The 144,179-nt window shown below is 49.9% G+C and overlaps 1 long non-coding RNA gene, 1 pseudogene and 5 gene segments (V, D, J or C); all 7 read left to right on the forward strand.

Moving 5' to 3' along the window:
* Positions 1-250: 250 nt before the first annotated feature.
* Positions 251-2,247, forward strand: LOC118987169 (RNA-binding protein EWS-like; annotated as a pseudogene).
* A 22,216-nt stretch (positions 2,248-24,463) lies between these two features.
* On the forward strand, positions 24,464-110,368 carry LOC118987165 (immunoglobulin heavy constant alpha 1-like). The segment is given in 4 exon segments: positions 24,464-24,510; positions 108,882-109,187; positions 109,389-109,712; positions 109,907-110,368. Coding segments are annotated over 3 exon segments (831 nt in total).
* LOC118987171 (Ig mu chain C region membrane-bound form-like) lies at positions 24,736-35,992 on the forward strand (the record flags this gene model as incomplete). The annotated part of the segment is given in 7 exon segments: positions 24,736-24,793; positions 31,356-31,673; positions 31,753-32,094; positions 32,345-32,659; positions 32,797-33,129; positions 35,536-35,651; positions 35,757-35,992. Coding segments are annotated over 7 exon segments (1,491 nt in total), but the record flags the coding sequence as incomplete, so codon positions are not given.
* Positions 80,483-85,529, forward strand: LOC118987164 (immunoglobulin heavy constant gamma 1-like). The segment is given in 5 exon segments: positions 80,483-80,491; positions 83,877-84,187; positions 84,532-84,573; positions 84,695-85,021; positions 85,108-85,529. Coding segments are annotated over 4 exon segments (1,005 nt in total).
* Positions 92,185-99,764, forward strand: LOC118987166 (Ig epsilon chain C region-like). The segment is given in 5 exon segments: positions 92,185-92,197; positions 98,040-98,348; positions 98,507-98,830; positions 98,917-99,237; positions 99,313-99,764. Coding segments are annotated over 5 exon segments (1,308 nt in total).
* On the forward strand, positions 100,375-102,062 carry LOC118987167 (Ig gamma-2B chain C region-like). The segment is given in 3 exon segments: positions 100,375-100,399; positions 101,652-101,785; positions 101,885-102,062. Coding segments are annotated over 3 exon segments (294 nt in total).
* Positions 110,369-111,014: 646 nt separating the features above from the next.
* On the forward strand, positions 111,015-112,960 carry LOC118987170 (uncharacterized). Its single transcript, XR_005066519.1, has 2 exons — positions 111,015-112,553; positions 112,845-112,960. It is a non-coding gene; the product is annotated as an uncharacterized LOC118987170 (long non-coding RNA).
* Positions 112,961-144,179: the final 31,219 nt, after the last annotated feature.

A 144,179-nucleotide genomic window follows, 5' to 3' on the forward strand; every position in this document is an offset into this window, starting at 1 on the left:
GCCTCAGAAAGAATGCTAGATGAAATAGAGGCAAGCCAGCTATCAGATATTGAATTCAAAGCATTGGTTATCAGGAAGTTCAAAGAGTTAACAAAGAGCTACCAGAAACTACAGGGGAGTTACAGTGAACTCTCTGCAAACTATATAAACATGAAAAAGAAAATAGAAACTATCAGCGAGGGCCAAGAAGGAATGAAGAATACAATTTCTGAGAGACAGATGTTGAGAGAATGAGAAGGAAGGAGAGAAAATGCCGTCCATAGATTACAGTACCTATAGCCCAGCTGAAGCCCAGCAGGGCTACAGTGCTTACACTGCCCACCCCACTCAAGGATATGCACAGACCACCCAGTCATATGGCAACAAAGTTATGGAACCTATGGACAGCCCACTGATGTAAGCTATATCCAGGCTCAGACCACTGCTACCTATGGGCAGACAGCCTATGCAACTTCTTATGGACAGCCTCCCACAGGTTATTCTGCTCTGACTGCCCCCCAGGCATACAGTCAGCCTGTTCAGGGGTATTGCACTTGTGCTTATGATACCACCACTGCTACAGTCACCACCACCCAGGCCTCCTATGCAGCTCAGTCTGCATATGGCACTCAGCCTGCTTACCCAGCCTATGGGCAACAGCCAGAAGCCACAGCACCTGCAAGATCACAGGATGGTAACAAACCCACTGAGACTACTCAGCCTCGATCTAGCACAGGGGGTTACAACCAACCCAACCTGGAATATGGACAGAGTAACTACAGTTATCCCCAAGTACCCGGGAGCTACCCAATGCAGCCAGTCACAGTGCCACTGTCCTATCCTCCAACCAGCTATTCCTCTACACAGCCGACTAGTTACAATCAGAGCAGTTACTCTCAGCAGAACACCTATGTGCAGCCAAACAGCTATGGACAGCAGAGTAGCTATGGCAAACAAAACATCTATGGGCAGCAGCCACCCACTAGTCCCCCCCACCCCAGACTGGATCCTACAGCCAGGCTCCAAGTCAATAGAGCCAACGGAGCAGCAGCTACAGGCAGCAGAGTTCATTCCGACAGGACCACCCCAGCAGCATGGGTGTTTATGGGTAGGAGTCGAGAGGATTTTCTGGACCAGGGGAGAACTGGAGCATTGGTGGCCCTGATAACTGGGGCAAGGGAAGAGGGGGATTTGATTGTGGAGGCATGGGCAGAGGTGGGTGGGGAGGAGGACACGGTGGAATGGGCAGCGCTGGAGAGTGAGGTGGCTTCAATAAGCCTGGTGGACCCATGGATGAAGGACCAGACCTTGATCTAGGCCCACCTGTTGATCCAGATGAAGATTCTGACAACAGTGAAATTTATGTACAAGGATTAAATGACAATGTGACTCTAGATGATCTGGCAGACTTCTTCAAGCAGTGCGGAGTTGTTAAGATGAACAAGAGAACCAGGCAACCCATGATCCATATTTACTTGGACAAGGAAATGGGAAAACCCAAAGGTGATACTACAGTGTCCTATGAAGATCCGTCAACTGCCAAGGCCACCGTGGAGTGGTTTGATGGGAAAGAGTTTCAAGAAAGCAAACTTAAAGTTTCTCTTGCTCAGAAGAAGCCTCCGATGAACAGCATGTGGGGAGTATGCCACCCCAAGAGGGCAGGGGGTACCAGTGCCGCTCCATGGAGGTCCAGGGGGCCCAGGAGGTCTTGGGGGACCCATGGGTCGCATTGGAGGCCATGGAGGAGACAGAAGAGGCTTCCCCCAAGAGGACCCCGGGACTCCTGACGGAACCCATTTGGAGGAGGAAATGTCCAACACCGAGCGGGAGACTGGCAGTGCCCCAATCCAGAGTGTGGAAACCAGAACTTTGCCTGGAGAACAGAATGCAACCAGTGTAAGGCTCCAAAGCCTGAAGGCTTCCTTCCACTGCCCTTCCCACCTCCAGGTGGTGACCATAGTAGAGGTGGCCCTGGTGGCATGTGGGGAGGAAGAGGTGGCTTCATGGACCATGGTGGACCTGGTGGCATGTTCAGAGGTTGCTGTAGTGGAGACAGAGGTGGCTTCCATGGTGGCAGGGGCATGGACCAAGGTGGCTTTGGTGGAGGAAGACAAGGTGGCCCTGGTCCCTCCTGGACCTTTGATGGAACAGATGGGAGGAAGAAGAGGATGGCGTGGAGGACCTGGAAAAATGGATAAAGGTGAACACCACCAGCAGTGCAGAGACCAGCCCTACTAGATGCAGAGACTCCACAGAGCTAAATTGACTACAAGATTTATTTTTTAAACCAGAAAATGTTTTCAATTTATAATTCCACATTTATAATGTTGGTCACAACTTTATGATTATTCCTTGTCTGTACTTTAATATTTTTCACCACTTGTGAAGAAACATTAAAGCAAGTTAAATGGTAGTGTGCTGAGTTTTTTTTTCCTTCTAAAGATGGTTGTTATAACTAATACTAAACGATGGGAACCCCTTGTAAGCATGCTCAGTATCATTGTGAAGAACCAAGAAGGCCACTAACTAAATGTAACAATGTTCATAGTTGTGATGTTTCTCTTTCTTTCTTTCTTTCTTTCTTTCTTTCTTTCTTTCTTTCTTTCTTTCTTTCTTTTTTCTTTCTTTTTAAATAAAATTCCAAATGTTTATAAACAGAAAAAAAAAGAAGAAGAATACAATTTCTGAACTGAAGAACACAGCGGAAGGAATCAAAAGCAGGATCAATGAAGCAGAAGATCGAATCAGCAAGTTGGAGGACAAAATAGAAAAAAAAACTCCCAGAAAAGGCAAGAAGAGAAAAAGAGGCTCAGAAAGAATGAAGACGGATCAAGAGAAATGCAAGACAATATGAAACATAATAATATCCGAATAATAGGGATACCAGAAAGAGAAGAAAAAGAGCAAGGGATAAAAAAATTTATTCGAAAGGTAATACTCAAGGAAAGAATTCACCAAGAAGACACAAACATTGTAAATATATATGCACCCAACATAGGAGCACATGAATATATAAAGCAAATCTTAGAGGACTTCAAGAAAGATATTGACAGCAACACAATTATAGTAGGGGATTTTAACACCTCACTGTCAAAAATAGACAGATCTTCCAAATAAAATATCAACAAAGATATTGTGGAATTGAATAGCATCTTAGATGAAATGAACTTAACTGACATATATAGAGACCATCATCCCAAAGAAGATAAATACACAGTTTTTTCAAATGTGCATGGAACATTTTCAGAGATAGACCACATGATAGGACACAAAAAAAGCCTCAACAGATTTAAGAAAATTGAAATCATCCTGAGCATTTTCTTCGATCACAGGGACTGACACTGGAAACCAACCACAAGAGAAATGACCCAAAACATTCAAAATCAGGGAGATTGAATAGCATGCTATTAAACAGTGAATGGGTCAAGAATGAAATAAGAGAAGAAATAAAAATTTCTAGAAACAAGTGAAAATGAACTCGCAACAATCCAAAACTTATGGGACACAACGAAGGCAGTCCTGAGAGGGCACTTCATAGCAATATAGGCCAACCTAAAAAAAGATACAAACATTTCAAACAAACAACCTAACTGGATGCCTGCAAGAACTTGAGGAACAACAACAAAGACAGCTCAGAGCAAGTAGACGGAAGGAAATAACCAAGATCAGAGCAGAATTAAATGGCATAGAGACTAAAAGCACAATTCTAAGGATCAATAAATCCAGGAGCTGTTTTTTTGAAAAGATAAACAAAATTGGCAAGCCTTTAAGCAGGCTCATCAAGAAAAAAAGGAAGAAGACCCAAATAAACACTAGAAAAGAAAGAGGAGAGATTACAATTGGTACCACAGAAATAGAAGGGATTGTAACAAATTACTATAAAGAACTGTATGCCAATAAATTTGAAAACTTAGGTGAAATGGACAATAACAGCAGATGAAATTGAAGCAGTAATCAAAAAAGCCCTGGACCAGATGGTTTCACAGGAGAATTCTACAAAGCATTTAAGGAAGAGCTAACCCCTATTCTTGACAGGCTATTCCAAAAAATCCAAAATAATGGAAGACTCCCAAACTCTGTTTATGAAGCCAGCATCATACTAATCCCAAAACCAGATAAAGATACAACAAAGAAAGAAAACTTCAGGCCAATATTGCTGATGAACATAGAGGCTAAAATCCTCAACAAAATATTGGCAAACCGCATCCAACAGTACATTAAAAAGATCATTCACCGCCCTGACTGGTGTAGCTCAGTGGATTGAGCACGGTCCTGTGAACCAAAGGATCGCGGTTCAATTCCCAGTTGGAGTACATGCTTGGGTTGCAGGCCAGTTCCCAGGTGGGAGGCCCATGTGAGGCAACCGTACATTGATATTTCTCTTCTTCTCTTCCCCTCTAAAAATAAATTTAAAAAAATATTTTTTTAAACCAAAGATCATTCACCATGACCAACTGGGATTCATCCCAGGGATGCAAGGATGGTTCAATATTCGCAAATCAGTACATGTAATACATCATATAAACAAAAGCAAAGACAAAAAAACACCCATTTATGATAAAAAACACCCAGCAAAATGGAAATAGGGGGAGCATTTTTCAAAATAATAAAGGCCATATATCAGAGACCTACAGCCAAATCATAGTCAATGGGCAAAAACTAAGAGCTTTTCCACTAATATCAGGAACAAAACAAGGTTGTCCACTTTCACCACTTCTATTCAATATAGTATTGGAAGTTTTAGTCTCAGCAGACAGAAAACAAAAGGAAATAAAAGGCATCCAAATCAAAAAGGTGGAAAAAATGTCACTGTTTGCACATGACATGATAGTGTACATGGAAAATTCTATAGACTCTACCCAAAAACTTCTCAACCTAATAAATGAATTTGACAAAACAATGGGATATAAAGTCAATATCCACAGATCAAAGACATTTTTGTATACCAACAATAAAACAGCAGAAGCAGAAATCAAGAGAAAAGTCCCATACCTAGGAATAAACCTAACTAAGGATGTAAAAGATCTGTATGCAGATAGCTACACAACGCTGAAGAAAGATATCAAGGAAGACACAACAAATGAAAAAATATACCATGTTCATGGATTGGAAGAATTAACATCATTAAAATGTCCATACTACCCAAAGCAATTTACAGATTCAATGCAACACCTATTAAAGTACCAATGACATACTTCACAGATACAGAACAAACACTTCAAAAATTTATATGGAACCATAAACAACCCCGAATAGCAGCTGCAATTTTGAGAAAGAACAAAGTAGGAGGGATCACAATACCTGATACCAATCTTTATTACAAGGCCACTGTAATCAAAACAGCCTGGTACTAGCATAAAAACAGGCACATAGACCAATGAAACAGAATAGAGAGCCCAGAAATAAACCCAACTCTCTACAGCCAATTAATATTTGACAAAGTGCGAAGGAACATAAAATGGACTAATAATATCCTCTTCAACAAATGGTATTGGGAGAACTGGACAGCTACCTGCAAAAAAAAAAAATGAAACTCGAGCACCAACTTACACCATATACCAAAATAAATTCAAGGTTGATAAAACACTTAAATATAAGCTGTGACATCATTAAATCCTAGAGGAGAACATTGGCAGGAAAATCTCAGATATTTCATGCAGCAACATTTTTACTGATATGTCTCCTAGAGCCAGGGACATAAAGGAAAGAATAAACAAATGGGATCTCATCAAAATTAAAAGCTTCTGCATGGGTAAAGAAAACAATATGAAAATAAAAAGACAACCAACTGTATGGAAAAACATATTTGCCAATAATACCTCAGACAAGGGTTTAATCTCCAAAATATATAAAGAACTTACATGACTCCACTCTAAGAAGACAAGCAACCCAATTAAAAAATGGGCAAAGTCCCTGGCTGGTGTAGCTCAGTGGATTGAGTGTGGGCCTGTGAACCAAGGATCGCGGTTTGATTCCCAGTCAGGGCACATGCCTGGGTTGCGGGCCTGTTCCCAACCGCGGACTCACAAGAGGCAACCATACATTGATGTTTCTCTACTTCTCTCCTTTCCTTCCCCTCTATAGGTAAATAAATAAAATCTGTAAGAAAATTTAAATTAAAAAAATGGGCAAAGACTTGAACAGACGATTCTCCAAGGATGGCATACAGAAGATCTAGAGACAAATGAAAAGATGCTCAATATCACTAGCTATCAGAGAGATGCAAATGAAAACCACAATGAGATACCACTTTACCCTGGTCAGAATGGCCATCATATACGAAGCAACAAACAAGTATTGAGGAGGTTGTGGAGAAGAGGGGACCCTAATCCATTGTTGGTGGTATTGCAGACTGGTACAACCACTGTGGAAAACAGTATGGAATTTTCTCAGAAAACTAAAAATGGACCTGCCTTTTGACCCAGCAATGCCACTGCTGGGATTATATTCTAAGAACCCTAAAACACCAGTCCAAAAGAACCTATGCACCCCAATGTTCATAGCAGCACAATTTACAATAGCCAAGAGCTGGAAGCAACCTAGGTGTTTATCAGTAAATGAATGGATCAAAAAATTATGGTACATATACACAATGGAATTCTATGCAGCAGAAAGAAAGAAGGAGCTCCTACCCTTTGCAAGAGCATGTATGGAACTGGAAAGCATTATGCTGAGTGAAATAAGCCAGGTGGTGAAAGACAAATACCATACGATCTCATCTTCAATATGAAGCTAAACAACAAAACAAACAAGAAAGCAAAATATAACCAAAGACACTGAAATAGAGAACAGAGGTACAGTGATCAGAGGGTAGAGGGGAGGAAATTTCAGGGGGAAAAGGGGAAGAATTTACAGGAACTAGTATAAAGGACACATGGAAAACAACTAAGGGGGGGTGGAAATGGGAGGGAGGTGGGGATCACTGGTGGGGTGGGCTGGAATGGGAGAAAAGTGTACTGGGACAATAATTAAATTAAAAAATGTTATATATATATATAACGATTACACCAGGGATTACACAGAGGTCCTTGTGGGACATTTTTAATGGCAGTTTCTGCTGAGATTTTTCTCATTGCATCTAACATCATAAGTTAGCTGCCTCCTTTCAAGGATTGCAGCTTCTGGGGGTCCAAGAGCCCTGAGTTAGACGTCCTGCACTGGAGTCATTCTCAAATGTGTGGTCTTCACACTTGCTCTGTGAGCTGTGAGATGTGGACCCAGGGACTGATCTGGAGTTTTACTGTGGCCTTTGTCATTAACACAGATTATAAAGTCTCCCCATGAGCATCATCAGCCATTTCCCCTGATTCTTCAATCAGCAGATGAATGTCATAGTGGAAGATAATGAAGACACTATTCAGGATGATGTGGGGGGAAGATTGTCTGGGTCTGTTGAGAGTATTGGATACATGGGTCATATGATAGTTAATTTAGGGGTGGATTTGACTGGTGTGTGCCTGAATATTTGTTCAAACATTTTCTGGAGGTTTTTGTGGGTGTGATTTAAATCAGGGGACTGGGTGAGGCAGATTGCCTTCCCTAGTATGGGGGCCCTGCCCAATTATTGAAGGCCTACAGGAGACCAATGTTACCCTCCTGCCTGATGGCCTTGGAACTAGGGTGTCCACATGAGATTTTGTCCTGCCTCCAGATCTCAGGGCACACAGGCTCTTCCTGTATCTCAAGCCTGCATCCTTGGACTAGAACTAATGTTGAGACTCCTCTGTGACCCTCATGCCACTGTTGCTCCTTGATTTCTCTGTACCTTCTTTCTTTCACATTATGTTATTTCCTCAGAGCCACAGGGCAGGGATGGAATGTGCTTGTCCCAGGAAGTCCAGGTTGAAACAGGTGTGGAGTGGAAGTGGACCCGGTTCCCATCAGACCCAGGGCTCCATCAGCCCAACCCTCATCACACAGGCTATGTCTCTACCTCCTCCTTTCTCCTTGTCCTGCTGCTTCCAGAATGGACAGGAAACTATGACAGAAGACCAGAACAAGCACACTGCGGAACTTATTAGTGTTTGTCCTAGCTCAACACAGCCTCTAGTCACGGGTGCTTCCTGTCCATTTCATGTGATCACATGTTGACTCCTTCCACCCGAGCTTGTTGTCCACCTTCCCTGTGCTGTGTTTCATGCTTCTTGATCAGAGAAACAGGAAAGACACCTTTTTACAGTCAACTGAACTCTTGTGAAAACAAGAGAGATGGAGTAGAAAACCAAATTAATAATATGTGTTCCATCCTTACCCCAAAATATCATTCTACCTTAAAAAAGAAAAAGTGGACAGCTACTAGAACATGGATGAACTTTGGTGACACAATGCCCAGAGAAATGGGTCATTTTCAGAAACACAACAGCTGTGTGCTTCCATGTCTATGAGAACCTAGAGTGGTCAAAGGCGTGGACACAGATGCAGAAACTGGTGGCTGGAATAGGAGGCAGAAAACAGGGAGTTATTATTTAATGGGTGCCAAACCAGTTTGGGAAAGTGAGCATTTCTGGATTTGGAAGGTGACAACAGTTGCACAACTTAGTGAATGTGTTTAATGTCACTGTGCCCATTTAAAATAGATTAACACAGTGAATGTTTTGGGCAAGAACCAAACTCTGAAGGGGTATGACTGACCCAACGTGTTTCCAGGAAAATAGAATTGGGAAAGAGAGGGAGCCTGTTCCAGGGTCTTTGACCACAGGGGTCCCTGAGTTAAGAGCAGTGAGGTGACTATGTGGGAACAAGGACAGTGGGTGAGTCCTGAGAGGGTGCAGGGCACTACAAGGACCTGGGATCTCTTCAAGGGAGATGTGATGTGTATGTCATGTCATTAGAGCCCAGCACCCTCCTACTGATGGTCACCAGGATGAGTTGTAGGGACTCACACTATCCATTACAGTCACTATACACAGGATCATGCCACACAGATTGGACTCTCCATTCTCAGGAGTCCCTTTGACCCCATGGATTTTTCACATTGCATCGTCCTCTGAGCAGGTAATCAGCATTTCCCTCTCCTCACATCTCACATGGCATGGGAGTGATAAAAATGACAAGGCCTTCAGCAGATTCCACTTATCCACATCTCATGGTCTCTGAAGCTCCTGAAAAACTTGGACACTGAGATACCCAGGATTCACCTGAAATGCATCACTGGGCAGCTTTGCTGGAGCAGGTGAGGGAGAGGAGGGCATGCCCAGTCTGAGGGTCCTCAGGGCTAGGTGAGGACACGCATTACTGAGGTGACCAGGGCCATGGAGGGGGAGCTCAATATCCTCCCCAACATTGGTGGAGGGGACAGCAGTGGGTTAAAGAGTGCAGGTGTCCCCTGAGGCAAGGACGTGCTTCTTGCTGAAGGCATTGTTCTCACTGTTTCTCTTTCTAGGAATCCACATGGCTGTCCTTCATGCTTGTCTCTGTTGGTTGGTGCCCAGGACTCCTCACAGATGTCCCCCAGTACCTGCAGGGCATTTGTGCCATCCCCCATCACAGACATCTCCTTGGTTCCATGTGGCTGCACCAATCCCTCACTCTCAGCTCTTTGTCAACAAAGGAGCCATCTTCCAACACATTTGTTCCCTGAGGAAATCTCACATCTGGTCCATTGATGTCCTCAGTCTGTCAGATGAGCCCTAGGCCTCACTGTGCACTGGTAAATAATGGGGACAGCAGTGGGAATTTTCTGTGTACGTAGGGTATGTGAGACTTGGGGAAGAAACCTGGTTTTAAGCATTTACCAGGCTGTTAAATCCCATCATGTGTTTCACCTCAGTTTAGTGATTTAATGAAACTTACATCTGCTCTGAACTTTGTTATCCTCCATCTGTAAACTTGTCCTATCATAAGGTCCCAGTCCCCTTCCCAGGACATCAGCCCCCAGGTTCTCCCAACCCAGGGTATCAGGTGAATGTGGGGATGGCAGGTTTCAAACTGTCACTCTAAGACCAGGAAGCAGAAGTAGGTCCCATCATCCACATACACCTCAGAATGCCTGCTGGCTCAGAGTGAGTGCCTCTGTCTCTCTGAGAGGTAACTCCAGGGCCTCAGAGTCCTTTGTGGTCTAGGAACCCAGGAGTCCTCCTGAGTGGCTCACCTGTGGGAAGGGGTTGCACTGCCCTGGGGGTAGTGAGACTGAAGGAAAAACACAGCGAGTCTAACACCTGTGTCAGTGCAGGGACTGGTCTGGACTATGGATGGCAGGTCCTAACCTGGGTGGCCCATTCCACGGAGCTGAACTGAGACAGAGGCTGCACCTACACTGCCACCTGCAGGAACAGGGGTCTCAGCCAGGTCAAGGGATAGAACGTTCTTTACTTTGCTCTTATTGTAACATCAAATTTTACATCAAATGCTATTTTATGTGAAATTATGATTATCCATCCAATCTGGCAACTATGAGTCTACTTCATGTGTTTCTTTGGATTTTGGAAGATGTTTAGGTATCATGTTAATCTGTTTTAATATCCACTTGAATATTTCATGAGATTAAAATAGTGGGATTTTGTCATCTAGTCCAGCTTTAATGTATAAACAAAGAAAGAAGAGCTGTCCATTGACATGATTTAAAGATTACTCAAAACACAACTACACTCCCATCCCTGATTCACACCACAGAGTCCAAGAGAAGAAATGTGCTCAGGACCTAGAAGGACATGGGAAAGAGACCTCAGTCCTTCCTCATTTATGAGAACAGAGTCCCCCACATGAAATTTCTCTCCCAGCTCCAGCGTACACCCTCCCCTGGGCTGTGGGGTCTCACAGCTCTCTTCTTACAAGGGGCTGAGGTCTCTGGGGAAGGCAGAGCTTTGCCCTAGAAGAAGATGAGACTGCTTGGTCTCCTCCTGGGCCTGGTGACATCCCCCCAGGGTGAGTGTCTCAGATGGCAGACAGAGTTCTATGAGATGGTGGTGACTCAATGTGACTGACAGAGACTGATGCTCCTTGTCCCCAGGTGTCCTGTGCCAGGTACAGCTGTAGAAGGTGGGCCCAGGACTGGTGAAGCCCTCGCGGACCCTCTCCCTCACCTGCATTGTCTGGATTTTCCATCATAACCAGTGGTTACTGCTGGAGCTGGATCAGTGAGCCCTGAGGGAAAGGGCTAGAGTGGATCAGGTACATATGTTATAACGAGAACACTTACTACAGCCCATCCCTCAAAAGCCACACTTCCACCTCCAGAGATGTCCAAGAACCAGGTCATGCAACTTAGCTCTGTGACCACCGAGGACACAGCCATGTATTACTGTGTCAGAGTCATAGTGAAGGAAAGTCAGTGTGAGCCCAGACACAAACCTCCCTGCATGAGACAAGAGGTGTGGACACCAGGGGGCACTCAGGGCCCAGACATCAGAGCAACCACCCCAAGAGCAGGTGCAGGTGGAGGCTAGACCCTGGGTTACCATGTAGTCTGGAGTTTCGGCTTCATCTGACATTTGCCCCCACATCTTCTCCAGAGTTGGAATCAGGATACTGACAGGACAAACAACTCAGCAGCAAACAGCAGCTTCTGAGGCTCACCTGCCATCAGCTAGAAGATCAGTGGTCAGTCCTGATGGAGGATAAAGGCCTGATGATGGGGGTGGTCATTGTTCCAGCACCATGCACACAGTAGTGATGCTGCAGCCCCTGTACAAACTCAGAGGGGCTCCCACCCAAAATAGCTTCAGATGTGGACTATGATGATGCCCACACACCGAAGGATCAGGTGCAGCTAAATTCTGACATGATGGAGGTCTTAGGAGGGTCAGGTCCACATCTCCAGTAGGGATGAAGTGGCTTCCAAGAGCTTGGTCAGGAGCCCGGCTCACGGTTTTTGTGGTCAGAGGGTGAGGGTTCCCATGTTGGGTAGGGACTTGCTGGATTGAGTCTCCCACCAGGGGCAAATGAACAATCATCCAGGCTTTTTAAAATCAGCATGTCCAGATAAGGGCAGACATGGATAAAAAGGGTGAGGTTTGAAAGTCCTCAGACATCCAGCATCAAAACCTGCATTCCAACTCCTGAGTCAACCTAACAATGGCAATAAAAATGGAAAGGGAGCTACTCATGCATTGGGTGCACAACAATCCAGGATTATGAGCAAGCAGATGAGAACATAGGGATTACACAGGGGTCTTGGTGGTATATCTTGAGTGTCAATTTCTACTGTTCATGACTTTTCTCATTGTATCAAAGGTCATGAGTCAGCTGCCTTCTTCCATGGATTGCAGTTTCTGGAGGGTCCGGGAGTCCTGAGTTAGATGTCCTGCACTGGAGCAGTTCTCAAAGGTATGGAGTTCACATTTGCTCTGTGAGCTGTGAGGTGTGCACTCAGGGACTTCCCTGGAGTTTTATTGTGGCCTTTGTTGTTAACATACATGCTAAATCTCATCCATGGAAATCATCAGCCATTGCCTCTGATTCAGCAGATAAATGTCCTAGTGGTAGATCAAGGAGACATTACTGAGGATGATGGGTGAAAGCCATCTAAGTCTGTTGAGAGGATGGGGCACTGGATCTCATGATAGCTAATTTATGGGTCCTGTTGACTGGCCATGGGTAGCCCATATTTGTTCAAACATTATCTGGAGGCTTCCATGAAGGTACTTTAAATCGGTGGACTGGGTGATATAGATTGCACTCCTAACATGGGGGACCCTGCCCAAGCTTTGAAGGCCTTCAGAGGGAAACTCCACTGAGCTTTGAGACCTGATGACAACTAGTAACCCATAATCACAGGGATTCCATATCTATTAGCACCAAGGGGCCTAAAGAGAATTGGTCTGCACTCCTGGCCTGGAGCCCCAAGGACCAAGGAGGAAACCCATCCTCAGAAAGGCCAAAGCCCTGTGCTGCCACAGCCTCAGGCACACTGGCAGGTCAAGCAGGAGGGGTGGGGGAACCTGGGAGGGGAGGCACCTGGGCCTTCCCTTCCCCTGGTCCTTTGGCCTCCCCGCACCTGCACTTCCTCCCCTGCATGTGCTCCACATCCTTCTGGAGCAGAAAGAACTGAAGCTGCATCAGGGGACAGGCTGGCCCCCCAGGATCCCTGAGGTCTCCATCACTGTAATGGTACAACTCCAGACAGGCACAAAGAAGCCAGTACCCACAGGGGAATGGGACGGATGTGGCCAGGGAGGGGCCAGAGGCAGGGTCAGAGGCTGGCATCAGGTGGGGAAAGGCTGTACTTCCTTTCAGACACCCCATGGGACAGCAAGCACAATTCAGACTTGAAGTCCCAGGGTCAGGGGCAGTGGGAGCCAATTCCCAGGTGGCAGTCACCTGCTGGCCCCTGGAGGACCAGAGGTCCCATGGTGCCCCCTACACAGGTTGGGAGCAATTTAGCAACCCAGAAGGCCATCACCATGGGGTTGAGTTCCAAAGTGGGGACAGACAGCAGACTGAGGTGGCTGTGCCCTGCCAAGGACCCTCAGGACAGACAGGTATGGCCCTGTCTACCAGCTGGACACAGCTCCCAGCCCTGAACCTGCGCACAGCCTCCCTGGGTCTCTGCTTCTCTCTGCAGGTCAGTCCTGAATCTCAGGTTCCCTCAGGCCCAGCCCATAGTGTAGGACATTTGGGGTGGGTCTGTATCATTGTGCTACTACTGTATTGGTAGTGTTTGTTACAGCCACAATGCCACAGTGCTCATCAAAAACTCTGTCCGGAACTGGAGACATGCTCCGCCTTCAGCAAAGCAGTGATGCTGCCCCTGGATTTTGAATGGGCCACAGCACCATGGATATGGTGTTACCATAGCAGTGCAGCCTGCAACACAAACCCACAGCATGGCGGGCATGGTGAAGGCATAGCCCCCACAGCATCCCCCACACAGGCCTGTCCTGCTGCCTCCATGGGACCATGACCCCAATGCGCCCTGTGCAGGCAGGCCCACCAGACACCAGGTTAAAGGCCTCCTTAGGGTAGGGCCCTCCCACCATGTGCAGGAGGTTTTTATCAAGGACCTTCCCACTGTGTTACTATAGCTACTATAGCTACCACAGTGACAGGCCTGGTGCCATAAACCCAGGGGTAACTGCCAAGGTCTTGGGGCCATGAGGAGCTGCTCCTAGGGTAATAGCCCTGACTTGGCCTCCAGGGCCACTTCCAGCCAGCCCAGCAGTCCCTCCCAAGAGCCCAGAACCCACATGTATCTGGGGTCTCCTAGGCTCTGAGGTGGCCTCACTGACCCCACACACTCCTGCCCTACCCCAGCGAGCTGGCATAAACAGCCCAGTGCTCAGCACCAGTAGGAGTCAAGTTGGCCAGAGGCACCTTGGGCAGACAGTCCAAGATGAAGATCTCATAGGCAAGATCCCAGACACCCTTAGGGAGCCTAACAGGATAGAGCTGGGCTGGTGCTAGACTGTAGCACTGCACAGGCCAGCCAGGGTACAGACAGGGCTTACGGGGCTGAGAGAACCTCCCAGCGCACTGCGGATGAATCCCTAAGAAGGTGGTCCTTCTTGGTGGGTCCTGAGCAGGTGGCAGGTGCCTCTCCCTTGGGAACAGGGCTGTGCAGGTTCTTGGCTGCCGTGTGACTCATGCACCAAGTAGAAACCCGGCCACAGTAATGGCTTCTAGTGAAAGACCCTGGGAGGAGCTGGCCCATCACAATCCAGCAGCATGGGCACACACTATTCCTGGCTGGTCTGAACTGCCAGGGTCCTGGGGGAGAGAATAAACCAAGGCCTAGCCCAGTCCTCAGCCTGGGGTCACCCCCCCCACCCCTTACTCTGGCTGTATACCCCCTGCACACTCGGACCCTGTCCACATCCAAGCTTCTATCCCAGGGGCTTCCCGACTGGGTGGGCTTTCCCAGGAGGGCAGCTTCAGGCAGTAGAGACTGTTACCTAGGGTTTGTCAGTGTGCCTACTAAGTGACACACAGACAGGGTACAAAGCAGAAGCCAAAACTTCCCAGAAGGTCAACTTTGGTCATGCCCTAACACTCACCTCAAAGGCCTTGGCAGCTGAGGGCAGTAGCCTTGGGGAGCTGAGACTTTCCTGTCCAGCCCTGTGCCTCCCACTCCCTTGCTGTTTCCCCTGCCCTGTCCACTGATCCAGACTGAAACCTGTCACCCAATGCTCCCCCCAGGCAGGTGTGGCTCCAGCTGGCCCTTGGGGTAGCCCAGCCCCTCATGTAACCAGCAGAGGTTACACACCTCATCCAATAACCCACAGGACCCTAGACCTGGACATCAGAGGCAAACTGGATGCCCTCCTGAGCCTGAGCTCGCCCCAAGCCGCCAAAAGCAGTCTCACCAGCCAGGCCTGGCCCCCGGTATGCTGTCCCCATTTGTGGACAGTGGCTTAAACTCCCCAGAGCAGCAGACCTGGAATCTCCGTGTTCATCCTGCCTAGCTTCCCTGGGCTCTACCCACTGGTCATCCACCATGAGCTTCCCCAGGCATTTGGAGAACCACCTCTCCCCTCCCAGCCCACCTTGGGGGACTGTAGATCCACCCCAGCTGCTGAGCACCCTTTAGGACCCAGGACCCAGTTATTGTCAGAGGGTGTCATACAGTGATCTAGGTAACTACGATGACCACAGTGACACCACCTTCAGCAGAAACAAGGGTCAACGTCCCCCCAGTGCCACCAGCATCCTTGGGCCCTCTCTGAACCCAGGCCTGGCAGCTAATCCCTTTCAGTTGGGGCCCTGAAGTGACCATCATCTGGCCTCTGGCCCTGGAAGGGCCCTCTGGTCTCTCAGGCCTGAAGTTTGTGCTTGGGAGAGGGTGCAATTATGGAATGAAAGAAACCACAGCCATCAGGACTGGTAGGAGGAGCACAGACATTATCCCTCAGACACATGTGGTGGATAAAAATTTGGGGTCATATCTTGTGAGCAAAGAATCTCAGTCCCACAGTAGGACCACCAGCCTAGGATTCCAGTGCCATAAATATAATTCCCCCAACTTCTGACTGGAAAAACCAGCAGAGATTGAGTTGGTGGGAGATACTTCTGGAGCCCCAAGCAATTCCACTTAAAGAACTCACACATAGCCCCACTTATTCAGACTCACTCCATTTGAGCTCCAGCACTGCTGTATCATCTTGAAAGGCACCGGTGGTGTAGGGAGAGACTTAAGTGTCTTTAATCAAGTGTCTGGCAAGCAGAGGCCATTATTCCTTTTCTAAACCCTTCCCTCCACAAAGCTGGCAAGCTGGTGCCATATGTGAGAATTCATCAATTTCGCTAACACTAACACAACTTGGAAATCCATAGACTCTGCTCCACCGAACTTATGGGCCCACCCAACTGGACCCCTAGCACTCAGAGGTGTCCACCCCTCCTGACCAGAGCTGCCCATCTCCCTAAGCCCAGCTGCCCAGACTCCACTCTCCTCACAGCCCACACCTCTTCCAGAGGCTAGGGCACTGGACCTAGCTTCTGCCGCACAGGTGGCCACCCCAGCACTTGGCCTCAGGCCTGTTCCCAGGGACAGGGAGCCCCACTCAACTGCCCTCCCCAGGGTCCTAGTTATCACCTTCTCTCCCACTCTCTCACCCCTCCTCTTTCCATGGGAAAGGGGATGTGAAGAGGATCTGGAGCTGAGCTGACTTCCCAGAAGCTCCATAACCCCATCCACTTCTCCACCAATCTCAGGGTGCTGTCCTGTCTCCCAAGCCCCAGGCCCCCTGGCTGTGCACCCAGCACTACAGGGCCAGTATAGACAGTGTTGCTGGGTGCAGGTCAGGGGCTGGATCAGCTGCATGGGTACGGGAAGCTCAAGTGAAAAGTCCCCACCACCACCCCGGCCCTGTAAGGGGAGATTCTGCATGGGACCCTCTCACAGTGGGAATACCTTCACAGTGGCTCAGGTCAAACCAAAAGCTCTTCCATGAGCCTCTGATCCTCTGCCCCCAAGGATCACCCTTCAGCAGCCCCCGTCATGATGTCAGGACATCAATTTGGGCTCATGCTGCCGCTCCCATCCAGGGTGTCTCTGCCTAAGACTCCGTGAACATGGGAGCTCTTTCCTAGTACATGGGTCTCCTTCCAGCCAAATGTACTAGGACTCTGGACCATCATACCTCAGAAAATGCATCCTTGCAAGGAAGGAATCCTCCCCTCCTCCAAGGTCAAACAGCACAGAGCCAGGTGCTGATCTCACAATAGTCTAGGAGGTTTGTGGTCCTGCCTATTTCACTGTGGTATAGTAGTGGATGGTACCACGGTGACACTTACACAGTCAGAAACCCTCGCTGGAAAGCTGCCCAGCCACAGAGCCCTCACTCAGGATCTGAGATGCAACACCTCCCTCCAGGCTGGTAGATGCTCAATGCCCTCTCTCTGAGTCCCAGGAATGGCCAGAGACTGAGGAAGTGTCCTGTGCCAGGACATGGGCCTCTGCAGCCCTGGTGGGTCCCTACCCTGCATGATCCCCACAGAATCTGTGTGGCCCTCAGTGTGGGTGGAGTTCAGGCTGCAACTCCCAGGGCCATAGGACAGTCCCAAAACCTGCCCATGGAGCCCAGAGCCCAGACCTGCCAGCTCAGCCCTGTCCAACTGGAGGCCTCACCTGGAAGCCCACTCCCCACCACAGAGGCACCAAGGCCCCAGACTGGAAATGTCTGCAAGGTCATGAGTCACAGTGGGGTCTAGTGGGGACTACAACCCTGAGAGAAGCTATGGCTGAACCTGTTCCCATGGCCTTTAGGAACCCAGCCCTGGGACCAAAGGTCAGAGAGTGGAGCCTTGCTTCCAGCCAGGTGCTGTCACAGGCTCCACAGGCAACCCTTGCTGACCACCCAGAATGCCCTCCCTGTCACACCCCACAGTGAGGGCAGGTGTTGGGAGGGTCCAGGGAGGGCTGTGTCTTGTCCTCACCCCTAACAGAGGTTAGGGGTGCTGGCCAGAGCTGACCTTTGAAGTGAGTGTCTGATCCTGCCACCAGCCCCCCAGGGCCAGGAGCCAACAGGCATGAGCCCTGACCTAAGCCATCCAGAGCCATGCAGGCCCCCATGCTCCCCAGCAACACAGAACCTCTGAGCTGTGTCCTTCTCTGGGGCTGGCTGGGTGGGAGCTCACAGTCAGCTCCCTGGTCTCAGCTCTTTCAGAAAATCCAGCAGGGCAGCCACTATACACAGTGACAGTCGGTAGTCACTGGGCTGACCTGCCCTCCTCCATCCCAGTGATGGAGTCCTCCATTCAGCCCCCATGTCACAGCCCTAACCCCAAGTCCTCACAGGGTGCCTGTACCAGCTCTGAGAACTCTGCCACACTGGGCCTCAGGTTCCCCAGCCCAGACCTGGGCCCAAGAAGCCTGCGCACCCCCTTTCACAGGAGTGTCTCCTAGGAATAGCCTGTCCCTAGGGTATCCAGAACCCCTGGAAGGGAAAAAGTTGAGGGCCCCACTCACCAGGTTCCCTTTCTTGCCAAAGGCACCTGTGCCCAGGTCCCAGGGGGCCAGAACTGGCCACCTGTGGGAGAGGGTCCTGAAGGACAGAGTAGCCTCCAGGCAGCCTGTTCTCCAGCAGCATCCTAGACACTGAGAGGGCCTGGCTGCCCAGCATGCAGGAAGCAGATAAGCTCCAGGCCAGCTCCAGTCTCCAAACCACTAACCCTGAGAGCCCCTTCCTGCCAGCCTGCCCACCCCTCTGCCCATACAGCCTGAGAGAAGTTTTCAAATCCTTTTAACATAAAGCTGGGGTTGCCCTGAATGGATGTCTCTGCAATTTCCTTCTTTTGGTCAATAGTAGATTTCTTTATCTACTCCCAATGACACAACATTTCATGCACTCACTTAGTGACTCATCAGGGGCCTGTGCTGGGCCCTGGGGTGACAACTGAGGGGAGGCAAAGGGCAGGGCATGGAGGGTGAGTCACCTGGCCCAATCCAGTCTGGGGTCAGTCAGGGTGACTTCCTGGAGGCGGTGGCACTTTTAGCTGCAGATGAAAGGAAAGAAGCACTAGGACTGGTGACACCCTGGGTCCCTGGAGACCTGCACTGGGATGCAGAATCAGCTTGAGTAAAGATCCCAGATGCTGGGGGTAAATGGTGTGCACAGGGATCCTGAAGCACAGATGGGTACCCCCACTGGGCCTGGCCTCAGGAACCTGTTCTCAGCCAGAAGCAGCCCCAGCAGAACAGGGCCTCCACAGACACAAACAAGACCAGGAGACAAAAGCCCATCCTTCCGGTCCCTGTGACAGTGGTGTGGCAGGGAGCAGGCTGCAAGGGCACCAGTCCTGACTCCTCCCTAAGCTTTCCTGCCAGCCACATCAGCACCTGGCCCACATGCCTCTGGCAGTGACCCCCATTGCCACACCAAGAGGCCTGGGCAGACTTTCTGCTGCCTCTTCCCTCTTATGCAAGAGCTCAGCTGCCCAGCATGCTTCAGCCTCAGACCAACTCACAGACACTCACACTCACACTCATTCAAAACACCGCACCATGAGCACCTGCCCTCTTCCTGAGCCCACTCCTCATCCATGGAAGGTCCACCCTCTCCCTCACATCTGTCACCTGCGTGGACACCCTTGGGTCTTCGGCCTTCTCCCACAAGACCTGTCCTCCCCCTCCAGCCCCTCTCCCAGGCCAACATCTGGGCTCATCAGCACCCACTTCTCTCCTCCAGAATTGCCCACCCTCCTCTCCTCCCAGCTTATTCTTTGTAACATCATGATCCTCGACCTGTACCTTTGCTGTAATCCAGCCCTCCCCCCATGCCCTCACCTCTCTCCCTGCTTCTCCTCTACTTCCTCTTCCTTCCCTATAGCCTGCTCTCCCACTCTGTGATCGATAGGTCAGCACCACTTTGCATACGTGAGCCTGGTGCCATTTTGAGTTGGCAGCATCTGTGAAGGTAGTGCCATGACCTCTGAGACTTTGGTGCATGTTCAGGTCATTGCACTGAAGAGACAGGTGTGTCCCACTGTCAGGATCTGAACCCGGGAGCTCCTGCTTTTGTCACTGAGACCCACCATGGGAGGCATCGTTCTGCACAGGAGATGCAGCTGGGCTTCCTATCTTGTGCAAAAGAAGATGGGCAATGTGGGTGGGGGGCATTTGTTCCCCCAACAGCAGCCACTATCTGACCACAAAGGAGTGGCCAAGGCCTCCAGAGACACAGACCCACCCACCACCCGTATCCTCAGCTGCTGAGCACATTCCCACTGGCCTGCTCTCATGAGAAAATACACATTGCCTTGGCTGCCCTGCTGCTGCCCAGGCCTCTGGCACTGGCCCCTGAGGTTGCTCCCACCTGCGCACCCTCAGGGGTGCATTGAGAACATTGAGCACCCTCCAGTCCGTGCCCTTCCCTCAGAAACGTGGGAAGGGGGCAAGGTTTCTCAGGACTTGTGAGACCCACTGCCTCCCCTGGGCCCTGGGTTGGAGGGCTGTGCGCCAGGAGACACCAGGTTCTTTCTTTGACCGTCCATGGAAAATCACAGCGTGACTTGTGACTTGTGGCTCTCCGCTGTGAGTCTCTTATTTGTCTGCTAACTTGTTTTCTGGCTTTTACTCTTTTTGGCTCATGTCATCAGGTATTAGAGGAGGAAAATTCTGTTCCTCATCCCTTTCTTTCCTTTGGTCAAGTTCCCACAGACATTGATTTATCTGCCACAGCAGGCATGTGCTCCTGAGTTGCTTCTGACCTGAGGAAGGAAGTGGCAGGCTTCTTCTTCTTGCGTGTTGGCCCCTCTGAATAAAATGCCCAGAGACCATCCCCACTGAAGAAGGCCATCAAAAACCGTGAGGGGTGTTTGCCTGCCAAAGCTAGCCTGAACTCTGGCTGTCTGGTGGGCCACTAGCCAGACCCGGGTGAAGGATGGCCCTGGCTGCAATGGGCTCACAAGGCACTGTGACACTGAGCCTTAAAGGCCAAGGCAGCCACTAGGCTTACCATCTGCACCCTCCCTGTCCTTCCACAAGACCCGCCCTCTTGGTCACCCAGGCAGACAGACCAGGCATCATCTCTGTGGGCTCCACCTGCTAGGCTTCAGGATCTGAAGTCCAAGAAGCAGAGTGAGTGCTTTCCTCCCACCTCCCATACTACTGACCTGATGGCCTCCTGCTCTGGCTTGGACATTGGGGCACAAGGCCAGCCAGAAAGCCACTGCCAGCTCATCAACTGTTCTCAGAAGCTACTGTATGGGTGTGCCCTGACTAACAAGGGAGATGAGTGACCAAGGCACCCTCTCCTCCTGCCCTCAAGAGTTTGGCCCTCAGCTTGGCTTCAAGTTCTGCTCAGAACAGGAAATCCAGGGGACATCTTCCCAGTCACCTGATCTGGAGGGGGAAGGGCCCCCATGAAGCAACGGCTGTGAGCAGAGGCCAGAAGACCAGCTCAGCATTGTTGGGACTCAGTCATGGCTCACCCAGTATCATCCCAGTGCACCCATCCAGATTCCATGCCTGGCACCCACTGGGGCACATGCTGTAGCACCTGTCCTTCCCTTGACATGTGCTTGTGACAGGCAGGGCCAGGGAAGGGGTGGCCTCCTAGACTGGGCCATGAGACACTACAGAAGGAGCCCAGCCTGTCGTGTGATCTATAGGCCCTGGACCCACAATGGCTGCCCTGACCCCAGCTACTCACAGAACTGCCAGGCAGGGAAGGCAGGCAGGAGATGCCTCTGAAAGGCTCAGAGAGATCTTCCAAGACAGGTCCTGTCATGTGTGGGGACCCTGTAGGACACATGTCTAAATCAGCAAGAGCTAAATGGGGTCCTCTGGAGCTGGGGAATGAGGTCCAGGGATTGGGGGTGGGGACTGGGTGATGAGAGCTGGGGGTGGGGATGGAGGCAAGGGCTGGGGACTGGGGATCAGCTGGAAGAAAGGGGCTGGAAGGTCATAGTGGGCACTTCCCCTCCCCAGTCATGAACGAGGTCTGAAGAGCCAGAGCAGGCACTTCCTGTAGGGGCTGGGGTGCCTCAGCCTCTGTTCTCTGAAAGGGAAACAGGAGGCCCCAGATAAAGGTGGCAGCAGGAAGAGCCTCCAAGGTGGGTTTGGGAGCTAGAAGAAGCCCTGCTGTGAGCTGTGAGCACCTCCCACCTCAAAATGAACCCTGGAAGACAGGCTGGGACACCAATGCTCCCCCAGGGAGCAGGATCCCAGCTAAGGAGGAGAGGGCAGTCCTGACCCTGCCCCATCACCACTTAAGGCAAAGGAGTGGAGGGGCCATGAGGGTGTAACCCACACCTCAACCTTCTCTCCCCCACCTCTGAACATGTGTCCCTCACTCTGTCTGTAGCCCCAACCCCAGGGGCATCTCCCTATCTCTCAAGACCCAGGGACGGCATCCTGGGAGTGTGACTCAGAGGCCCTGTTCCACCTGCCCCTGTGGGAGCCCCTCTGGCCCTGCTCACTGTCCCCACAGGCTCCCTAACCCTCAGTCAGCACCCAGGCCTCCTGCCCTTCATACCCCAATGCATCCACACTGCACCAGGAGGAACCTTCTAGTGCAAGCTCCCCTACATGCTCAGCCTCTTCTCCAGGCCCTCAGGGAACCTTTGAATAAAGCCACCTCAAACTACCTCAGTCCTCCAGGCACATAGTGAGCCTCTGGATCTTCACTCAGCTGTTCCTCTGCCTGGTGTTACACATGTACTGGCACACACTCATGCACACATGCACATGTGCACACATGCACATGTGCACACATGCACATGTACACACACAGGTGCACAAACTTACACTCACATGCTCACACTCACACTCACGCAGACTTCTCAACATGTCGGGCACTCACCCTGCCCCAGCCAGTGTTCAAGGTACCCTCACACCCTGCCAGTCCTCAAGGCCTCGAGGCTGAGTCTATGACTGCCTCCCTCAGCAGTGGCCTGTCCCTGAGCACACCTGCAAGGTTGACACCTGGCCCAAGGGAGCTTATGTGCATCTACCTCCCCAAAGACCCACACCTGGTGCCTCTCTGAGTCCTAGCACCCAGCCCCAGACCACCACCCTCATTTCCATGGTCCAAGTCAAGGGAGAGCAGCCAGATGGTTGTGGGGAAGGGGGACCCTCTCCCTTAGACTATTGCTCCGCATCCTGTACTGCCCTCCTGAGACCCTTCCCTGTGGGCAAGCAGCCCCAGGGGATCTGGAGGAAACCCACCCTTGTGGAGACCCAGGGGCCTGTACCTGCAGGGAACAGTGAACAGGAAGAACTAATGAGATGTGACCAGAGAGAGAAAGCAGCCTCTCTGGCTGAGGCCATGACAGACACAAGAGGCTGCACTAGAGGTCTCTGATGGACTGGGGGTTTTACCAGCCCCCCCATGCCCTGGCTCAAGAGCTTTCTCCAGCTAAGAACAACTCAAATATGGGGGCCAGGGCAGGGGCATGAAAGGGCCTCAGACATGGCATTGGATCAACTCTTACTTCTAAAGAAAAAAGAAAAGCAGCCCTGGGTCCTGGGACTTCCTCTGCTCTGTGACCCGCCCACCCACCTGGCCCCCCACTCCAGCCTCAGGGTTTGGGCAGAGCCAGGAACCACAGTGGTAACTGGGACCACAGTGGTTGACAACTCTACAAAAACCTGGTCAGAGTCCCCAGGCAGCTGTGGCTGTCCCTCAGGGCTCAGTGCCAGGTGCACAGTGGGGGTGGGTAGGAGCCTGCAATGGGGATGCTTTTCAGGCCAAGAGACAGGGGAGGGGTGGCGTGGGTGGCAGGGTGAGCAGGGAAATGTGGCCTGTGGGGCCAAAGCAAGCCAGGTGTCAGGGAGGATGTCCAGACTCAGATCTGGGGACTGAGGGCAAAGGATACCTGCCAGGGACACCAGGTGGAACTGCCCCCAAGTGAAGAGCACAGTGTGCAGCTCCCCAGGCTCCCTGAGGACCCTGGTTGCAGGAGTGTCTGAGGCTGCAGTTCAGGGCCCACTCTGTGCCTCTGCTTACTTCCAGCACTCGGGCCAGGGCGCCTGGTCACTATCTACTCAGATGAGTCTGGCATCCTGCCAGGGCCGAGGGACTCAGATGTGCCGAGCCATGTGCAGTGCTTGGTGTCAGAGGTGGGACAGGAGGGAGAAATGCATTTTGAGAGGGAGAAGCAGCAGGAAGGAAGCTGTGCTGCTGATGACTTCCAGCACTGAGGCCAGGGAACCCCAGTCACTGTCTTTCCCGCTAGTGATGCCCCTGTCTGCCGCCCTGCATTTCTGGGGCCCTCGTGGCTGTGGGCAGGTTTATGTCTGGCGGGAACCATGGACTGTGTCCCTGTGCAATGCTTTTGATCCTTGGGGCCAGGGGACTCTGGTCACTGTCTCCCAAGGTAAGATGACTTCTGTCTGCCTCTGCTGTGGGGCTGGGGAAGACATTTCCAAAGAGTTGTTGCTCTGTGTGGGGCCCTTGGGAATCCCCAGGGGCTGCTCCTGAGATCACTAGGATCTCTGCTCTGCAGAAGGCCCTTTGTCCAAGACAGGGGAACCTGTGCTCTGGAAGGCAGAGTGGACTGTGTGTCAGAGGCATGGGCACCCGAGGAGGCAGGACTTTCCGTGTGGCCAGAGGCTGGGCAGGGTCCAGTTTTTGTACACAGCCTAACAGGGCTCATGGCAATGTGATGACTTCTACTACTGAGGCCAGGGCACCCTGGTCACCATCTCTTCAGGTAAGATGTTTTTTTCTCTCTTCCTCTATTTTGAGGCCAGGAAAGAAATTTCCAGAGAGTCATTGCTCTGTGCAGACAGGGGTCCTATGTTCTGGAAGGCAGACCAGGCTGCACATCAGGGGCATGGGGACCTGAAGAGACAGTTTTCTCCTTGGCCAGAGGCAGGGCAGCTGGATGGCTGGGCAGGGGGACAGGTTTTTGTACATTGCTTAATGGGGCCCATGACAATGTGATGCTTACTTCGAGTACTGGGGCCAGGGAACCCTGGTCACTGTCTCTTCAGGTAAGATGGCTTCCTCTCTCCTCATCTGTCCTGGGGCTGGGAAAGACATTTCCAGAGAGTCGTTGCTTTGTGTGGACTTGGGGCCTGTGCTCTGGAAGGCAGAGCGGGCTGTGTGTCAGGGGTATGGGAACCTGAGGAAACAGAGCTTGCTGTGGTGGCCAGTGGCTGGGTAGGGGGTGGATTTTTGTACACTGCCTAATGGGGCCCATAGCAATGTGATGACTTTGGCTACTGGGGCCAGGGGACCCTGGTCACCGTCTCCTCAGGTGAGTCCTCACAACCCCTCTCTGCTCTCTCTCCCCGAGGGTTTTTGATACATTTTGGGAGAAAATGAGGGTGTCTGGGGCCTTGGGTCCAGAAGGACTGGGGGCAGTTCGGGACTCAGGAAAGATCCAGGAGGGGACCATGACCATCAGGGATGAGGAGAAGAGGGTCCAGGTCCCTTTCCTCCTGGGCTCTGCAGCTGGGGTCCTCTTTGAGGTCTTTGTCACCCTTGGCCTCTGGGTCCCATTGTCCCCTCTGCTCCCACTGGGAGTTTTCTGAGGTGGACCTGAGGCCTCAGCAGGGCATCAGTTTTTGCCCAGGATCCTAGCATGGTTGTCACAATGTGGTTTGAATACTGGGGCCAGGGGACCCTGGTCACCGTCTCCTCAGGTGAGTCCTCACCCCATCCCCACTGGAACTTCCCTGGGGAAGTCTGGGGTGTCAGGGTCTGGATATCAGAGACAGGGAGGCATTTTGGAAGTCAGGAAAGGGAGCCAGGGAGTCTGGCCTCCCCTCCACAAATGTGCTGTGATACAGGGACAGACAGGGCAGTGTGGCTGTCCTGTCCTCAGTTCCAAGGACTCTGCCGCACCCTCTGTGAGGTTGGGTGGCTGTCTTTGTTGCTTGGACTTGTGAATCCCAGTCGGCTCATCATCAGGGACCCCAGGCAGCCAGTGGCCAGGTTCCTGTGGGTCAGGTTGGGGGATTGGCTGGCAGAAGGTCCCAGGAACCTCCAGATCACAGTCACTGAGATGGTCAGCATCCATGTGGCACCTGGAGATAGCATGGATCTCCAAGTGGCCTCGGACGGTGCCGGGCAAGCACCCTGGTTTTTGTGGGGTGAGGATGGAATTTGAGCCACTGTGATTATTATGGTATGGACTACTGGGGCCAGGGGACCCTGGTCACCGTCTCCTCAGGTAAGAATGGCCTTCTCAGGCCTTCATTTTCTGCTCCTCTTTGTGGGTTTTTCTGGGCATCGGTGGTTGGTCCTTGGGATGTGTGGCCGTGGAAACGGGCAGGCAGGCCAGAGGGGACAGGGGACAGAGCTCAGGAACTTCAGAGCCTCTGGATTTTATGACACTTTTCAGAAACTAGCATAATTCTGGCATGTCTAGAGAAGCATTGAGCCCCTAAAAGAGGGGCTGCCAACCTGCAGGGCCACTCTGAAGTAAAAGGCCTGGGGCCTGAGCCAAGGACTGGTGGGGCTGCAGCAGGACCATCTTGCCAGCAGAATTGGGTGTCAGTGAGCAGGCTTCCTGGCCCTGGTGATTGTGAACCAGGAACATCAGAGTGCTCAGGAAGACATTCCTCAGACTTAGGAGTGAACTTCTATACTAGATTGGATTTTTCCAAGTCCATTACCTTTATGTGAAGTAATTTTTTAAAAAATTGCTTGATTGTACTTAGCCTTCTTTATTGGTTAGGAAGAGTACTGTCCAGTGAGGAGGGACCTATGGCTCTGGTGTTGGGGACAGTGTATGCCTGGCCTCTGAGGCGAGAAGCAGCCAAGACCAGAGAGCTCAGCCCCAGGAGGCAGCTTCTAACAGAAAGGGATTTGCTCCCTTAAGAGGCTCACTGAGTATTGCAAGACAGGGTGTCTTGGAAGTGGCTCCTTTAGAAAGTGTTTAAACAAAATTATGACTTGAAAATGTGAGAGTTTTCAAGTATATGACATTTTAAAATCTTATTATTTAATTAATCACATCTTTCTGGAGTTGATAGTGGTGTAAATCAGCCAAGACATGGTAAGTTGGAACCGTGAGCCTCAAATTCATGTCTGAATTTTGACAATAATAAATCAGGGTTATTTTTAAAATTAATTGAGGGATGTTCTGAGTGGATGGAGCTGAGCTAGTGACAATATCTGTTGGGGCTGTACACCTGCAGCTGGTGGCCAGAAACGGGTGGCCTCTGTCTATTTTAGGAAGCAAGAAAACAGGAAAGACAAATTTATGGTTAATGGTTATGAAGAAGTGGTTTCGGATAGTTTTACCCACAAATGTAAAAGTGTTCCTCTGAGCAAAACAACACCTGGCTGATCTGAGTTCTAAAATAAGGTGGGGGTGCTGATAGAAACTAGGGGGTTCCTTTTTTAACTACGTGAGTTTAACTTTTCAGTCTTAGCTTATTAACTTTTCACTTATATTCATTTTGAACTTAAGATATTTAAGAAATTAAACAGTTATAAAGGTCATTTATCAGTATATTCATAAAACTTTTTAAAATTAGTTATCCCTTCAAATGGTGATTAATCTCACAATGATTCTCTGTCCCCAAAGCCCTGTTTTTACAATGACTGCTTGCAGGTTTTTAACTTAATCTATTTTCTCTTCATGATGAAGAAAGACTTTGATATTATGTAAAGTTTCCTTTGTTTCAGTATTTTTAAGAGCATTTTTAAAGTATTCCTTTGTGGTCAAATTTAGGTGAAATGTGTATAATTGCCCTGAATTATTTTGGTTAAGCATGTTAGTAGGTGGATCAAGAGGAAGTCAGTGAGGAACTGAGTCAGAAAGGAGCCGGGCACTTTGTAAGGCCATTTTCTGACTTGAACTTGCTCTGGTGGAGGGACTGAATGTGGCCCTGAGCCCCAGGCTGGGGACACATAGCCCTGGCTTCTGCCACCAGCCCAGCCTGCTATCCTGAGTCATGAGTCGTGTGAGTAGTGGATTTGGAGAAATTGTTGCATGACAAAGACCCCACAGGACTTTCAAGTGACTGACAAGGCAGACATGGTAAGAGAGTGGCAGCCTGCCACCGGCTGGCTTGGGACAGACAGATGGCCTAATGGTTTTGCTTCCTTCTGAAGGGGGATCTTGGATGATGGATGCTCAGTGAGGGCAGAGAGGCTTGTTTGTGTCACCCCTTGTTTAGGTCACTCGCATTTAACTTTCTCTAAAGAACATTCAGGGAAAAGGTGCAAGTACTGACCAAATGCTACCCACTATCAATGCTGTGATTCAGATAAGGCCACGTTTCTGTTGTCTTTTCATCAGTTATAAACTCAGCTTTGATTTTTAAGTCATTATTGCACATGAGAAAGTAGCCCATGTCTTCTAAAGAACTTTGTGCTGAAAAGCAGAATTCTAAGTGGAGAATTCAGAAAAATGCATTTCCTGGCAATTTCTAGTGATGATGTTTCTCTAGAGGGGGATGTAGTTAAAGTTGGGGGCTGATTACAGGGCATTTGCCAGGAGGGGAGGCACCATGGGGACCACCCCAACTTCTCCTCTCCACACAGAAGCAGTGCCCCTACAATTTCTGAGAGATGTGTGAATGACTTAAAGTCACCTGGACATATTTTTAAGATGTTTAAGAAGTTAAACAGTCTTAGGGACCATTTATTGGTGCTTCCATATAACTGTTCATATATGGTCATTGAAGGAGGGTAGTGATTGGTACTGCTTGGGAGCTGAAAGCCAGCTGGGGCTAGGATTAAAGTCATGGAACTGGGCTATTTAGGGATGAAAAGCAGGGAGAGGCCCTGGGAAGTAATGACCATGGGCCCAGCCCAACTGTACGGCACTCATGGATGAGAATGGCTGCTGCTGAGGCAAGCAGCTCTGCTGGCCTGACCCTTTCTGGCCAGAAACACTGGGCTTTCTGAACTGTCCAGAACTTCACTGGGCTGCTCAGTGCAGGCCTGAGCTGAGCTGAATGAAACCAGTTTGAAATGAGCTTTCTGATCTGAGCTGAATTGGGCTGAGCTGAACTGAACTAAACTGAGCTGAACAGGGTGAGCTTAGCCCACTGAGCTAAACTGAGCTGACCAGGCTGAGCAAACCTGATCTGAGCAAGGCTAGGTGAGTAGAACCAGGCTGGGCAGGGTGAGCTGGGTGAGCCGAGCTGATCTGAGCTGAGCTGAGCTGGGCTGAGTTGTATTGAGCTGGGGTCAGCTGGTTGAACCGAGCTGAACTGTGTGAGCTGAGCTAAGGGGAGCTGAGCTGGGCTGAGCTGGGCTGAGCTGGACTGAGCTGGGTGAGCTGAGTTGGGTGAGTCAGGCTGAGCTAGTCTGGGTGATTTAAACTGAAATGGGTGAGCAGAGCTGGGCGAGCTAAGCTGGGCTGAAACCAGGTGAACTAAGCTGAGCTGGCCTGGACAGAGCTAGATGAGCTGAGCTGGGTTCAACTGGGCTGAGCCAGGTGAGTTGAACTGGACTGTGCTAAACTGAGCAGAGTTGAGCTGACCTGGGCTGAGTTGGGCTGAGCCTGACTAAGCTGGGCTGTGTGAGCCAGGCTGAGCTGGGCTAAGCTGAGCTGACCTGGGTGAGTTGTGCTAGACTAGACAAAGCTGATTGAGCTGAGCTGAACTGGGTGAGCTGGTTGAGCCAAGCTGAACTGTGTGAGCTGAGCTAAGCAGAGCTGAGCTGGTCTGAACTGGGCTGAGTTGGGCTGAGCTGGGCTGAGCTAAGCTGGGTGAGCTGGATGAGCTGAGCTGGGCTGAGCTGGGTGAGCTGGGCTGAGCTGGGCTGAGCTGGTCTGAGCTGGTCTGAGCTGGGCTGAGCTAAGCTGGGTGAGCTGGATGAGCTGTGTGAGCTGGATGAGTTGAGCTAGGTGAGCCAGGCTGAGCTGGGCTAAGCTGAGCTGACCTGGGTGAGCTGTGATGGACTAGATAGAGCTGGTTGAGTTGAGCTGAACTGGATGAGCTGAGCTGAGTTGAGCTGAGCTGGGCTGAGCTGGGCTGAGATGGGTGAGCTGGATGAGCTGTGCTGGACTGTACTAAGCTGAGAGCAGAGCTGAGCTGGGCTGAGATGGGTGAGCTGGGTGAGCTGAGCTGGGTGAGCTGGGTGAGCTGGGTGAGCTGGGTGAGCTGAGCTAGGTGAGCCAGGCTGAGCTGGGCTAAGCTGAGCTGACCTGGGTGAGCTGTGCTGGACTAGATAGAGCTGGTTGAGCTGGGCTGAACTGGATGAGCTGAGCTGAGTTAAGCTGAGCTGGGCTGAGCTGGGTGAGCTGAGCTGGGTGAGCTGGGCTGAGCTGATTGAGCTGAGCTGGGTGAGCTGGGTGAGCTGGGTGAGCTGGGTGAGCTGGGTGAACTGTGTGAGCTGGATGAGCTGGGTGAGCTGGGTGAGCTGGGTGAACTGTGTGAGCTGGATGAGCTGGGCTGGGTGAGCTGGGCTGAGCTGGGCTAAGCTGAGCCATACTGAGCTGAGCTGGGTGAGCTGGGCTGAGCTGGTTGAGCTGAGCTGAACTGCATGAGCTGAGCAGAATTGAGCTGAGTGGAGCTAAGCTGGGCTGAGATGGGTGAGCCAGGCTGAGCCTGGCTGAGCTGAGTTGAGCTGAGCTAGGCTGAGCTAGGCTGAACTGGGCTGAGCTGGATGAGGCAAGCTGGATTGTGTTAAGCTGAACTGAGCCGAGCAGAGCTGAGCTGGGTGGGCTGAACTGAGCATAGCCAAGCTGAGCTGAGCTGGCTGCACTGGGCTGAGCTGGGTGAGCTTACCCAGGTGGGCTATACTAGGTGAACTGCACTAGGTGATGAACTGCACTAGGTGAGTTGTTCCACACTGGGTGAACTGAGTGAGCTGGGCTGGTCTGGGCTGGTCTGGGCTGAGCAGATTTGAATTGAGAAGAATTTGTCTGAGCTGTCTGGGTGGTGAGTTGGGCTAGCCACAATAGGCTGAGCTGGATCCAGAAAAATGGACTGGGTGAGCTGACTTAACTCGGATGACTTTGATGATTGCTTTTGGCTGCATTAATCTGGCTGGGCCATGAAGGTCTCACTGGGCTGAGCTGACCATGCAGGTCTATCCTGGCCAACACTTAGCTGACCTCAGTGGCCTGGTGGTGCTCAGGCTATGTTGAGTTGAGTCTGTCTTGGTCTCGCTCACCACATACACACCATTCTTCAGGCACACAGGGTTGGGCAATAGTGCGGCTGAGCTGGGGCAGTGAGGGTTAGGCTCACAGGAGCTGCTTTCCTTACTGGAAGCTGTCTGGGGCTCTCCCTGTGCTGGGGCAGAGCAGGCACACTCTAGTGTTCAGAGGAATGATGGAGCTGACCTGGGCTTGGGCCATCCTGAGCTGGGAGCCAGGGTACAAGTGTCCTGAATACAGGGACAGTATTGCTGGGGGCAGAAGGGCCAGATCTGCCGACTGCAACCAGTAGCACTCTTCACACCCATGCTTCAAGCTGGCTCCTGGGGCAGGTTAGGGGCTGCAGTGATAAAGATGGCAAAGCTTTGGAGGCTTGTTGTGGGATCAGCCCAGAGCTGCAGGGCGATGGGTCCTGACCCCTGACCGGACAAGCATAGAAAGTTACCTTCTCACCCCTTTCTCTTTTGTCCCTCTTGGGTCCTCAGATAGCGTGTCTTCCCCGAACCTCTTTCCCCTCATCTCCTGTGAGAACTCCCCATCTGATGACAGCCGGGTGACTGTGGGCTGCCTGGCCAAGGACTTCCTTCCCAGCCCCGTCACCTTCTCCTGGAGCTATAAGAACAACAGCGACATCAGCAGCCAGGCCATCCAGAATTTCCCGTCGGTTCTGAGAGAGGGCAAGTATGCCGCCAGCTCCCAGGTGGTCCTGCCCTCTATCAACATCAACCAGGGTACAGATGAGTTTGTGCTGTGCAATGTCAAACACTCCAATGGTGACAAAAATGTGCAAGTGCCCATCCAAGGTGAGACCAGGCCTCTTCTCCGCTGGGCGGGTGAGGTGGGGCCAGTCCAGTCCAGGCTGACTGTGTCCTCTCACTACAGGTAGTGGGGATCCACTGTCCCCCAGTGTAAACATCTTCATCCCACCCCGTGATGCCTTCTCTGGCACCAGCCCCCGCAAGTCCAAGCTAATCTGCCAGGCCACGGGCTTCCGCCCCAAGAAGATCTCTGTGTCCTGGCTACAGGAGGGAAAGCCTCTGGCCTCCAACTTTACCACAGACAAGGTGCAGGCTGAGCACAAAGGGCCCGGACCCATGACCTACAGTGTCAGCAGCATGCTGATCATCTCTGAGAGTGACTGGCTCAGCCAGAGTCTGTTCACCTGCCAAGTGGAACACAATGGGCTGAGCTTTCGGAAGAACGTGTCATCTGTGTGTAGCACTGGTGAGTAATCCTGCCCCTGATGGTGGCCCTCAACACATAGGCATCCACTCAGGTCTGCAGACACTGCCACAGGTGAGACCAGCTTCTTCACAAGCCTTGGCTTCCTGAAGAGGCCAAGGGCAGGGAGGGGCTCTGTGGGGCTCCTTGGGGCCATTTGTCAGGAGGGGCCCAGCACCCCACCGCAACAGGATCCCAGGGCTCAGGAGAAGGTCAGCAAAGCCAGTCACTCAAACCCACTTTCCTCCTCCAGGTGCATCCGCCATCAAAATCTTCACCATTCTCCCATCCTTTGCCAGCACCTTCCTCACCAAGAATGCCAAGCTGTCCTGCCTGGTCACAGACCTGGCCACCTATGACACCCTGACCATCTCCTGGACCCGTCAGAGTGGCAAGGATCTAAAAACCCATACCAACATCTCTGAGATCCTCCCCAATGCCACCTTCAGAGCTGTAGGAGAGGCCACCGTGTGTGTGGAGGAATGGGAGTCAGGAGAAGAGTTCACGTGCACGGTGACCCACGCAGACCTGCCTTTCCCACTGAAGCACACCATCTCCAGGACCAGGGGTAGGCCTTGCCATGCCCTTTGCACTGCACAAGACCCCCATAGCCTTGGGTGGGGCTGGGAGCATGCCTCTGCTCCCCCTGTTGTCAGGGGCAAATCCCACAGCACTCCAAACTCACCACTGCCTCTCCTCCCACAGAAGTTGCCATGCACATGCCCTCTGTGTACGTGCTACCACCTACCAGGGAACAACTGAGCCTTCGGGAGTCAGCCTCCGTCACCTGCCTGGTGAAGGGCTTTTCACCCCCAGACGTATCTGTGCAGTGGATGCAGAGAGGACAGCCTGTGTCGTCCGACACGTATGTGACCAGCTCCCCGCTGCCCGAGCCTCAGGCCCCTGGCCTATACTTCGTCCACAGCATCCTGACTGTGAGCGAAGAGGACTGGAGTGCTGGGGACACCTATACCTGCATTGTGACCCATGAGGCCCTGCCTCACTTCGTGACCGAGAGGACCGTGGACAAGTCCACTGGTAAACCCACCCTGTACAATGTGTCCCTGGTCATATCTGATATGGCCAGCACCTGCCACTGATCCCCAGCTGCCCCTCCAGGCTAGTACCTGGAGCCTCGGGCTGACCTGTCATTGTGTGTGTGCATGCATGCAAACTGACTGTGCCAATGAGGTGGGGGTGCTACATTCTATAAAAATTAGAAATAAAAATTTCCATTCAAAAGATGCTGGTTCTGAGTGAGCAATGCTCTTGCCTGCCAGGGCTGTGCTGCCCCTGACCCACAGACCACCCCCTGCCATTGTCCCTACCCCTGCCTTGCCCTGGCCTCCCAATCACCTCTGGGAGTGCTGACCCCCTTGCAGAGCACTCACCATAGACAGAGCCAATGCTCCCCACTCCTCTGCCGCTGCTATGGGCACACAGGGACAGGGTTGTGTGACACACGCATACACATATTCACAGACACACATGCACAAATGTGAACACATAAGGGCACCTGCATGCATGTACACAGGCACACATGCACATGGACACAGACATACACATGCAGGGGTATACACACTTGCACACAGACACAGACACACATGAAATGGACATAGGCACACAAATACCACAAGCAAGGATATGGACGCACTGACACACAGGTACACAGTAATACAAACATGTGTACACATGCACACATACATTGATGTGTACACAGAGAGACATGTGTGCATGCAACCACAGACATGTGCGTAGAGTGTACACATAGAGGCACACGAACAGATATGAACACATACACAGAGCACAGTTGTACAAGACAGTCATACACAGACATTCATGCACATGGACATGGACGTAGAGATGCATACAATGGACATGGGCACACCAACACATACACACATACACATAGATACATACACACTTATGCACACATACAGGCACCAAGATATGTACACATTTGCACAGATATGAACACCCAGAGATGCATTTGTGCATGCAGAGACATGCACATATGTGGGCACATACACGCAGGTACGCATGAATGCAGAGACACACATTCAATAGACATAAACACACAGACATTTGTATACATGCATGATTGTGTGCAAAGGCATGGACATATGTGCACAGACACAGATATATGTATGCTTATACACATGCACACAGTTAGACACACACACAGACAAGTCATGGGCACACTGATACATGCACACGTGGGCACACAGATGTTTGCACACAGGTGCATGCAGGTGTGCACACATGCGTGTGCATGTAGAGACACAAATTTGCATGTGTGTCCACCCTGTGTGCACTGGTCACTCAGTGCCTTTGCAGACACTCCTGCCTCTCTGCAATGCACCTGCTGCAAGGTTTCCTGCCCAAGGCCTGCTTGTCCTCTATCTCAGCTTGGAGGTGCAAACATGGGCCACCCAGCCAGGACTCTGACCAGGGCCACCATCCCAGGCCCAGGGCAAAGGGCTCAGAGAGCCACCCTGGCTAGCTTGGTGGCTGCAGCTCCTCAAGGGCACTCTGGCCCCATCCAGATTGTTGATGAAACAGCAGGATACATATTCACCTGTGAGCAGAGAGAGCTGAGTGTGTCCTGCAGGTAGAGAAGCTGATCTGGTGGCTCTGCCCCTGCAAACACCTGGCCCTGGAAACACAAAGAAAAGAGACATCCTACAGCCAGGAGTGAGGAGTTAGGGGCCCCAGAGACTCTTCATTCCTAGAAGATGGCACTTCCCTCTTTGGGCCACCTCCTAGACACCGCACACTTCTGGCCCTTTAGGTACCTGGGCTCCAGACACCTCCAAAGACCTGTCAGCATTGGGGGCTCTGGACTGTACTCTGTGTGTCAGCCTGCTCATCCCAGCACCACTCACCCCAGGGCCTCAGGCATCTATCTGACTCCTTGGTCCCATAGCCTTGAATCCTAGTGGTGTGGACCAGCCAGAGCCCCACACAACCTCTCCAACATGCCCCCTACTCAAAGAAAGAGAGGGAGAGTGAGAGACCCCTGAGGAAGCAAGGAAGGGGTCTCTCAGGCCCAGACTTCTGTATGTCCCCTGCCTTCCCCAAACCGTAAGCAACAGGAGGCCCCACACTCAGCCTCTCCAGCCCCAGTGGCCCTGGCTGTGCTGCCCCCACCTCTAGCAGAGTCCACTGGGGCCCCTCCCCTACCCCAGCTCTGCCGCCCCCCACCCCCGAGTCCATGAGCTGCTCTGTAACCGACCCTGCACCCTAGGGCTCCCAGAACAGGTGCCTCTGCCCAACCCCTCATCAGGCTGTCAGAGGCTCCTCCCTCCTTCCCTCTGCTTCTGCCCTACCACCCTCCCCACCTGGCCCTCCTGGGGGCAGCACAGCGGGGTACTGAGGGCAGCAGCAGAAGGGTGGGCTGCCCAGTGTGGGCACAGCCTGAGCCCCATGTTGTGTCCCCTACAGAGGGGGAGGTAAGTGCTGAGGAGGAGGGTTTTGAGAACCTGAACACCATGGCCTCCACCTTCATCGTCCTGTTCCTGCTCAGTCTCTTCTACAGCACCACGGTCACCCTGTTCAAGGTAGATGGGCAGGCGGGCTGGCAGCAGGCGGGCTGGCAGCGTGTGTGTGTGCTAGAGCATGCAGACCCCCAGAGGAGCACCTCACACTGCCTCTCTCACCTGCAGGTGAAATGACCCAGCGGACAGAAACATGGACACCAAGGAGCCAGAACCAAGGGGGCACCTGCTGCCTTCAGCTCAAGGCCCTTAAATCTGCCCATGCTACCTGCTAGCTGCTAGCACTAAGGAGCGGTTTTCTGGACACGGTCTGTGTGGAGGAAGTACAGGTGTTGGGGCCCAGGTGTTGCTTTGCAATGGGTACGCTTGTCGCCTTGAAATAAATATGCACATTTTATCTAGTCGAACTGCTTCCTTGTGGAGGTTTTTTTTCCCCAACCACATTCCTGTGTGTTGTGTGAGCCACTCAACAGGTGACCCCAATTCTGACAGGCACGTGGGAAAGAGGGGACCCCTCTGCACAGGCCAGTGGTGGGGGCTGATCAGCCTGGGGGAGGGAGATGGCCAAGCTGTGGGAATGCAGGCCAGGTCTCCACAACACGACCTCAGTGCATCCAGGCTGCGGCTTCCACATCATTAGCAGGGCCCGTGCCAGGGACACTGCAGCACACACTGTCACTGTTGGTTGCTGGTCCTGGTGAGCCCGGCTATGTTGAGATCTTGACCCACGCCTTGCAGCATGCAGGTAGTGTGCTGGTGGGATCCTGGGGGTAGACAGTAATGGGTGACCAGTCAGGAAGGTACATGACAGGGAGGCAGGACAGCAGGGAAAGGCTTTGTCCACTATGTCACCAAAAGACAGGCAGGTGGCAGCCAAGCTCAGAAGCAATGGCAGGGCTTGAGATGCCAGGAGGTGGAAGCCCCATGAAGGGGATGTGGACATGGAGGCATAAGTCGGGGCTTAGTGGGCTAAGGGTCGTGCAGAGTCTAGGACAGCTGTGGTGGCAAGGTTATGGGAAGAGGCAGCTTGGGTGGGTACCAAGGCAGGCATTGGTGGGTACCTGCTAAAGCAGGGTCCGGGAGGAGGCCATTTCAGGTGCAGAGGAGTTGCACAGAGCTCACAGTGCTGGCCATCATGGGTGTCCATGTCCCTGAGGGGGTGACTGGATGTCCAGAATGTAATTAGAAAAGGATGTGGATCCCAAGAGGAATCCATCCCTAGCTGTGGGCTCCAGGTGGACAGCCTCCAGTCTCTGACAGCTCTGGATAATGGACCCCATCCTGGTCCAACCTCACAGGCTGGGGCACTCAGTCAGGGCCCCTCATAGCACAAGACAACACAGCATGGCTGGGGGCTCTTGTCCAGACATAGGCTGGCTGCTCAGGAGGCTGTCTTGACAAAGAACCACAGAAGAGGAGCTTCAACAACAGAAATTTATTCTGTCAGTCTCTAGAGTCAGACCCAGGAGCAACTGGCTGCTTTCCCAGCAGGGCTGTGTCCTTTCCCTGGTGTCCAGACATGGACATTCCTTGGCCTTCTCTCTGTTTCCCTCTACATGTGCTTTCACCCTGTGTGCATCTGTCTGTCCCAGAAGGCCCCTTCTCATAAAGTCAGTCATACCGGACTGGGGCTTATCCCACTCCAGTGCAGCCTCACTTTTACTCACTCTTCTCATCCTCAGCCAACCTAACAAGGCATCTTCTGTGGTACTAGGGGGTTAGCATGTCAAGGTATGAATTAGGGGGATGCAACTCAAGCCATAACAGTCCACCCTCTGGGAACCCTTAACTCACACCCTTCTCACATGAAAAATACCCCATCTCGACATCCTCGCAGGTCCAAACTCATGCCAGCCTCAACTCTAAGTCCAAAGTCTCATCTGAATCAGGCACAGACGAGTGACCAATCCTGGGACTGAGAGCTTCCCAGTAGTGGCTGGTGGGCTGACCACAGGACCAGCCCTCCCACTCCAGAGGGAGGGACTGGAGGGAAGGAAGAAAGGGAAGGAGGGAGGGAGGAAAGGAGAAGAGACCATGGGCCTCAAGCAAGTTCAAGCCTGCAGGGAAAACCCCATTAGATTTTGAGACTCCAGAAGACCCCTGGGCTCCATGCTCTGTACTCAGGTCCTGTATGGCAGCCCACCCTCTGAGCCATGACCACAGATTCTGTGGTTCTGCCTTGAAGCTGACCTTCCCCCCTTCACCTCAGGTGTCTTCAGTCCCTGTGAGCCTGCTCCTGCTCCTGTAAGATTCTCCTGCCCAAGTACTAACCAGGCCTAACCCTGCTCAGCTACTGAGATCAGATGAGATCAGGTGCATTCAGGGTTGTAAGGTCGTAGACTGTACCATTCTCAAAAACCTGTGGGCCTCACCCCAATCACTGCATACTCTTCCTGGCTGGTGTTGAGCTGGCTGGTGGCATCTGAGAGGCACATGCATGACCCCTCAGCCCCACGTCATCCCTGTTCCCAGAGCTTGCTCTTGAGACAATCTGGGAACCTCCCAGACAGGCCTGTCCTGGCCCCTCCTCGCTGGCCCGTTGGCCACACACCTCCTTCAGCTCCTCTGTCTCCTTCCATCTCAACAGGCAGCAAGGAGACATCAGATCACACCTTCAGCACTTCGCCCATGACCCCTACTTTGCACAAAATACTAGAACAGAATCCAGCCACATCCACAACCACTTTGCAATAAGGGTCCCCCCACCCTCCAGTCTCTAGTGCTGAGGTCCTTGTTCCTGTCCAAGGCCACAGGCACATGGACCATTGGCATTTGTGATGACATGAATGTTTTCTGAGTTGGGACAGGCTTTCTCTCTGGCTTCCCCACTTTCTTGGGCCCACACAGAATCATCTTCAATGCCCATGTTTCTACTGACCTCTCTTGGTCACTTCGGGTTTTCTAACACCCATCTTAGACTCTCCTGGTCTCCACCCACCATCCCATTCTAGATCCACATCCACACCCTGCTTCTCTACCAAAGTCTGCATTTGTTTCCTACCAGTGTTTCCTATGGGCAGCTGTGCCAAAGTCCCATGGTCCAGGTGGCTTAGACAACAGAAATTCACCAGCTCAATCCTGGAGGATGGGAGCTGAGGTCAAAAGTTGTAGCATCAGCACCCTGAGGCTACAAGGGGAGGCCAGGTCCTCCCACTCTTGTCCCAGTGCTGCTGGCATCCTCCCCTGGAAGAGCTCCCTTTTCACATGGCCTCTCCTTGCATGTTTCTATGTCCAAGGCCCTCTCCTGTGAGGACAAAGTCCTGTGGGATTTGCAGCCACCCTGCTTGGGAATGACCTCAGTGCCCTTATGGGGAGGGAGGCAGTCCTGCTGAGAGAGCCCAGGAAAAGATAGAGGCAGGATTGTCAGGTGCTCTGGAGAGAGGGAGGTAGGCTCTACCACCAAGGACCCTGAGTCGAGGGCACAGTGCCACCACACAGCCCATGGCCTGCATGCCAGCTACATCACTGGGACATGTGGCCTGTCTCAGCCTTGACACTCAATGTGGCAGCTGGGGGCATGGCAGGATGCAGCTGCAAGCCAACTCATTAGGGAGCTGCCCACTCTGGGACAGCCTCACAAGGGCCCAGGACTGGGTCATTGCAGGGTGACCCTGCTGGACATGGTCTGGCAGAGACATCTGCCCCAGGACACCCACCCCAGGATAATGCTGAACCCCCCTTCCCAGACAAGCCACTCAGACTGATCCCCAAGCAGCAGAGCCCCTGGGAGCAGGAGCTGGCAACAGAAGGGTCTGATCCCACTGTTGCCTAGGGAACCACACAGAAGTCCAAGCACACTGTGCCTCTCCTGCTGGGCAGCTAGGGGCCCCAGGCCCTAACCCACAGCATACCTGGACTTGGGTATCCTTTGGTGGCTTCAGGGGGTTTATAACAATAGATGCATAGAGCAGGGGGACTGGGGGTCCAAAGAATGAGACAGAGGACTGTCCGAGCCTGCTCTCCAGCACACTCTGGACCCCCCAGGACTGGGGCCTCTCTCTCCTACTGCCCTGTGCCCTTAGCGGTGCCCAGACCCCAGGATGCCAACTTGGTCTGTCTTCCAGATGCAGCTGTACTCCCCTTGGCCCTGGGGTACAAAGCCCCAAAGGAAGGTGATCTTGTGACCCTGGCCTGCTTGGTGACAGGGTTTAACTTGTCACCCAGCACTCAGGGGCATAGGAACTACTCACAGATACTCCTGACCATGCAGAAGAAACAGGGGTTGCCTACTTCTCCCTGACCATCATCTGGAAGCCTGGCCCACACAGTTGTAGCATCAGTCACCTTTTCAAGACTTCCTAGTGGCCTCCAGCATGTCCAAATGGTCCTTGGACTAACCCCAAGGACCAAAGCAGGGACCTGGGCCCCAGTCAAACACCCAGCGAACCCTCAGAGCAGCTCCCTACCCTGACCCTGACCCTCAGCTGCTCCATCTCCAACATTTGAATCCACTCCTTCAGACCCCGTCCCCAGTATGCAGGAGGAAGTGACTGAGCATTCCTGCCTGTGTCCACAGAGCTCTACCTGCTGCTCCTCTGATTTTAGCATGTTGGGAAACTCAGCCCCCTCTGTGACCAGTGTGCCACCCCTACCAAAGGACTCCACCCCAGCCCCCACTACTGCCACAGACCAAGGTGAGGAGCCCCCCCTACCTGCCCATGCCCCTGACTGTGTCCTTCAGGCAGCCCTCCATGACTTCTACTGGAAATCAAGTCACACCCTGCTCAGGAAGGGCAGGGCCCTGAACATATGGCTACCAAGTATCTACTGCATGCCAGGCCCTGCGCTAGGTGCCACCCAGGCTCCTCATGTGCCAGAGACCCACCCAAGTCAGACGGCCAGGAGCACCATGGACAAAGTGGGCCCACAGGCCAGCATGAGGACCCATCTACCCCATGGGCCTGGCTGAGACATGAGCTCAGTCAGGAGGCTCTTGTGGATGTGTGTTGTCCCCTGACCCTTAAATAATTATGTGTTGCTGCCTGAAGCTTGGGTGTTTGGCAGTACACCCAGTTCCTGCCCCATGGGTGGAAGGTCCTCAGTGCTCTGAGCAGGGCAGTGAGCGAACTCTTGGAGAGGTGTGATGGATGGACATGGGTCCCTGTCCTGCTGCGGCTCCCCTGTGGTAGCCCTGCCAGGCTGTAGGTCTGGATGCCCTCACCGGGCTGGCATCTGCTCTCACTGTGGTTCAGCAGTGCCCTGTGAAATGGTCCCTCCAGCTTCCGACGGGTGGAGACACGTTCACTGAGTGTCCCTTTACAGCAGTGCCCACCTGTGGGCTAAGGCCTGATAACTTGTTGGCTGTTCACACCCTAAACCATCCACATGGTTGCTGTGTGGATGGTCCTTGAGCACTTAGAAGACAGTTGTGACAGCAAAGCAGATGGGGTCCCGCCAGAGCTGGGAGGTACATTTGGGGAACACTGGCAAGGGCACCACATGGCCCTTGTGGGTGGGGAGATAAAGTATCACCCTCACAAGCTGGGGGCAATGGGAGACCTCAGCCCCACCCTAGGGTGGGGCAGTAGGAGACCCTGCCTCACCCACCTGCTCCCCACCACCCTTCACTGTCCCTTAGCTATGCCCAGCCAGAAGCTGGGATGCTGGGGGGCTCAGTAGCTACCTTCCCCAGAGGTCAGTCTCTTGGGCACAGATTAGAGGGTCAGGGGCCTCATATTCCCTGACTCAGCCACCCATCTAGCCACATCACCCCACGAGGACACACATTTTGCAAAGCCTGCCAGTGGCCTTAGCATGACCACAGCTGGGATGTGCAGACAAGATGCCCTTTTAGGGCACAAGCTGGCATTGAACAGGGACTGAATAGAGCCAGGGAAACCATGTGAAAGGGTGGTAGAGTGGGCACTGACCCAGCCTCAGGGACCTGCTGGGGCCCTAGGAGAAGACTGTGCCTGTCCCCTCAGCCACTGCCCTCCTGGAGGATAGACTCTGGGTGGCTACTCACGCAGGGATGAGAGAGAGGGTCACTGACTTTCTAGGCACATGGGACCAGGTCAGGGGATCCTGGGCCCATTCTCCAGAGGAGAAGCAAGGCCTCAGCTGAGGTATCTCATGAACCCTGCCCCTGATGCCCCTGCTCTGTGCCCCTCCGGCTGCCACACCCCCTGACCCTAAGCCCTGCTCAGGTGAAATGGCCCTGAGAGCAGATATTGTCGCTGCAGAGAAGCCCAACTCAGCAGTGAGCCACACACAGCCAGAAGGTAGGGGCCACCCCAACTCTACCTGGATGGAGACACTGCCCTGAGGAGCTTAGCCCTTACTTGGACACCTCCTCTCTCCCACCCACTGGATGGCTCCATGAGCAGCTTTGGTTCCTTGCACCTGCCTCCTGTTTCTGCCCCAGCATCGGGTCTGCCTCCAGTCACAGGACCAGGAGCCTGAGAGTGGCTGCCATGAGAGCACCTGGGTGCATGGCTGCAGTGGGCTGGGAGGCCCTGCTCCACACTGAACACACATGCAGGCTCACACTGCAGGTACACAGATGTACACACACAGAGAGCACACCAAGCACGTGCACACACAGGCAGGCAGACTCAGTACACATGCAAATACATGTGTGCGCACACATAAGGCACACATGTGCCAGTTTGTAGGCAACATGCATGCTTCACACACATGACTCGCATATCCCTGGGACCTGTCTATTCAATTTGTGGAGTTGAGAGGTGCCCTGCCTGTCATGAGGGCAGGGTCATCACAGAGAAGTGGGCATGTCACGTGGGGCTGGCAGCTGCCACAGGGAGGCCATAAGCCAAGGGCTTCAGAAGGCCAACTGGATTCTCCACAGAGCCTGCAGGTGGCATGACCCAGCCAAGCTGTGAGAGAACATGCTAGCGGTAACTTGCTCCAGCAGCCGTGGAAAACAAGCACAGCACCATCCCTCCCTGCCATCCTGTCCCCACCCAGGGTGCCCATCCTACCCCTGACTCTGACCATCTCTCCAGGAAGCTGATTTCCTGCTCTGGTCTCCTTGGCCTGATCAAGCTATCTCCATGCTATCTCCTTGACCCTGCGGTCAAGTCCACAGGGTCTCCATGTCCACCCACCCACCCTTGCATGTCCTTGTGGGGGCACAACCCACCCTGGCCTCTTGCCCTTCCACCCCACTGCTCTACCTCAGCAGGCTGTTCCAGACTCTGAGCTCCCCAATCAGCTTCAAGTCTATGTGAAGCCCCAACTGCCTTGATGAAACCACCAGCTCTTGGTCCCACCTTTCTGAGCTTCCTTCTCTGCCTTTCCAGCACATTCTATGGCTCACTGGTTATATCTGTCGGCTATTCTCTGTCCTCGCCTAGAAAAGCGCATTCATAAGCATGGGGTTCTCTGTTGCTCCCTGATGACCCCTGGCAGGTAGGACCCAGCCAGCAGGTGAGACCTGGCCAGCAAGTGAGACCCAACCAGCAGGTAGGACTCAGTCAGCAGGTAGAAAACACTCAGCAAATATGCACTAGTGAGTGGGCGTCACTGATCCCACTGGCTCAATCCCAGCTTTGAGCCTGCCTTCCCCACCATGTTCACCTCACCTATGACAGGTAGGCCCACTGCTGTACTCTCATCATCACATCCCTCTGAAATCCACCTTACCCACTCTGCCATCTCAGTAAATGATCACCCACCATGGGCACCCACAGCTCTCGACCCACCTCTGTGCCTAGCCAACCTCCTACATCAGTGCCCAGGACTAAGTCCAGGCCCATTACCTCCCACCTAGAGTTCATGGTAGCCCTGCTGGCCTCCTGGTTGCCCTTCCCTATCCATGTGTCCGTTTGAAACCTGAACTGTCCTGGAAGCCACAATTCAAACCTGCTGGTGGGTTCCTATCACATCAGAGTAAAATCAAAGTTCATTCAGCCTAAAAGACGACCTGTGGGGCCTGAAGCCAGGCCTGTCAACACCACCTCCTCATGGCTACCATGCCTTCTCTTCTCTGTCACAGTGCATTCCCATCTGTTTGTCCCCATGGCCTTTCCTACCTGCCAGTCTCCACATTGGGCCCTGTGAAAGCAGGGTTACTGTGTGTCCAGCACCCACACCCACTGAGGGAATGCATGAAGGAATGGAGAGAGGGAGGGAGGGGGTGGCCTGGCTTGGGGCTTAAAGGTCTCAGAGCCCCAAAGGCTGCAGCTCTGGGGCCTCTGTCCAAGCCACACCTTGTAGCCCCCCACACGAAGAAGCCCCCATGGGATCACAGCTGTCACCCAGCTGTCCCCAAGGGAGTGTCTCCTGGCTCTTCGCTCTGCCTTTGTATGTGTACTATGGAGCCCCATCCACAGGCCCTTGGGAGGCCAGGAGGGAGGTGTGACCCATGGTTCCTCTGGGTGCCTGGCTGGGCCCAGGGGGGACTGTACTGGAGATTCATTCTGTCTGGGGAACACATTTATAAAACATTGTATAACACCCTGCAAGAAGCATGTTATCATCAACACAATCTGACTTGCACACCTTTCTGGGGCCTAAGCACTACCAGCCCTGGCCAGGCCCTGCCTAAAGCTCCTGCCCAGCCAGCACCTCGAAGCTGGCCTGGTGGTTTCATGCTCTTCCCCTGTTTCCTCAACAGGAAGAGCTGGGACTGCCCTTCAACATTTCCCTTTTCCATCTCCAGCAAACACCAGTTAGTCTCTGCCTGACTATGGGAATCAATCCACCAGGGGCATGTGACAGCCTCAGTGGGCCCCCAGCACACTGTTTCCCTTTGCAGGACTCTGTGTGACTCTCCCCTGCACCGTGGCCACAGGCTTCTATTCAGTGCTGTGACATGAGGGCAAGGGTGGTCTCCCCTACACATGCTACAGCTCCCCCACTTGAATGCTGCTCTCTAGGGGAAAAACATCTGTTTCCAGTGGTTGTAACAAACAGGACACATTTCCTACACCTAAATCAAGGCTTGACAAGCCTGCTCAGCAATGTGGAGTTCACTACCCAGCACCTGTCTGTGGCCCAACTGACTCCTCTCTTGCTGTTGGGATGGGTCTGAGCCTATTCTGCCCCCCATGCTTTGTGTTGAGGCCTCTATGACCTGAGCAGAAACAAGACTGTGTTCTCTGACCAAGGACCCCAGGTCCACCCCTAATCCCCAGCGGCCCACATTTGCTGAGTTTATTCAGGAGACAAGGGGCCGGGATGAGACCTCAGAGGGAAGTCAGAGATTGGAAGAGCAGAGGAAGGACCCCTGCCCTTGCTGTCAGGACACACCAGTCAGGCCCACATCAATGCACACCAATCACCAGACCAAGGAAGTTACAGGAAAATACATATTCTTGGGGTAAATAAGTGCTTTTTCAGAATGATAGCAAGGCTATGAACTTTAAAAATAAAACTGGTAAATTTGCCTACAAAAATTTTAACATTTATAAGAATAAAGTTACTATAAACAAAGTAAAATGCTATGGGAGAGAAAGTGGCCGAAGAGTCTGACATCGGGAGAAATCTGTATTAGGCAGGATTGTTCAGAAACAAGAAGATATGTGAGGTCAAAGATAGATAGATCGAGTGATAACAGCTAGATGAATGATAAATAGATAGATGCATATATACAGAGAGTGGGGAGGAGACTGATTGATTTTAAGGACTTGGTGCATGTGATTGTGAAGTCTGGGTGAGTCCAGAATGTGTAAGGCAGCCCAGCAGCCCAGAGACCAAGTAAAGAATTAATGCTGCAACGAAGCCTTGGGCAGGCAGATCCTCTCTTTCTCAGGGAGCCTCAGTCTTTTTCCTCTTCAGGCCTTCAGCTGATCAGATGATGCCCACCCACATGGGGAAGGATAGCATGCCTCACTCAGCGTCTACTGATTTAAGTCTTAATCACACCTTTGGAATACCTCCACTCTCTGGACCAGTGCCTGACCACATGTCTGGGTTATGTGGCCTAGCCAATTACCTCAGAAAATCAGCCACCACAGAATCCTCGGGAATGAGCATTGGAAACATGCATTGAGCGGGACAAACCTGACCTTCAAGGAGAAGCTTTTGGTGTAAAGTGCGCAGGAGAAGGTCATTTCCAGTAGGTTGTAAGTACAAATGATCAATGAAACACACGAAATTGTTGAGTTGCAAATAATCAAAGAAAACTGACTTCAGACAACTGGCCATTTATTCACCGATGACCCACTGTGTGCTGAGCAGGTGTCCAGGTGGACAGACACACAGTGTACCTGCACTGTGCCACTTTTGTTCTTCTGGTACAGCCCAACTGAAAACAAACAAATGGCCTGTGAGGCACAGGAAGCCAAACGAGGATAGAAGCACTGACACCAGGTGTGCTTAGCAGAGAGATGTCCAAGACCCTTCATTGAGGAGGGAATTTTGACCTTCAGGGTCAGTGTGGGGTGAAAGGGGGTACATTTTCAGCAGGAGTAGAAGGTGCAAAGGTCCCAAGGCAAGAATGTGCTTCACAAGTTCAAGGAGCAGCAAGAAGACTAGTAGGGCAGTGTGGGCAGGTGGGAAGACAAAGCAGGGCTAGCTAGCCTTGTAAGGGTGAACCTGGCTTGTTGGGCTTCACTCTGGGTGATGGGAAGCCCTGAGGGGCTTTCAAAGCATTAACATAACAAAGGAAAACAATCTTAGGATCATCTCAAGGATACAGAAAATAACTTGAAGCAATTTAACACTTTTATGACATAAAACTTTTTTTGTAAACTAAACATACAATGTCATTTTTTTTACCTGACAAAGTTTATGAAAAACCTTTAAAATTTTTCCCCATGGGAAATAATTGGAAGCAACACTGTACTGGATTCTGGTATACTAAGTAAGACCAAAAAAATACTACAGCATGACAATTTTCTAAGTACAAAAAAAAAAAAAAAACTAGAAGAAATACAAAAATAGTTATTGCTTAAAATAACAGGTAACTGACTAAAATGCCAAAACATGTAAGTCAGAGTTGGTACTAGAGTCCAGCAGGAAACAAGAAACAGTGTTTTGGCAAGGATGTCAGATGTCTGCTTCTCTTAGAGGCATACCGGTAACTGGGACCCACCTTCCTCTGGAGGGTACTGGGAAGTCTGGAAGGAATCATCCAAAACTCTTCTGGGAGGCTGCAAAGACTCAATAAAGTGGTGAATAACTACAGTTCCAGAGCCAAAAGGATACCGATATTCCGAGATTAAAACCTGGCACCGTAGCCAATCCTCCCTCAAAGACTTTTTTCTGATTCTGGAATAACCAGCTGAGAAATGAAGTGGCAATTTTGACAATCTTATAGGACTAGGGAGGGACAACTTGGAGGCAAGGATCCTCAAGACAAAGTCCATGGTGAATCCCTGCACTTTAGACCAGAACCTGCAGACTATTGCTGTGGGTGCAGAGAGGGGGGAGCCACCCCTCACGTGGACTAAAGCCTAGTCACATCAGTGGGGTGTCTAGCAGAGCTCAGTGTCTGCCACCTTGTGAAGCTGACTCCAACTCCACACCAGGAGCCTGCCAGAAACACAGAAAAATTGTTGCTGGAAATTATCGTGTCACTTTCGGCTCCAGCATTCAGCTCTACATGCTTGAACACAATGTTTGCACAGAATCACAAAGAGCCAGACACAAGGAGACAAAAGCACGTGAGGAAGAGAAAGGACCAACAATGTCCCCAGACTTCAGCTCCAGGAATCACCAGATATAGACTTTTAAAATAACAAATCACTACATTCCAGGAGTAGAAAGGCAGTCTGAAAATTTCACCAGAAATTCAAAACTATGAAATGCAACATAGCAGATATTTTATTTGGATCTAGACTTTAAATATATGATTCTCTAAATTAAGAACTCAATAGAAGGGTGTGGGAGGAGCATTAACACAGCTGAGGATTTAACGGACCAGGAGCCAGATCTGAGGGACATATTTAGAAGATGAATAGAAAAACAAAAGCATGAATCTCAAAGGAAGGGGGGATGCCATGCCAAAGTCTGACACAGTGGGAGCAAGGGAGAAGATGTTTTTAAAGATGCAGTTGCAGAAATCTTTCCAAATCTAAGGAAAGTTTCCACCCCATGACTCAGAGTATGGTACACAGAGATTCACATTTCTCCACACATCATAAACCTGCTGAATGCTAATGGAAAACAAAATATACAACATGATGCCACAGGAGGGAGGGTTGAGAGCATAGGCAGATAAAAGGCACACTATGCAAACATTAACAAAGAGAAGTGTCATGGCCATTTTTAGCTCAGGTAAAACAAGATGCAAGACAAAAAGTGTCACTGGAGACAATGAGGATGATGCAGTCTAAGACATGTGCAGCTAAAATACAGCTTTAAAATGTAAAACAACAAATTGACAGGACAGGACACATTACATAAATCCAGTTACAGTGAGAGATGTTAGCAACTGCTTCTCAGTGACCTACAGCGCAAGCAGATAAAATAATTATAACAATGCACTTAATTTGAACAAAGTAATTGATAGGTTTGACCTGCTGGGCACCTGGAGACCTCAGAAAGCACGTTCATCTCGGGCCCTCTGAAGCACTCACACACACTAACATACAGACATAATGAAAGCTGAACATGCTCCCAAGATCAAACCCACTGCATCCCAGTGCTGCAGTGCAGCCTTAATAATTTTCATCCTTTCCTTTTCCTGTTTTGCTCGATCTTGCCTGCCACACTGTGCCTGGTGGGATGGCCTCAGACTCCAATCCAAATGTCCTCAATTCAGGTCTTGGAGCCATTGCTCTACCCTAGGCTCCTCCCCCTGAGCTTTTGAATTCATCCTTCTTTGTAATCCTACCATTTACACTGAAGTCCTGGGCCCAGCTTCCAGAACAGTTGCTCTCTGGCTGCAAGAGATGGGACCCTTTGATGCTATTAGAGAGGCTTCTGGTTTCACACTGTTCCCTGAGTGGGCAGAAGAGAATGGAGCCTGTCACCTTCCCTCTTTAGTAATTCAATCTCACCGTCAGTGGAGCTACTGAACCATTCTTATCATTGCTACTGCTCCCCTGTCTCTCAAATGCCACAGATAGTGCAGATGGCACCACACCTCTACCCCCTTACCATAATTAATGATAAAAATTAATTTTATACTGTAGTCAAAGACACAACATAACTTACCATATCAAACTTTCTTAGGAGTACAGTTCAGTGATATTAACATATTCATACTGTGGTCCAACCCTCACCACCATCCATCTCCATAACTCTTTTTATGTTGTAAAACTAAAACTCTGTCCTCATTAAACAATAATTTCCCAAAGGGCAGATGGCAGCAATGTAGGTGGGAGCCCACTTGTTCATGGACCCAAGTGGGACACCCACATGGTCTTCTGAAGAACAGAGTGAACAGCTAACGGAATCCCAGCTGATATGACCTTTAGAAAACAGTGCAAAGGACACTTAAAAATGGGCAGTAAAATCGTGTAGATCGACAGGAAGGTCTCCGGGCCTTGCTACTGAGATCGTGGCTGCTGCAGGAGCACTGGAGGAGAGCCGGGTCAGTGATAGCAACCTAGCAGCTCTGTCCCCTCCCAGAGTGGGGAAGTCTCAGACCTGTGCCAGGGGAGACTTGGACACTTAAAGTCACCAAGGGGATGAAAAGGCAGTAATTGACACAGAGCTGGCAGCATACCCTGGCTAGGGTGACAGCCACAGGCTGGGGCAGTGCCAGAGAAACTGGGGAGGTGGGTGACATCTGGAGCTGGGATAAGAGAATGGCCATGACTTGCCCTGACCCAGATTAACCCTGGACTGGTCAGAGAGCTGGAATTTGTGGAAAACCAGGCACTTGTTAGGAGACACAGGTGGCACTGAAGGGGACTTTTCTCAAAATACAATCTCAGCCCCTGTGCAGGGACCTCGTATGCAGCAGCCAGACCAACAGAGAGAAGTGGGCAGGGGGACATGATTTGCTCTCACTCAGTTCACCTCACAAAGCAATCAAAGTGTTGCAAAATGAAGTAGATTATGGGCAATGGTCTGGCACAAATGTGCAGAGTGGGTAGTGCAGACCATACAGTGCTCTGAGGGCGTGGGCTGGAAACTGGGCACCTGTGTATATTGTAGCCCAGGCTGAGCCCCTGTCCTTGGGGAACTACAGGAAGGGGAAAAAAAACAGACGCCAGCCCCTCTCTGCCTGCAGGGTCTGGGAAGAACTGCAAAACCAGATTGGCAGGTTTAAAACCAGTAGGAGCCTTTTTTTGCCAAAAGTGACAGACTTAGGTGGGCCTAGGAGGAATGGAAAATCACAAAGCAGGAAAACTGTACCATGGGAAACTATAGCCTTGGGAAAATGCCTGCCTGGGAAAATGCCTGCGACCCTACCCAGGGCAAACAGATGCCAAGCTAAGATTGGGGTCTGGGGCCAGCCTATCCAGCATAACAGGATGCAGCTTTAACTTGAGCCTGACAAGATTTATCAAGAACAATGGTCAGCAGAAATGGCACCCAGCAACCAGCTGTAGCCAATCAGACTCTGACACCCCAACCAGTTACTTTTCATGGGTTTTTAAGTGCAAAAAAAACAGGGTTTTTGCACTTAAAAACCCTGCCCTAATAACAACCAAGTAAGTCCTAATCTTCCTTGGTTGGCTCCACTTTCCCTCTTATTCCCCACTAATAAACCCAGCTCCTTAGCTTACTGCATCCATCTGGTTTCTTGAGAGACTCCAACTTAACAGTAACTCAGTAAGACCTGGAGCTGTGAGAAAACTAGAGACAGATCCAGAAAGAAGTCAGAAGGCAAACACCAATAGCTGAAACACATTTCAATTTGCTCACCTTCAAAACTCATATTTTTTTTTAAATTTCTCATCATTCTGTGTAATTTTTTGTTTTTATTGTTTGATTTCTTTTTTATTCTTCCTTTAATATTGCATTTTAACTTTTCTCCTTTCACTTCACTCATATTCCAAATAACACACTACTTTTGGTCTCTTATATTTTATTATTTTCATTCAGAGTATATATTTGTTATCATATTATTGTTATTCCAAATCTCACACAACAGCCTTCTCTGGTCTTAATTCATTTTTATCTTCCTGAGCTTTATTATTGTTGTGGCTGACTTTATTTTCTCTCACATGATGCCAAGTTTTTATCCCTTACTTTCACTATTTCTCCTCCATCTAACCTCACATGAGCACTCTTCTTTCTTAAGTCAGCTCACATTCTTTTTTCCTTCTAATAAGAGTGCTATTTCTTTTTCACCTTTTATAAACTGGCTAGTTGAGTGAAATATCACAGTTATTGCTGTACTTCTCCAAAGGATCTCCTATTTGTTCACTATTTGTTTGTACTTTAAATCCGATAGCATACTCTCCCACTGTCTAACTCCATTTCTACTTCCCTTGATCAGTTAAGTAATTGAATAAGAAATTTTATTTCATTTTTTTCTCTCTCTTTCTTTTTTTTTTCTTTCGCTTTTCCCCTCTCCCACCCTGGGCCTTACTCCTTACTCTTATTAGCTTGTTTCCCCTATTCTCTCAAAATCATTTTTCTTTACTGGAGACATCTCATATTCACTTTTTGCTTGTCTACAATATCTTTTTCTCATTCCACCTTTATTAAACCTCATTCAGCTGTCACTGCCATCAATCCTGCTGTGGTTTTCCTGTAATTTTGCTCCCAATGTTTCAGTATCTTTTCAATTTTACTTCAAACTTTATAGTATACTCTTCCCTCTTCTTACCTCATTCATTGTTCCCATCGCCAATTTATGTTTTACTTACATTGTGCATTTTTTCTCTCCTTTTCTTTGACTTGCTTCTATCCCAACTCTTACCAGTTCTCCTCCCTTTACCATATAACAATATTTCCCTCTCTTTTCATCTTCTCATCTTCCTTTGGCCATATGTTATAATACCTACAATCTCTCTCCACCTTTATTAATCTTAGTTCAATTGCGGTTGAGGCTGCTGATGTGGTAGGGGGTTCTACACCTGGTGGTATAGATTTGATTCTCTGGTAATACTGATTTGTTAACCAATACCTGTACAACAGCATACAAGACCAAGTGGGCATTGTGACTACCAGTAAACCTGCTACAGAGGAGAGCCCACCAACAAAGGAGCCACCAACAGGTAAAGCTCAAATACAAGAGAACTCGCACAAGTGGAATAAAGGGCAACCTTACAGCATCCAGACAAGGAGATCAAAGAGACCACACCATAGAGTCCCACAGAACTCCCACAACAGAACTGAACCCCACAGAACTCCTACCACAGAAGTTTAAACTACAAAGACAACTGTCAAAGCAGAGCATCTAGTATCATAGAAATAAATAAAAAGAGTCACCTACAATGGGGAGACAAAGAAAGAACCCACAATTGAAATAAATGAAATATTCTCCAGTAAAACAGCTAAATGAAATGGAGGTAAAAAAAAAAACCTTTTAGATATGAAATTCAAAGGAATGTTTATAAGAATGCTCAAGAAACTCACTGACAATTACAATGAACTGAGTGGCATCTAAAACAGCATAAAAAAAAACAAAACAGAAACTATAAATAAGAACTAGGAAGAAATGAAGAATATAATATCTAAAATAAAAGATATGCTAGAAGGAATTACAAGCTGGCTGGATGAAGCAGAGGACTGAATTAGCAAGCTGGAGGACAAGGTAGAAATAAATACCCAGGTAGAGAAGCTTCACGCAAAAGACTCAAAGAATATGAAGACAGCTTAAGGGAATTGCAAGACAACATGAAATGCAACAATATTCAAATCACAGGAACACCAGAAGGAGAAGAAAAGGAACAACAGATAGAAACCTGTCTGAAAAAGTAATGACAGAAAACATCCCTAACTAAGACAGGGGAGAGCCATGCAAGTTCAGGAAGCACAGAGGGAACAAATTAAGTTGAACCCATGGAGGCCTATTCCAAAACACATGATAATTAAAATGGAAAATTTGAAAGATAAAGAGAGAATCTTAAAGGCAGCAAGGGAGAAACAAGAAGTTACATAGAAGGGAGCCCTGATAAGTATAGCAGATGATTTTTCAACAGTAACACTAAAAGCCAAAGAGGAATGGCAGGAGATATTACAAGTAATGAAAAAAAAAAGGCCTGCAACAAACACTACTCTATCCAGCAAGTCTTTCTATAGGGAACCGTTTCACATGGTATAGCTAATGTAGCCCAGCCCCTGATTCAGAAAACTGATGGGGAAAAAAAAAGAAAACTGATGGGATATAAGGTCAGCACACAGGAAACTAAACCCTTGGATCAGTTTTCCAATGGGAATCAGGCCTGCATTGTACATAGTCTACTATGAGGCTTGCTTTTGCTAAAACTCCCTCACCCTGAACTGAGGTAACAAATATTTACTGCATATATTAAAAGTAGCTTCCTAAAATCTACGCTAAACCTCCGAAGGATGAGTGTAACCACTCATTCAACCACAGTTCAACCACTTTTCCCTTTGAATCTGCAAATATCCTTCTTCTTTTATGTAATTAGCAACATCTTCTCTTTTGTTTTCTATAAAAGGTAACCACCCAAAGTGAACCTATGCATAGTAAATGAGGACCATCTCCATGTAATAATGTACCCAGAAAAACAAGAAAAGCCTGCCCAGGCAGGAGTTCAGGCCTTCTCTCTCTCACTCAGAGATTAGCTATGCTGTTCTTTTTTCTCCACAGGACTTCTGCAGTCCATGTGAATTTGTTCATCACATTCACAACACATGAACCCTGTGGGCCAGGATCTGCATCAGCTCTCAATTAAAATGGAAGGCCAAATAAAGAGTTTCACAGACAAAAGAAGGCAAAAAGAATACACATCCATAAAATTAGGTTTGCAAGATATGTTAAAAGGACTGCTTTAAGAAGATGAAGGAAAAGAGTGAGACAGAAAGGAACACGGGTACAAAGAGAGGGGATGTCAATGAATATAGACCTATCAATTATAACCAAAAATGTAAATGGATTAAATGTTCTGATAAAAAACATAAGGTAGGAGAAGGGATAAGAAAACATGACCCACACATATGCTTCCTACAAGAGACCCACCTAAGAACAAAAAACTTACATAAAGTGAAAGTAAAAGGGGTAGAAAATATATTCCAAGCAAATTGACAGGGGGGGGGGGAAGCTGGTATAAAAATACTTATATCAAACAAAATAGACTTCAAAACAAAGGCCATAAAAAGAGACCAAGAAGGACATTTCATAACACCCAAAGAAGAATCAAATAAGAAGATATAAACATTGTAAACATATATGTACCTGACATAAGAGCACCCAAATGTATAAGGAAAATTATTAGAAGACTTCAAGAAAGTGATAAACAGCAACAAACTTATCCTAGGATATTTTAACACCCCATTGTCAGCAATTAATTGATCTTCCAAAAATTATCAGCAAGGATATTGTAGCATTAAACAGAGCACTAGATCAAATGGATTTAACTGATATATATAAGAACCTTACATCCCAAGAAAACAAAAGACACATTCTTTTGAAATATATATGAAACATTTTCAAATATAGACCACATTACAAGACACAAAACAAGCCCCACCAAATTCAAGAAAATTTGAAATCTTATCAAGCATTTTCTCAGACTACAAGAGTCTGAAATTAGAAACCAACCTCAAGGAAAAAAATTCAAAAACATTCAAATTCATAGCGGTTGAATAGCATGCTGTTGAACAATGGATGGGTTAATAATGAGATAACAGAAAAAATTAAAAAGTTTCTGGAAACAAATGAAAATGAACATGCAGCAGTCTAAAACTTATGGTACACAGCAAAGGCAGTCCTGAAGGGAAGTTCACAGCAATACAGGACTACCTGAAAAAGATAGAAACATTTCAAATAAACAACCTAACCCTACATCTATAAGAACAGAATAAACAACAACAAAGACAGCCCAGAGCAGATAGAAGGAAGGAAATGGCCAATATCAGAGCAGAATTAAATGACATAGAGACTAAAAGAACAATCCAAAAGATTAACAAATCCAGGAGGTGGTTATTTAAAAAGAAAGTTGACAAGCATTTGAGCAGACTCATCAAGAAAAAAATGGAGAGAAGTCAATTAAACAACATCATAAATAAAAGAGGAGGCTCTGGTTCAGTGGTATGAGTGTAGGCTGTGCACCAAAGGGTTGCCAGTTCAATTCCCAGCCAGGGCACATGCCTAGGCTGTGGTCCAGGTCCCCAGTAGGGGGCACATGACAGGCAACCACACATCAATATTTTTTCTCTCTCTTTCTCCTTCCCTTCCCCTTTCTCTGAAAAAAGAAAGAACATCTTTAAAAAAATGAAGGAGGAGAAGAAATTACAACTGAAACAAAAGAAATACAAAGGATTGTAAGAAATTACTACAAACAACTATATGCCAAGACATTTGCAAACCTGGCTAAAATGGACAAATTTTTATAAAAATACAATCTTTGAAAACTGAATGAAGAAGAAGCAGAAAGCCTGAACACACCAATAACAGCTATTGAAAAGAAGCAGTAATAAAAAAAAACTCCCAACACACAAAAGCCCTGGATGAGAGGGTTTCACAGGAGAATTTTTACAAAACATTTAAAGAAGAGGTATTCCCTAAGCTGCTCAAAATATTCCAAAAAGTTCAAGAAGAGGAAAGACCTCTAAACTCTTCTTATGAGGCCAGTATCACCCCAATTCCAAAATCAAATAAAGGCACAACAAAGAAAGAAAACTGCAGACCAATATTGCCAATGAACATTGATGCTAAAAGCCTCAACAAAATATTGGCAAGTGGTATCCAGCAATATATTAAAAATATCATACACCATGATCAAGTGGGATTCATCTCACAGATGCAAGGATGGTACAATATTTACAAATCAATAAGCATGATACATCACATAAACAAAGAGTAAGATATAAATCACATGATCCTATCAATAGATACAGAAAAAGTAGTTGATAAGGTACAGAACTCATTTGTGATAAAAACACTCAGCAAAGTGGGAGTAGAGGGAGCTTACCTCACTGTAATAAAGTCCATATACAAAAAACCTACAGCCAACAACATACTCAATGAGCAGAAACTAGAAGCTTTCTCACTAAGATCAGAAACAAGACAAGGACACCTGCTTTCACCACTTCTATTCAACATAGTATTAGACGTTCTAGCCACAATTATCAGACAAGAGAAATAAATAAAACACATCCAAATTGGGAAGTAAGAAGTAAAAGAGTCATTGTTTGCAGATGACATAACAGTGTACATAGAAAATCCTAAAATCTCCACCATAAAACTACTGTACCTAATAAGTTAATATGGTAAAACAGCAGGATACAAAATCAATATTCTGATAATGAAGGCATTTTTGTACAACAAAAAATGAAATATTTCAACAATGAAATATCAGAAACAGAAATGAGGAAAAATATTTCATTTGCTATAGCAACAAAAAATACATTTGTCAAGATGGTGGAGGAGTAAATGGAAGTCACATTAACCTTCTTCCAGTACCAATCATTAAATAAAACTAAATTGATTCCCAGTCAGGGCACATGCCTGGGTTGCAGGCCAGTTCCCAGCAGGGGATGCAGGACAGGCAACCATATAGTGATATTTCTCTACCTCTCTCCTTCCCTTCTCCTCTAAAGATAAAGAAATAAAAATCTTTTAAAAATACAACTAAATTTTGGAGGAATCACCCATAACAAAAAACTGAACAATAGTGAGAGAGAAGTCTTGTAACCTCAGACAGACAGGAGAATCAGCTTCAGCACAACCTAACTGTTAGGAACTGTGGTAGACACTCAAGAAGGAAGGCTGGGCACCCACTCATGGTCGTGCTGGAGTGGTGACTACTTACTTGGATCCACTTGTGAAGAGTGGGATCAAAACCCTAAGCTGGGGTTCCCAGCCTAGAGCACCAGAGCCTCCAAATTACACAGATAACAGCAATCAGTGAAAATTGGCTGGGTTGCTGTGTGCCAGAGATGGCGGGTTAGAGACTCAAGAGTCATTTAAAGAGCCAACAAACAAATTTTCATTTGCAGTCACTTGCCCTGGGCTGTGGAAAAGAGGTAAGGGGCAGTGTGGGCTAGACATGCCTGAGGACAGACGGAGAATGAAGGCTTTGGGGAAATAACTGAGATAGTAGATGCTGGGATCCAGTATAGAGTCACCCCCCATTAGCAGCAGCCATCTTGCTCTGGCAGACCTCTGTCTTCTAAGTGGCAGCAACCTGAGGTGAAACAATAACACTGACCCCAGGAAGTATTCTGCCCTGCTCTATAAGACTTAAGCCTGACTGCTGAGTGCATAATAACTGGATTAACAACTAAATGAGTCAGCTACAGAGAGTTGATCCCTGGAAATCTGCAACAGGCTGACTAAGGTCAAATGGAATCACCATCTGACATCACCAGAGGCAGATTCAGAAATAAAACACAGTGGTAAATACTAGAGGCTACAGAGATAAAATCCACTGTGGTATTCTCCATGATTTGCTATATTTTCTTTCCTGCATGGCTTTTTAACATTCATTTCTTAGCCATCAAATTTGTGCGTATTCTGCCTTCTTCATTCCCTTTTTTATTCATGATTAAAATTCTGTTTTCTCTCTTAGTATTGCTCTGACTCCCACACTTATTAGTGCTTCTTCCTTTAATCTCTCAAAATCATTTTTCAGTAGGTCATCTAATATTCACTCTCTTTTCTTATAATAGTCTTAATCTCTTTACATCCTTATTAATACTGGTTCACTTGCTCTTGATATTGGGATTGCAGGGTGGAGTTATTTTTGTGGGTGTGGGTTTGTTTCCCTGGCTTTGGGGTTTTGTCTTAGCAGCACCTGCACAACAGCATACACAATGGTGGGTGGAGTGACCCTCAGGCAACCAGCTGTAGGGAAGGACCCAACAAAGAATGACCCAACAACAATCAAAACGCAATTACATCCAGGGGGCCGACATAAATGGCATAAAGGGCAACCCAAGAGCATTCAGAAGACTTAGAAGGTTGCATTAGTGAATCTCACAGGTCTCCTAACCATAGAAGTTCACACCATGAATGCAGGTAGTTAAAAAACAGGTCAATCTAAGAGGCAGAAATAAAGAAGAAGCATCACACATTCCAGCTAAGATGGAGGCATAGGTAGATACACTGTGCCTCCTGGCACAACCAAAAGAAGGACAACAAATTTCAAAACAAAAGACATGAGAACTGACAGAAAATTGAACTGTATGGAAGTCTTACAACCAAGGGGTAAAAGAATAAACATTCAACTAGACCAGTAGGAGGGGTGGAGAAGGACAGCCAGATAGAGAGGGCTTGTGGCAAGGCAGTGGCTTGAGGACTGAAGTGGGCAATGTGGTAGCTGGTGGACTGGGTGAGGTGGAGGCTGGAAGAGCTAGTGATCCCACATTAGCATGCAGATAAACCAGGAGACACAACTGGGGAGCAAGACAGATCACACAACCCGGAGTTCCAGTGTGGTGAAATTAAGCCTCAAAACCTCTGACTGAAAAAACCTATGAGGGTTGTTGTGGTGGGAGGAACTCCCAGACTCACAAGAGAGTTCATTGGAGAGAAATGCAGGGTCCTAGAAATTACACAAACCCACTCACCTGGGTAATCAGCATCAGAGGGGCCAAATTTGCTTGTGGGTAGAGGCAGAGGTGACTGAAAGCTGGCATAGACCTGAACAGATGACACTGGTCCCTCTCACACCTCTCCCCCACATACAGCACCACAATGCAATCACGAAGGTTATCATAACCTGGTGAGAACCTAAGCTCCACCCCTTACTACATAACAGGTGTGCCGAGATTTTTTTTTGGTCAAAAAAAAATTGACCAAATAAAAGAACAGATCAAAGCTCCATAAAAAATACAACAGAGCAACAAAGAGATAGCCAACCTACCTGATACACAGTTGAAAACACTGGTAATCAGGATGCTCACAGAATTGAGTATGGTCACAAAATAGAGGAAAAAGTGAAGTCTAAGAAAAGTGAAATAAAAGTAAATGTACAGAGAACAGCAGAAAAGGGGGAAAAAACAGCACTCCAATCAACAAGGTGAAACAGAAGGAAGAAATAAACATTCAACCAGAACATAATGAAGAAGTAAGAATTCAAAAAAATAAGAATAGGCTTAGGAACCTCCAGAACAACTTTAATGTTCCAACATCCTAATTACACTGGTGTCATAAGGAGAAGAACAACAGCAAGAAATTGAAAATTTATTTGAACAAATAATGAAGGAAAACTTTCCTATTCTGGCAAAAGAAATAGACTTCCAGGAAGTCCAGGAAGATCAGAGAGTCCTGAAGGATTTGGACCCAAAGATGCACATACCAAGGCACATGATAATTACATTACCCAAGATTAAAGATAAGAAGAGAATGTTAAAAGCTGCAAGAGGAAAGAAGAGAGTTACCTACAAAGAGTTCCCATAAGTCTATCAGCTGATTCCTCAAAAGAAACCTTGCAGGCAAGAAGGGCCTGGAAAGAAGAATTCGAAGTCATGAAAGGCAAGGACCTACATCGAAGATTTCTCTATCCAGCAAAACTATTATTTAGAATGGTAGGGCAGATAAAGTGCTTCCCAGATAAGGTCAAGTTAAAGGAATTCATCATCACCAAGCCCTTATTATATGAAATGTTAATGGGGCTTATCTAAGAAAAAGAAGAATATCAAAACTATGAACAGTAAAATGACAACAAACTCACAAATATCAACAAACAAACCTGCAAAAACAAAAACAAAAATGAAATAAGCCAACAACTATGACAGGAACAGAATCACAGAAATGGAGATCACATGGAGAGTTATCAGCTGAGAAGAGGAGGAGGGAACAGGGGGAAACGAACAGGGAATAAGTAGCCTAAATACTAGGTAGAAAATAGACAAGGGGAGGTTAAGAATAGTATAGGAAATGTAGAAGCCAAATAACTTCTGCATATGACCCATGGACATGAATTTAGGTGGGGGAATGCAGGTGTTAGTGGTGTGCAGAATGGATGGGAATAAAGATGAGAAATTGGACAACTGTAATGGCATAATCAATAAAATATCTTTTTTAAAAAAAGCAGAAGAAACATCTCACAAGAAATGAGAAGACTAAGGAAAAAACACCAATTAAAAAGAGAAATCTTTAAAATAGTGCTAAATGAGATAGAGAAAAGCAAACTCTCAGACACTGAATTCAAAACAATGGTTATAAGGAAGCTCATGAACTTCCTTCATAAACCTTAAAACAATGGTTATAGTGAACTTAGTAATAATTAACAAAACTATGAAAAAAACATGAAGAATTTACTGCAAAAAATATCAGCATTCAAAAAGACAAAGCAACTATCTACAAGAGCCAAGAGAAAATGAAGAGTGCAATTTATTTTTAAAATTTTTTTATTACTTTATCTTTAATTTTTAAGTTTTATTTTCATTTAATTCTTGTTCAAGTACAGTTTTCTGTCTTATATTCCCAGCCCAGCCCCGCAGTGCTCCCTACCTCCCTCCCATTTCCACCCCCAACCTTAGTTATTGTCCATGTGTCCTTTATACTTGTTCATGTGAGTCCATCCACTTTTCCACTATGATTCTCTCCCCTCTCCCCCTGGACCCTGTCAGCCTGTTCCATACTTGAGTGTCATTGGTCGTATTTTGCTTGCTTGTTTGTTTTGTTGTTTAGATTCCTGTTAATGGTGATACCATATGGTATTTGTCTTTCACTGCCTGGCTTATTTCGTTCAGCATAATGCTTTCCAGTTCCATCCATGAGGTTGCAAAGGGAAGGAGCTCCTTCTTACTTTCTGCATCATAAAATTGTATTGTGTAAATGTATCATAGTTTTTGATCCAGTCATTTTCCCATGGGCATCTAGGTTGCTTCTAACTCTTGGCTATCATAAATTGTACTGCTATGAACATTGGGGTGTATAGGTTCTTTTGGATTGGTGCTTCAGGGTTCTTAGGATATACTCTGAATAGTAGAATTGCTGGGTCAAAAAGCACATTCATTTTTAGTTTTCTTAGAAAATTCCATACTGTTTTCTACAGTGGTTGTACCAGTGTGCAATCCCACCAACAGTGAACTAGGGTCCCCTTTTCCCCACATCCTCTCCAGTACTTGTTGTTTGTTTCTTTTTTATGATGGCCATTCTGACTGGTGTAAAGTGGTATCTCATTGTGGTTTTAATTTGTATCTCTCTGATAGCTAGTGATATCGAGCATCTTTTCATGTGTCTCTGGATCCTTTGAATGTCCTCCTTGGAGAATTGTCTGTTCAAGTTCTTTTCCCATTTTTTAAATGGGTTGCTCATCTTCTTTGAGTGGAGTCGAGTGAGTTCTTTGCATATTTTGGAGATTAAACCTTTGTCTGAGGTATCATTGGCAAATATGTTTCCCAAGCTGTTGCTTCCCTTTTTATCTTGATACTGTTTTCCTTAGCCATACAGAAGCTTTTAATTTTGATGATATCCCATTTGTTTCATCTTTCCTTTATGTCCCTTGCTCTAGGGAACATATCAGTAAAAATATTGCTGCATGGAATATCTGAGATTTTCCTGCCAATGGTCTCCTCTGGGACTTTAATGGTTTCCAGGCTTATATTTAAGTCTTTTATCCACCTTGAATTAATTTTCATGTATGGTGTAAGTTGGTGCTCGAGTTTCATTTCTTTGCATGTAGCTGTCCAGTTCTCCCAACATCATTTGTTGAAGAGGCTATCTTTACTCCATTATATGTTACTGCCCCCTTTGTCAAATATTAATTAACTATAGAGATTTGGGGTTATTTCTGGGCTCTCTGTTCTATTCCATTGGTCTATGTGCCTGTTTTTATGCCAGTACCAGGCTGTTCTGATTACAGTGGCCTTATAAAACAGTTTGATATCAGGTATTCTGATCCCTCCTACTTTGTTCTTTTTCTCAGAATTGCAGCTGCTATTTGGGGTCTTTTATGATTCCATATAAATTTTTGAAGTGTTTGTTCTATCTCTGTGATATATGCCAATTGTACTTTAATAGGTGTTGCATTGAATCTGTAAATTGCTTTAGGTAGTATGGGCATTTTGATGATGTTATTTCTTCCAATCCATGAACACGGTATATATTTCCATTTGTTTGTGTCTTCCTTGATTCCTTTCTTCAGTGTTGTGTAGTTTTCTACATAGATATCTTTAACCTCTTTGGTTAGGTTTATTCCCAAATAATTTATTTTTATTTTTGCTATATCAAATGTGATTTTTTCTTGATTTCTGCTTCAGCTGTTTCATTGTTGGTATACAAAAATGCCTTTGATTTCTGGATATTGACTTTGTATCCTGCTGTTTTGACAAATTCATTTATTAGTTTGAACAGTTTTTTGGTAGAGGCTATAGGAATTTCCAGGTACACTATCATGTCATCTTCAAACAATGACAGTTTTGTTTCCTCCTTTCCGATTTGTGCCGCGGTCCGGCCGCAGCTTATCTAAGGGTCCCTCAGGTAAGAGTAGGCGTCGGCGCTGGGTAAGAGGCAACTACACAGCTCAAAGGCAGGTGAAGCACTGTTCCGTTTATTGCAAGTACAAGCAGGTTTTTATATTTTTATTTCTGGTAGTGGTAAACATTTACAGGTGCATAGCATGATCAGTTAAGCAGAAAAAATCAATACAAATGTAACCAGGAAAAGTACGAAAGTTCCCATAGTTTCAATTATGTTAAACAAAAGTTATTTTGACCAGGAGAACCATTAATCAGACAATTTGAAATAGTTCTATGTACACTGTTTGAATGTCGTACTGTTTATTTAAGTTCTCAGAAATTGTCATGGGCAACAGGTATGCTTAGACCGAGTAGAGGTTAGGAAATTCATTATAAGCCTTTGTAATGTCTAACTTAGCTATCTATCTTGCTGTCTAAAATGTTTTTTTTTTGTATACTGTGGACTCTAACTCCTTGGTAGTTGTTTCTATGTGCTTAGTTTGTAACAGCTAACCAGCTTCTTCTGTTTTTATGCCTGTCTAATTCTAATTGATATATATTCCTATTCAAGGTAAAGGAGGGGCTGTTACTCTAACAACTCTTTGACAATCAGGGGTATTTTCTTAAAGGGGTTTTTGCTATTCTATGAAGCAGTTCTGTGGGAATACATATTTTTTCCCTGAACTGTTTTTTCTTGGGTGGCTTTCACAGGAACAAATAAGTAAAGTACGATGTCTTAATTCAGCCAGGGTGATATTGCTTAAGACTTGAGCCAACTGTTGTTTTTTCTCTGAGAGTGGTCATTAATTCTAGGAGATTCCAAATTATCAGAAGTGCAAAGGTTAGAATACTAAGAAACAGTAAGAATAAAAGCAACACCATATATCCACTAATGCCACGTCCATCCTGCTGGAAAATGCTTCTGTGAAACCGTCATCTCCAAGTCGTGACTGTGTCAACCGACATGGTTAGAAAATGCTTCTGTGAAGCCTTTGTCCCCAAGCCATGACTGTGTCAGCTGACCTGGTTAGCACTGGACATGGCAGATTTGGATGCCATTCATTTCCTTTTCTTGTCTGATCACTGTGGCTACAACTTCTAATACCATGTTGAATAGAAGTGGTGAAAGTGGGCAACCTTGTCTTGTTCCTGATCTTAGTGGAAAAGCTTTGAGTTTTTGCCAATTGAGTATGATGTTGGCTGTAGGTCTTTCATATATGGCCTCCATTATATTGAGGAATGCTCCCTCTATTCCCATTTTTCTGAGGACCTTTATCATAAATGGGTGTTGTACTTTATCAAAAACTTTTTCTGCATCTATTGATATGATCATGTGGTTTTTGTCTTGGCTTTTGTTTATGTGATGTATTACATTTACTGATTTGCAGATATTGAACCATCCTTGCATCCCTGGAATGAATCCCACTTGGTTGTGGTGTATGATCTTTTTGATGTATTGTTGGATGCGATTTGCCAATATTTTATTGAGGATTTTATGCGTTTATGTTCATCAGCGATATTGGCCTGAAGTTTTTTCTTTGTTGTGTCTCTATCTGGATTTGGAATTAGGATGATGCTGCATTCATAAAAAGAGTTTGGGAGCCCTGGCTGGTGTGGCTCAGTGGATTGAGTGCGGGCCTGTGAACCACACGATCGCAGTTCGATTCCCAGCCAGGGCACATGCCTGGGTTGCAGGCCAGTTCCCGACAGGGGAAACTCCAGAGGCAAACATAGGTTTATATTTCTCTCTCTCTCCTTCCTTTCCCCTCTAAAAATAAATAAATAAAATCTTTAAAAAAGGAGTTGGGGAATTTTCCCTCCTTTTGGATTTTTTTGAATAGTCTGTGAAGAATAGAGGTGAGCTCTTCCTTAAAAGCTTTGTAGAATTCTCCTGTGAAACCATCTGGTCCAGGGCTTTTGTGTGATGGAAGTATTTTTATTACTTCTTCAATTCCATCTGCTGTTATTGGCCTGTTCATGTTTTCTGCTTCTTTTTCATTGAGTTTTGGAAGATTATATTTTTCTAGAAATTTGTCCATTTCACCTAGGTTTTCAAATTTCTTGGCATACAGTTCCACATAGTAATTTCTTACAATCCTTTCTATTTCTGTGGTATCAGTTGTAATCTCTCCTCTTTCATTTCTGATTGTGTTTATTTGGGTCCTCTCTCTCCTTTTCTTGATGAGCCTACTTAAAGTTTTGTCTATTTTGTTTATCTTTTCAAAAAAACAACTCTTGGATATATTGATCTTTAGAATTGTGCTTTTAGTCTCTATGTCATTTAATTCTGCTCTGATCTTGCTTATTTTCTTCTTTCTACTTGTTCTGGGCTGTCTTTGTTGTTGTTCTTCAAGTTCTTGCAGGCATCGGGTTAGGTTTTTTGTTTGAAATGTTTCAATTTTCTTTAGGTAAGCCTGTATTGCTATGAACTTCCCTCTCAGGACTGCCTTGGCCGTGTCCCATAAGTTTTGGGTTGTTGTGAGTTCATTTTCATTTGTTTCCAGAAACTTTTTGATTTCTTCCCTAATTTCAATCTTGACCCATTCATTGTTTAATAGCATACCATTCAGTCTCCATGATTTTGGGTGTTTTGGGTTTTTTCCTGTGGGGTTGGTTTCCAATTTCATTCCCTTGTGATCAGAGAAAATACTTGGTATGATTTCTATTTTCCTGAATTTCTTGAGACTTGTTTTGGGTCTTATCATGTGGTCTATCTTTGAAAATGCTCCATTTGTATTTGAAAAGAATGTGTATTTAGCTTCTTTGGGGTGGAGGGCTTTATACATATCAATTAGATACATTTCATCTATGGTGTTGTTTAATGCTGCAATGTCTTTGTTGATATTTTGTTTGAAAGATGTGTCCATTTTTGACAGTAAGTGTTAAAATTCTCTACTATAATTGTGTTGCTGTCAATATCTTTATTGAAGTCTTCTAGGATTTTTCTTATATATTTCGGTTCTCCTATGTTGGGTCCGTACATATTTACGATGTTAGTGTCTTCTTGGTTGATTCATTTCTTGAGTATTATGAAGTGACCTTCTCGGTCTCTCTTTATGGCCCTGTTTTTGAAGTGTATTTTGTTTGATATGAGAATTGCTAACCCCGGCTTTTTTTTCTTGTCCATTTGCTTGGAAAATGTTTTTCCATCCTCTCACTTTTAGTCTGTGGTGGTCTTTTGACCTGAGGCGGGTCTCTTGTAGGCAGCATATGTGTGGGTCATGCTTTCTTATCCATTCAGCTATTCTGTGTCTTTTCATTGGAGGAGTTAATCCATTTACATTTAAGGTTATTACTGAAAGGTACTTATTCATTGCCATTTATGACCTTGTGTTCCTCTCTCTCTCTTTTTTCCTTCCTTTCCTTAATGCAGCCCTTTCAGTGATTCTTGTAGAGCTGGTTTGGTGGAGGCGTATTCTTTTCGAATTTCTTGTGTCTTGGAAGCTCTTTATTTGGCCTTGTATCTTGATTGAGAGCCTTGCTGGGTAAAGTAGCCTTGGTTGTAGGCCTCTGTTTCTCATTACTTGGAATATTTCTTGCCATTCTCTTCTTGCTTGGAATGTTTCCATTGAGAAGTCAGTAGTCAGCCTTATTGGGACCCCCCTTTTATGTTACTTTCTTTTTCTCCATTGATGCCTTTAGGATTATCTCTTTGTCTTGGAGTTTTGCCATTTTAATGATGATATGTCTTGCAGTAGGCCTCTTTGGGTTCCACCTGATTTAGACTTTCTGAAATTCCTGGATGTGCTTGACTTTACCTCTCCTCAACTAAGGAAAAGTTTCCATTATTACTCTTCCAAGCAGGTTTTCTATCCCTTGTTGTTCTTCTTCTTTTTCTGGTATTCCTATTATTTAAATATTATTATGTTTCATGTTGTCTTGCATTTCTCTTAGACTCTCCTCATTATTTCTGATTCTCTTTTCTGTTACTTGGTCCGTTTGGGAGATTCTTCCTACCCTGTCTTTGAGCTCACTTATGTGGTCTTCCGCCTCACTGATTCTTCTCTTCAGACCTTCTACTGTGTTCTTCAGTTCAGAAAGTGTATTCTTCATTGCCTCTTGGCCTTTGCTGATGGTTTCTATTTTCTTTTTCATTTTGGTATAGTTTGCAGAGAGTTCATTGTAGCTCCCCTGTAGTTTCTGGTAGCTCGTTGTAAGCTCTTTGAATTTCCTGATAACCAGTGCTTTGAATTCAGCATCTCCTAGTTGACTTGCCTCTATTTCATCTAACATTCTTTCTTAGACTTCCTCCTTTTATTTCATTTGGGGATTGTTTCTTTGTATCCCCATTGTTTGTGATGCTCTTCTTGCTGGCCCCAGCTTCTTAAATTGATCTGTTCTGGTTCTCTGGGTTTATGGTGTGAACTTCTGTGATATGATACTTGTGAAATTCAGTGGTGCAGTCTCCTGCAGGTATCTTGGTGTTCTCCGCTTCCACCTACTTTTTTTGTTTGTTTCCAGCTGGTCAAACCTTTTCTTTTCATCTCACTATCTGCAGCATCCTGAGGGGCTATTAGTGTGTCCTTTCTCCCTTCTCAGTGAACTCGACTGGTCTCACCAGTGCCCTCCCAAGATCCAGACTGGCACCACTCTCCAGCGCCCCACTGAGAGCAGATTTTTCCCCAGGCTTTCCATCCCTGGCCTGGTGTGTTGGTGCCCACTCCCAGCCAGGCTTTCTTGGTCTCACAGGCTTGGGCGCAGACCATTCCCAGTGCTGTGGCAGAACACACAGGGCAACTCACAATTCTTCCAACCCAGCAACCAAGGCCTGACTCCCAGGTTTTTCAGTCTGCGTCTGGCTGGGTATGGAGGGAGCTGATGACTTGCTCTCTTCCAGGGGTCTTGGTAGTAGCCCAAGGCTCCCAGAGTCTGTGGCAGACCTGACTCTGACCCAGTGCTACAGGGAACATATGGGTGACTCTCAGTTCTCCCAAGCTGGCAACCGCAGCCTGACTCCATGGGTTATCAGGGCTCTCTGGTTTGCTTCCCAATGCCCCCTCTTCTCTCTGCCAATACAGGCAAACCGATCTCTCCTGGTGTTTTCCAATCTGCGCCCTGCCAGATAGGGAGGGTGCCAGTGACTAGTTCTCTCTCAGGGTTGTTGTTGCCCACCCTCAGCTCTCAGAGACTGGGGCGGCCCTGCCAGGTCCCTGGCACGGCCTGGCAGAGGGCCTGCAGCCTCTGCACTTTTCCCTCATACCTTGTTGATCTGTGGTCATCTCCTCTCCTCAACCTCTGGTCATTCAGTGTCCGCTGCCTTTTCTGGAGTCCTGCCTTCCTATATGCTGGGTCCCTGTTGGCTATCTGCTGCGCTCCTCTGCAGATCAGCCTGATGTTTCTCCTGCGCGTGGAGGGAAGCAAAATCCTTTGTCCTACTCCGCTGCCATCTTCTTGCAGCCTCTCTGCTGGAGAAGGGTTGGAGAGAGCCGGGAGGTGCGGGTCATGGTGTATCCGTTCCTGGTGCGTCTGCTGAGGGGCTGTGACTAAGCCTGTGCATGGTGTGCTGTGCCGCAGACCCTTTTGCACCCAGAATGCTCGGAGTGGCTGTGGTGCACGCAGCCCAGCCAGAGGGGGGCTGATGATGACTGCTGTTCACCACCCGGTGGGATGTGCTCACTCGTAGGTAGGAGTGCGTGGTGTGCAGACACACTCGCCTTTCCCCATGTGCACTGCTGGCCACGGGGCTGAACTGCTCCAGCTCCCAGGGGCTCCTGTGGTCCCTCTGTCAAGAATACAATTTCTGAATTGAAGAACACAGTAGAAGTAATCAAAGGCACTCTAGATGAAGCAGAGGATATAATCATCAAGCTGGAGGACAACATAGAAAAAACTCCAAGAAAGAGCAGGAAAGGAAAAAATATTAAAAAATAATGAAGGGGGGGGTTAAGGAACTGCAGAACAATATGAAAAGTAATAATATCTGTATAAAAGTGATACCAGAAGGAAAAGAAGAGGAGCAAGATATAAAAAACCTGGTTGAAAAGTAATGGAAAACTTCCCTAATTTGATGGCAGAAAAAAATCACACAAGTCCAAGAAGTATAGAGGATCCCAATCAAGTGGAACCCAAAGGGGTCTTCAATACACATCATAATTACTATGGCAAAATTCAAAGATTAAGGGAGAATATTAAAGGCAGCAAGGGAGAAATAGAAGTAACAAAAACGGAGCTTCAATAAGGCTATCAGCTGATTTCTCAACAGAAACACTACAGCCAGAAGGGAATGGAAAGGAGTATTCCAAGTAATGAAAAGAAAAGGCCTGCAACCAAGACTACTCTACCAACCAAGGCTCTCAATTAAAATGGAGAATGAAATAAGAAGTTTCCTGAACAAAAGCAATCTGAAAGAAAATCCTCACCAAACTAGCACTGCAAGATATGCTAAAGGGACTGCTTTAATAAAAGACAGACAAAGAGTGAGAGAGAGGAACACAGGTAAAAATGGGGAAACAAATAAGTACTTATCAATAATAACCTCAAACATAAATTGATTAGATGCTCTAGTAAGAAACATAGAGTAGCTGAATTAATAAAATATGACCCGTACATACCCTTCCTACTAGAAACCTTCCTCAGAACAAAAAATCTACACAGGCTGAAAGTGAAGGGTTGAAAAAAATATTCCAAGCAAATAAGGTAAAAAAGCTGAGGTAGCAATACTTATATCAGACAATATAGACTTCAAAACAAAGTTCATAAAAAGAGACACAGAAGTACACTTCATAATACTCAAGAGAAGAATCCAACAAAAAGATATAAGTGTTGTAAACATATAAGTACCCAGTATAGCAGCACCCAAATATATAAGGAAAATCTTAGAGGACTTCAAGAGAGATACAGACAGCAACACACTTATACTAGGGGATTTCACATCCCCCTGGGAACAACTATAGATCTTCCACACAAAATATCAACAAGGATAATGTGGAACTGAATAAGGCATTAGATCAAATGGACTTAACTGATATATATATATATATATATATATATATATATATATATATATATATAGAATATTTCATTCAAAAAAAGCAAAATACACAATGTTTTCAAATGCACATGGAACATTTTCAAAGATAGACCTTATGATAGACACAAAACAAGCCTCAACATACTCAATAAAATTGATATTATATAGCCCTGGCTGGTGTAGCTCAGTGGATTGAGCACAGGCCTGTGAACCACACGATCGTGGTTCAATCCCCAGTCAGGGCACATGCCTGGGTTGCAGGCCAGTTCCCAGCAGGGGACTCACAAGAAGCAGCCATACATTGATATTTGTCTCTTTCCCTTTCCCTCTAAAGGTAAATAAATAAAATCTTTTAAAAAATTGATATTATATTAAGCATTTTCTTGGAACATAAGGGTCTGAAACTAGAAACCAACCTCAGGGAAAAAACTCAAAAACTTTCAAACACATGGAGATGGAATAGCGTGCTATTAAACAGTGAATGGCTTAGAAATCAAGTAAGAAACAAAAAGTTTCTGGAAACAAATGAAAATGAACACACAGCAGTCCAAAACCTATGACACAACAAAGTTAGTCTTCAGAGGGAAGTTCATAGCAATTTGGGCCTACCTAAAGAGATAGAGACATTTCAAATAAACAACCTAACCCTACACCCACAAGAACTGGAGGAACAAAGAGAAACAAACCACAGAACAAGCAGAAAGAAGGAAATAACCAAGATCAGTGCAAAATTAAATGACATGGAGGCAAAAAGAACAATTCAAAGGATCGATAAATCGAGGAGCTAGTTCTCTGAAAAGAAACAAAATTGACAAGCTTTTAAGCAGACTCATCAGGAAAAAAAGAGGAGAGGACCCAAATAAATAAATTCAGAAACGAAAGAGGAGAAATTACAATTGACACTACAGAAATACAGAGGATTCTAAGAAATTACCATGGACAACTATATGCCAAGAAATTGGAAAACCTGGGTGAAATATTCAAATCTCTGTGGGGGCAACTTTGCCAGCAAGTCCCCCATCCACCACTGATGAAAGTAACTACCAAGACGTGATCTGTTTGGGAAGGAGAGGTGGTCAATCTCTCAGAGGAGAAGGACCAAGAACCTCTTCTTCAATGGCTTTTATTAGGTTTGGAACACACAGGAATGCAGGAAAAGCTCATCAATCAATGTCAAGTGGCAAGGATCAAACAGTAGATAACATTTCAAAGAAATTTGAGAGTTTAGTCTGAGTCGGTATTTGTCAGGTAAGGGGGTTGCAAAAACTTTGGGAGACATACTCATTTCCCGCTTGGACCCTTATTATATGAATGAAAGCACTCCTAGAAAAGCAGGCTTCATAGGACTTTAGAAACTCTTTCTTATGCCCAATCACCCCGGAATCTGCTCTAGCCAACAAGGGTCTGCACCACTTTCCCCATCATAGGCTTTAGGCTTAAGTAGATTACAGCCAGGAAGCACTTCTCCCAGACAGAAATGGGGACTCAGGCTATGTCAAAATAGCTGGGGGGGGGGGGTGAGGGTCCCTCACTCCCTCTTTGCTTCAGCCCCCCGAGTCCTTCCTTGAGGGCCTCCCAAGTGATCATGTCTGGTTTAGATTGCCCCCCCACCCCCCGAGGGGTCTTACTGGTCTCTGACTAACCGGCCAAGCATTGGGGGCCAGGGATGAAGCAGAAGCAGTACTGCCTCCAAAGACAAGCTTTGTTTCCTTAGTGGCTCACAGACCAGAGGTTATTCACTCAGCCCTAGACATGGTGGCGGGTGGGGGTGGGGGGCAGTTACAACTCCTGAAACCAGGCAGAGCTGTTCCCAACAAATTTCTAGAAAAATATAATCTTCCAAAACTGAATCAAGTAGAAGAAAGCTTGAACAGCTTTCTTCTTGAACAGACCGACAACAGCTAATGAAATTGAAGCAGTAGTCATATATTTTCCAGCACACAAATGCACAGGACTGGATGGTGTAACAGGAGAATTGAACAAAGCATTTAAGGAAGAGCTAATTCCTATGCTTCTCAGACTCTTCCAAAATATATCCCAGAAAAAGGAAGACCCAAATTTGTTTTATGAGGCCAACATCATCCTGATACTAAAAGAAGGTAAAGACACAACAGACCAATATCACTGATGACAATAGACACCAAAATCCTCAACAAAATATTTTCAAAACACATCCAGCAATACATTAAAAAGATCATACACCATGACCAAGTGGATTTCATTCGAGGGATGCAAGGATGGAACAATATTCACAAAACAAACCTAAAGACAAAAACCACGTGATCATGCCAATAGATATGGAAAAATCATGTGATAAGGTACAGAACCCATTTGTGATAAAAAAACACTCAGGAAAGTGGAAGTAAAGGGAGCATTCCTTAAATTAATACAGAGCACATAGGAAAAACCTACAGCCAACAACATACTCAATGGGCAAAAACTAAAAGCTTTCTCACTAAGATAAGAAACAAGATAAGAGTGTGTACTTTCACCACTTCTATTAAACTTAGTATTAGAAATCCTAGCCACAGCAATCAGGCAAGAGAAAGATATATAGAGGCATCCAAATTAGAAAAGAGGAAACAAAACTGTCATTGTTTGCAGATGACATGATAGTGTACATAGAAAACCCTGTAGACTCACCAAAAACCTACTCAACCTAATAAGTGAATTTGGTATAGCAGCAGAATACAAATTTAATATTCAAAAATCAAAGGCATCTTGGTGTACCAACAATGAAATATCAGAATCAGAAATTAGGAAAAAAACCCATTTGCTATAGCAACAAAAAAAATAATATACCTAAGAATAAACCCAACCAAGGAGGTAAAAGACATGTACTCAAAAAACTACATAACACTGAAAAAAGAAATTAAGGAAGACACAAATAAATGGAAGCACATACCATGGTCACAGTTTAGAGAACAATCATCACCAAATGTCCATATTATCCAAAGAAATTTATAGACTCAACACAACCCTTGTTAAAATACCAATGACATATTTCACAGAGAACAAACATTTCAAAAATTTATATGAAATTATAAATGATCCCATACATCCACACCAATTTTGAGAAAGAACAAACTGGAAGCAATCATAATACCTGATGTCAAACTATATTACAAGCCCACTGCAATCAAAACAGTATGGTACTCATCATAAGAAAAGACATATAGATCAATGGAACAGAATAGGGAGCCCAGAAATAATCCCTTGTCTGTATGGTCAATTAATATTTGACAAAGGGGGTGGGAGCATAGAATGGAGTCAAAATAACCTCTTCAAAAATGGTGTGAGGAGATCTGGAGAGCTACATGAAAAAAAAATGAAACTCAACCACCAACTTACACCAAACACAAAAATAAGCTCAAGAGGGACAAAAGAATGAAATATATGTCACGACATCATGAACGTTCTAGAGGAGAACATAGGCAAGAAAATGTCAGATATTCCACACACAGTATTTTCACTGAACCATTCCCAAGAACAATGGACATAAAGAAAGTAATAAATGAGACTTTGTCAAAATAAAATGCTTCTGCACAGCTAAAAAAAAATCAGCAAAATGAAAACAGAACCAACCTCATGGAAAAAAATATATTTGCAAATGATATCTCAAATAAGGGTTTTGTCTCTAAAATATATAAAGTTCTCACACAACCCCACTCCAGGAAGACAAACAATCCAATTGAAATTGGGCAAAGGACTTGAACAGACACTTCTCCAAGGAGGACATACAGAGGGCCCAGAAACATATATAAGGATGCTCAGCATCACTAGCTATCAGAGACATGAAAATTAAAACCACAATGAGATACCACTTTACAATGGTCAAAATGGCCATCACAAACACATTAACAACAGCAAGTGCTGGCAAGATTGCAGAGAAAAGGGAGCCCTAGTACCCTGTTGCTGGGAATGCAGACTGGTGCAGCCACTGTGTAAAACAGTTTGAAATTTCTTCAGAAAACTAAAAATGGGACTTCCATTTGACCCAGCAATTCCATGGCTGGAAATAAACCCTAAGAATTCTGACCCTATGCTCCCCAATGTTCATAGTAACACACTTTATAATAGCCAATTGCTGGGAGCAACCTAAGTGCCCATCAGTAAATGAGTGGATCAAAAATCTGTGGTACATTTACACAATGGAATACTATGCAGCAGAAAGAAAGAAAGAAAGATCTCGTACACTTTGGGACATACTGGATGAAACTGGAAAGCATTATACTAAGTGAAATAAGGCAGGAGGTTAAAGACAAAACCATACGATCTCACTTATAAGAGGATTCTAAGGAATGAAATAAATTAATGAGAAAATAGAACCACAAACATAGAACTGTGAAAGAAACTAACAGCGTGGAGATGATTGGCTCCACACCACAGGGCCACACCTGCCTGGACTTACCAAGGCAGCCCAGTAAAGCTGGGAAAACATGAGAATGCTGGAAGCTGTAGCTAATTGTGTGAGGAGTCAGAAATGGTGCGGCAGAGGAATATTGGCACTGGGATTTAAACCCAGGTGCAGCAGTCATGTGGGGTCTTTTGGGACTGCACAGCTTGGGCAGAGAAGAACCATGTGGCTTTACAGGAGTGAACCAGCTTTAAGGTGCTCTCTTTTTGCCATGTGGCTTAGGAAGTAGGATAGACTTTGCCTGGAAGGAAAGGAATGAAAGGACTCTTGCTGGTGGGCCAGGAGAAAGTGCCACATGGGTTTGGATTAACTGGAGATAGCAGCGAAGACACAGCTGATAGTGCCAGAACCAAGGGGCTGCCTGAGCCATGGACTTCTATTTCTTTTTCTGAGATATGGTACCCTGGACTGGGCAGAGGGGGGAGGAAGGACTGTGAGTTCATGGGTATTCTAAAGAACTTTGGGATCTCAATAAAGACATCAAGTCATTAATCTTAAATTTGTATAACTCTTTAAATAAATAATCCCTTTCATTTTCACCAATCCCTGGCCTTGAGAGACATCTTTTCCTGGCAGTGGGAAAGGTGAACCTACTACGGGGTGGGGGAATTCTGGAAGCACAAGGGTGGGTCCATTCGGTATATCATTCCCCCTGCCCCGGGTCTGTTCCGTAACACCTGCACATGAATGTTTATTGCAGCCTTATTCATAGTTGCCAAAACCAGGGAACCACCAAGATGCTTGGCAATGGATAGATAACCTATGGTCCATCCAACACTGGAACTGAGCAATAAGGAGTGAGTTATCTCTTTCTGTTGAATTGATCCTTCTTTTCATCATATAAGGTCCTTTTTGCTTCTCTCTGACTGCTTTATATTTGAAGTGTATTTTGTGTAAGTATAGCTGCCCTGCTCTCTCCTCTTCACCATTTTCATGGGATGTCTTTTTCCATCTCTTCACTCTCAGCTTATGTGTGTTTTAGATCCTAAGTCAGTCTCCGGTAGATACCACACACTTTGTGAACAAAAAAACAGGCTATAATAAATATGATAAGTTCAGTGATGAACAGTAACACCCAGGGGCGATCTGATCACAAATCTCTAACTGGGCATGTCATGGTGGGTAGTCATGCCCAGGTCTGTAACTTTGTTAGTTAAATAATTAGCTTTCCTGAAACCCAGCCCTGTCCACTGTTCTTGTGAATTTAGGTTGACATCACTTTTAAATGCCAGTGCCATCTTCTTTTTCATACCTTTTGGTGGTGTGATCACACTCACAGGAGCACATGGTCCTGTAACTATCATGTACTTTGGTCTCTCCCACCTCTGTGCGATCTTCCTTACCTACTCACCTTAATTCCAAATGTACAAAAAAAGCCAAGGATTGTTATTCTCCAGAGCCTTTCAGATCTTTTTCATGGCATGTCACCAGTTTTACTCAGATAAACTCATGCAAAATCTCTACAGGGTTGGGTGTTGTTATGTTGACAGTTGGATTTTGTTTTTTATCCATCAGCCACTCTATCTTTTGATGGGGAAATTTAATTGATTTACATATAAATTAGTGATTTATAGGAAAGGACCTATTATGACCACTTTGTTCTTAGTTTTCTGTCTGTCTTGTAGCTATTTCATTCTTCTTCTTTCTTGCTGTCTTCCTTTGTTTCACTGATTTTTTGTAGTTACATTCTTTGATTCCCTTGCTTTTTGATGAATATAAAGTTTTAGTTATGCAGCATTGTGCACTGAAACAGCTGTTGAGGGGGTAGATTTTGTGGTAAGTGCTCTTAAGACATGCCCACACATACAACCCTCTCAAATAAAAAAACCCCAAGGACACAAAGAAACTTATGGAGGTAATGGGTATGTCTATTACCTTGATTGTAGTGATGTTTACTGACTGTACACATTAAACATATGCAGTTATTTTGTACATAAATTATCTCTCCATAAATGTGTTAAAAAACAATTTCTTTAAAAAATGAGATTACCAAGCCACAAAAAGACATGGAGGAATATTTTTAAGGCTTTTTAAAAAATATTTTATTTATTTATCTTTAGAGGGGAAGGGAAGGAGAGAGGGAGAGAAATATCAATGTATTGTATTGTATTGATATTGATATTGCGTTGCCTCTCCTGTGTCCCCTGCCGGGAACTGGCCTGCAACCCAGGCATGTGCCCTGACTGGGAATCGAACTGCGATACTCTGGTTTGCAGGCCCGCGCTCAATCCACTGAGCTACACCAGCCAGGGCAAGGCTTTTATTTATTTATCTTTAGATGGGAAAGGAAGGAGAAAGTGAGAGAAACATTAATGTATGGTTGCCTCCCGCGCGTCCCCCACTGGGAACTGGCCTGCAACCCAGGCATGTGCCCTGGACTGGGAATCGAACCATGATCCTCTGGTTCGCAGGTCCGTGCTCAATCCACTGAGATGCACCAGCCAGGGAAAGACATAGAAAAGTCCTAAATGCATAATGCTAAGTGAAAGAGGCCTATTGGAGAAGGCTCCATACTGAATGAGTCCTAATGCATGATGTTCAGAGGCACAGAGATACAGATAGTAGACAGATCAGTGATTACCAGGGAGTAGGGGAGGGTGAGAAGCAACTAGGTGAAGAACTGGGGTTCTTCAAGGCAGTGAAATCACCCTGGGTGATACTGTACTTGTGCATGACAGCAGCCCACTCAGAAGAGGTGACCAAGACAGCCTAATGGAAAGCAGCCTGGCGGCCTCTGGGTGCAAATGACATTATGTGTTTGTCGAAACTCACAGAGGCCAGGCAGTGTGGCTCTGTTGGTTGCAGCATCATCCCATAAACTGAAAAGACATCATTTCAATTCCCGGTAAGGGCACACACCTAGCTTTCAGTTACAATCCCTGGTTTGCTCACATACAGGAGAAAACTGATCAATGTTTCTTCCTCACATTGATGTTTCTCTCTCTCTCCCCACTCCCCTCTGTCAAAATATTAAAAAAAAAAAAACCTTGTAGAACTGTACAAAGATGTGAACCACAATGTTTTTACATTTTTCTCCTTTTTATTGTTGTTCAAGTACAGTTGTGTCCATTTTCTCCCAACAACCCCCCCCCATCCTAGCCATCCCCACGTCCCACTCTAATCCTACCCACCTTTGGCATTGTTGCCCATGTGTCCTTTATTCACGTTCCTTGATGACTCTTTTTTCTATTCTGCTCCCATTATCCCCTCCCACATCCCTTCTGGTTACTTCCAGTTTGTTCTTAATTTCAGTGTCTCTGGTTATATTTTGCTTGCTTGTTTGTTTTGTTGATAGGTTCCACTTATAGGTAAGATCACATGGTATTTGTCTTTTACACCTGGCTTATTTCACTTAACCTAGTGCTCCCCAGATCCATCTGTGCTGTTGAAAAGGGTAGAAGTTCCTTCTTTCTCTCTGCTACATGGTATTCCATTGTGTAAATGTACCATAGTTTTCTGACCCCATCATTTATTGATGGGAACTTACATTGCTTCTAGCACTTGGCTCTTATAAAATTGTGCTGCTAGGAACATTGAGGTGCATAGGTTTCTTAAACTGGTGTTTCAAGATTCTTAGGGTATAATCCCAGCAGTGAAATTGCTGGGTCAAAAGGCAGTTCCATTTTTAGTTTTCTGAGGAAATTCCATAGTTTTCCATGGTGGCTGTACCAGTCTGCATTCCCACCAACAGTGTACCAGGGCCCCCTTTTCTGATCAACCTCTCCAACACTTGTTATTTGTTGATTTCTTTATGATAGCCATTGTCACTGTCATGAAGTGTTATCTAATTGTGGTTTTAATTTTTGTGTCTCTGATGGCTAGTGATGCTGAACATTTTTTCATGTGTCTCTGGGTCCTCTGTATGTTCTCCTTGGAGAAATATCTGTTCAATTTCTTTGCCAAATTTTTAAAGTTTTTATTTATTTATTTTTAGAGGGGGAGAGAGAAAGAAAGAGGGGGGGTAACATTGTGTGGTTGCCTCTCACATGGCCCCTACTGAGGACCTGGCCTGCAACCCAGGCATGTGCCCCAACTGGGAATAGTATCAGCAACCCTTTAGTTTGCAGTCTTGAGCTCAGTCCACTGAGCTACAACAGCAGAGGCCCATTTTTTAAAAAGATTTTTGTTTATTTACCTTTAGAGGGGAAGGGAAGCAGAGAGGAGAGAAACATCAATGTATGGTTCCCTCTCATGAGTTTTCTTTTGGGAACTGGCCTGCAACCCAGGCATGCACCCCGACTGGGAATCTAACCACGATTGTGTGGTTCACAGTCCCGCGCTCAATCCACTGAGCCACGCCAGCCAGGGCTATATATTTTTCTTGACTAATCCGTTCACCTTCTTTTAACTAGTCCCTGACTTCCCTTCCCCTTTTACTGACCCATCGCAGTCCAGGAGAGTCAGCAAAACCCAAATGCACCACAGATCTGTGCTGCCAAGAAACCCTCATGGACATTCACGCCCAGAAATTACCGGGAGAGGGTTTGACCTAAGAGATGACTTATAGAGGAACAACAGCCAGACCGTGGACAGAGAATCCTGACCCTCGACTCTACCACAGGCCCAGGAAGGAACCTGCTACACAAGCAGTCCCAGACAGCCCATTCCCTGTGTGTTGCCCAACTTCCCCAGGCCCCTCAGTGTACCCCTCTTTTCTGCATCATTTAACCTGTGAAAACACATATGGACTGTGTAGATGTACTATATGTGTATATTATATGTATGTACATAATATTATATGTATATAGTGATGACATACCTACATATAATAAAACTGCAAAGCTCCCCTCACTCTCCTGCCTGCCCCTGACCTCTAATAAGTACAGGGCTACAAGCCAAACTCCCAGTAGCTCTGAACAGCAAGCAGCCAGTAGCTCTGAACAGCAAGCAGCCTGTTGTTTCCATTTGCTTGGCCTTCATTTCCACAGCGTCTTAGAAGACATGAGGTCTAGCGACAATAGCTCACAATCACAGGTGCATACAGCCTTCCAATATCTGGACACAAGCAGGGACACAGGTGATACTGGCGGGCATCCCAGATGGGGCAGAGCTGGGCATGACTCAGGCTGCCATCTGTCATGGTCGTGGACCCAGGGACAGCCACCAAGGCCCTGACATCCCAGGTGGGGACAAGGCCATGGGAAGGGGCCTGTGAAAGCCTTCAAAGCATCACCTTTCCCTAGTTTCTGAGAGTCAGGCTCAGGTCCAATGCGGTTGCTAGCAAGATTTCACCCCCAGGCAAACAGCCTTACCAACCTTCCCAGGTAAGAGTATTTACCTGGGAAGAATGGGCCATGAGAACCAGGAAGGATGTGTGCCTGGGGTTTGGCCAAGCCCAGTACACAGAACACTCAGGTCCCACCTTCATGCCTTGTCTGCCACAGCAGCCATCCCACCTGAATGTGGATGGCAGTGCTTGTGCCAATGTCCTGTGACAGCCCCCAGAGATGGGTCTTCCTGACACCACCCCCCTTACCAGGATGGGTAACTTGGGGGTCATAGGAGTGATGAGCAGCCAGGTGGTCAGTATGATTTGCCAGCTTGGGCTTACAGGTGGCAGTGCACTTCACAGGCAACAAGCCACTGGCCTAGGTACTCCCTGGGTTTTGCCAAAGTCAGCAATGTAGTGAGCTGGTCACAGATTATGTGTATCAATGTGCTTCTTGGACAACCTGTAAGCTATGCTCACAGCTTGCATAGCTGGTCGGCAACTGACTAGACAGGAACTCATGGAAAACTGGGCATGTCAGGGAAGAAGCCAGATGGATGAGGCAGATTTACAATGAGTTGGGCCTGAGAAGGCACCAAGACTGTGGCTGGTGACATTTTGTCAAGTGGCCCATGGGCTCCTACTGCACTGTGCCCTGTCCCATGCAGAGGCAGAGTCACTTCTGTCCCCAGAACCTGGAACCCACGGGCTGCATGAAGACCTCTGTGGGGCAGGGACCACAGAAGGCCCCCAGCCACACCTCTGAGGACTTCAGGAAATGTGGTTTCTCCTGGGACCCAGGCCCTGGGCACCTCACCACAAGAAGAACAGGGAGCCAGTTGGCCCCAGCACTGGACTCCTGGCAGAGCCTCTGAGCCCCTGGACAAGGCTCCCATGCTCCACTGGACCAGGATCTGGAGCTGGGATGTGAGAAATCCCAAATCGTGGGACATGAATCAAGGACTAGATGACAGGGCCTCCTGGCATAGGGGCCTGGAGGACTGTTGGCAGATGGAGGTGGGACCCTGGGGACCCTGGGTTACTGGGCCCTGCAGACCATGGGTGAGAAGGGTTGCTCCTCTTCTATGTCACACACAACACCCCATTCCTGCAATTTTGAACTTACTCTGCGGTTCAAAGGTCACAAGCCCTGCCCCTTGACTACTTGGAAGGAACCATGACCAGCCCCTCTCCCATAGCCTTCCTGGCCCCAGGTATGTCAGGAATGGGGCCTCTGATGCCTCCCAGCACCCCAATTCAAGGCCAGACCTCCAACTCACAGGGTGACTCAGCTATGTGCAGTGGAGACACAGACACTTTGGGTCCAAGCCTCTCAAGCAGGATGGTAGTACCTTGGCCCTCAGGGCAGTGCAGCAGCTGCTCTATGCTGCAGCCATAGGGGCACTTTTGGTCCCAGCGACCACTGTGAACTCTATCCTCACACATCAGACTTCCATCTGTCCTCTTGAGGACAACTTCCCCCTAACAGTGGGTCATCACCATCCTTGGGTCAGCAATGAGGCCATGGATAGAATCAGAGGGAAGGAGGAAAGAGTCAGGGACCCTGAGGAATACTGCAGTCCCCTGAGGAGCCACCCAAGTGGGTGCATGAGACAAGCCAGGGCTGGGTTACATATGGTAAGCAGGACAGCCTATGCCCACACCACACACTGGCAGGGCAGTGAGAGCTGTCCCCGGGATGGGAGCACCAGAGAACGTGGGGAGAAGCCATCCACCATGTGGGTAGAACATGTGATGGCCAGGTTCCCACACCATCCCCTGGAGCCTGATGACTGCCTCACCCCACCCATGCACACCTACATGAGGTGACCTTGGCCAAGTCTGGAATTCCCCAAGCCCTTTGACAGAGAAACTACCCAGAAAAAAAGGGAACTCTAAGAAGCAAGCCATGCCACTGGTTTCAATCCTGTTCTTAGTCTTTGTGGGGCCAGGGGGTGGGGCGAGTCAAACCTCAGGGCCCAGGCACAAACTCCTGGGCTGTGGGGCTGTGAGCACAGAGTGCAGCCACAAGGAGCTGCAGAGACTGGGGTCGAAGTGAGCAGAGCAGGGGCACTGCCTCTACAACCCCCGCTCTGGGTGAGTGGGGTCCCTCCAGAGCAGGGCAGAAGGAGAGAGGTGGGGGCAGCAGAACCAGTTACAGGAGCTGAGGGAAGATCAGGCTCTGGGGCCCCAAAGAGCCTCAGGAGCAGGTGAGACAGCAGGAAATGCAGGTTGTCTCAGGCCGTGGCCCCATCTGAGCACAGGAGCCAGGGAAGCATTTCTCACCCACAGAGCTGGATGTTCCAGAGGTTGACAGAGGACACTGGGCTGTGGGTCATGGCCTGAGAGCCATAAGGAGCTGGAGGTCAGAGTCAGGGCTACACGTGGCCAGTGGGCAGGGTGGAGGCTGGGCTGGAGGCTGCCCTGCAAGGCTGCTCCAGGGTGGACAGTGGGTCTCAGTCAAGGAGGCAGGAAGAGGGCTGGCTCAGCTCAGGGAAGAAAAAGACCCCAGGTGACCCAAGGGTCTGGTGCAGGACAATGGGCAGGGTCACAGGAGGAGGCCAGGGGTCCTGGGATGAAGGGAGCAGGAGGCAGGGGCCCAACAGGAGACTTGTTCGTGGGATCAGCGGAGAGCCCCACAGGTAGTGGACAAGGGTCAGGAACCAGGGCTCTGGGACAAGACTGCTGGGCACAGGGCAGCTGACCTGCAACTAGAAGGAGCAAAGGTCCATGGAGTTCCCAGGGGTGGGGGAAACAGACAGTGAGCTCCTCTGGGAGGGCCCAGGGCAGGTCAGTGGCTGTGTGGGACAGAGTCAGCTGAAGAGAAGGTGGGCAGAGCCCAGTGTACAACAGAAGAGGGTGAGGCCAGGAGGGGAACGGAGTGGAACTGAGGGCTCTGGGACTGGCAGGAAGCCCAGAGGGAGACACGGGGGACATGGCAGCCTGGATGGAACTCACAGACGTGTGGGAAACTGGATCCTAGAGCAGAAAGGGCAAGGGACTACTTTAGTCCAACAGGCTAGGGACAAGGGGCAAGACAACTGCAGCTCAGTGGGGGCAGCTAGAGGAACATGAGGGCAGGGAACTGTCCCTGAAGCTCCAGGGGGATTTGGCAGAGCTATGCAGGTGAGCAGAAGGCAGGATGGAGGATAGAAGGGCAATGAGCTCCCCTAGGAGCTCCTGGGAGACATGACAGAGCTGTGCAGATGAGCAGGAGCAGGTGGGCAGACAGGAGGGCAGGGAGCTGCCCCTGGAACTCTGGGGGAGCTGGCAGAACTATGTAGGTGAGCAGGAGACAGCAGAGGCAGGAGAGCAGACAGCTGCCCCAGGAGCACCAAGGGGAGCTGGCAGAGCTATGCAGGTGAGCAGGAGCAGGTGGGGAGGCAGGAAGGCAAGGAGCTGCCCCTGGAGCTCTGGGGGTGCTGGCAGAGCTATGCAGGTGAACAGGGGCAGGTGGAGAGGCAGGAGAGCAAGCAGCTGCCCCAAGAGCACCAGGAGGAGCTGGCAGAGCTATTTAGGTGAGGAGGGGGCAGGAGGGAGGGCAGGAAGACAGGAAGCTTCCCCTGGAGCTCTAGGAAAGCTGGCAGAACTATGCAGGTGAGCAGGAGGCAGGATTGAGGGTAGAAGGGCAGGGAATTGCCCTAGGAGCTCCTGGGAGAGCTGGCAGAGCTGTGCAGGTGATCAGGGGGTAGGTGGGAGGACAGGGAGCTGCCCCTGGAGCTCCAGAACAATCTTGCAGAGCTATGCTGGTGAGCAGGGGGCAAGTTGAGGAGAAGAACAAGGCAGGAATATGCACCTGGTGCTCTAGGGGAGCTGGCAGAGCTGTGCAGGTGAGCAGGAGGCAAGTGGGTAGGCAGGAAGATAGGGAGCTGACCCTGGAGTGGAGAAGGCAGGGGCCCCTGGACAAGGAGAGCTAGGGCCTGAGCTGGCAGAACTGGGCCTCACATGAGCAGAGGCAAGAGACTGATGGACAAGGGGCTCTGAGCTCCTGTGAGGGTCCAGGAAGAGGAATGGGGGCAGGAGGGCTTTGGGAGAACAGAGGGAGGAGGTGAGCCTATAAAGCAGTAAGAGGGAGTAGCCCCTGAACCAGGAGCTCTGGGCATAAGGTAGAGCATATACCAGTGAGCTGGGAGAAGGAGAGGGGCCATGGGCAGCCTCAAAGCTCTGGGGGACCAGGACAGGGCTTGAGCTAAAAGGAGCCCTGTAGGAGGTGGGAGCTGAGCTGGGAAGGAGCAGAAAGAGCCACCGGGGACAGGTGATCCTGGTGGACAGCAAGTTGGAGTGGCAAGGGGGTCCTGGGCAGGAAAGGCTCATAAGAGAAGGAGCAAGGAGGCCCTTGAGGAGACCACATTGATCTCAGTTCTTGGGCCCAGAGGCACCAGTCCTGCTTCAGGGAGCTGCAAAGATGTAGGGTGACACAGGGCCAAGGACCCCTCAGAGGGACTTAGGAGGGCAATTTAGGGCCTGAGCCAGGGTTTGCATCTTGGGATGAGGATGGGAAGGGATAGGGGGCCTCAGGGCAGAGCTCTGGGGCCAAGCTGATGGGATTAGAGTTGGGAAACAGGTCTGGCCTTGGGGTGGGAGTACACCCTGGCCACACTGGGGCTTGGGTCACTGGTGCCATGTAGGAGAGGGATGTCAAGGCCAGTACTAGGCTCCCAGGCATGCTGAGAAGTTGGATGGGCTCGGGAAGGACCAGGACTGAGCAAGAGCTGGGTGGCCAAGGACATGTGTGAGCTCAGGAAGCCACAAGGACATGGGAAGAAGCCAATGGTTCCAGAGGTATAGACTTAGTATCCTGGGCTGGGGGACCACAGGGATGGGGCAGGGGCTCCTGTGGACAGGGTACAGGGCAGGGAGAGGGTCCAAGGTGGGGATGGGGACCAGGGTGGCATCTTGGCTGCACAGCTCACCCAGAGGGGCAGACGGCCTGTATGACAGGGGCTCTGGCTGCAGGGCTGGCAGCAAAGCACAGGCAGAGCCCTGCTGCACCAAGGGAACTCCACACCCAGGGCGGGGCCAGGCGGGTGACAGAACAGTTGGCACAAGAGACCAACCCATGTCAGCTAGCCAGAAGCAGGAGCCATGGGTCAGGTCTCAGAGGGCTCTGTGGACACCAGGGGGTTGAGGGCTTGGGGGACTCGGGAACTTGTGTTCAGGTAGTCATGCATCACTGGCTGAGCTGGTGAGTCCAGGGCCTGCACTCACAGAGGCATGAGGCCTGGATGGCAGAGATCCACATGGGTGGCTGCACCATCAGCCCAGGGCACTGGACTGGTTGATGTCCCAGGTCTGGGTCCCTGATAGCCTGCCCACACTTCCCAGCTGAGGCTTTGACAGTCATATGACTTCCTCTCTTGCAGCCACCACCACAGCCCCGAAAGTCTTTCCACTGTCTTCGAGCTGTGGGACCACATCTGGCTCCACAGTGTCCCTGGGCTGCCTGGTCTCCGGCTACTTCCCTGAGCCGGTGACTGTGTCCTGGAACTCAGGATCTCTGACCAATGGCGTGTACACCTTCCCCTCCGTCCTGCAGTCGGGGCTCTATTCTCTGAGCAGCATGGTGACGGTGTCTGACAGCAGCTCATCCAGCCAGACATATACCTGCAACGTAGCCCACCCAGCCAGTAACACCAAAGTGGACAAGAATGGTGAGAACCCAGCCACTGGGGAACATCCACTGGGAGACAGGCCCGTGCAGCTTCCTGCCTGGACAGACCATGGAACAGTGATGGCTGTCCTGGCCTAGAGCAGTAGGGAGAGGCACTGACAGTCTCCCTATCCTGAAGGCTACTCAAGCTCAGGGATGGGAACGCTGGGCATTTCTACCAGGCCCAGGGTGGGCATAGGCTGGACACCCTTACCCCAGACTTAGGGACCCTGGAGAAGGATGCTGGTCTCACACCTGCTGAGTTCTGGCTCTGACCTAAGCACAACCCCAGGGCTTAGTAACCACACCTAGGCCTCAGTAACTTTCAGTGTGCTCTCTCTACAGTGACCTTCAAACAAGAGGTACCAAAGCAATGCACATGCCCAGGTGAGTCAGCCATGCCAAGGAGGTGGTCCAAGCCCAGGTGTGGCCCATGGCAGGGAGTGAGTGTCCAAGGGAGGCCCTTCTAGATACTGACCTCTCTCCACTGTGTCTTTTACACCAATAGTTGAAAACCAAGGAGGGCCTTCGGTCTTTATCTTTCCCCCGAAACCCAAGGACATCCTCATGATCTCCCGGACACCCGAGGTCACATGTATGGTGGTGGACGTGGCCCCAGATGACCTCGAAGTGGAGTTCACGTGGTATGTGGATGGTGAAAAGAAGAACACAGCTAAGACGAAGGCACAGGAGCAGCAGTTCAACAGCACCTACCGCGTGGTCAATGCCTTCCCAGTCGCACACCAGGACTGGCTGAATGGCAAAAAGTTCACGTGCAAGGTCAACAGTGGGTCTCTCCCATCCCCCATTGAGAGGACCACCTTCAAGGCTCCAGGTGGGGACAGCAGACAGGTGAGGGGTGGGTCCTGGGGGGCCAGCCCCTTCCTGGGAGTGACCATCTGTGCTGACCCCATCCCACAGGACAAGCCCGGGAGCCCCAGGTGTATGTCCTGGCCCCACACAAGGATGAGCTGTCCAAGAGCACCGTCAGTGTGACATGCCTGGTCAAAGACTTCCACCCGGCGGAAATCAATGTGGAGTGGCAGAACAATGGGAAGCCGGAGCCAGAGACCAAGTATACTACAACCGCACCGATGAAGGACAATGATGATTCCTATTTCCTATACAGCAAGCTCTCGGTGGACAAAGCCAGGTGGATGCAGGGACAGACCTTCACATGTGCAGTGATGCACGAGGCTCTGCACAATCACTACACCCAGAAGTCCATCTCCTATACTCCGGGTAAATGAGCAATGTGCCCAGTACCCAGTGACCCCACCCCATGTACATGCCCCAGGCTCAGCATTAAATAAAGCACCCAGCGCTGCCCTGGGACCCTGCCACACTGTCAGTTCTTTCCAAGGTAGAGCCCAGGCCGGGCTCTGTGGCTGGCTGTCACCATGGAGGGGAACCGGGTGGTCCCACTCGGGTGGAAACCAAGCCTCTAGGTCTACAGGCACCAGCAAGAGGGGATGGGGCTTTTCCAACAGAGGCCACTCCTCCAGCCTCCTCCCCAGCAAGCAACTACTCCGGACTGGAGGAGTAGACAGGGGACAGGAGAAACCCCTCTGGAGCCCCTCTGGGACATGAGAGCCCAGTGTTCCCCACTTCTTTATGAGCCCGTGCTGTGGGACATTGCTGTTCTTCTCTCCAGGGTTTCTAGTCCACTGCATCTCTCCCAGGTTCTGTAAGGTGGCTCCGTGCCCAGACAGGAGGAGGTCTGGCCCATGGTGTGGGAACAGGCCCTGTCTTGCTCTGGAGAGCAGGTCTCCCACCCTCCCTCTGACTAGGGTGCTCAGCCCAGCCTTGTCCTGCCTGAGGCCAGGCCTGTCTACTCAGGAGGATGCTCACCCTATTACCCCAAAGGGGCAGAAACAGGCACTCTGGAGCCCAAGGGGAGGTACTATCCAAATGCCCACATGGATGCTGTGCCCAGACCTACCGAAAAAAAAAGTTACTCCCACTGACCAGCACCAGCTCACATGGCCACTTCCCCATACACATGCACTTACATACAACACACACATGCATGTGCACACACAAGTTTTACTCTGGGGCGTCCTATCAGGCACATTTCACAGGTCCAGGTCAAAGAACGGTAGGTCCTTACCCCTACCAGGGACACCAGCCCGACCCCACCACCTCCAATGCCCCAAGGCCCACCCAGTAGTTCACACACACACTGACCAGCCCAGACACCACACTCTCTGCTTGGTGTGCAGAAATCCTCCCCACCACACCCAGACCAGCCCTCAGGCTGGCCTTCCTGCCTCAGCACGCCCAAAATTGACTTGGCCCTGGCCCTTCCTAGGGCAGGGGCCCCTCCCACCCTCTGATCCCTGTGGGGAAGGCAGAGAGCTGGGGGACTGCAGAACAGGCTGGATTGAGAGGTCAGCCCACCTCCCTGCACAAGGCCCAGTGAGGGCTGCAGAGAGGAGAGGGGCAACCCCTGGGCCAGGTTGAGATCTGGGGTCTGAAGTGGAGGATGGGGAAGCTGGGTTCCACTGGCCCAGCCAGGGAGGCCCCCACCCTGTCACAGAGGGGATCCTGAGGCCCCACCAGCCCCAAGCCAGCTTCCCACGGTCACCAGCACTGACCTCCTCCTCCTTGTCCAGAGATGCTCCTGGATGAGAGCTGTGCAGAGGCCCAGGATGGGGAGCTGGACGGGCTATGGACCACCATCTCCATCTTCATCACCCTTTTCCTGCTCAGCGTGTGCTACAGTGCCACGGTCACCCTTTTCAAGGTGGGCCTGCCATCCCCATATTGTCTCCATGCTGTCCCCCTGCTGTCTGCACGCTGTCCCATGCTGTCCCCACTACATCCCCACACCATCCCCATGCCATCCTCACAAGGTCCACAGCTGTCCACACACCGCTCCACATTGTCCCCATATCTTCCTCACGTTTTCCCCACACTGACCCCGTGTTGTCTGCAAACTCCCCCTGCTGTTGCCACACTGTTCCCACGCTGTCCCCAAATTGCTCCCAAACTGACCCCATTCTACCTCCTTACTGCCCCACGCTAAATAAACATTGTCCCCACTCTGATGCCACGATATCCCTATGCTGTCCCACATTGTCCCCACTCTGCCCCCACACTGTCCCCACACTGTCCCCACACTGACCCCACACTGACCCCATGCCATCCCCACTCTGTCCCCACATTGACCCCACACTGACCCCATACTATCCCCAGGCTGTCCCCACACTGTCCCCACTCTGTCCCCACACTGACCCCATGTTGTCCCTACACTGCCCCTATGCCATGCCCACATTGTCCGAATACCTGCCATGCTGTCTCCACATTGTCCCCACACTAACACTCACAGTCTGTCACTGTCCCCATGTTATTGCCCACTGTTCCTCATTGTTTCTCACTGTTCCCACACAGTTGCTCCCTGTCCCCATGCCATCCCCACTCAGTCCTCCCCATCCCCATGGAGGCTGATGAGAGGTCCTGGGCACTCACTTCCTGCAGGTGAAGTGGATCTTCTCTTCAGTGGTGGAGCTGAAGCGGACCATTGTCCCTGACTACAGGAACATGATCGGACAGGGGGCTTAGCGCCAGTCCTCTGGGGCACGCATCCAGAATTGCCCCCGACCTGCACAGGACCTGGGTCTGCTGGTTAATGCTGTTCAACCTGCTGCTCAGGCCTGCTCCTCCACCCTTGGACCTTGCTGACTTTAACCTCACCACCCTCTGACCCCGTGGCCACCCTGGGCCTGTGCTTCTGCCATCTGGCTTCACAGCCATCCTAGGCTGAATCCTGCCCTGTGACCCACCCCTTAGGAGAACCAGGTAGACAGCAGGTTCTGCCCCCAGCCTGAGCTGATGGACACCTGCTGGCCCCTGCACAGCAGTCCCCAAGACACCACCAGGGGCCATGTGGACATCAAGAACATCAGTGTGGGGCATTCCTATCAAGGATGGCTCTTCCTGGGGTCAGTACCCAAGTCCACCTGGAGGAGGTGGGGGCCCTGTATTCCTGGAGCCCATTGGGTGGGGTCCCAAGTTCTGGAAATTTGGGGGCTGAAGTTCTGGAAGGGTACTGAGTGCCCACCAGGGGAGCTTTGGGATGGGCCCTAGTGGTCACCTAGATGGCTACCACCAGAGGAGATCCTCAGAGAGGTGCTTGTGTCAGGCTGCTGCAGGGGCCCAGGGGTGCTGGGAAGTACCACATAGGGAAAGGTGGATGTCTACCTACAACTCTCCTGTGGAGGGGGCTGGTGACCAGGTCCCCAGGCAGGTGGGACACAGCCTCCTCAGTGAACAGAGGAGGCCAAGGACATGGGCACTGAGGTGCAGAATGGCAGGAAAGCAGGAAAGTGGGCATAGGGAATGTGAGTCCTGCCCCCTCACCCTTCCCAGGGCCTCCCCCTGCTCCAGTGGGGGAGAGTCATGAGAGCCCAGAGTACTTAATAGAGCAGAACATTCCGCCTGTCATGGGGAACCAGCAGGGTGGGCTGGGCGGAGGTCCAGATCTCCAAGAGCCAAGTTGGCTTATCTAGACAGGAAAGAGGGAGATGTAGACTCCATGAGTATAGGGGATGTGCAGAGAGAGATTACTGAAAGGAAAAGCCACATTATAGCTTGGGTTGCTTTATATTTTCTTTTTTATTTTCCGGATCCCATTAGTTTTCTTTACTGTTTTTTTTTTATGACAATAAAACATTTTAAAAATCCCATAACTCACCTGAGTTTTCTGGTGTTGGCACGAATCACAAAACCCACAGCCTGGCCAAATCATGCATCCCCCATCCACTCTCCCTGCACCAGAACCTGCCAGCTCTCCATCTCTTCCTGCTCTCCTTGGCTCCCAGCCGGTGAGGAAGGCAGCCCAGAAACAAGGGGGCACTGGGGTTGCACAAGCACCTGGGGCTGGAAGCAGGCAGCCTGTGGCAAGAACCAGGGCACACATGTTGGGTGTGTCAGTCAGCACAGACTGGGGGCTGAAAGAGGGGGCATAGATTCTGTCCCTGTCCTGGAGCCAGAGGTCCTTGGGAAGGTATCACAGGGATAGCCCTTGGCAGCCTCTCTCCTGGGCATGTGGATGGCCACCTCCTCTGTGTCCTCACATGGCCATCCTTCTGTGTGTCCCTGTCCCAATCTCCTCCTCTTATCAGGACACCATTCAGATTGGATTAGGACCCACCCTATTGACCTCACATTAACTTATTACTTCTCCAAAGACTTTGTTTCCAAATCCAATCACATTCTCAGGTGCAGGGGTTAGCACTTCAACATGTGAACATGGGAGCATAACTCAGCCCCAAACAGGAGAGTGGGTGTAAGGAACAGGGATCAGGTGGGAGCAGCAGCGAAGGCTAGGCCAGTGGGCTGCCTGTCCTGGGGTCGGCAGAGATGCAGGCAGTGAGGTGCCACCAGGGGAGAGGCCCCGAGACCTGAATTTGACTCAGGTTTGCACAGGGTAGACAAGCAACTCCCAGGAGGGTGGGGGTTAGGGGCCTCCAGGAAGGGTGATGAAGGTGGTCCAGGTAGGTGCCACAGACTGATGATGGCCAGCGGGCCAGAGACGATGAGTGAGGGCTGTCCTTCACAGAGATGGGGTGAGGCCCATCCTTCCTGGCCAGGACCTTGGGCCGTGGAGACACAGCCTTTGGGGGCCAAGACAGTGCTCAGCTGTGAGCCCTTCTCAGTAAAAGCTCCGAGACAGGAGGGTGGGCATGCCCAGTGTTGGGTGGGACAGACACAGACCTCCATGGATTGGGGCGGGCTCCAGCATGGGGGACATTGAGGAAGGGCCCCTGCCAGGACAGTGTGGGAGACCCAAGGCCATGGGGAAGTGCTATTCCAGCTTGGAGTGTCTTCACTCCATTGGCACCTGGTTCACCCACAGGAGTCAGTGGCATGGCCAGCAGGAGTCCAGTAGCATATCTGGCCGGCCAGGCAGGCTGGGGGTCTCCATGACTCCAGGGCTCCAGATGATAGTACTGAGGGTCACCCCACCCCCTCCATCTCTTGCACCTAATACAGCCTCCTCTTCCTCTCTGTCCCCAGGTCCTTCCCCATCACTTCCATCACTAGGACCAAGACAGGCACCTCCAGCCAGCCCATACCTCCTTCAAGATCATATCCACACCATTGACCCAGTGTCCCCCTTGCTGAACAGGAGGCTCTGGCTTGGACTACAGCCTTAGTCTTTCAGGCAGGAGTGCCCTCAGGGACTGACCTTCAACCATGAGGCTCCCACCCATGACCTCCCACGAACATTGCACACAGAGACCCAAACCTCTCCTAGACTACCTCTCCTCAAGACCACCTGTGCTTGAGCCCCTAGAGTTGTGCCTACGTGAGCCCTGAGGCCCCTCCTCACCAGGTGCAGCCCACAGCCCTGAGCGCCAGCTCCAACACGCACACCTCTGTGTTTTACACATACACACAGGTGGTTGCACACACACAGAGGCCTTCCCATCACACACACACTCAAGTACGCACCACCGGGGTCCATCAGGGCACCTTGTTGCTGCAGAACACACTATACTCCCCTTCCCACACTTACTTGACCTACAGAGCGAGACCCACATCCGTCTCTCTACCCAGGAGCCTACAGCTCCTCTGGCCTGTCCCATGCCCATGGCACCAGCAGATGCCATGGTGAAAGTGCAGCAGGGTCTGATGGTCTGGGACCAGCATACATGGGGACTGGGTGGAGGAGAGGTGGCATGGGTTACAGCATCAATACGATTTGGGGCTCCATGACCCCACTACCTTGCCATGTACTCCAATAAAAATTCCAGCTGGGTTGGTTTTGTGTGTGTGTGTCTGTCTGTTTTTGAGATGCATTTACAGATTGGATGATTCTGAAGAGCAAGAGTAAATGATGAGAGGTTCAAGGAGACTCTCCCTCTAAATGTTAGCATTTGCACAAAACATCATTGCAAAAGCATGTCGCCCCTGCAGACTACCAGACCCACACACGGGGGGCTCAGAAACAGCTTGACTGTTTGCAGAAACTTGGTGAACAATGAGTGAGGCCAGGTCGGGCAGCAGACACCAGTGAAAAAGCCTGAGGTGGGCGGGACAACTGAGCCCTGACTGCTTCTTCGTACTCTGTATGGGTGTGTGGTGAAAGACCCACAGGAGGACCATTTCCATCTGGATGCCACCCAAAGTCAACAGAAAGTGGACCAGCCAGGCTGGGGGAGCTGGAGACAGGCTTGGTCTGGTTGACTCATTTGGAAATAGGATCTTTGCAAATAACACTAGGTTAAGGGTCTTGAGGTCCTTCTAAATTTTGCATGGATCCCAAGTCCAATGACTGGTAGCCTTAGAAGAGGACATGACACACAGAGACATGTGGGGCAGGAGGTCATGTGAAGACGGAAGCAGATTGGAGTGATGTCAGTAGCTTCCAGATGCTTCCTGGAGCCTTTGGAGGGAGATTGGCCCTGCTTACAGTTTGGTGTTGGGCTGATGCCATTCAGAATGAGAGGGAATGAATTCCTGCAGTTTTACACTCCCACATTTGTGGCGCTTTGCTACAGGAGCCACAGGCCACTCCTACAGTTGGTAACAGGGTTCTTCAACTGCCAAAGGCACAAGCCTGAGAGTGAAAAGCCTATGAATTTGATCACATAGAAATTGAGAATTTCTGTTAAATTGCCCTGGATGCATAGCTAAGCTGGTTAGAGTGTCTCTACAATAGGCTGAGGTTGTAGGTTTGATCCCCCTTCAGAGTACATATAGGAATAAACCAATGACCGCATAAATAAGGGGAACAATAAATCAATGTCTGTCTGTCTCTCTCTCCCCCTTCCTCTTCTCTAAAATCGACCTATCAGTGACTACATAAGAACTTCTGTTGAATGAGGACATGATAAGCCATGCAAAGAGATAGGGATTAATTGGTAAAAGTCATTGCAAATGTGAAACAAACCAGGAACTGGCATTTGGAATGACTGCCTTGCAGAGTTCCAAGAGGTCACCAGGAACACCTTTAAGAAACATGGTAAGAGCAAAGACAAGTAGGTGTGCATGTCTCCTGAGTGTCTGAGGAGATAGTCAATCTCCTGACTAATGGGAGCATTTAAATTAGAACAAGAGACACTACTTTCCAAAGATCAGAGTGTGACACCCTCATGGGGAAGGTAGATACCATATGCAGGGCTGTCCTGGGGTGGAGTGAGCGGGTGGCCGGGAGCCTGGGGTGGTTCAGTCAGTCAGTCATTCCCAGATGGAGATGGGTCCAGGCCAGCCCCTGGGAACAGACACTATGTGGAGGAACCAGAGAATTCATGGTCCTGTTTCTTGAGCCACTACCAAGGTCAACAAAAGGGCCAGCTGGTCTCACTGTCCAGGAGAACTCTGGAGCTTGACCCCCATCCCAGGGGTCAGGGACACTGAGTCCCCAACTAAGTCTGGGGGTCTGAAGGCTGCTGGTATCCTGTGCATAGGGGTCTTAAAAACACTTGCAGCCTAGCTCCTTCCAAGCAGCCCATTGGTCCCCACTCCCCCCAACCCAGGCCCTCCTGCTATGGTCTGGCCTCAAAATGGGGTTTCAAAGTGCTCAGGCTCAAAGCCCACTCATCTCATGCTCTCTGTCCATGCCCTGTCTAACCTCCTGCCAGTCTCCACATCCCAGCTTACTTGTAATTTTCTAACCAAGTGGGAACCTGTTCTGGGCCCACCTTACCTGGGTCATTAAGGAGCAAGAAGCCTCAGCCAGCCCTGTCCAGGCTCCCAGCTTCGGGCTTCACCACATCCTCCAGCACTGAGGACTCCTGTGGATATCCAGCAATACATCTCACCTGGGACAGCACACAAACCCACACTTACACACATGCACACATTCATGCCCATGGAGACACATACACATGAATGAGCATGCCACACAAATACACACACTCACATATTGATTGCATGCAGCTGAGACACAGCTTATTTAGACATAGACTCTGTCCTGTGTCCTGCAGTACCGGACCATCAGGTCGGGGCAATGGAAGGGTGGCTGTGGAGGCTGGGGCACATGCCTGCAGGGTAGGGGCATCCAGGCCCAGCCCTAGACAGAATGGGCAGGTCAAGGGTCATTCCTCAAGGTTGGGGCAGGGCCACAACCCTGGGGAGAATGGGGCAGCAAGTATACCCAGACCTGTATACCCAGAGCTGAGCTGACCCGTGGAAGCTGTTCTGCTCCAAAACCAATGGGCACCAGGGGTGGCCAAGGCTGGAGATGGTGCCCACCTCCCACATGCCTCCATGCCCTAGCACCAGCTACCCAGCACATTCTGGGATGTAAGGAATAAACCAGGAGACTGGCTCAGACTGAGTCCCAGGCCCCTCATGCCCACGGCCCAGGGACAGTGAGAAGGAATTCCCAGGGGCCGGGGCAGCCAAGGGGGAGCCCCGAGCCCTGCACATCCCCACATGTGCAGTCTGTATGCCTGGCCCCACCTCACCTGGGCCCATCCTGATACCCAGCTGGTGCTATGCTGGCTTTAGCCTTGTGGCTTCTCTCAGAATCACAGGTTCTTCAAAGGAACTCTATCTTCCCAAGTCTGCCACCCACAGAGCATCTGCCTCTAGGGCCAAGGGCAGGGTGTGACAGAGCAGGACAGTCTTCCCCAGGGGTCAGAGGGCTCCAGCTGCGTCCTTCTCTGCATCTGGTTAGCCCACCCAACCCTATCTGCCGTGTAGCAGCCCTGGGTCTTCCAAGACCACCAGGCCTGACCAAGCCATCTCCACTCTGCCTCCCTGCATGGGGACTTCTGGCCCAAGGTGTCCTAAGTCCAGGGGATGGGGTCCTGATGTCTCATTCTTTAAAACTATGCATATCTCCTCTGAGCAGCTCACACCAATGAGAATGAATGGCAGGCTCCCATGGCACCCCCCATGTGTGTGGGGGGGAGTGTCCTTCATGGGGTTCCGGGGACACACAGGCCTGCTAGACATATCTAGAACATGAAAACAAGGTATAGATCAGTGGAGTGTTGATGGTGGGCTGGCTGCTTCTACAGGTCAGAGTTGGATACAATGGGCAACTCTATACCATTCTGTGTTCCCCACACCCTCAGAAGCCACCTGAAGAAGGAACGTGGCACAGTGTCCCCAGGCTTTACAGGCTGGAGGGTTTTTTAGAGCCATCAGCCAACCTCATAGTCATGACAACCTTTCCCAGGTCCCTCCAGCCCTCCATGGCCATGCCACCAGTTGCAGCCCTCATGGGGGCCCAGATGCAGGAGGGTGATGTGGGAGCAAGGGCAAAGGATCCCAGGTGGCCCATAGACTCACACACACACAGAGCTGGCTCCTTCTGGTGTGGACACACATAAAACACAAAGGAGAACCGCATGTCAGCAGGAGGCCCTGCTTCCACATCTGCCCACATGGCCCACCAGGCCTCCATGTGTCAAGGACAAGAGTCTCTGGCAGCCCTTTCCTGCCAGAGAGTACAGGTGGGGGGCCTGGTGCCTACCCTCCTCAGACAGCCAGGTGACCCCGGTGGTTGCTGATAGCATCTTGGAGAGAGGCTGGAAGTGAGCAGTGGAAGCAGGGCCAAAGTTCAGGGTCCAGAACCAAAAGCTCCTCAACAAAGACTCAAGAGCCTTGCTGAGACCGTCTCTCCATCAACTTCCCAAGAACACAAAAAGAAGGGACCTTCCAGGGCTGCACAGGCACTGGGGGTTCCCACTCCATTTTTAGCAGAGAGCGCTGAGGCACAGTTCTCCTCCCCCAGCCTTCTAGTCTGGACTTAAAAATAACTACAATGTTTTTTTTTTTAATGACTGACCTCTCCTGGGAGCCTATCTATCCAGGGAGCCACAGAGGGTGCGGAAGGGACATGCTGGTCGCCACACCAACCAAGCACCTGGCAGAAGATCCCGGCAGTCCAGTTGCCTCAACTCTGGGGCTGGTCCAGGCAGCTGTGAAGGGCAAGCTGTCGGGCCATGGCCAGGAAACAGACATCTGACTGCCCACCCAGCATGGACTGAGCCTCCTGGTCACAGCTGATCTTTTAGCCGCCCCTCACCTAAATGGAGACACAAGGAAGCAAGAGAAGGACCAAAGCCAACCTGGAGAAGACAAGGAATAAGGACCTTCAGAGAGAACAGGGCTCAGCAGGGCCCAAGGCCAAGGGTCAGGGACCATGTGTGGACAGTGGGTGTAAAACAGCAAGGAGGGCAATCGCCAGCTAAAGGAACAGCAGAGAGCTAGTCATTCCTGTGCTGGACAACACAGCAGGCTGGCCTGGTGCCACATCTCCTGTCTTGAGCTGGATAGGCCTGAAAAAGTTGATCTGGACTGAGCTGGGTTGTGCCAACTGTGGCTTGAGTGAACAGTCATTTAAAAAGAGATGAGGTATCCTCAGCTCAATTGGATCAGGATGGTCAATCTGGCCAGACCTCAGCCATGCTGGCCTTGATGAACTGAAGTAGGCCAGGCTGCACTGAGCTGGGCTGTCTCAGGCTGGGCTGGTTTGGATTAACATAGTCAGGCTAGGCTAGGTCATAATCAGGCTAATCCAACTGAGCAGGGGTAGCCTGGAATGGACTTGCCTAAGTTGGCTGAGCTGGACACACCTGAGCTGAATGATGCTGACTTGAACTTGGCTGGAGTCTGCTGAACTGGGTAGTGCAGAGTTGGGGGAAGCTGGACTCAGCAGCATAGGATCAAGCTAGAGAAGGCAAGGTGGGTGGAATAGGCTACTTTGGCCTACCCGGGCATGGCTGGGCAAGACTGAGCTGTTCTCTGCTGAATGTGACACACCAGGGCAAGGCTGAGATGAGCTGAGCAGAGCTGAAATGAACTGGACTGAACTAGGCTTAAATAAGCTGAAATAGGCTGAATTGAGCTAGGCTGAACTGGGCTGAGCTGAGCTGAGCTGAGCTGAGCTGGGCTGAACTGAACTGAGCTGAGCTGGGCTGGAATAAACTGGGCAGAATTGGGTTGAAGTGGGCTGAGCTGAATGAGCTGAGCTGAGCTGAGCTGAGCTGGGTTGAGCTAAGGTCAGCTGTACTGTGCTGATATGAAGTAGGCTGAGCTGGGCCACACTGAGCAGGGATTCAGAGGGCTGAACTGAGCTAAACTGGGGTAACCAGAGCTGAATTGAACTGAGCTGAACTTGAATGAGCTCGGCTGAGCTGAGCTGGGCTGAAATGGTCTAAGCTGAGATGAGGTGAGCTGAGCTGAGCTTGATTGGGGCTGACCTGGGCTGACCTGGGAATAACTTGAGCTGAACTGAACTGAGCTGAGCTGGGCTGGAATAAACTTGGCAGTACGTGTTGAAATGGGCTGAGCTGAATGACCAAAGCTGAGCTGGGCTTGGCTAAGCTAAACTGAGGTGGGCTAAAGTAGGTTGAACTGGACTGAGGGGAGCTGAGGGGAGCTGGCTGATCTGGAATGAACTGGGTTGAACTGGACTGAGCTGAGCTGGACAGAGCTGAGATAACCTGGGCTGAGCTGGGCTGAGCTGGGCTGAGCTGGGCTGAAATGAGCTTGGCTGGCTGAGCTGTGGTGAAGTTTTCTCAGCTGAGCTGAAGTGGGCTGGCCTGAGCTGAGCTTGGCAGAGCTTAAATGGACTAAAATGGGTTGAAGTTGGCTGAGCTAAGCTGAGCTGGGCTGAACTGGGCTGAGCTGGAATGAGCTGGGCCGAAATGGGTTGAGCTGAGCTGGGCAGGGCTGGGCTACACTGGACTAAGGTGGACTGAACTTGGCTGAGCTGTGCTGAACAGGGTTGAACTGGGATACACTTGGTTTAACTGAATGGACAGAACTTAACTGGGCTGAACTGAGCTGAGTTAGACTCAGTTTGGTCAAGCAGGGTGGTGTCTTCTATGAGTCCCTCTCGTCTTGGCTTAGTTGTGCTAAAATTGAGTTCAACTTACTGAGGAGGCTGTCCTTGGCTGACAGGTTGAAATGGGCTTAGTCAGAGTAATTTGATTTAATTCTGCAGACTGAAGTAAGATGAGATCAAAGCTTGAAATGTTTTATTCCAGGCTCACCTGGATGAGGATGGACCAACAGGGGCTCTCTGGAACTGAGCTGGACTGAAATGGGCTGGGCTGGGCAGAGCTGGCACACAGAGCTGGTTGGTGTTGCCAGTGCCAGCTTTCCTGACACAGGGTCACCTGGACCATAAGAGCAGAGTGGACCAGCAGGGAAGAAGCTGGAGCAGGGCAGGATGGGCTGAGCTCCAAGGTTCCCAATGTCAGGGAGGGGCTGGCTGAATCACCCACTGAGGGAAGACTTCAAGTGGGCTCTGAGTTGCCACTGTCATCTGTCCACGGAGCCCAAGTTGAACTTCCTTGGAGGTCGGAAGGGAGGGGAGAGCACCAGGGAAGCCTGGCTGGTCAGTGACAAATGGAGGAAGGGGCACCCACAATTGCATGGAACAGAGCCTGGTGAACAGCAGGTGGGGTGGAAGAGGGGACACACTAGTGAGTCCTGTGGCATGGGGGCCTTGGGACCCCAGACCTTGATAGGAGGGCTCAGGGTGAGGCCAGAGGGACCTCTTGCTGATTCCAGGGGTCTCGGGGTCCCAGACCCCAGTGGGCTCTGAGCCTCAGCCTGGAGAATTGGCTGCTCCCTGTGATGCCTGAGAGCCCATATTCTGGCCACTCAAGCTGAGGGTGGGATCTTGACCAATGGTGTAGACAGAACTAGCTTCCAGTGGGAGCTCAGGGTTCATCAAAGGTTGTTCAGGAGGAATAGGTCTGAAATGAGCCTGGGCTATTCTGTCTACCAGGGCTGGAGCAGGAGTTCACTGCTCTGTCCCCTAGGCCACCCTGCCTCTGCCCCTCAGACATCCCTCCCAGCTTCCCTGGGGCCTTGGGAGTCAATGCCCCAGGTCAAAGGTGAGCTAGCACTGACCTAGCCCTGGTTCTATCCCACAGTTCCCGGACAGCATCCGTCCGTCTTCCCGCTAGTCCCCTGCCACAGCAGCATCAGCATGGTGGACACCTCTGTGACGCTTGGCTGCCTGATCAAGGACTACATCCCGGAGCCCGTGAATGTGACCTGGGATGTGGGGTCCCTGGAACATAGTGTCATGACCTTTCCTGGCACCTTAGACTCGATCTCAGGCCTCTACACCACCACAAGCCAGACAACCGCCTCAGGCAAGTGGGCCACACAGAAGTTCACCTGCAGTGTTGAGCATGCCGGCGCTGCCCCTGTGGAAAAGACCATGAGTGTTAGGACAGGTAGGCCCAACTGCAGCCAGGGGGCTGCTGTCAGAGGACAAGGGGCATGCTGGGTGGGAGGGGCATCACACCTGGGGTTCCTGGGTCCCTGGGCAGCTGGGAAGTGGGATTCAGAGGCTCAGAGAGACCAACATCAGGTCCACCATCTATGCCCCCAGTGTGTGCCACCAACGTCACCCAGCCCACTGTGAAGCTGTATCACTCTTCCTGCAACCCCAGTGGTAATACCCAGGCCACCATCCAGCTCCTGTGCCTCATCTCTGACTTCACCCCAGGTGACATCAAGGTCACCTGGCTGGTGGACGGGCACACGGACAAGAGCATGTTCCCATACACCAGCACCCCAAAACAGGAGGGCAACCTGTCTTCCGTCTTCAGCCAGCTCAACATCACCCAGGGCGAATGGGTATCTCAAAAAACTTATACCTGCCGGGTCTACTATCAAGGCTGTGAATTTGAGAAGCATGCCCGCAACTGCCCAGGTACAGTGTCCCCATGCTGACACCACAACCTCAGGGCTGAGAGGGGCCCAATGTAGCCTAACACAGCCCCTCCTCGCACACCACAGAGTCTGAGCCCCGAGGTGTGAGTGTCTACCTGATCCCGCCCAGCCCCCTTGACCTGTACCTTCACAAGTCACCCAAGATCACCTGCCTGGTGGTGGATCTGGCCAGCGTCGACAGTGTGACCCTGCAGTGGTTCCGGGAGAGCAGGGGCCTCGTGAAAAACATCATGTGGGACAGCAAGCTCCAATTCAACATGACCTACACCATCACGTCCAGCCTGCCAGTGGAGGCCGACGACTGGATCGAGGGCGAGACCTACGAGTGCAGACTGAGCCACCCGCACCTGCCCAAGGACATCGTGCGCACCATCTCCAAGGGCAATGGTCAGCCTCAGGCTAGGGGGTGGGGGTGGGCTGGGCCCCTGCTGGAGCCTGGGCTGACCCCACACCTGTCCACAGGCAAGCGTGTTGTCCCTGAGGTCTACGTGTTCCTGCCACCCGAGGAGGAGCAGGGGACCAAGGACACACTCACCCTCACCTGCCTGATCCAGAACTTCTTCCCTGCGGACATCTCAGTGCAGTGGCTGTGCAACAACTCCCTGATTCCAACCAACCAGCAAACCACCACGTGGCCTCTCAAGGCCAACAGCTCCAGCCGCACCTTCTTTATCTTCAGCCGCCTGGAGGTCAGCCGGGCAGACTGGGAGAAGAGGAGCCAGTTCACCTGCCGAGTGGTCCACGAGGCTCTGTCAGGCTCCAGGACCCTGGAGAAATCAGTGTCCAGAGCCCCTGGTAATTGATGCCATCTCTCCTGCCCCTCCCGGGGCTCCATCTATCCTGCTGGGACTGGGAGGGTGCTGGCCAACCCTTCTGCTCAGCGTTGTCAATAAACACTCCAGTGCCTGCGCAGAGCCCTGGGTGCCCATTCTTGGGGGTGGGCAGGGCAGGGCAGGGTGTCTGGGGCAGAGGAAAGGACACCAAGAGAGGGCTGGGAGGTGTAGGACCGGGCTGAGATGTGGCTCTGTCCACTATTCCCATTTGTATCAGGGGCCTCCCTGCTACCACACTATCAATCCTGCCCACCCAATCGTATCCTAAACAGCAGAGGACGGTTTTGGTGTAGGGACCATGGAGACCCCAGCTCAGCCCAAACCTACTGCCTCTCAGGAGCCCTGAAGGCTTTGGTGTGTACCCCAGGTTCTTGCTAACCCCTCCAGACACAGACTCCAACTCCAAGTTCAGCTGCACACACAGGCCCTTCTGGGTGGAGGCACAAGCTGAGTGAGATGCCCACACAGAGGCCAACATGCTGGGAGCCAGACAACCCCACTGTCAATGCCCCTGCCAGCTCCTCCTGAGCAGAATTGGCCAGGGGCAGCCCACAACCCACACAGGGCCAACCTGCATCAAGCCCTGCCACACTCTGACTTTCACCTCACCCTACCCCAGATCAACACCAGGGAAGGGCCTGGCCCATGCCTCCCATGCACCTTCTCCCACCATACCAGCCCTGCACCCACAATGGTGCCACCTCCCACCAACTGTGGTACCGATGTAGCACACACATTGCACAGACACTCCGAGAAACCTTCCTTGGCCTGCCTCTTACCCCGGCCACCCCCAGACCCTTCCTCCCCATCACACTTGGACCACGGGGTGGAAAGATGAGCATGAAAAGGCCCCATGCCCCCAGCTTGGAGCCCATCAGGCCACACACTGCTTCCTCCTGTGGTCCCAGCCTCCCCAATCAAACCCTCCCTGTCAGTTGTACCCGCAGATGGACAGACGTACACATACACAAACACAGACACAGAGAATGTTGCACAAAGACACAGGTACACCCAGAGACGCACACAGACATAAAGGTACACCTACCTACACAGGTGACATACATGGACACAGACACTGGAACACATAGCCACACATGGATACACACAATCAGGACACACCGACACATGTGGGCACATACACAGGACACTCACACGCCCAAGACATGGGCCTTCCTACACCCCAGAGCAGGCTCCTGGCCCCATCCCAGGGTCTGGAGGATGTAGGGATCAGAGCCAGAGACCAAGTCCACCCCAGGCCCCAAACTCATGTGCACACCCGACCACCCAGACCCACATTCCATTGTTTATGAATGCACACACACACCCTCCGCAGCACAGCAGCACCATGAGCATTCTATGTGAAAAGCAGCAAATGTTAGCCTACAGTGCAATGCAGCCCAGAGATGCCCAGCTTCTGTGCTCCACATGAATCCTGGCACCTGCACATCAGGCCACCTAACTCCTCAGAGTTGGGGGCTGAGGGACAGCGCTGGGGACAGTGCTGGGCCAAACACAGGGCCAGAGGCAGCTACAGGCTCCCATCTGGCCAGGCCAGCTTCTTGAAGCAATGACCTGTGTCTGGAGCTCAGACCCCTCCTGGGGCTTCAGGCCACCAACACATGTGCCATTTGCAAGGGTTTCCAGGCCAGCAAGTGAGAAGCTGAGTAAGCATAGGGCTGGGGGTGGGTGAGCAAAGCAAGCACTGAGGTGAGGAGCCCCCAGGGAAAGCTGAGGGGACCAGCAGTAAGGAGAGAATTTTGATGAGTGGAGTAAGAGGGAATGTGGAGGGGTGGGGACCAGGAGAGGGCAGAGGGTGGAGCTCCCACACAACTACCCTTGGCGAGGCAGGGGTTTAGAATGCCAGTCTTGTGGGACTGACTGGCGGCTATGGGAAGTTGCCAAGGGGGCTGCACAGGGACTTCCTGAGACTCCCAAGCCTGGCGAAGGCTGACTGGCAGGTGCCCACAGAAGTGGACCTCCAGGACCTATGTGCCGGGGTGGCCGAGAGTGAGGAGCTGGATGGGATATGGACCAGCCTCTTTATCTTCGTGGTGCTCTTCCTGCTCAGTGTGACCTATGGTGCTTCAGTCACACTTTTCAAGGTGGGACACCGCCCCTCTTCCTCAGATGAAGGTGGGTCAGGAGACCCAGAAAGGCAGACAGAGCCAGGGAATAGCCCCTCATGCACACCCTCCTCACAGGTGAGGTGGATCTTGGCGGCTGTCCTGCAGGAGACACCCCAGAGCACCCATGACTATGCAAACATCATGCAGCTGGAGGTTTGGACCCACAGCACCAGCAGCACACAGCTTGGCCGCCTTCATCCTCGTATATGAGCACTGCGGAGGTCACCTACTCTGCCCCAGATGAGAAGGGAGGAGACAGACCTCCAAAGGGCCAGAGGCAGGGACTCGATGACTGGCTAGTGGGTATCCGGATGGTTCCAGCTCAGGCCCCAGGTCCAGGCACCAGTGGGACCTGCCCATACCAGCCCCACTCTCACCCCAGAGCAGTATTTATCCTTTTAACAGGGTAGCCTGGGCTGGGCATGGGTGCAGGTGCTCTGGGCTTCTCCCAGGCACCTGGGATCTGGCCCACCCCATTCTGACTAGACAACTCCTGAAACACAGTGAGGAGCCCATGGCCTGGCCCACTGCCCAGAACTCAGAGCCGAACCGAGGACTCAACATCAAGCTCAGCCAGATCCAGCCTCCGAGCCCAATACTCAGTATTCACAGCAAACCAAGGACTAGAATTTGAACCCAGTCCGAGATCCCACTCCCTAGACTTAGTCTGACTCCCCTGGCCCCAGACCTAAATGCCCAGCCCTTGTGCCCAGCCCCTGTCCCTCTGCTCACCCTTCCTGATATCTACCCTAACCCTGTCCCTGAAGAATGTGAAGGCAGAGAAGCCCTTCTGGGGAGAGGCCCTGACGTTTGCAGATGGAACAGGACCCCAATCGTGGGAAAAGGAGTCCCACAAGGCACAAGTAGCGGCTGGCATGATCTGGCAGTGACAGTCCAATCCACTGTGGCTTCATCCCAACTCTCACTCCTGGGTTGGCAGTTTAGTTTCCTTCCCATTGTGTTTTTAGTAAAGTTTTTACAAACCCCATGCCCCTGAGTGTGCATTGGAAAAAATGCCTGTGGACTCATGAGGGTGGCCAGATGAGGGACAAGGGGCACTTATGGGGCCCTATGAGTCCATGTGGCCAGCAGCTACCTACATGAGTCCCTTTGACACCCCATAAAAACCTTGGCTTGGTGCTCATCCCACTTGCTCACTGGTCTTTGGCCCAAGCTCACTGCCCCTTCCCACACTAACACAGGAGCCACAATCATGGGAATCCAGCTACACATGCACCAGGTGGGGGTCACTATCAGCCTCCCAGGACTACTGGCCACCTGCCCCAATATGTCCATCCACTAAGCACACAGACAGGCCAGTCCTTGACTCCTGTGGCCCCCGGCCAGATTGAACATCCCAGTGAGCTGAGCAAGCGACTCCAGCAAGCATGAGATATGTTGGGGTTGGCCATCGTCACTCTCAAGAAGGAACCTAATACACCAGAGAGTCAGGAGCCACAGGCCTCCAGAGATGGCCAGGCAGGCAAGAAGAGGTGGTTTCCCTGGTTGGACAGACCTGCTCATGAGGATCTCTGTGAAGTTCACTGGGAATGGGAGGAGAACACATGAACACACTGATGCAGGGCAGGGCTCCCTCACACACAGGGAGTGTGCAGGAACAAATGAAAAGGAGAAAGCGAGCAGTGGGTCCTTCAAGCAAGGAAAAACCAAAGAGCCAAAAATAGGAAGAAAAGCTTTTAATAACTAGTAATTTACAATAAGGAGGTAGCCAGGGTTGCATTTGATTATGCTTTGTGGGTCTTGTCCTGTCTGAGGCATGGAAACGGTTCACACCATACTTCAGGCATGCACTGGCCACATTACCAGAGTGCAAACCCCCAGACCCTTTGGGCAGGAGACTCTACTCCTCCTGGTGTAGGGTTTGATTGGGGAGGCTGGGGCCACAATCAAATCCTGGCTCTATACTACGTGGCATCACAGTACACAGCTGACACCATCAGGGACAAAAATGAGCTCCTACAGCAATCTTGCCACCTGCCAGAATACAGACCTTGGCACCCTACCCCCATTGGAGTAGAAAGCCCAAGATTGGGCAACTCAGGTTTGTCCAGGAATGCTAAGGGATAGGGCTAGACAGAACACTGAGGAACAAAGGGCTTTTCAGGCTGCAGCCCCACCCTTTTGTGCACTCACAGACACAGTGCCACACACTCAGGGACACACTGTCATACACTTGGGACACACATTCATAGACAAATGGTCACACAGTTGGGGAAACAGACAGGCACACACTTGGGGACACACATTCACAGATACTGCCATGTACTCGGGGACACAGATACACTGATATACATGGGGACACATAGTCACACACTCAGGGACACACAGTCACACAGTCAGGGACACACAGTCACACAGTCAGGGACATACATTCACTGATGCATGCTCACACACTCTGGGGCACACAGAGTCACACACTCAGGGACACAGAGTTACAGTCAGGGACACACACACAGTCACACACTGAGAAACACACAAACACTTGGGAACACATTCACAGACACACTGTCACATACTCAGGGACACACATTCATAGACACACTGTCACACATGCAGTGACACACATGCACCCTCACACTCGCACAGACACACAGCCTCAGGAAGCCAGGCCCCAACTCCCACCAATCCCCTCAAAAGTGTCAAGCCACAGCCTGAAGCCTCTTCCTCATCTCCTGGGCCAGGAGCCCCCCAGGGTAGAGGTGAGTGTCTCCCTGTCCGACTTGTGTCCCAGGTCACAAGATACCTCCACAGGACCTGGAATGAGGACAGCAAGGACTTGGCTCACACATGAATGAATAGAGTCTCTGCCAAGCCTGGGAGGGAGGAATGATGTTCACCCCACCTGGAGGTCTGAGCATGGTGCAGGCAGGGGAGATGATGGGCCTACAGCGGGGACACCTGTGGCCCTGCTTTCACAGCCCTCCAAGCAGCAAGAGGTTGCCTCCCAGGGCTCCTCCCTCTTGTTCCTTCTCTAATTAACCCACCCTTGGTAGGCTGAAGGGTGACCCCCAAAAGCTAGGTCCACATCCCAACCCCTGGAACATATGAATGGAAACATTTGGAATAAAGGTCCTTGCTGATGTGATTAAAGTTAAGGATCTTTTTTTAATGTTTAACATTTTTATTTATTTTTCTTTAGAGGGGAAGGGAAGGAGAGAGGGAGAGAAACATCAATGTATGATTGCCTCCGGTGTGTCCCCCGCTGGGAACTGGCCTACAACCCAGGCATGTGCCCTGACTGGGAATTGAACCACGATCATGTGGTTCGCAGGCCCGTGTTCAATCCACTGAGCTACACCAGCCAGGGCTAAAGTTAAGGATCTTAACATGAGAAAGTCCAGGTCACCCCAAATCAAATGGCATGTGTCCTTTATAAGAGAGAATAGAAGATGCAGCCACCAAGGAGGAGATTGGGCAACACAGCCACCAACCAAGGATCCTGTGGAGGCCCCAGCAGCTGAAAGTAACAGAAAGGACCCTTCCCTGGGGCCTCTGGAGGGACCACAACCCTGTCCACATCTTTATGGATGTCTGCCCTCCAGAACTGTGAGAATGAACTTCTGTTGCGTTAGGATACTCAGCCTGTGGTCTTTTGCCATGGGCCCCCCATGCACCAGCATGGCTTGGACAAGCAGAGGTCCCTCCTCCTTCCAGAGAAGCCCAGGGAGGACTGTCTCTAGGCCCCTTCCCTTCCCTCCTGGACCTGCACACAGTTCCTGATAGTCATAGGGACAGAACACAGCTCAAATCTGTGTCACCTATCCACCTGACTGCTGTCAGCACCACCAGGTCACCAAGACCCAGTACCACATCTCAGGTCCCAGTGGGTGCCTCCTCTTCTGCTCTAAGTTGCATGCCCATCTGCACCCACCTGCTGTGGGGTCCTGCCATCCCTGTGTGAGCCCAGTAGAGTGCTCCTGCCTCCACTGCCCTCCTCAGTTCTGTCCATCCTAGGTGGCTCCAGCCCATGAGGCCCCACCACTTGGCCCTTTCTCACTCTTCCTGCTCCCTGGGGAAGTCACTTGGAGGAAGGCCAGGGCTGTGGGCCCTGTGGATAGTGTGAGGCTTGGGGATTCAGAGGTGGGCAAGAGGTGCAGCTTCAGGGAAACTCCTCCCCAGTGCAGACAATGCTGATGCTGGGAGGGTGTGTGGACAAGGGTGGGACCCCGAGATGCTGGGTTCCTAAAAGTACCCAGGGGTTCCTTGAATTGCCCCAGGCTCCCTGCCCTCTTTCTATGCCCTGCTCTCCTGCTCTGCCTGTCCTGGCTCCCTGACCTCTCTGAGAAGCTGACCTCTCCCTAAGGCCCAGTGTGATTGCCAACACTGGCAGGTGCACTTTCATGAGGGGACAGTCAGTTCCTGTCTGTTGCTCCAGAACCTTCAGCATGTGAGGAATGGCTGAATTAATACATTCACATGCAAAACAAGCTCTACTGTCCCTTGGCTAAGCTGATGTCATCTCCTGGGTTGGGGGGCAGGTCTAGTGGGAGAATCCTGAGCAGGAACCTGGGCAGATGTGAGCCAGGGCCACCATAGCCACCCCAGCCTGCAGGGCTCCAGTTCCCAGACAGGGGTGGCCTCATACCCACCTGGCTTAAGTCTGGGCCCCAGTTGCCCAAGGAATTCACTGCTCATGCCAGGCCAGAGAGTCTCCCACCTTCTTGCTTGACCCTGTGGCCTGCTCATTGGAGGTCACTGAGGACAAGCCCTGTACCTTGGGACCTCTGACATGCCAGCACCGACGGCCTCCACTCTGGGGTCATCTCTGCCTCAGTCTCCTTGAGCCCCCACTGCACATGCTTCACCCCTGCATCCCTGCATCTCGGCACCCCACCCAGCCCTGTGAGCAGCCAGCTGGAGCCAGGACCCCACCACAGTCAGGGCCAGGCTCCTGGGGATCGCGGGCCAGTCTCCTGGGTGTCACAGCCCAGGCATACACACCTGGCCTTGCCACAGCCAGACCACATACCAGACATGACGTGGAGATGGGCGGCCGTGACTGGCGGGACAGGAAGTGGGAAAGTGACCCCAACCAGATTCATGAGAGCCTGAAGCCCCTCCCCAAACTGTCCCTCAGTGTCAGACTTGCCCCAGAGTGAATAAGGGCCCAGATGGGGCAGGGGTCTGCTGAAGCCACCTGCCATCTATTTAGGCCATCAGGCAGGTCCTAAATAAGACCTGACTCTCTCCCTGCTCATGGACCTGTAGCACAGGGCACTTGGCCAAGGCATGCCTGGGTCTTTCTCAGCCCTGGTGGCCCCTCCAACAATCTTCAGCAGCTGGGCCCCAAATGCTGGTCAGGCCTCATTTCCTCCTTGGCCAGCCACTCTGAGCCCTCCAGGGAGCAAGAGTGTGGAAAGAGGCAGCAAGACAGAGGGGAGAGGGGGAAAGTCAAACAACCTCCAAGAGCCAAGAGGACCACAGGACGAGACACTCTACCCAGATAAGAATGAGGTGGGCTGTTGTGGGTAGGTCACAGTTGAGCTAGGAAGAACTGAGTTGAACTTAAGCTGAGCTAAACTGTGTTAAGTTGGGCTGAGCTTAGCCAAGCTAAGCTAAGCTCTGCCAAACTGGGCTGATCTAGACTGATCTGGGCTGAGCTGGGCTGAGTTGGACTGACCTGGGCTGAGCTGAGCCATACTGGGCTGAACTGGGCTGGGCTGAACTCTGCTGAGCTGAACTGGGCTGAGCTGAACCATACTGGGCTGATCTGGGCTGATCTACACTGGGCTGAGCTGGGCTGGGCTGAACTGGGCTGATCTATACTGGGCTGAGCTGAGCTGAACTGGGCTGAGCTGAGTTGGTCTGAGCTGAACTGGGTTGAACTGAGCTGAGTTTGGCAAAGCTGGACTGGGCTGGGCTGGGCTGGGCTGAACTAAGTAGAGCTGAACTGATCTGAACTGATCTGAGCTGGGCTGAGCTGAGCTGAGCTGGAATTATCTGGGTTTAGCTGAGATGAACTGGAATGAGATGAGCTGGGTTTAGATGGGCTGAGGTGGAAGGACCTGGGCTGAGCTAGTCTGAACTTGGCCAGCTGAGCTGAACTGGGCTGAGCTGAGCTGAACTGGGCTGGGCTGAAATGGGCTGAGCTGAGTTATACTGAGTTTGGCTGTTTAGGCTGAGCTGAACTACACTGACCTGGATTGAGCTGGGCTGAGCTGGGCTGAGCTGGGCTGAGCTGAGTTGGGATGCTAGCAGTTGTTGAATGGAAGGAGGTGGGTTCAGTGTGGATAATCCCTGGATGATCCTGGTCCTGTTCACTGCCCAGTCTGCCCCATTTTAGGGTCCTGAGGGCCATGCAGCCTCAGGTGTACCTATGCCCTGTGTTGTTTCTTCTCCTACCACTAGTGGTTCTGAAGGGAATACAAATGGGGGCCCTGTGTTCCAAGCTGCTCCAGGAAGGACATCCTTGAAGGGCTGATTTGGTTGGGCCTCTTGTCTTGAGACCCCCGAGGTGCATGCAGTGGACCTCTGCTTGTTTGGGAGTTGGGGTGGTGTTAGTAGAGTGGGGTGGTTTGAACTGGACCCTGCCCCAGGAAGTTTAAGTGGGGACCACAGAAGACTCAGATCCCCTCTCCTTCCCAGTGTGACCTCCAGCACAGCTACATTGGCCCCAAGGCAGGCTGAGCTTCAAGTCCAGACCCCTCTGTGCTCACCTATGTCCCCGGTCCAGACCCACCTTTCATGACCCCCAAACTCTGGGAGAGAGTATGGCTGTACCCACTGAACAGAAGGAGCTGAGGCTCAGCACTGCCCACAGGCTCCACTGCTCAGTGGGGAGCTATGTGTAATGACCATGAGTTGATATAGGGGTGGCCTTCTTAAGGAGCCTGTCCAGTCCAATGTGCTGAAGCTCCAAAGAGCATGTTAGGAAGCAGTGCAGCTGGACTTGGCAGCCAGTCCAAACCCCAGATTCTTGGCACATGAGCTGAGTGACCTTGGGGCAACCAGTGACCCTCTCTATGCTCTTTCTCCAGGGCAGAGGAGAGGTGGGCATCCTGTCCTTGTGGGGCTGTTTTGGGGTCTCACAGTTCATCCTCCTGTGTTGCAGTGGACCCGGCCACACCAAGTTCCTTCCCACTGAGTCTCCAAAGCACGGATGCAGCTGGTCACGTAGTCATCGGCTGCTTGGTTCAGGACTTCTTCCCGCCAGGATCTGTGAACGTAACTTGGGACCACAATGGGGAAGGCACCTCCATCACGAACTTCCCCCCCGTGCAAGCCGCTGGGGGTCTCTACACCATGAGCAGCCAGCTGACCCTACCAGCTAATCAGTGCCCAAAGGAAGGAACTCAGAATTGCCACGTGAAGTACAACTCCAGCCCCAGCCAGGCTGTGAATGTGCCCTGCTCCACAGGTCAGAGGTCGGGTCAGGGAGGGGTGGGGGCCCTCAGGTTCCCATGGTGGAACCACATCCCCCCACTTGAGCTCTCCTCAGGCAAGAGTGGGATCAGACTGAGTCCCCAGTGGGTGGCCAGGGTGGGTCCGAGGCTGGATCAGGAGGGAGGGAAGGGGATGAGCAGGCACAGCTGTGCTGACAGCTCTGCCTCTCTCTCAGGAACTTGTAAAGTGTCATGCTGCCAGGCCCACCTGACACTGCATCAGCCCGCGCTCGAGGACCTGCTCTTAGGCTTCAATGCCAACATCACATGCACACTGAGTGGCCTAAAAGACCCCAAGGGTGCCACCTTCACCTGGAAGCCCACAGGTGGGAAGGAGGCCATCCAGGGGACAACTGAGCGTGACTCTTTCGGCTGCTACAGTGTCTCTAGCATCCTGCCAGGCTGTGCCGAACTGTGGAACCGTGGGGACACCTTCTCATGCACTGTCACCCATCCTGAGTCCAAAAGCCCACTAACTGCCACCATCACCAAAACCTCAGGTAGGCCTTGACCCCACCCAAGAAGCACCACCGAGCACTCAAGTATGTAAGGCACATACATGCCTAAGTGTTCCTTTCCAGACCCAGGTCCCCCACCCGAATTTTACAGATGGAAATGGGCCACAGGGTGCCCAGAGGGCAGAGGGGCTCTCTCCCCTGCCCACACCCCTCACTTGCATCCTCTACTCTCCCAGGGAGCCTCTTGCCACCCCAGGTCCACCTGCTTCCACCACCCTCAGAGGAGCTGGCCCTCAATGAGATGGTGACGCTGACATGCTTGGTGCGGGGCTTCAGCCCCCGTGACGTGCTAGTGCTGTGGCGGCATGGGGACCAGGAGCTGCCCCGAGAGAAGTATTTGACCTGGAGCCCCCTGAAAGAGGACGTCCAAGGCACTATGTTCGCTGTGACCAGTGTGCTGCGTGTGGAGTCTGAGCAATGGAAGAATGGGGACAACTTCTCCTGCATGGTGGGCCATGAGGCCCTGCCCCGGAACTTCACCCAGAAGACCATCGACCGCCTGGCGGGTAAACCCACCCACGTCAATGTGTCTGTGATCTTGTCAGAGGTGGATGGCACCTGCTACTGAGCAGCCCCACATGCCCGCCCTACCATCAAATAAACTCCATGCTGGCTCAAAGCAGCCACACATCCCCCTGTCTGGTCCTCTCGGCTTTGCCCCATGATGTGCCCTCATACCCATGGACTCAAGTGTGTGTGTGAGTGAGCAGAAGTGTGAGTGCATGGTGACTGAGACCAAGCTGGGGTGAAAGTTGGGGTGGCAGAGTTGTGGAAGGCAGGCATAGCTGGTGGGTCCTGGGAGCAGTGAACACCCTGGAAAGTTCCTGCTTGTCTCAAAAAGACAAGCAGCAGGGCAGTGGGGCAGCAGGAGGGGAGGAGGTGGAAGGGAGCTGGGTGGCCAAGGGTATGCCACTGCCATGGGGGGTCAGGGCATGAGGGGAAGGCCAGGCAAAAGGGCTGGGTATTAGGGCCCCTCACACCCACAGTGGGCATGACACTAAGATGCAGGCCAGCCCCACTGACTCACAAAGTAGGACCCCCCCACCTGGGTAGTCTTCCCCACCTGCATCACACAGCTCTGTGTGCACACATATCCTTGCATTCTCACACTCACACATTCTCTGCATGCTCACACTTTTGTAGGTACACACATCCTCTGTGTGTTCACACTTACACAGGCACATACATGTCCCTCATGTGCTCACACTAATGTAGATGCACACATATTGGAACCTTGCAGGTGTAGAAAGTCCACAGCCCAGGCCCTGCCTTGGGAAGGCAGTGGGAATCCCCATGAAAGCCCTAAACAGGTTTTCCCCAGGTCCCTCCTGGCCTTAGGCTTATCAGTTGCCCAGCTGGGCACAGCTCAGGGAACAATTTCACAGACTCCATCCATGGCAGCCTCTGATCCCTCCCTGGTCCCATACTCAAGCTTCCCATTCGTCCCTGAACCCACATATGGCCTAAAGCATAGGGTGGAGACAGGAGAGGGTTGGGGTCAGGAGGACAAGGCCCTCCCAGTTCCTGTGTGGGGCTCCTGGCAGAAGGAGAGGAGCCCAGGGTAATCATAATGGGAAGAACAGTCCTATGACCCACTGGGACACCTGGCACCAGGGCTTCTGCTCTTGTCTTAGATACCTTCTGGTTGCCTCCCTCTGCTCCCAGGGCCAAGGTGGAGTGGGGACTCTTAGATGCCCTGCCTACTGCTCCCCTATTGAGGATCCAGTCACCAAAGTTCAGTAGGGAGAACAAGGTGTTAACTGGGGAAATGCTGCCATGGTGAAGGTTTTCCAGCTTCTAGGGACCCAGGATTTGCCCAAGGAAATGATTCCTAGGGAGACAGGGAAGGGAGAAGAAATAAGCAGATGAGAGGCTGAACCAACAGATATACAGCAGGCAGATAGGTGGAAGAACCATAGGACATATGATGGCTGAAAGGATACACAAATGGATGGGTGGATGGATGCATGCATGGGTGAACAAATGAATGACCGAATATGTCAGCATATGACAAGCACGTGAAAACCCCATTTAACATGGGAGGTCTGTGCCCAAGGACCCTAAAGACAGTAGAGCAGCCTGATGGCATTCATCTGGCCCTCTTTCATGCTCCTCATAGCTCATCAGGTACATTCACTGGGAGAACAACAGAGGGCCCATTGGGCCCTCAGCACATTAGACATAGACTCAGACTGTGTCTCAAACCAGAGCAGCCAAGGGTGGACTGTACCCAGGTCGGTCCAATCCAAGAGCAGGAGCTTGGTCAGAACACAGATAGGGCTGAGATCCAGGAGGCCTTGGGCCTGAGTTCTCCTTAGAACAGCAAAGACAGTGCCCACCTTCTCACCCTGCCCAACTCTCACCCTGTCAATCTCTCTCCCTAAGGTGTGCTGACACCTTCAGAGACAGGGTCCATTAGGCATCTTAAGAGCAGAGAGGATCCCAGCCACTTCCAGCCACCTCATCTTCCCTAAGAAGGCCTCAGCCCCATGAGACAAGGAGCCACACTGCTGCTGTCTTGACCCCAGGGTGCTGGGAGGGGAAGGTGCTAACTCAGCCCCCAACCACTCAGGTGTATGCCTGGCAGGCTCTCAGTGTCTTGCAGATTATCGAGGGCTACTGTCCTGGGTGGTGATGGACCTGCCACAGGAGAACTTGGAGGAAGACACCCCAGGAGCCAGCCTATGGCCCACCACCATCACCCTGCTCACACTTTTCCTGCTCAGCCTCTTCTACAGTACGGCACTGACTGTGACCAGCGTCTGGGGCCCGCCTGGCAGCCGAGAGGGCCCCCAGTACTGAGCAGGAGCCAACCAGGCCCAGGTGGGGAGGCAAAGAGACAGGGCACTGGGCTTGTGTTGGGGGATTGGTGTTTGGCTTCCAGAAAGCATGTGCACTGCGGTGTCTTGTCTCCCAGGGAGGTCATCCCTCCCAGACACCAAGAACATGGACAGGCTGGGGATAAGCAAGCTCAGGGCATCTGCCTCCCACCAAGTATGGTCAGTCCAGGATTTGGTTCAGTCTCCCATAAGCCAGCCCAAGCCTGGGGCTGGGGCATGGGCAGGGAGCCTGCTGTGTCAGGAACTCTCAGAACTGATCCTCCTGTGTTTACAGGGAAGAACATGGAAGAGCCTTCTCAAGCTCAGCGGGATCCCAAGCTCAGCCCATTTTGGAAGCCAGCCACCTATACCCGTGCAGGCATCCTAGTGCAATAAACTCATAAAAATTCAGGTGTTCTCTGACTCTGAGTGAAGGGAGGGGCAGGGAACTGTGAGACTACCTAGAGAGGATACCAGCTTCAGGACCTAAGGCAGGTTCACAGTGGACATATAGAAGATCCCCTTGTCTAGGCCACCAGACCAGGTGCTGCATAAGGCACAGGTCTACAAGAGTGGGTGTCACCAAGGGCAGTATAAAACAAGACCCCTCACAAGAAATGGGCCCAACTTCCTGGTCCTGCTCACTGAACCCCAGTCCTGCTCACTGAACCCCGGTCCTTCTCACCGGTCCTGATCTCAATCCCTGAGCCCTGGTTCTGATCCATGATCCCTGATTGTGCTCACTGAGCTCTGTTCCTGATCCCTAAGCCCTGGTTCTGATCCCTGAGCCTTGGTTCTGATCCCTGAGCTCTGTCCTGATTCCTGAGCCCTGGTCCTGAGCCCTGGACCCTGGGCCTGCTCACTGAGCCCTAGTTATGATCCCTGAGCCCTAGTCCTTATTTCTGGGTCCTGATCCTGCTCACTAGACCTGGTCCTACTCATTAGGCCTAGGTCAGATCACATAAACCTAGTCCTGGTCTGTGGGCACTGGTTTTGGTCCTCATCTCTGGTCCTTATGACTCGGCCAGGTCTTGGTCTTATTCCCACTTATCCTGCCTCTGAAATGCTCTCATCATTCTGCATCATCTTTACTCAGCTTCTGAGTCCTGCTCCCTTGCCCTGGGTCCTGATCTCTGACCCTCTCTAGCAAGTGACCCACCTGGAGGACAGGGAGCCTCCCAGGGGCCCTTGGCCCTCTTTGTTTGGGCACTGGTGAGGATGAAGTGATGAGCCAGCAACTGCCTTCATCCTTTTCAGGTTCCAGAGAGGTGTTTAGGTGCCAGGCCAACTTGTTGGAAAGAGAATCATCCCAGGCTCAGGTGGCCTGAGCCAGACCCGCATCCAGAGGTCCCCATGGAGAGAGAGTGCTTGGACTCATGGCGTGGGAACATGAGGAAGAGGCACTGGTGTTTGTGTTATCTTGTTTTCCTCATTCTTCTCAAGGCTCCTGTGCCTGATCACCTGCTGAAACTTTCAAAAATAACCCTATGGGGAAGCTGAGTCATTGTGAGCACAGCCTAGCCCAGTGTCCCAGCCAGAGCCTGCTGTTCTGATATCAAGCCCCAAAACTGACTCTTGACCAAATGGGCCTGGGGCCTGGGCAATGGACCAGAGCCCAGAAGAGTGCTTCCAGGACAGTGAGCCCCCTACCAAGGCCTGCAATACCCCATCCCCACCACACAACAGAGCCCAGCAGCCCAGGGTCCGCCAGGGACTGCCCAGGATCACCTGGGGTCACCCTGAATCAACCAATATCAGCCTAGATCAGCCAAATCAACCAGGCCTCAGGGAGGCCACATTCATCCAGGTTTAGACCAAGCTCAGCCCAGGGTCAGTCAGGGTCATCAGAATCACACAGGTCAGCTCAGGGACAGCCAGGGGCATACAGGGGCAGCCAGATAGGTGCCTGCACATGGGTGGACCAGCCGACCCTGGAGACTCCAGGGTGTCACAGCATCAGGCCCACTGGCCTTGGCCATCATGTCCTGAAGGATCAGGATGTGTCCCATTACTTCGATTCCTTCCTCCTGTTTCACCTGGGAGCCTTCTGGAGGGGGCTGTCCCCTCATCCCTATCTGGGGATTGTGGGGTGTGATCAGGTCTCACAGAGGCCAAGCCAAGCCAAGATTAGCAAAGGTCAGCCAGGGTCTGTCAGGGTCAGCCAAGGACCCACCAGGATCAGCTCCTGCTGCTCTGATGTCCACCTGTCACTGGCCATAGAGCTCTGGGTCTGAAGCTTCATGGGGCCTATAGCCATGACACAGCCAGGCCTGGGTGGGATGCTGGCTCTGTAGGACCTGTACCCCATTCCCCTTCCTCTTGCTCCCCTAGTTCTGGGGCCCCTGGCAAGGAACCAAGTGTGGGAATAGCCCCGGGACCCCAGCAGCCAGCCCATGGGCCCTAGGCCGTGGCAGGCACCCCCACAGGGCTCATGGCAGAGCCATGAGCAGTGTCCACACCCAGGGACACTGCTCCAAGGTTAGTGACAGAGAGAGAGACAGGAAGATAGAGAGACAGATGGGGGAAAGACAGGGCAGCCAGAGACAGAGGCAGACATGGGGAGATGCAGAGCCAGAATGGGAGAGAGAAACCCACAGAGGGAGACCCACAGGTAATCAGACACAGACAGAAAGGGGCAGAAAGGGAAGAAAGTGGGCTCAGATATTGGGTCTGGGCCCCTCACACACACACCCAGCCACACACACAGGGCAGTTAGGCAGGCTCCCTGCACACTCCACACACAATGACCACACACTCAAAGTCACACACTTCACTGATGTCCATAGATGAACAGATACACACTCACAGACACACACTCAAACTCAACTATTTCACACTCTCACTCAAACACATAATCTTACATTCACACAATCTCTCACACATTTTCACTCACACTCTCTCACATACTCATACTCTCTCTATGCACAGTCCTCCCATCAACCCTTTGAGCTAAGGGAGACCCAGTGAAGCTCACTAGGCTGAGCTGCTCCCTAGGAGGTGAGAACGTCCAGGGCATAGGGGTCCACCAGCCCCATGGTTCCCTGGCTGTGTGCCCCTGTTCTTCTATGGGGTCCCACCTGTGAGGTAGACACACAACCTCTGTTTGGGGAAGGCCCCAGGCACAAATGGTGTGGGAACACAGGGGCAGAGGCCAGTGGCAGCTGGGAGTAGTCCAATGAATTCTGACTCAGAGCCCGGGGCCTGTATGTGGGGTGGAGGGCAGAGAAAGTTGGGTTTCAGCTGCAGCTCCGGGCCTGTCCCCAGGAGTTGCTAAGATGCCCACCATCCCTCTTCACTATGCACTGTCACTGTGGTGGCTGAGGCAGGCCTCCAGGCCTCAGGAGAAACCCACCTCTACCTGGGTCCAGCCATGGAGCTGGGAGGTGGGGTCCTGCACCAGGAGAATCAGAAGACCCTGGACCAAGGTCACTGGGATCCAAGTCCTGGGGTTCAGGCCTGGGGTTGGTACAGGGTCTCCCACAAGGGACTGACAGCCAGGAACTGACAGAGCAGGACAAGTAACACAGCTTAACAGTGACAGACCTGGCCAGGTTTTCATAGTGGTGGGAGGGCCCTGGCAGGACCACGATTGGGTCTGAGCATCCATGGGGGACCTGTAGGGTATCTGCCCAAGGCTCTTCCTGAGGGGTCAGTGAGAAACTGAGGGGAGAAGGCTGGGTGGGGGAGGACAAAATGGGGAGAACAGAGAGGCAAGGAGGGCAACCAGGCTAGAGGGTGATCGAGCCCAAGCATGGGGTATAACTTTGCACTGACCCCATCCCATGGCTGCCTAGAGAAGAAGGGATAGATGGAGGCAGGGAGCCTGAGGGTGAAGGTCATCAGTCATGGAGGGCCAGGTTGGGTCCTACTTCTTTCATTCCTTCCTCATACGTTGACTGGGAACCTTCTGGAAGGAATAGGTCCCTCATCACTGTCTGGTGACTGTGGAACATGGATCATTCCAGAAAGAGCAGAGGAGCCTAGCCCTCCCTAGATTCACCACTTTACAGAATAACGAGTCAGCTTGCAAGTGTCTTAGGGTCTCTGTAGCACTGGTTGTGTGACTCCATGCATGTGCCCACCAACTTGCCCCCACAGGTAACCCTCAGCCACCACCACCTCCCCATGAGGCCTCTCTCAGCCCCTTTCACGAGGCCACTGCTTTAGGCCTACTCCAGAGATGGCTCCTCTCAGATCCCCACCCAGTAGTTGGACAGTGACACCAGGTCTGCCAGTGGCACCAGAAGCATTCCACAAATACTATCCCCATTCCCATGCTCAGCAGGTGCCCCCACCTCTCACACCTTCAGTGGTCACTGTGTTCACCCTCCATGGCAAATGGACTCCCAGGGGCCAATGGAGGTCTCACTACCATGCCTCCCACTGCCCAGCCAGCGTCCCAGGGGCCTGTCCTAGCTGGCCAAGGGCATGGTGAGACCATAGCTCTTTGCATCCCAGTCCCAGCCCCAGCCAAGAAGGTTAATGTTCTCATCTGCTGTGGGACTTGCCCAGAGGGCTGCTGGGGCTTCTCAGGGCAGTCTGTCTTGGGGTGCTCAGTGATAAGCCAAGACCATGGTGGGCTGGGAGTTGCATTGTTGGGGTCTCTGGGCCCCAAGCCAGGCCCTGGCACAGGACTTACTCCCCAACCCCCAGCCACCCTCCCCCAGGCAGGTGTTAGGAGGCTGCTCTCAGTTTCTCCCCAAATGACTCATTTGGGGCAAACTTTAGACAGCACATGGACAGCACATGCAAATAGCTGTTTGTTCACACTAAAAAAAAAACATGTTTCTCACCCTCTGAGGTTCTTTCCAGAAATAGCTTGCCCCAGTTCCCCACCTGCACCCCAGCCACTTCCCCCTCAACCAGCATGGCCAAGCTGGCCCTGCTCAGATTCTGGGGACCTTCCCCCCTCCCCCAGGGCAGAGTCCACGGAGCCCACCAGGCCGATTTTGGTCAGTGACATGGTGACCACCCTGCAAATGGTGGTAACTTCAGTGAGTTAAAGTGGTCCTCAGCTCACTTCCATCCCTGTAACCCAAGCCCACAGGCCCTGCCACTGGTCTGGTACGGGAATCAGGGGAGAGGCTTATAGGGAACCATCCCTGGTACCCTGCTGGTCCCCACTTTGCAGGTGAGAACATCCAGGCTCTACAGGGCCAGGGAGCTGTCCTGAGGTCATGTGGAGATGGGCACTATGGGCCCACCTGGGGTCATAGCACCAGAACCCTCATCATCCTGTCACCTCCCTGGCCCTGACTGGCCCTGTCCTGTCCTGTCCTCACCCTGCCCAGGCCCTGGCCACATTCCATTTCCATCTGAGCCTTCAGTCCCATCTTCACTCAGACACTCTCCTCCTCCCTTATCTTGCCATTCATGTCTCTCCTTGTCTCTCTGTATCTCCCTACCTCTCTGTGTCTCTCTTTGTCTCTGCCCTTGTGATCTCTTTTTGTTTATCTCTTCTGTCTGCCTTGGTCTCTCCACATCTGTCAGACTCTGCCTCTATCTGTATCTTCCTCTCTCTGTCTCTCTCTGTCTATCTCTGTTTATCTGCCTCTCTCTGCATCTCTCCATCTCAGCATGTCTCTGTTTGTTTCTGTTCTCTTTGTCCCCTTCTCTTACTCTCCTTCTCTCTCTCTCTCTCTGTGTGTCTCCTTGTCTCTCTCCCTCTCTCTGACTTCTTGTGTATCTCTGTCTCTCTTCATCTGTCTCTCTACCTTTTCTTCTGTCCACCTCTCTCTTTCTCTTTCTCTGTCTCTCCCCCTCTTTTTGTCTGTCTCTCTGTGACTTGTTCTGTCTCTCTCTCCTTTGTCCATCAGTCTCTCCCCATTTTGTTTCCCCTTGTCTCACACTGGTGAATCTAGGAAAAGCCATACTCTCCTGCTCTTTCCAGAATGACCTCTGTGCCACAATCACCAGATGGTGACGAGGGGACTGCTCCCTCCAGAAAATTCCCAACTGACACACGAGGTAGGAATAGAAGGAATGTGGCCCCTCCTGACCCTTCAGAATGTGATGGCCGAGGCCAGTGGGCCTGATGTTGTAACACCCTGAAGTCTCCTGAGCTGGCTGGTCCACCTACGTGTGGGCACCTTTTAGGGCTCCCACATGGGCAAGTCTGGGTGCCAATACTGGGCAGTAATAGCCAGTGGCCACCCATCCCACCTGCAGCTCCATGAGTTTCACATAGAGAGCCAGGGTTCACCCCATAGCACCAAGGGTCTGAGAAATGGGGCTGCCCTGGGGCCCACCTCTAGGACTGCAAGACAGGGCAGGGGAGCAGGGCAAACTCCCCAGAGGAGTCACCAAGGACAAAGGGCACAGAGCAGGGGGGATGGGGGCCAGGTCCTGATGCCAAGGTGGTGGGGGAACCCAAGTGGGTCTCTGTGACACTAAGGCCTGTGAGCCATCACTTAGCGTGATCAGTATGGTATAGCTGCCCTCAGGTCCTCCTAGCCTCCAGACACACACACACGGGGCCACAGGTGAGGTCTTGGGTGTCTGAAATAGCTGGGAAATGTGGGTGGACACACTGGGCATATACCACTCAGGCCCCTCACCCACACACCCACTTCAGCAAGTGTTTTCTGATGGGCATTCCAATGTGCCAGACTAATGCAGAGGAGGTCCAGCAGGACACAGACACAGGAGCAGGGAAGGCAAATAGAGAGTCAGATGCCCACCCCACCTCCACCCCAGGCTTCTAGGCTCAGTTAGAGCAAAGCCTATGCCCCCCTTAGAGATGTCCACCTGCTTCTGCCTGCACTCCTTACTGCTCCTCCTCCCCCACCCAGCCTGCTCTCTCCAGCTCCTCACTGACCCCTCTGGAAGAACCTTGGCCAGACCCTCCACAGTCTCCCGTGGACACCTGGCCCCACACACAGCCTTACCAGGGCCCTCCCACCACTCTGGAAGCCTGGCCATGTCTGTCACTGTCAGGCTGTGCTACTTGTTCTGCTCTGTGATTGTCCCCTGGACATTGTCCCCAAGGGCACCAGGCCTCAGCTTCCAGCTGTCGCTCCCTGGAGACTCTGCATCAGCCCCAGGTCAAGCCCCAGGACCAGGGTCCAAGTGACCTTGTCCCAGGGTCTCCTGCCTCTTCTGGTGGGCTTCTCAGCAACCCCAGGGCCAGGCCCCCAGCAGCAGGTGGGTCTCAACCTGCTCTGCCCCTCTTTCTGGGACTCTGAGTCAGGCCCTGGGCTCTGACTCAGAACTCATTGGACTGCTCCCAGCTGCCACTGGCCTCTGCCCCTGTGTTCCCACACCATTTGTACCTGGGGCCTTCCCCAAACAGAGGTTGTGTGTCTACCTCACAGGTGGGACCCCATAGAAGAACAGGGGCACACACCCAGTGAGCCATGGGGCTGGTGGACCCCTATGCCCTGGGCGTTCTCACCTCCTAGGGAGCAGCTCAGCCTAGTGAGCCTCACTGGGTCTCCCTCAACCCAAAGGGAGAAGCGTGCATGAGAGGGAATATGTGTGTGAGAGAGTGTGAATGAGAGTATGGCTGTGTGAAAGTCTGTGACTGTGAGAGCTTTGAGTGGCATGATTATGTGAGGTACTGCGTGATTATGAGTAAGTAACTCAGAGTGGGAGTCAACTGTGTGAGTGAGCGAGGCCTATGGGAGTGAACGTGTGTCTGGATCCCTATGTTCATCTGTGTGAGTGTATCAGTGTGTCAGTTTGTTCTGAGCATGTAGGGAGGGGTGAGTGTGAGTTAGGTTGTATTGTTAGGGCTGTACTTTTATTGTTTAAGTGTGTTATAGGGTGTAGTGTTGTGTTCAGATGTGTGTGTCCAAGTGTATTTTTCTACATGCTTGTGTGACTGTGGGTATGAATGTATTCACCTGGGTGGTGTGGGTTTCTGTGGCTGTGCTGTGAGTGGGGAAATGTGTCAGTGTGCCTATCTGGGCCTTTGTCCCTGTCCAGGTTTGAGTTGCTTACCCTGAGGCCCTGGCTGTCCCTGAGGTGACTCATGGAGCCTTCACTCCATCTCCTCCTCACAACACAGCCCTACCCCCAGGGGCTCCTCAGCACCCACATATCCCTGCCCTGGGGTGGGGAACTCTGCATGGAGTTGGAAGTCCGAGGGCTTTGCCCAAACAATGGGTGCTGGCCAACTTTATCCCCACTAAGAACCCTGCACAGGCACCTGCCAGTTAACATTCACACATGTGTGCACATATGGTCCATGTGTGTGTGCCATATAAACATGCATGGACACACGAAGGTGTGTGTGCTCCCACTTGTGCGTGTGTGTGCATGTGGGTGTGTGCGATCAGGCAAGCACATATATCCACACACACATGCAGACCCATGTACACACATACATGCACACACAGGCCCTGGAGTGGGGCTGTGAACCACACCTACTCCAGGGACATGCTCCCACCCATCGCCCACCATGTGCTCAATCATGAATGTTCACTGGTTCCACCTGTGCTTGGGGCACAGGCCACATCCTCCCATTGTTTTTTCACTGCCCAGGTGTAAGGGGTTACCACCGGCAGAGAACCAGGGAAGCCTGAACAATGGATGGTGGTCTTTTCCTGGGGGCTTATAACAGCCAGATCTAAAAGGGTGGGATGGGCTAGCTGGATTTCCTAGGAGCCCCACTGTACACCTGCACACACACTATACACAGCTGGGCACCCAACGACACACCACACACCTACACACTGCACATACCATTATACATATCTACACATACACACAAACTACATACCTGCACACCACACATTTACACATAGCATTGAAACCATATGTAAATACTACATACACCTACATACATATGCACACACTTCTACACAACATATGCATCACAGACACCTATACACACAGCTACACACCACACACACACCTGTGCACCTATTTCTACATATAGTACACATGCCACACACACTTGTATGCCTACCTGTCACACTCCTACACACCACACACATACACACATCACAAATTACACACACCACACCCTATATTCATACACACATATACATATATGAATGTATATGTGCATTCATATACACACTACACACACCGACACACTACAAACCTGCACACATTGCATACACATAAACATTTACCTGTACACACCTACATACTATATGCACCTGTACACACATATGTACACTCATATGATACACTATAGATACCTACATGCTACATACCTGCCCATATCACACACTACATACACCAGTATACACACATGCACACATATGCTCATTACACACACCTACACACTACTCACCTATCCACATCACACACTACTCACACTATGCACACATCTGTACATCCACCACACTCTTATATGTGTGAACACATTTGTGAACACAGATACACACACTTTGGCCATGCTCACTTCATGGGTCTTCTGCATACTGGTATGCTCACTTGTGTGCTTGTACTCACGTGCATGTGGTGCATGTGCTGACTGTGCTCTCTGATTACAGCCAGAGAAGGCTGGCTCAGTGCTCAGAGCTGAGAACAGTTGTGAGGCCACAATTACAGGACTGTGTGGCCCCTGGGAGCATGCATGGCAGTCAGCTCCTGTGACCTGGGCAGTCAGTGCTGGGGCTGCAGCTTGTGTGCACATGTGTTTGTGTGTTGTTAGTGCACACACATGAATGTGTGACTGTGGAGCAAGTTCCTGCTCATCACTCGGCCCATTTTCCATTTGTCCCATCAGTGCAGGGACTGTGGTTCTGGAAAGTTTTGTCTGGCAGGGTCCTGGACTACAATCAGGATGAGTGCCTCAGTTTCCCAGGGCCTCTCCACAAGGACATGACCTATGGTGGGAGTTGCACAGCCGAGGCCCAGGACCCTCACTGCCCACAGGAGAGGATGGGTGCACAGCTCCCCTCCCCCAACACCCAGTCTGTCCCTGGGCCAGCTCATTCCCCACCCCCACATATTCAAAATGCCACAAACACACACTTGCAAATATTTCTAAAAACACCCAGGACAGGAACCACAGAGCAGGTGGGGGCCTGGGTGGAAAGTCCCACACACCCCTGAGACCATAGCAGCTGACCCAGTAGCCATGAGCATTTGCATTGGTGGGGGGTGCTTAGGCCAGCTGTTTGGGAGGTTTCCTGACAGCCCTCCTTCTGTCATGCCCCCAGGTGGCCAGGCCTGTGGTTTTTCCAGGCCCAGAGTAACCAGGCCCCCAAAGGACTGTGGGGCCCCTTGGGTGGAGTGGGGAGGCCCAGCTGCCATAGGCAGGGTCTCCCAGCACCCTGGTCAGTGTGATTTGCAGGCCACCAGGGGTCAAAACCATGCCCAGAACAGAAGATGCCTGCTCCACTGCCACCCTGCACACATCCAGGTTGCAGCACTCCAGGGCTCCCCGCCCCAGCCCACCCCAGCTCCAAATGTCCATGCTCCTTGTCCCAAGTGGGCTATGGAGGTCCCTGTGAGAGTCAACCCTGCACCCTGAGACCCTGAAGGACCAGCAAAGGCATGTTGGCTGTGAGACAGGCCACCCTAGGGGTGTCCCTGTCTGAGGATGTGGTACAGGGATGTCCTGGCCAGCCCTGCTATCCCCACCCCAGCTTCCCAGAAGCAGGATCAGTGCCTGCCAACCTCTCCAGCCAGAATCCAGCCCTTCAGGGATGGCTCTTAAATTTGAGGAAGGTGTATCTGGAGGACCCTCAGGGTATGGTCTGGGTGACAGGTGTCAGTGCGGTGGCCCCTCTTTACACACACAGTCTCCCAAACGTGGTCATGCAGACCCACAGTCACATGGAGACATGAATTGACACACAGAGAAAGACAATCACACCAAGACAGAGAGACAGACATACACAGAGACACAGAGAGACACGGAGATCCAGAGAATGAGAGACACACAGACACAAATATACACAGAAATGTAAACACCCCCAGACATTCAGACACACTACTGGGCAAACATACACACAGGCATTGCAATATAGATGTACCCATAGACCCAATGGGTTCAAATACACATATAGGCACATGAGGCCTCTCAGGTAAACATGTGTTTACACTGACAAACATAGATAAACAGACACTCCCAGACACACACACTCTCAGAGGCTAACACTGGACATAGCCCTGTGGACACTGTGCTCACACACACACACACACACACACACACTCAGGGACCCACCACATCCAGACACTCACATGGAGCTGTAAGCACACACTCCACCACACTTATGAGTTTCATGGGCTCACATAGGACACACGAGCTCCCAGAGCTCACAGCCTTACACAGCTCACATGGGCTCACAGGGCACACATGGCTCACATGGCATACACAGACACACACAGGCTTACATGGCACACACAGGCATACACAGCACACATGGGCTCACATGGCACACAGCTCACACATTCTCTTCCAGATGTATTCAATCCCAGAGGCACATGGGGGGGTGGGGCCACATGGCCCGGTGGGGATTTCTTTCCTGGCAACAACAGAGACCCCTGCCAGCCAGAAACCAACAGCCCTGTCCTCAGGCATCCCCTTGGGGCCAGTGCTTCAGAAGACTTGGGGACCCATGCTCAGCACAGAGGTGCACATCAGGACAGGACACACCTCAGGCTGAGGCTAGGAATGGGGTCTCAGACACACAGGCAACACGAACCCTACACCCAGAGACCCTCAGTCACCCATGCACTCTCCCAACATGGGACACAGGCTGGCACAAGTGGTTACAGGACAGGAGGGCAGCACAAAGCTCAGGCTGTGAACTCACACCCATGTCCAGACACACTCACTCCCTGACACACTTACTGGCACACATACCACAGGAAGCTGTCTGGCAACCCCCTCTGGGACCCTGCCCTGCCCCATTAGGCCAGGCACTCAGGGCCCACAGTCCAGCTGCCTGGGTCTGTCCCCTTTCAATGGAACGACTCTGAACCACTGAAAATGGTTGCAGGACCCAGGCTGGCCACGACCTCCAATGCTCTGGGGGTGAAGCCTGGCCACCCCCAGCCACCTGGGTCTCTGACCCCCCACATCGGCTATGGAGGGATCCTTGGATCAGGGTCCATGCATGGAACTGTGAGGGCCCAGCTACAGTGGCTGTGCCCACATGCTCCCCACTGCCACCACTGCCTTCCTGTTGAGCTCATTGGCCAGCCTGGGCACCTGCCCCAGGAACCTCCTGGTCACATCCGACACCTTTCTCAAGCCCCTACGCCTGGCCTTGCTGCCATAGCAAAGGCCATCTGGTCCCACTGGGGCCTCTACACAGCAGAGGCTGGGCTGCCCCACACTCTCAGAGGCTCAAGGTGCCTTTGGGATAAGAGCCTGGCTCAGAGTCTGGGGGTGTGCACAGGTGCTCTGGTGGCTCTTGGGCTATGCTTCTTGGATTGGGGCACTTTTCTGTCAAAAATGTGACATTTCACAATAAAAAGATTTTTTAAAAATTTTTATTTAAGAGAAAACTCTGAGCAGAGCAGAATTCAGGGGCAGCCATGTGGGTGTCCTCAGTGAATTTGGTATAAAGACAAGGGCCACAATTGAGCAAGGGGCTCTGGGGGCTGGGAGGGACCCACAGAAGGGAGGACAGGCTGGAGAGTGGGAGGCCTGGGGTGGCAGAACCCCATTCCACCACCTGAGAGCCCAAGCCTCTGGCATGCCTCACATCCATGCCTCTGACGATTTGAGGTCCCTGTGGGCTGATGGGCACAGCCCTCCCTTCGGGGTTCGCCTACACCCCCTGACTGAGGACCCACTCTCCATTTGTCACTCTCTTCATCCCTTACCCAACCCTTTCAGTTCCAGAAGGGGTCATGACTGAGAAGGAGGTCTGGTCACTGGGGGGGATGCTCCCCTCCTGGGACCTCTGTCCAGCCCTCAGAACCAGCCCACACCCATGATACAGTCCAGACTGGGGTAGGGTCAGGAGGCCAGGAGGACTGGCTGGAGGAGGGACCATGGTCCTGAAATTCACCTGGGTCTCCAGCTGGCCTCACCCAGCTCTCCCCTCATGGTTAGGGTGATGGTATTGCCGTGTATTTAATTTCCAATACTGCCCTCACAAACTTGACACTAGGCTTATGTCACAAACATGTGGACTTGGTTGTGACTGTTTGCTGCAGTGATGGAGATGAGCCCCCTGGGGGTCAGGGCTTGTGGACCTGGGAGGGTCCTCATTGGCAAGAGGATGCTGGGCACAGAGGGGTCACCCTATCCTTCTGCACATCCCACAGGTTACCTTGTGAAATAAAACATGACACAGTGGGTAACAGTGTGTGTCCAACAGGATCTTGGGAACAGTGCCCCAGCCCACCACACACTCAGCACTTGCAACACTCCCAGAGGCCATGAAGAGTGGGGTGGGGAGGGTCAGGGAGCAGGAGAGAGGTGGGGTGGGGTCGGGAGGAAGGGGATGCAGAGGGGCCAGAGGACAGGAAATGGGGAAGACCAGCAGGGACAGACAGGAGAGGTTGTGGGGAGACAGGTTAGGGGAGGAGACAGAGGCAGGAGGCACCAGGCAAGTCATCTCAGAGAAGTGGGGAGTCCCGAGGGGAAGGGTCGGAGGTGCCCCAACTCTGAGCCTCTGCTCCCTGATGACCTCTCCCACCCCCAGCCTCTCCCCAGACCTGGTTATCTGCTTTTAGGATTCACTGGAGCTCTTGTTCTAAAGCAGCATGCAGGTCTTTCCAGAAGGACATGCAAACACCCCCACATGCAGAGCCTGGACCCTTGGGTGATGCGCCTCGAGACCCACAGTCACCACTCACCCATCAGGAGCCTGTGGTCCTGCTGCCCCAGGGAACCCACCTGTGTGCAGTGATCTTGCCAAAGAAAATAGGCAATTTTAAGATTTTCTTAACCCCAGTATTTTCAGAGGTTTCCACCACAATGGTGGTTCAGGGTATCAGCTCTGCTTTGTTGATGAAACAAAATCCCCAAGTTGCTTTTCCATTTGTGTTTTATGTTGAGGTTCCTGTGACCCCCTCTGCAGAGGAGGTAGCCTGTGCATCAGGACCCAGCTGACACTGTGCAAACCAGCAATCCAGCAGTCACAGAGCTTCAGGGCTCTGTCATTATCTAGGGGCAGAATGAGGAAGGAAAGGGCATGCCCTGGAGCAAATACAGAGTGAGGCCACCTGAACAAGTCCCATGGATTTAGAACATGCACCAGGGTCCTGCACAGGCAGCTCAGTTTGTTGGAGCATCACCCAAGACAACAAAAGGCTGTGGTCTCCATAACTAGTCAGGCTCTGCTGGCATGCATACGGGAGACGCATACAGGAGACAATGAATCATTTATCTCTCCCTCTCTCCCTCTATCTGTTCCTCTTTTTGAAATCAACAAACATATATTCAGCTGATGATCAATTTTTAAAAAAATACTTTGAACACATACCTGGCCAGCTGTACAAACACACATAGACTACAGACACAGGGCCGCACATGTGAGAAGGTGGAACAGCATGAGATTTGACCACTGGGATAGGAGGGGATCCCACAGACTCTGGACTTGGAATATGAGCCTCTGAGACCAAAGACCCTAGACCCTGCTGGGCTTCCACAACTTGAACCTACCTTGGAGGCCTGAGTGGGCCCCAGGCCCAGGCTTGCTCCTTTGGCAAGGACCAGGCACCCTCCTCCTGCCCCACTGGAAGCCCTCAACTCAGAGATATCCAGGACAGGACAGGTGACCAGGAGTATGGTCCCCTAGAGCTATCTCCCAAGCACCAACTCAGTGTCCAGGGTCCTCAAAATACTTCCTTCAGGGTGGACGCTCACCCCAGGCACAGCCAGCTCAGCTCCGGTGGCTATGCTGTTGTGGTGAGCTCAGCTTGGCAAGGACGGGGTCAAGGTAAGCCTGAGACCAGGGTCAGGTGATCTGACATAGGAGTCAAGTGGCCTGGGGCTGGCTTCCCTACAGGCGGCCCCTCTGACCTGGTCCTGGGCACATCACCAAGCACTGTAGCTCTGAACTGGACATCAGCCTAGCATACACACCCAGAGCCCTGCTGCCCCATGTGGCCGTCAGCAGCATTGCAGACCATGGTCAGGAGCATGCTCTGTTACCTCTGGCTGGGGCAGATGGGGAAGAGGAGAGCAGAGGGCAGTGGGGAGATGGCAGGTGAGGACAAAGGGCAGAGGATGAAGGACAGACAGTGGAGGGCATACGGGCAGATAGGGGGCCATGGCCAGCACCCCCTGGTGGGGAGAGTCTGGGTTCAACCTGGAACCCAGGCCTGGGCAGAGTCAATGGGCACTTCTGGATTCCATCCTCATTACACACCCTTGCAGGGAAGGTGGTTTCTAGGATCCATACAAGGAGGATTACACTGAGTGCCAGGAACACCAGGGACTCCAGGCGCCAACATTTTCCACTGCCTCCACTACGGGGTTTCTTCTGTCCTGATGGCTCCAGGTCCAGCTTTACCTGAGGTTTGAGGCCTGATGGTAGGCACTCTTCTCCCTAGTCAGGTGGCATGCTATCTTTGTTGCTATGCTTCGGGAGGACACTTCTCAAGCCCTGTCTTCATGCCCAACAGAGTGGCATTCTGGGACCCACTCAGCCTATCCATCCTAGGTTCAGTTTCAACTGGTCTAGGCAGGTAGTTATGCTCTGTGACCTGGAGGAAGACATTTGACCACACAGGCGTGAGGCCACCACCCCTGGGGGATCAGCCCACAGAGCAGGTTCAGGAGACCCCTGGTGGCCATCCTGTGCCATTGCAGTTCTGCCGTTCCTCAGTCACCTGACCCCTCTCCAGAGCTGCTCCCAGTCTGGGGCTTTCAGCCATGAGAGGCAAACCTAAAAATGTCTGCACAGAGGATGGTGGTCTGAACAACTGAGTCCAGGAACAACACAAACCATTGCAGAGTGAAAATAAGAAGCTACCACGAGCAAGGACCAGCATCAAGAGCCTCTCCAGACTGACACTCGAGAAGAGCCACTTGTTAGTATCATCAGATGTGGGGTGTGCAGGGCACGTGATTAATTTTGTTAACTAAAGTATTCCATGAGGACAAGGAAATAAGACATTTTAAAATGAATCAAGAGTTTTGAGAAGAACTTTAGGAAAATGTGCCATTATCTTTGGAGTGAAGAATGATGAGACAGGCTGCCCACGGGACACAGCTGGAGGGACAGTCCCTGAGAAGGACAAGAAATTGAAGATGAGCCCGGATGCAGCACAAAGAGCCAGGAACAGAGCAAGCATGACAGCTGGACCTTAAGTGGCCTGCATAGTAGAGCAAAAAATACTGAATGCCACATGGGGATGTTCCTTCCAAAAGAAGAAAGACAAGGCTTGGGAAAGACAGTGGCTAGGGATGTTCCAGTGGTGATGAAACCCTCTTCCTACTCAAAATTCCACCAGTCCTTAGCAGGGGGATACTTCCATCGGTGCAGGGGGCAGATGCAGTGCCACCTCCTGGCAGCTCAATCAGAGGCCTGCTACCCTATCCTGGATGCTGAATGTCCCAGAGCAGGGGCACGGCTGGGTCCTCAGAGACCTCTCTCCTGAGTCTGCAAATGAGCACCTCCTCCCTGTGTCCCCATGAGGTCGTCCTTCTTCACAGTGTGTCCTCATCTGCTCTTCCTATGTGGGCACCACTCATTTGGGATTAGGGATCATCTAGTGACCTCGTTTTATCTTAAACGCCTCTTTACAGCCCCATCTACACATACAGCCACACTTTTAATTCCTGAAGTTGGAACCTCAACACAAAAATCTGGGGGACACAATTCAGCTCTTAACAATAAATAAAAGCAGAACATGATTCCTGACATTTTTAGATGAGCACAGGGTTCAGAAGCATCCAGACAGAAGGTCAGGTAGCCAGACACACATAGGGCAGGGCAAGGGCAGGGGCAGGCTCAGTAGAGCGGTGGGGGCCAGTCAAGGTGCAGGGGGCTAAGGTCACCCTGTCAGGTCCTCTTGCGCCCTCACAGCCTCTTCACACACATCCTGGCCCCACGCCTGGCCACAGAGCAGTCTCGGGAGCCCCCATGTGGCCATCATGTGTCATTACAACTGCTCCAGATCAGGAGGTTTCCAGGACCCCAGCAGAGGTCACAGGTATGTGGCCTCCAGTCACTGGGCCAACTGTGTTCACTGACCACACACAGCCCATAACGCCACTTACAGGAACCAGGACAAAATACAACATTTCAAATAGTGTGTCAGAAACAAAGTAAATGACCGTGAAGAAGATGAGGAGCCAGAGGGAATGAGAGACAAGACCAAACAGGTGAGTGACCTGAACAGGCATCTCCAGGGACTCCTGCAAAGCAGGAACATCTGAGGAGGCTTCAGCAAAATGGACCACACCATGGACACACCTGGTGGCCCTCATGCTGTGGGAAACCAGAGGCCCACAGCCCTTACCTAACCACAGCCCACCTGTGCCACCTGTGACCGGACCCAACTCATGACCCCATGAACTGGCATCACAGAGTAGCCAAACTAAGTCATGTTGGATAAAAACCCAAAGTACAGAGGAGACATTCACCCGTCCATGCTGCTCTGATTGAGTTTGGAATAAACATAAGCTAGAGAACGGACCAATCTCAAGGCTAAGGATCCCATGTAATGATGGGGAGGCTCCACCTGATGGGAGGAGCTCTGTCCCCACCCTTAAGTGTGGACTGCAGTGCACAAAGAAGACAGTGCACAAAAAAGGCACAGCAACACTTTCCAGCGGAGAACCTGACAGCTCCTGTCAGTCAGGTGATCAAGTTCAACATCCCAGTGACCACCCTCGTGGACAGCATGTCCTTACTATCCATGTGCAAACCCCAGCATTCTCATGAGGAAAACATGAGACAAACCAGTGAAGGACATCGCAACAAACAGATGCTCAGTCCTGGGAACTGTCCAGGTCCTCAAACCCAAGGAAGTCCCTGGAACTACATAGACAGTGGATCCTGGTGACAACTAGATGTCATATGGGGTCCTGGGTGGAGTCCTGAAATGGAAAAAATAACATGTGCTGAAAGGGAAGGAAATCTGAATAAGTGTAGGTTTTAGTCAATGATGTATCAGCACCAGTGCACTGATTGTGGCACAGGTATCAGTGATGCTGTGAGATGTAGGGAGATGAGTTGTGAGACTCTGGGCTTTCCAAGTTGTCTGTAAGTGTGCAGCTATTCTAGAAAAGACATTTATTAAAACTTTTAACAACCTGAAAATAACAAAAGCAAAGCTTTCCTCTCTGGCCCTAGTTCCTGCTATGACTGTCATATTTTCTTAGTTTTTCCTGTCCTCATTTTTTCAGCTTCTCTAGTTTTTGGTTCCTGTTGTGTTCATTATAAAGACTCTTGGTTTTTTATTTCAACATGATAATATCCACTTAAAATTTTGTTTATCTTTAGCTGAAGATATTATTTTCTATTTATTTATTTATTTATGGTATAAGTTATTTCTTATTTAATATTTATTATAGTTACCATTTAGCCCCCTTATGCCTCCCTCCTCCGAGCTCTATTGCTTTTAGAGAGGGAGGAAGGGACAGAGAAAAACATCAACTGGTTATTTCCTTTACACAGATCAGGGATAGAACCTGAAACCTGGATATGTAGCCTAACCAGGAATCAAATCCACAGTGTTTCAGTTACAGAACAACACTCCAGCCAGTTGTGCCAATGCAAGAATATCCACTTTTTAAAAGATTTTATTTATTTATCTTTAGAGGGGAAGGGAAAGAGAGAAGGAGAGAAATATCAATGTATGGTTGCCTCTTGTGAGTCCCCTGCTGGGAACTGGCCTGCAACCCAGGCATGTGCCCTGACTGGGAATCGAACCGTGATTGTGTAGTTTGCAGGCCTGTGCTCAATCCACTGAGCTACACCAGCCAGGCAGAATGAATATCCACTTTTTAATTGATTCATTTATTAAGCCATTAATAGTTATTGTAATTACTAGTATTATGTCTTATTTTTACCATGATGCTTTATTTTTTCATTTATATGCATATTTTTATTTATTTATTCCTTCCTTCCTCATTTCTTGTTTACTTTCATTATTTCTGAGATTGTTTTTGGGTTTTGTTTGTTTGCTGGTTTAAAACAGGTGTACAATACCTTATGATTGTTTTTAAGACTCATTTTTTACTACCTCTTTTCATTTACAGAATTTACTAATAATCACATCCCCCATGTAGCTGAGAAGTCTGAAGTCACAATGACTCTTACGCCTTTTGGGGAGCCCTGCTCTTTCGCTGACACTTTTCCAGTCTTCTCTATTTTTTTCTAACATTCTAATATTTTGTATAGTTGTGAGTGGGCATGGTTTTCCTCACTGTCTCTCCATCTAGAATTTTATATAATCTTTCACCTTTGGGACCTGTCAGGACCCCGTGGGTTCGGGTCGCTACAGGTGTGTGGGGTCCCCATAGGGATGGCAGCGTGGCCAGGCTGGGGCTTGGGAGCCCTCCTGTGGCCATCACGAAGCATGGCATGTTCTGCCTGCTGGGAGGGGTGGGTTTCTCAGGCAGGTGAGCTTTACAGGTCGTCCCATCTGTCAGAACATATGTCCCCTTCTCTTCTCCCCCAGCCAACTCTTACCACGGTCAAGTCCCAGTGTGACATCACGTGGTGGAGAGGCCTGCCCTGACATGGCTTCCCTTACCCTTCTCCCTCTGCATAGCACGGGCTCCCCCCTCCCCCTCCTCCCACGTTCAACTTCTGTCTTTCTAAAGACACAGAGCCTATCCTCCTGGGAGGGAAGAGTTAGCCCAATTCGCTAGGTTAGCCCAACTTCAGCGACCACAGACACCTAGGGCAGGGCCCTGCATGCTGAGGTCTGGCACTCCCCAGGTGCTAGGCCTCCAGGGCACAGAACAGCCCACCCCCACATCTGAGACCCCCAGCTGAGGCATCACAGCTCCTTCTCAGTGGCCTGTGGTGGCCAAGAAGCTGCTTGTGAGTTCTCAGCACCTTGCGAGCTCCCACAGAGGCAAGCGCCAACCCAAGCTTCCTTGTGTTCAGGCTTATATGCCACAAAAATTAATAATATTATTTTTTTAATTTAAGATAGGGAGAGAAACATCAATGTGTGGTTGCCTCTCACATGCCTGGTACTGGGGACCTGGCCCAGAACCCAGGCATGTGTCCTGACTGGGAATAGAACCAGCAACCCTTTGTGGCTGTTTTCAAGCTGGAGCTCAATCCACTGAGTAACACCATCCAGGGCAAAAATGAGTAATATTCTTCTCCATCCTCGCTAAATTTCACCATCTTGTGGCTCCTGTCACCCTGAGCCCTGCTTCTTGGTTGTGGGGATGTTGAGGCCCAGATATCCTTGGTAAAATGATTTCCCTGCCAAGGTTTGGCCAACACAAGTGGTGGCATGTGCGGTGTTACATGGTGTATTTACTTCACCTGCAGTATTCCTTCCAAATTTAACAACAGATTGGAAATTTGTTTTGGGGAGCTGCTAGTAAAACATAAAGCATTGAACATAAAGGATAAAACATAAAGGATAGCATTTTTTAGCCTGCTTCCCTCAAACAGCACTCCACTGAGAATTCTGACAACAGCAAATGCTACCCAGCCTTTCCACACTTGGGGACTGCCTTTGACAGCTCATTTAATGCCCAGGGTGCCCACCTTACAGAGGGGAGACTGTACTTAAGGCCAGGTCAGACTCCCAAGTGAACTCAGGGCTCCCTGGTGGGCTGTCAGGCTGGGGACAGAACAGTGGAGACACCCAGACTCACTCCTACCCAGCTCCACTGACACAACCACTTGCCCAACTTGTGCCCACCTGCCACCAGCAAGATACCATGTCCTATGGGCCCACTAAGCCTCCATTTGGAAGAGGCCTCATGTTCCTTGGCTGACCCATTATTCTGTGCCCCTGTAAGTACCTCATCCAAGACCCTGCTCCATGCCCCACATGCCTTTCTGCCCTTGCAGATGGGGTGCAGTACCAGTTTCCATGGAACCAGCACTGTGTCATAGCAGGGAGGGTAGCACTGGGGAGCTGGAAAATCCCATGGTGTAAGCCCAAGCCCAGGAAATATCCTCTCCACCCTTCCTCACCCTGCCCAGGGACTCCAGTCCCTCTGCATCCTAGAATTCTGCAACAGCCCCCACCCAGGTTGCCCATCCCCATCCCAGTGATTCCCCTTGTGTGACAGTAGGCCTGTGGTACCCCATTCCTGCCCCAGGGACTGACCCTGATAAAGGGGCCAGGCTGACTGCTGGCTCTCTGCAGGTGGCCCATGGGACCTGGGTGTGACATATGGGAACAGAACGAGAAGCACCCAGTTAGGTTATACATTTAGCTCTATGATCAGTTTTGAGATCAATTTGATGTATGTTGTAATAAAGGGATCTGTTGTGGGTTAAATTATGCCTCCCAAAAAAGACAGATTGAAGTCCTACCCCCAGTGCATGAGGCCTTATTTGGAAATACAGCTGACCCTTGAACAATGCAGGTTTTAATTGCATGGGTCCACTTAAATCAATAATTTTTATATCCACATATAAGTGGACCCACATTGTTCGAGGGTCAACTGTAGAGTCTGCAGATCTCATAAAGCTAAATTGATAGCATCTGAGTACAATGACTAACATCCTTATAAGGAGAGATTTGAAATCAGACACATGAGAGGGAAAGGAGGCTATGTGAGGACAGAGGCAGAGGTCAGAGCCGTGGCAGCAACCCAAGAACACTGAGGCCTGCTAGCCACCTCAGGAGCTAGGAGGGGCATTTGGGGGATGCCTTTGAGGGCATTTGAGGCTCTCCTCAGAGCCTCCCCAAAAGCCAACCCTACCCACACCTTGAACTCAGCCTTATGAACTGGTAGAGAATACATTTCTGTTATTATCAACCACCCAGTTTGTGGTCATTGGTCACAGCAGTCCTAGGACACTTGACTTCATTCTTTAGTATATCCACTTGTCACAGCATCATTTGTTGGAAAGACTATCCTTTCCCCATTGAGTTGTCTTCACACTCTTGTCAAAATTCAATTGATGGTGGCCAAGACATGGAGGCAATGAAAGTGTCCTTTGATTGATGACTGGATAAAGAAGCTGTGGTACATATACACAACAGAATACTACTCAGCCATAAGGAAAAATGAAATACTGCCATTTGTGGCAACATGGATGGACCTTGAGAATATCATGGTCAGTGAAATAACTCAGTCTAACAAAACTAAGGACCATATAATTTCACTCATATGTGAGATGTAAAGCTGAAACCCATACACACAGACAACAGTTGGTGGTTACCAGAGGGAAGAGGGGTGGGCATAGTAAAGGGTAAAGGGGGACAAATAGATGGTGATGGAGGATAATTTGACTTTGGTTGGTTGGGTACATGGTATGATATACAGATCACGTATAATAGTAATGTACATTTGAAACCTATATGATCCTATTAATCAAAGTCACCCTGATAGCTTTAATTTAAAAAATCAACTGACCATAATGTGAAGGTTTAGTTCTAGATTACCAGCTCCTTTCCACCGGAGTGTATGTCTATTATCCTGCCCACCCCACACTGTCTTGATCACTGTAACCTTGTAGTAAGTTTTCAAAATGAGACATGTGCACCCTACAAATATTCCTGTAACTTTACTGAATTCATTTAACAGTCCTAATTATTTTTGTGGATTCTTCACGTTTTTCTCTATACAAGATCATGTCATATGCAAGTAGAGATAGTTTTATTTCTTCCCAGATGCCTTTTATTTTTTGCCTAACCACCCTGAGTGGAGCCTCCAGCACAGTGTTGAATAGGAGTGGAGAAAGCGGGCGTCCCTGCCTTGTCCCTGGTCTTGGGGAGAACGCTTCCACTGCTCATGCCTGAACATGACATGAGCTGTAGAGTTCTGTTCTTGGCTTGTTGAATCCAGCCAATTAATTTCAACTAAAGTATCTATGAAGGTGATTAAACAGAGAGAAAGCAGTATTTTCATCAACTAAATAAGTACATACAAAAAAGAAACCTACAACCTAAACCCTACGTATTTTACAAAGATTAACACAAAATGGATCATAGATCTAAATGTAAAACTAAAAGAGGAGTTGGTGGAAAAATAGCTGGAAGCTAAGCCCACTTGCTCATGTACCCAACTGGGACACTTAGCTGATCTTGTGAAGGGCAAATTGAACAGCCAACAGAATCTTAACTGATATGAAGTTTGGAAGCCCAAAGTGTGCAGAGGATGCTTCAAAACAGTTGGTAAAGAGTATTTACAGGCAGGCAGAGAAAGTCCCCATGCATGGCACCAGAAACTGTGGCTGCCATGGTGTCCACATCAGAAGAGAGCCTGGTCAGTGATAGCAGCCTAGAATCTCCCTCCCCTCCAAGGGTGGGGAAATGGCAAACCCACACCAGGAGAGACTTGAACATGTAAAGTTGCCAGGGGAAAGAAAAGGCAGCGAGACACAGAACTGTCAGTGCACCCAAGCTGGGGCAGCGGTCATCAGCTGGGACAGTGCCAGAGACTGGGTGGGATCCTGGAGGCACCTAGAGCTGGGAGAAGAGATGGGCTTCAACTGGCTGGGACTGAGACAGATGATGGACTTGACAGAGAGCTGGAGTATGTGGAAGCCAGGTAGTGGCTTGGAGCAACAGCAGTGCCCACAGGGACTTTTTTCAAAAGGGTAACTGAGGCACAATGGGCAAGGACCTTGCAAGCACAGCTGCCCAGCTAACGAGGGAGGATTGTGGGCATGATTTGCTCTCACTCTGTGCACCTCATGGATTGATCAAAGGGGTGCAAAGTGAGATGGTTTTTCAGTGCCAGCCCAGCACAACTGTGCAAAGTGGAGAGTAAGGGCCACACAGTGCTCTGAGGGTGTGGCCTGGAAACTGGACACCTGTAATTATTGTAGACAAGACTGAGCTCCCTTTCTTGCTGAACCATCAGAAAGGGAAAACGGAGCTCAACCACCCACCACCTGCAGGAGACAGGGAGATCTGCAAAACTACTCAGGCAGGCTTAAAAAACAGCAGTTTTTTTTTTTCAACAGTAAGACAGTAAGACCTGGAGCTGAGAAAAAAACACAGACAGATCCAGAAAGAAGTCAAAAGGTGAACACCAACAAATAAAACAAATTTCACCCTAGAGCATCCAGAGGAGATCAAAGAGACTGCACCACAGAGGCCCACAAAATTCCTACCACAGAAGCCCATCCCATGAAAACATGCAGGCAATTGCAGAGCATCCTGAGACGCAGAAACAAAAAGAGGCACCTAAAATGGGAGACAAAGAAAGAATCCCTGATAAAAAGGAGTGGAGGAATCCCTAGAAAAAAAGCTAAATGAAATTGGGGCAAAAAAACAATCAGACATAGAATTTTAAAAAATGGTTATAAGGATATTAAAGGAACTCAGTGACAGCTACTAGGAACTGAGTGGAAACCACAACATCATGAAACCAGGAGGAAATGAATACCACAATATCTAAAATTTTAAAAATATATATGCTAGAAGGAATTACAAACAGGCGGAATGAAACAGAAGACCAAATCAGTGAGCTGGAAGACAAAGTAGAAAGAAATGTCCAGGTAGAGAAGCAGTATGAAGAAAGACTCAGAAAGTATGAGGATAGCTTAAGGGAACTTCAAGACAACATGAAACATAAAAACACTCAAATAATAGGAATACCAGAAGGAAAGAGAAGGAACAAGGGCTAGATAATCTGTTTGAAAAAAATAATGGCAGCAACTTCTGTAATCTGGAGAGGGGAAAAGCCATGGAAGTTCAGGAGGCACAGAGGGTCCCAATCAAGACGAACCCAAAGATGTCTACTCCAAGACACATCATAATTAAAGCACCAATTTTAAAGAAAAAGAGTGAATATTAAGGGCACTGAGGGAGGAATAGATAATAACATACAGCAGTGCTCTGAGAAGGCTAGGAGCTGATTTCTCAACAGAAACATTATAGTCCATAAGGGAATGGCAAGAAATATTCCAAGTAATGAAAACCAAAGGCCTGCAACCAAGAGTACTCTACCCAGCGAGGCTAAACTTAAAATGGAAGGTGAAATAAAGAGTTTCCCAGACAAAAGAAGGTTAAGAGAATACACCTCTACCAAACAAGCTTTGCAATGCTAAAGGGACTGCTTTAAGAAGGTGAAAGGAAAGAGTAAGAGAGAGAGGAATACAGGTACAAAGAGGAAAATGGCAATGAGTAAATTATTTCAGTAGTAACATTAAATGTAAATGGATTAAATGCTCCAAACAAAAGTCATAGAGCAGCTGAATAGATAAGAAAATATGACCCGCACATATGCTGCCTACAAGAGACTCACCTCTGAACAAAAGAAGTACACAGACTGAAAGCGAAGGGTTGGTAAACATATCCCAAGCAAATGGACAGGAACATACAGTCATACTTGTATCAGACAAAATAGACTTCAAAACAAAGGCCATAAAAAGAGACAAAGAAAGTCACTTTATAATTCTAAAGGGAAGAACTCATCAGGAAGCTATAAATATTGTAAACATATATGTACCCAACATAGCAGCACACAAATATATAAAGAAAATCTTGGAGGACTTCAAGAAACACATAGGTAGCAATGCACTTATACTAGGAGATTTTAACACCCCACTGTCAATAATGGACAAATCTTCCAAACAAAGAATCAACAAGGGCAGTTTAGCAATGAACAACATGCTAAATAAAATGAGCTTAACTGAGATATACAAAACCTGTCACCTCAAATATACAAAATATACATTCTTTTCAAATACACATGGAACATTTTCAAAGATAGACTACATGATAGGACATGAAGCAAGCCTCAGCAAATTCAAAAACATTGAAATCATATCAGGCATACTCAGACCACAATATGTTGAAACTAGAAACCAAACTCAAGGCGGACTTCTGGCCAAGATGGAGGTGTAGGTAGACACACTGTTCCTCCTCGGAAAACCAAAATAAGGATAACAATTCAGAAACAAAGTAACAACAAAAACTGAAAGAAAATAAAACGGTATGGAAGTCCAACAATCAAGGAGTTAAAATAGACACATTCATCCAGACTGGTAGGTGGGGTGTAGGTGGGCACTGAGTGGAGAGGGGTCACAGCACAGGAAGTGGTGACACTAGGCTCGCAATGAGGCACCGGGAAGACCCTGGGCACCCAGGCAGCAGCAGGCAGACCCCGGGTGTGGGTTGGCAATGGGCAGACCCAGCGAGGCGGCAATTGAGAAGCGGGGCACCGTGTGCAAGGCAACTGGCTGACCGACCGTGCAGTGGTCCTACATTCGTGCGCAAATAACTGGGGAGCAAGACAGATCGCGCAACCCAGGGTTCTAGCGCCAGGAAATAAAGCCTCAAAACATCGATTGAAAACACTTGTGGGGTTGAGGCACAGGGAGAGACTCCCACTCTCAAAGGAAAGTTTGTTGAAGAAACCCACAGGGTCCTAGAACACACACACAAGCTCAGCCATATGGGAATCAGCATCAAAAAAGCCCAATTTGCTTGGGAGAAGTGGCTTAAGAGACTGAGGTGCAACAGAGAGCGGAGCAAAGCACCATTTATTTTCCCCTCTCTGACCCTGCCTCCACATACAGCATCACAATGCAGCAACTTGGGTTGTCCGGGCCAGGTGAACACCTAAGGCTCAGCCCATCACACCTAACAGGCGTGAACAGAAAAAAAAAAAACATTATGGCTCAACCAGAAAAACAGCTCAAAGCCCCAGAGCCAATACTTCTAAGCCACAAAGAGATAGCCAACATATCAGATGCATAGTTCAAAACACTGGTGATCAGGATGCTCACAGAACTGGTTGATTTTAGTCACAAATTAGATGAACAAATGAAGGCTACACTAAGTGAAATGAAGGGAAATACACAGGGAACCAACAGTGATGAGAAGGAAACTGGGACTCAAATCAATGGAGTGGACCAGAGGGAAGAAAGAAACAACCAAACACAAAAGGATGAAGAAACAAGAATTCAAAAAAAAGAGGAGAAGCTTAGGAACCTCCAGGACATCCTTAAATGTTCCAACATCTGAATTATAGGGGTACCAGAAGGGGAAGAGGAAGAGCAACAAGTGGAAAACTTAATTGAACAAATAATAAAGGAGAATTTCCCCAATCTGGAAAAGGAAATAGACTTCCAGGAAGTCCAGGAAGCTCAGAGAGTCCCAGAGAAGTTGGACTCAAAGACGAATACACCAAAGCACACCATAATTACATTAGCCAAGATTAAAATGAAGGAGAGAATCCTAGAAGCAGCAAGAGATAAGGAGACAGTAACCTACAAAGGAGTTCCCATCAGACTGTCAGCGGATTTCTCAAAAGAGACCTTACAGGCAAAAGGGGGCTGGAAAGAAGTATTTCAAGTTCTGAAAGACAAGGACCTACATCCAAGAGTGCTCTATCCAGCAAAGCTTTCATTTAGAATGGAAGGTCAGACAAAATGCTTCCCAGATAAGGTCAGTTTCAAGGAGTTCATCATCACCAAGCCCTTATTACATGAAATGTTAAAGGGACTTATCTAAGAAAAAGAAGATAAAAAATAGGAACAGTGAAAGGACAGCAAACTCACAATTATTAACAACCACACCTAAAACAAAAGCAAACCTAGGTGGACACCTAAAACAGGAGTGGAGCCACAGAAATGGAGATCACATGGAGGATTAGCAACAGGGTAGTGGGAGGAGAGGGGGGAAAGGTACAGAGAATAAGTAGCATAGGTGGCAGGCAGAAAATAGACAGGGGGAGGGTAGGAATAGTATGAGAAATGTAAAAGTTAAATAACTTAAGACACATGGACATGAACTAAAGAGGGGGATGTGGGAGGAAGAGGATGTGCAGGGTGGAGGGGAATGAAGGGGGAAATGGGGCAAATGTAATAACATAATCAACAAAACATATTTAAAAAGTAAGAAAAAAAGAAACCAACCTCAAGAAAAAAACTCAAAAACAGACAAATACACAGAGACTTAGTAACATGTTATTAAACAATGAATGAGTAAACAATGAGATCAGGGAAGAAATAAGAAAAGTTCCTGAAAACAAATGAAAAAGAACACACGACAACCCAAAACCTATGGAACACTGTGAAGGCAGTCCTGAGAGAGAAGCTCACAGCAACACAAGCCTACCTTAAACAGATAGAAATTTTTCAAATAAACAACCTAATGCTACATCTGCAAAAACTAGAGGAACAACAACAAAGCCCAGAGCAAGCAGAAGGAAGGAAATAATTAAGATCAAAGCACAATTAAATGACATAGAGACTAAAAGGACAATCCAAAGGATCAATCAATCCAGGAGATGGTTCTTCAAAAATATAAACAAAATCGACAACACTATAACCAAACTCATGAAGAAAAAAAGAGAGATGACCAAAATAAACAAAATAGGCGAAATTACAACTGATATCACAAAAATACAAAAGAAATTAATAAATTACTATGAAGAACTATATGCCAAGAAATGTGAAAACCTGGGTGAAATGGACAAATTTCAAGAAAGATATAATCCTCCAAAACTGAATCAAGAAGATGCAGAAAGCCTAAATAAACCAATATCAGCTAGTGAAATTGAAGCAGCATTCAGAAAACTCCTGGTACACAAAAGCCCTGGGCCAGATGGATGCACAGGAGATTTTTACCAAACATTTAGAGAAGAGCTAACTCCAATTCTTGTCAAACTATTCCAAAAAATCCAAGAAAAGGGAAGACTCCCAAACTTGTATTATGAGGCCAATATTTTCCTAATTCCAAAACCAAATAAAGAAACAACAAAGAAAGAAACTACATGCCAATATTGGTGATGAACATAGATACTGAAATCCTCAACAAAATATTGGCAAAGCGGAGCCACCAACACATTAAAAAATCAGTCCATGGCTGGTGTAGCTCAGTGGAATGATCATGCACCTGCAAACCAAAGGGTCGCCAGCTCAGGGCAAATGTCTGGGGCCACTTCCCCAAGTGTGGGCGTGCAAGGGGCAACCACACATTGATGTGTCTCTCCCTCTCTTTCTCCTCCTCTTCCCCTCTCCTAAAAAGTAAATAAATAATATCTTTAGAAAAAAAGATCATACACCATAATTAAGTGGGATTCATCCCTGGGATGCAAAGATGGTAAAATATACGCAAATCTGTAAATGTAATACACAATATAAACAACGGAATACAAAAACCACGTAATCATATTAAATACTTCTTCCAAGTCCTGGCTTTAAAAAAATATATATATTTTATTGATCCTGCTGTTACAGTTGTCCCATTTCCCCCCTTCGCTCCCCTCCACCCTACACTACTTCTCCCACCTACATCCCCCCTTTAGTTTACGTCCATGTGTCATACTTATAAGTTCTTTAGCTTCTACATTTCCCATATTATTCTTGCCTTTCCTCTGTCCATTTTTTACCTACCATCTATGCTACTTGTTCTCTGCACCTTTTCCTCCTCTCCTCCTCTCACTCCCCTGTTGCTAACTCTCTATTTCTGTGATTCTGTTCCTGTTTTAGTTGTTTGCTTTGTTTTTGTTTTAAGTGTGGTTGTTAATAACTTTGAGTTTGCTGTCATTTAAGTGTACATGTTTTTATCTTCTTTTTCTTAGATAAGTCCCTTTAACATTTCATGTAATAAGGGCTTGGTGATGATGAACTCCTTGAAATTGACCTTATCTGAGAAGCATTTTATCTGACCTTCCATTCTAAATGATAGCTTTGCTGGATAGAACAATTTTGGATGTAGGTTCCTGCCTTTCCAGACTTCGAATTCTCTCCAGCCCCTTCTTGTCTGTAAGGTCTCTTTTGAAAAATCAGCTGACAGTCTCATGGGAACTCCTTTGTAGGTAACTGTCTCCTTATCTCTTGCTGCTTCTAGGATTCTCTCCTTCATTTTAATATTGGCTAATGTAATTATGATGTTCCTTGGTGTGTTCTGCCTTGGGTCCAACTTCTTTGGGACTCTCTGAGCCTCCTGGACTTCCTGAAAGTCTATTTCCTTTGCCAGATTGGGGAAGTTTCCCTTCATTATTTGTTCAATTAAGTTTTCCACTTGTTGCTCTTCCTCTTCCCCTTCTGGTACCCCTATAATTCAGATGTTGGAACATTTAAGGATGTCCTGGAGGTTCCTAAGTCTCTCCTCATTTTTAAAATTCTTATTTCTTTATTATTTTCTGTTTGGTTGTTTCTTTCTTCCTTCTGGTCTACTCTGATTTGAGTCCCAGTTTTCTTTCCATCACTATTGGTTTCCTGTACATTTTCCTTTATGTCATTTAGTGTAGCCTTCATTTTTTTCATCTAATTTGCGACCAAATTCAACCAATTCTGTGAGCATCCTGATCACCAGTGATTTGAACTGTGCATCTGGTAGGTTGGCTATCTCTTCATCACATAGTTGTATTTGTTGTGGAGCTTTGATCTGTCCTTTCATTTGAGCCATTTTTTGTCCTGATGCACCTATTATGTAGTGAGGGGTGGAGCCTTAGGTATTCACCAGGGTGGGGCATCTCACGTCATTGGGTTGTGATGCTGTTTGTGGGGGAGGTGTCTGAGAGGGAATAATGGCACCTGCTCTGCTCTCTGCTGGATTCCAGTTCCTTCCACCAACTCCCCCAAGCACATTGGGCCCTTCTGGTGCTGATTTCCATGTGTGTGGGCTTTTGTACATTCTAGGTCCCTGTGGGTCTTTCCGATGAACTCTCCTGTGAGGCTGGGAGTCTCTCCCAGTGCCTCAACCCCCACAAGTGTTCTCAATCAGTGTTTTGAGGCTTTATTTCCCAATGCTGCAGTCCTGGGTTGTGTGCTTTGTCTCCCTCCCCAGTTTTGCCTGGTTTATCTGCATGAGAATGTGGGACTGCCCACTCCGCCAGCCACCCTGCGTGCTATGCCCATCCACAATCCATCGCCTCGGTGGGTTCATCTGCTATCATCACCCCATGCCTGGGGTCTGCCAGCTTTTTTTTGCCATTACCCCTCTCCACCCAGCCACCCAACTCTGCCCCTCCTACCAGTCTGGATGAATGTGTCTACTTTAACTCCTTGGTTGTCAGACTTTCATACAGTTCAATTTTCTGTCAGTACTGGTTGTTTTCTGTTTCTAATTTTTTGCTGTCCTTATTTTGGTTGTGTGAGAAGGCACAGTATGTCTACCTATGCCTCCATCTTGGCCAGAAGTCCCAAGTCCTGGCTTTTATTATTGAATGAATACCTAGAAACTGCATGGCTCAATAATGTGGAATTTCAATTATTTTTTGAGTAACCAAAATGTGTTAAATGCAGCAGCACAATTTTCCTTCCCATCCAGAGTGTGCAAGGGATCTCTTTTCCCACATGCTCACCATCACTTTATCTGTTTCACTTTCATTTTCTGTCCTTTTACAATATATTTCTTGCCAGGGATGAGGTGATTTCCTACTGGGGCTTTGATCTGAAGTACCTGATGACTATCTCCTTTGGGAACCTTTTGATAGATGTATTCATTTCTGAGTCTGTGTTGTTATCATTTTCTCCATTTGATTCTTTCTTTTGGTTTCCATCATTCACCTGCATTTACCTTTATGATCCTGAGGTCTGCCTATCTTTTTCTATTAGCTTGTAACAAGTAATCAGGGTTGTTTAAATTTTTTTAAAGATTTTATTTATTTATTTTTTTAGAGAGGAGGAACAGAGGGAGAAAGAGAGGGAGAGAAATATCAATGTGCGGTTGCCTCTCACACACCAGGGACCTG

The sequence above is a fragment of the Sturnira hondurensis genome, unplaced genomic scaffold, assembly GCF_014824575.4.
Source record: "Sturnira hondurensis isolate 20B ecotype Veracruz unplaced genomic scaffold, ASM1482457v3 Scaffold0005163, whole genome shotgun sequence".
NCBI classification, from domain to species: domain Eukaryota; kingdom Metazoa; phylum Chordata; class Mammalia; order Chiroptera; family Phyllostomidae; genus Sturnira; species Sturnira hondurensis.